A 141,372-nucleotide genomic window follows, 5' to 3' on the forward strand; every position below is an offset into this window, starting at 1 on the left:
TTGATCTGCTCTCCTCATGGGCCTGGGAAACCAGCAAGGGGTGCAAAGAAAACAAAAAGAGGTCAGAGAAGAAGCAGAGAAAGAAAACACAAAGGAACAAGGGTCTCTGGATGCCAGGTTGGGACATCACTGCTTTTCATAGATGCCACTTCGGAAGCAATCTGAAGGGAAGAGGGCATTTCCCACCCCCAGTGCCTGTCCTGCAGCAGCTCTAGCCACGAGATCAGGGTGAGCATGGTGGGGTCACTGGGGCAGAGAGACACTGCAAAAGCAGCACGAGCTGGTGTGATGGACTGTGTGTGACAATCCTGCCATCCCCGCACAGCTCAGGCCACAAATGCTGACTCCACTCAGGGTTTCTGCTCACGTCTCTTGAACACTTACTTCCAACAAGTTTCCAGCTGTGCCTCTGGCTGTGCCTTCCATCCTTTGCATGCTTGGAAGCAATTATTCCAGCCAAGTGGCATTCGTGGTTATTCACAGAGCCCAGGCAAAAACCGGAGCTGCACATGTGAACTGACAGCTCTCAGAGGGGATGCTGCACCAGGGACACAAAAAGAAACAGTCTCTGCTCCTCCTGTGCCTGCTCCAGTTATTCCACATAAGAGGCACAGGAGGAAGGAGAGCAGTTCCTCTGATGTTTGCCAGAAGAAGGGGGAATGGGAATGTGAAGGGCCAGGGTGACCCAAACTCCACAGATACAGACCAGGAGAAAAAGGACAGCAGGTGAAGCCCTGGGCCATGTCTGGACTGATTGCAGGGGTACATTCTCCAGGATCCACTGGATCTTTGTTGGATCCAGTGAGGCTGTGGTGTCCCTGCTGGGCTCCATCCCTTTGTCCAGAGGGTGATGGTGTGTGGTGCCTCACCCAGAGGCAGTTTGGCAACGCTGAACTTTAACCCACCCAGGAGAGGTGACAGCTTGGTTTATGCTCATCTGTATTTTTGTGGTAACATCAAATGGGAGAGAGGAACACAAAACATGGGCTTAGCAGCTGAAATTCATGTTTGCTGGAGAAACTTCCACACTTCCTCATGACTGTACAAAGAATTGCAGGGGGAGCCAGCTGCTGTGACACAGCTGCTCCTGGCACGGTGCCTCAGACAAAGAGGATGGATTACTGGGACCTGGGTGACATTAATAAAAGATAGTTGTCCTGAAAGAGTTTTATCTCTATCTCCAGGCTCCATACAAAGAGAATTCTCCCTTCCCAGGCAGCGTGTGTCTGTACAGGGCTGGGAACAGCACACACTGTCCTGTGCACCAGCCCCAGGCCCTGCTCGTGGGGCTCTGCCACACACACCTTGTGCTGCCCTGCGTTCTTTGCCTTCTCACTTGAACTTCCAACCTCTCCCGTATCCAGGGGATAATTAATAACACATGTTTTCCTTCATCTTCATTGTAAACTGATAATCCACCAGTGTCTCTTACAGTGGAAACCCATCCTTCACCTGCCCCAAGGGCTTATCTGATACCTGCTGCTCACCTTGGCTCAGCACAGACCTGCCAGCAGGACTATTCAAGGAGATGGTTTCCTGGTTTTTGCTGATCTGGGTCACTCATAAATTTAAATCTGAGTTAAAAGCTGTCAGCTGTTTTGCCTGATAAATACATGCACAGGGGATTTGCTTCAGTTTAAGAGAAAGTAGCAATTTCTTTGACTAAAAGTTGCTTAGAAAAACTGTAGCTTACAGAAATTAGTCTTGCAGCACTCCCAGCTTGGAGACCTGCTTTCTGCCCTGGTATCGCGTGCTTTGTTATTCACCTCAGCACTCCGGAGTTAATTGCAGAGCTCACACTTTCTCTTGGCTCGTTCGCTTCCTGCTGTTTCATGATTCATTACTTGTAAATGAGTCCCTGCGGTTCCCACAAAGCTGATTCCCAGCCTCGAAAACCCCTCAGATCTGTCCTTTGGCTGAGCTTTCGCTGTTCACGCCTGTGCCTGCTACTGGGGAAACTGTCGCTGAGTTACAGGTACTAGGTGCCATTTGAAGAAGAGTTTCATCTTCTTGAAAAAAAGACCTTTTTTTTTTTTTTTTGGAGGTCCCAAAGTTTCTGTTGACTTCTGACTCCAGGCAGAGGCATTGAGCTGTACCAGCACAAGGGCTGTAAGTGCTGGCCTGCAGGAGAACTCCCATCCTGCCAGGATGCCAACAGCCCCCGGTGTGTGCCATCACATCCCTGCCATGGATGTGACTGCAGGGATAGCAACAGGCCCCTCTCAGACCTCCTGGAAATAAAACCAGGAGGAATTGGTGTTTTCAACACACAATAGTGCAAGGTAGGAGTGATTTTCCCAGCTGAGGGGTTAAGACTGCTCCCGACAAAGCACCAGCAGCGGGTGGAGGTTAAGGATCAGTCACAAGCTTGCAACACAACCTGGCAGTCATTTGGGGCATCTTCCCTCTTCCTGGGGGGGCATTTTAAAAACAATCTGCCTAGCAGAGGGGTGTGCACAGCTTTGAGAGTGAGTACCATGGAACAGATCATTGAATCCCTTCTCCTGGAGTGATGGTGGGTGATGCAGCCCTTCGCGCTCACAGCCATGTCCTGTTCCTGGACAAACTGCTTCCCCCTTTGGAATGAGTTCCAGGCAGCAGGCATGGCTGGAATCTTCATCTCTGGACTCTTCTCCTTTGTAGTCAGACAATGACAATGATTTCATTTTTATTTCAATTTCTTCCTTGTCACCAACATTTCTTTTGTCCCTTTCTTTCTTTAGAAATGTTAATTTCCATCTTTGTCTCGGCTGTAGCTGTTTCAGTGCATTGTCTTTTGCCAACTGAAATGAAGTCCTCCTCGACAGACAGATCTGAGAAAATTAACATCATGCTGCAATTTGGAACAAGCACAGCTGCAGCAGCTGCTCAGCTGAAGAGAAAGAGCCACAAGAACAACAAGAGTGAAAAGCACCTCCGACCCAGAAGAGCTTTTGGGCCATACTCTCTGCCTGTGTCCATCAAAGTGACATTCCTCTCTGATTTGAAGTCAGTAGAAATGCCTTTGGGAGAGAGCTGGGCAGGGTTTTACATTCCTGCTGAATTTGCTTCAGCTGGAGCAAGAAGAGGACTGGGAACTCTGGGCCAGTCACCTGTCTATGCAAAGATAGGTCTGGAGCAGGTCCTCTTGGAATCCTTATCCAAACGTGTGCAGGACAGGGAAGTGACCACAAAGAGCTAGAATGGGTTTACCAAGGGCAAATTGGGGCTTACAAAAAGGCTGGAGAGAGACTTTGGACAAGGGCTTTAAGGTCCATTCCATCCAAGCTGTTCTGTGATTCTGTGATTCTGTGAAAACACAGAGCTGCCTCTCCTCCTTGTCCCATGACTATCCCATCACCTTATTCCCATTCACACCAATTTGAATAAGACCAGAACGGGCCCCAAAGGGTTAGAGATAATCACATCAAGTTTTTGGTTTAAAATGTTATAGTTCAGGAACTCAAATTTAACAGAAGTGCTGTTATTACCTTCCAGCTGCCGTGCATCTTACATCTCCAATGTGCACAAATGCACTGAACAGAGGTGGAAATCTCTCTGGGTATTGTACGATTTTGAAAACAAAAGCTGAACATCTTCCTAGACCACCAAGAAAAATGCCAGAATCAGAGCTAATGAACAGCACAACCAGCTGCAGCTGCAGAACCAGGACATGAAGGAAAAAACGCTTTTCAGCACTTCTGCTTCCAAAGTGAACTTTCTTCCTTGAGCTGAGTGAAACAGCACTCAAAGAAAGGCTGGCAAAAAGGATACTTATCCCTCAAGTTTCCAGCAGCCACAGCTCCAGGGATTTTGGAGGAGGTTGATGGTATATAGTTATTTACAGGACTGAATCCAAACGAACTGGAAAGCTCCAACTCTAGGACGCTGACTGATAATGTTGTGGTAACCAGCAGAATGCCTCAACTAATTCTTCAATTAAATCCTCAATTAACTTATCAGATGCAGGACAGGCTGAGCTGGACAAGGCAGTTGATGTCTCAGCAGAATCTTTTGCCAGGCTGTAAGGAATGTGGAAATCATTCAGGATTAAAATTCCTCTGGCCCATCCAGTTGCCCCTGTGCAAGCACAGCAGGACCACAGCCCCAGGGTGATGGCAGGGACAAAAGCTTCCCTGATCTGCCCTCATGGCACATCCCCTCCTCCTGCTGGACTCTTGAGGACATGCTCAGAGAGTCAAGAGGGAGAGAACAAATGAAAACGAAAAGTGCTTCCCTGTGGGTGGGTACTGATGGTTGAGTTTACACTCCCAGAGCTCCCAGGCAATGGATGGCACCCGTTTATAAATGCAAACAAGCCAGGTGTGCTTGTGCCGAGCTTCCCTCTCTTCCTGACCCAGCTCCTCCCACTCCTGACTGAAAGAAATAAATCCTGTTACCCCCCACATCAGCTCTGTCAGGGCTGTGTAACTCGAATTGTCCCTGCCTGGTGTGGGAGCCCAGCACGCAGGGACTGCCTCTCTCTTCACACCTTCAGCCCCTTTGAGCTCTTCATGCTTTTGTGCCTTTCCCAATGTTGGCCTCTTTTCAGCAAGGATTTGGGTTTACAGCCTGCTCACACCTCACAAGGTCCTGTCTGTGTGTGCAGGAATGTTCAACAAAACCAACTGGAAGCTTTAGTTTGGCTGCAGCACAGCAGGAGAGAGCACTCAACCCCTTTGACTTGAGGGCTCCTTCTGTACTTGAGGGTTTCTTCTGTAATGACTCACTTTGTGCAAGGAAATGTTATAAATTGAGGCAGGAATTTGTAGCACAAGTGTGTGAGTATTTCTTTGCTGTCAGTTAAGCAAAAACAGTATAAAAATTAGCTGTGAAGTGGCCTCTAAGTGAAAAACTCATCACATCTCCATCAGCCCAGCAGAAGTAGAGTGCAAATGGGTTTGTGTCAAGAATACAAATGGTTTTATTTCAGGAGTTTTGATTGAATTAAACAGAAGTTCAAATTATCCTGCAATTGAATTAACTGAATGTCACTGTATTTCTCACACATTTAATAAAGATTTTAAAGAGCACTTACAGCAGGGTTTGGTGTCCTTAGGGCTGCATGAATGATGAGTGATTTGTCCTTTTCCATGAAGTACCTTTTGAGACATCTCACACCACTTGTGTGACACTCTCACTACCAACCAACAAAGCCTGTGTGCACTCAGAAAAGGATGGAAATCCCTCAAGTTTTTGCCCCTTCAGAATTAGAAACTAAATGACACAGCAGGAGGAAGAGGCCACCTGCAGATTTGGGTTCAAAGTGCAGAGTCCAAGAAAATCAGTGCAAGGGAGTAAAAGACCTTTTGGACTGTTGTGAATCCCAGTGCACATCCCTGCACTGTGGAGCTGTTGTGTCCCTTCGGGGTGGATACAGGGCTGTCACTGGTGGTGACAGGCTCTTCTCAGGGGCTGTGCTGCTCAGCCATACCATGTGTTGTACTACACCTGCAGTGCACATGCCCAAATGTTTTACTGGGGGTTTTATGTGTTTGATCTGGTGGCTCAAAGCCCATCCAGCTCCTGAAACAACCCCCCCAGTTCTGCTGATACCCTGTTCCTGTTACCTGCTGCAGCCAGAGGCTGGTTGGTAGAGGCAAAGCTTTTTGCTGGATTTCTTTGACTGTGGACACTGCCCAAAGCACCCCACTGGATGCTGGCCCCATGGTGTGCCCGTGGAACTGCCATCTGCCCCGAGGCACAGCAGACCTGCACTGGGGCAGAGCATGAGCTCAGCTGCCCTGTGAGCTTTCCTTGCCAGCTTAGCTTCACCTCTGTAGGAGTCCATCCAGGAACGCCCCAGGGCATTCCTCCTGTCTTAGGGCTTTGTGTCAACCTGCATTTCTTTCATCCTCTCTTTGGAGCCTTTGTGTCTTTCCTCCTCTCACCCAGCTTGCCAGGAAGAGACTCACAGGAGTGACACTGTGGGACCTCATCTTTCTCAGCCAGCAATGCCTGCCTAGAAACTCTTCTTCCTGCAGATTTGCTCCATGCCTCTCCAACCCTCTGCTCATGCTGCTTTCCTCACACCAGCTCCTCTGTTTGCTTAGCACTTTGTCAGTGGAGCTCCTTGTGCCTGTGCTGAGCTGTGCTTTGCTGCTCTCGGGCCAAGGCCAGGTCCCACAGCTCCCACACAGCACTGTGCTGGTGGCACACTCTCTCCTGCTGGTCACATATGCTCTGCTCCTAAAATGGAAGGATTCCACCTTTTTTGCAGCCAAAAATAAACCTGAGGGAAAGGGACACTTGGGTGAGAGTCTGTGTCAGCTGTTCTGTGCATGAGAGTGATCTCATCAGATTTGTGTTGCAGAGTGAAACATGGAGATCTGTTCTCATCCTGTAACTCTGCCAGAAATCCTATGGGACCTCCAGCAAAACACTGAGTGCCTTCATCCCTAGATCATCGAATTACAGAACTATTGAATAGTTTGGATAGAAAAGGACCTTAAAGCTCATCCTGCTCCACCCTCTGCCATGGGCAGTGACACCTTCCACTGTCCCAGGTTGCTCCAAGCCCCATCCAACCTGGCCTTGGAGACTTCCAGAGATGGGGCAGCCACAGCTCCTTTGGGCAGCCTGTGCCAGGGCCTCTCCACTCTCACAGGGAAGCATTTAATCCTGATATCTCATCTAACCCTTCCCTCTGTCAATTTAAAACCATTTCCCCTTTTCCTATCACTACCTGGCTGAATAAAAAGTCCTGCTCCCTCTTTTTTCAAAGAGGCGTCTTCAAACTTATGAGAGAACCTAACATTTTCCCAGAGCCTCCTGGCTGATCCTAGTCCCCAAAATGTTCTTCTTGCACCCTGGTACCTGTTTGCAGCTCCAAACCTTCCTGTGTAGTACTGGGAAAAAGCAGCTCTCTTATGCCTTGAATAGAGCTGAGTCCCACACTGAGGTGAGACTGTTCCCAGAGGAATGGGAAGGCTCAGATGTTCTCTGGAAATCAGAGAACACACGACATGCAGAAATCACATTTGCTACCAGGCAAATGTTGAGGTGAAAGCAGAGTTCAATCATTACTATGCAAATATTGTCAGTACAGGTTTAAAGGCAGAAAAATGAAGCATTTGAGCAGAGCTTTAAATGAACTCCAGCTGGGCTGTTTCATGTGATCAGTGAGCTGATGGGACACTCACAGTCGTGGCAGAGAAACAGTAATTTTAAAATTTTGCAGTCTTTGACACGTCCACAAAAGCATCCTGGATTAGGGACAGCTATAATTTCAGATCCTAAAGCTCCTCTGGGATTCTGGTGCTCCCTCATTGTGGTTTGCTGTGACACACAGGTCTCCTATGGATGGTCCCACCTGATTTTCTAGCTGTGATGGCCTCTGTGTGTGATAACCTGGACCTGACCAGATGGTTCACAGTCCCTGTGTGGGGAGAGGGCTCAGCTCTGTCCTGGACTTTGTCATATGGTACCTGAAAATGTCCCTCTTGCATCAAGGTTGAGATGTGCTGAGAGCCAAAACAGTGCTGGGGGAATAGTGACCCTGGTTTGTATTTTAATTCAAGGAAAAATGTTACAGGGAATCACATTTATTCTGTTCCCTGACTTTTCTGTTGAGGATGTGAATGGTCTGGGAGAGATGAGACCCCTCCCTGTGTGTCTGTGCAGTGCCTCACCTCCTGCCCTGGGCCTGGCACACCTGGCTGGTGTTAAAGTAAACCTTGGCCACACTGTTTATGTATTGTACGTGGTAAATAGTGAGGGCAAAACCTGTTTTGCCTCTTGGCACCTCGGTGCTTTGCTGAGTGTTCCTGCCCTGCAGAGCTCTTCAGGTTTGCTGAACCTGACCCTCCCTGGGTGACTGCATTATTTTTCTAAGCACTAAGACCCTGTTCTGTGCCTGGCAGTGACTTTCTTGCCCCCATGCAGGTTCCATCACAGCAATTCTGACCATTTATCAAATGTCCAGACAGGTAACCTGTCCTGCACTTTATCACAACAGCAAAACACTTAGGACTGACAAGGTCACAAGTCGCAGGGATGGCTTGGGTTTGTTTCTAGAACCTACAGGCACACCCTGACATCCCAGGGTGAAGTCATCTCTACAAATGTTCCTGCAGCTCTCTCACCTGGTCTTTTCAGCTCTCTGGACCATGCCTTTTGTTGAAAACCTGGTTCATTACCACAACCATGACTGAAGAGCAGCTCTATGAGATAATTTTATGATGGCTCCTGGTTGCTGTTAGAAAGAAAGGGAACAATTGGTCTCCTTGGGCAATAAGAACAGAAGATGTTACTTGACAGCAGATAAAATTTAAGACTTGAAAATACAAACACAACAGTTAGTGAATGAAGATTTGGGCACCAGAGAAATCCTGCAGACAGTCAAGCTCACGGCTTCAAAGAGGCAGGTGAAAATGGACCTATGGAAATATGACAGGCTAAAAACATTAAAGGCAGATGATTGAATGGAAAACCCAACCAGCATGCTTCCTGTGGGTAGCAGGTCTCTTTTCCCTACACCATTCTTTTTCTTGGATGAGTCACTACAAAGTCCTTGTCCCAGCTCTCCCTGGTCTCTGCTAGAGCCACCTTACAGGCTGGAGGGCTCACAGACCTGTCGCAGTACTGCAAATCATTAGAAACCTAAATCTCATGGTTCATGTACAAGGGCCAGGCAGCTCTCCTGGGAGCAGAGGTAATCAAATTTTGCTCAGTCATGCAGGTAGAGAAGCAGCTCTTGAAAATGCTGCCTCTTGTCCTTGCATGTCTTCGTAACACACTCCGTGGCAGCTGGCTTGGCCTCTCCAGAATGCACGAGGTGGAAATGCACTCCTGCAGAGCACTGGAGGAGCTGAGGACACTCCTTAGGTTTCAGATGGTCTGTGTGGTTTCTCTCCTCAAAAAAAAAGGTGTCATATAATCACAGAATCACAGGATGTTTGGGGTTGGAAGGAACTTTAAAGGTCATCTTGTTCCAACCCTTCTGGGCAGGGACACTTCCTCCTATACCAGGTAATCTCCAGGCAAAACTGCCACCAGCAGAGTCCTCTCAGAGAAGGAAACTTCGTTTGTCAAAGGAAAACATCTCATTCTGTTTCTACAGCTTCTCCACTCATGAAATCCACGTGAGTCTTTCTGCAGACATGAAGGCCTGCAGCCTACAGCCTCACCAGGCTGGCCAAAGAGTGACAACAGCACAAGCAGCACCCATCACCCCTTCAGCAGCAGCTGGCTGTGGCAGAGCTCCCTTTGCTTGTGCAGGACATGCAGCTCCGACTGAAACGAGGGAAGCACGACAGTGCAAGCTCAGCCCCTGCTCTGGACAGTGGAGCTAAAGCCTCACCTCCCTGTGACTCCAGGTACTGAGGACACAATCCCACAAGTCACCAGCAGAGTCAGTAATAAAAACAGAGAGCTCTGATACCCAGTTCATTGTAGATAACAAAATACTCCCCCTAAAAGGTCGGACTCCTTGACTCCTTCTTACACAGGAGAAACTGAGGCACAGAACTGTGACCTCTCAGGCTGAGGACTGAGAGCTGGTCTCAGTTCAGCACTCTGTCCAAGGCCAGCACTGCTTCTGTCACACAGACTTGAGAGCTTTAATCCCCATCACATCCATCTCCTGCACCTGCAGAACCCTCTTCTCCCCAGCGCCCCCTGTTTGGTGACATGCTGTCCATTCCTCATTCACAGTCCTCCAGTCAAAACATTCCCTTCCCAGCATGGATGAGCTCTGCAGCACACCAGTGGGTTCACTCCATGCCTTCTAGGAAAAAGGCAGCTCCTCTCCATGGAGAGAAAGACATACAGAGGAAGAGGCCTGGAGAGGAAACTCTGCTGCTTGAAAGAATCAAGACCCGTGGAAGGATCACAATCCTTCAGTCCCAGTGGGTTTGGGAGGTCCCCAGTCCCTGCAGAGACTGATGCAGAGGGGTGCTGCCAAATGCCCCCTAACACACAGGGCACGGGTGGTGCTCCTGGATCTGGTCCTGAGAGCAGCTCTGAGATCCCACGGGTGTCACCACAGCCCGATCGCGTCCCTTTGTTACGGCACAAACTCTTTTACTGGTGCATTCCACCATCTAGTGGAGAACTCTGAGAGGACAGAGTGCAGCACGGCGAGAAGGCAAGAGCTGCCACAGGGCAAGAAACCACAGGACAACTAAAAATGGAAATCACCTCCAAGATCTTCAAGTGCAACCTCTGCCTGAATCCCACCACAGTCACAAACCATACCATGAAGTGGCACGGTTACTCTTTGTTTGAACACTTCCAGGGACGGTGTCTCCCCCACTGCCCTGAGCATCCTGCGCCAATGCCTGGCCGCTCTTTCGGTGAAGAAATTTTCCCAAGTATCCAACCTGAATCTCCTCTGGCACAACCTGAGGCCATTTCCCCTTGTTCTGTCACTCATCCCCTCAGCTGCTCATCAGATTTGGGCTCCAGAGCACATGGACATGCAGTAACAGCTCTTGTTCCTACATTATTTTGGATCTTATTCAAGATCTGCCCAGATCCTTTGGTTGCTCTGGGTAACAGATGTGTTTACTTTGCACTTAGATGAAAACTTGATCAAGCTCGGAGTGCAAGTGTAGACTTGTAAAAGGGTTTGAACATTTTACACAAACCCTGATTAATCCTGCAAATGGAGACCTCAAGGAGCCATGCAGAAAGCTCACAGGGAGAATCCTGCTGTGTGGACAGTGCTTGACATTTGCCAGTGACTCCACATCACCCCTGTGAGGTTTATATTAATAATGAGGTGATGAACATAAATATAAATATAAATATAAATATAAATATAAATATAAATATAAATATAAATATAAATATAACCAAAAGTGAAACGGTTTCCCCTGTGTGTTCCAAGGCCTGGCTGGCACTGGATCCAGGCTTTGATACACGTGCTGATGGGAGTTGGTTAGGAAAACCTAAAAATGGGGATTTTTACAGTCACCTCTATAAAAGGAAATCCAGCATCCTACCTCAGGTATTATTTCACCAGTCAGAGAAAAGAGTCACTGCCTGAAAATGGTACCTCAGCCTCAAAATATTGCTACAACAGGTCATCCCTTCAGGAGGGACCATGCTAAGAGACAGCTGTGAATATCCCAACTCGAATAACTGCATTTATAGATCATATATATTATATAATTTATTATTACTGTCATTAATATTATATAAATGTAACAGCACAATAAGCCTTTTCCTGTACAAATAGTTCCCCTAAACTACAAGGAAGTTTGAGTGAGTGTTTGAGGATTCCAGTCTATTCATTCCTTGCATAATCCCAGTAACACATTAACATTCCCCAGAGCTATGTCAGTCCTCCCAGCAATGTTTTCCAGTTAATTTGTTTTGTTGTGAATCAAATCCTGTTAAATAAACAGAGCAGATCCATTTCATCTCATTTCACATTTCTGAAAGGAAAATATTCAGTCTGTATTTCACTGAGAGCTGAGAACAAGGCACTGTGAGGGCAAAACTCACTGAGGGCAAAATTAAGGGTGAAACACACACACACCTTCACCCACTTCTGCAAAAAGCTGATGTAATTTTGCATAACTTGAGATATTTGTGATCTGACTTTTCTGGGTCACTGTTATTCCACACCATTTAATGTTCACAATAGCTCCCACTGAGTGCACTTCTCTCCTGAGCACCACGGGATGTCCAACCCCTGAGGCCTTTAATGAGGCACTGAGAAAAGGATTTGTGTGTCATGAAGTTAATGCTCACATCGAGGTTACACACATCTCCACAAGAACGGGCTTCCCTTCAGCTACAAGACACGTGTCTTGTGCCCCACTGATGAAATGGGAAAAGCTGGGATGTGCAAGCACGGTCCTGGGAGAGCTCAGCCTCCCTGTGCCCCATCGGGATGTGCCACCAGGCAGGGACAGTGACAGCACACACACAGCCCGTGCCTGCTGTCACCCATCTCACTGCCACCAGACCCATCGCCACCGTTCTGCAGAAAAGGTGCTGCAAATGGGGTTTTCTTCCGACTTAGGAGCTACCTGTAGGACAGCAGAAAACAAGAAGAGTCCTTCGTGGAGGAACAAGTCAGCATGGGCAGATAATTCTGAAAGGAGATGCAAGATGCCAAGAGGGCAGCAGGCACCGCACTCCTGTGCAGTCCTGTGCAGGGTCACCATGTGCCAGCAATGAGGGGACAGCCCCAGCCCACGGGGAGGCAGAGATCTGTCTGCCCACAGAACTATCAGCACCCAGGGGACCGTGGGGATATGTGCTGACAGGACACACAGACAGCGGAAATGGAGAACAGCAGTGACAGAATCCACCTCAGGCGCAGCTGAGGGAGCTGGGAAGGGGCTCAGCCTGGAGAAAAGGAGGCTCAGGGGGGACCTTGTGGCTCTGCACAGCTCCTGACAGGAGGGGACAGCCGGGGGGTTCGGGTTCTGCTCCCAGGGAACAGGGACAGGAGGAGAGGGAACGGCCTCAGGCTGGGCCAGGGGAGGCTCAGGTTGGATTTTGGGAAATTTCTTCACTGAAAGATTGTCCTGGCCTAGACTGCTCAGGGCAGTGGTGGAACCGCCATCCCTGGAAGTGTTCAAAGGAGGTGTGGATGTGGTACGTGTGGATGAGGAGGTGTTAGGTCATGGGTTGGACTGGATGATCTTCAAAGCCTTTTTCAACCCAGCCCATTCGCTCCCGCTCTCCGTGAGGCACTGAGGGGGCCGGGGCGGGGCAGAGGGCGGGGCCAGCCCGGCTCCGGCCACGCCCCCGCCCTCAGGCTCTCGGCCCGCCCCCGGCCCGGCCCGCGCAGGCGCAGAGGCGGCGCTGGGCCTCATGCGGTTCCCAGCCGAGCCGGCCGGGAGCGGCGCCGCGCGCGCTCCGCACCTCCCGCCCGTTCTCCCCCCGCGCGCGCTGTCCGCGCGCCCGGCGGCCCCAGGTGAGAGCGGCGGGCGGGACCATCCGGGCAGCGCCGGGGGGGGCGCCCGGCGGGCGGCGGAGCGGGAGCACGCGGACCCCGTGGGCCTGGCGGGGGCCACACGGGCGGCGCGCGCCGGAGGTTCCGCGCGGCGGTGGCGGGAATTTGTGGCGGGAGGGGCGGGCAGGGCGCCGGCCCTCAGCGACAGGCGGGGAACGCGCCGGGGGTCGCTGTCAGGAATGTCAGCGCCCGGGACGCGTCCCCCTCGCGGAGCCCGCGCTGAGGCGGTGCCGGTGTCTGCCCTGTGCAGGCGCGGGGCAGATGAAGTACATCCTGGTCACGGGCGGGGTCATCTCTGGCATCGGCAAGGGGATCATCGCCAGCAGCATCGGCACCATCCTCAAGTCCTGCGGGCTGCATGTCACCTCCATTAAGATCGACCCCTACATCAACATCGACGCCGGCACCTTCTCCCCGTACGAGCACGGTGAGTGCCCCGCTCGGTGCTCGGTGTCCTGCGGGGTGGCCCCGGGGCTGGCGTGGCTTCCCGTGAATGATCTCCTCCTACGAGCCTTTGTGCCTGGTCCTGCTGCAGGCTGAGCCTGCCGGCGCTGCGGGCTGCCTGCCGGGGTTGCTGTGTCCCGAGCACACAGCACAGATGTGCTGCTGCCTGAAGGGGTTCAGTCCCCTGAGCGCTGCCTCTCTCGGTTAGAGAAGGCTTGGAGTTCTGTTCGGCACTCCTAAACTTGCTGTGGCAATCGGGGAAGGAGTTTTCTTACACTGAATTCTTCCACGTGTCTGCCATGTGCACTTGTGCCTGTTTCTGTGCGTGCAGGGGAGGTGTTTGTGCTGGATGATGGAGGGGAGGTGGACCTGGACCTCGGGAACTACGAGCGCTTCCTCGACATCCGACTCACCAAAGACAACAACCTGACCACGGGGAAGATCTACCAGTATGTCATTAACAAGGAGAGGAAGGGAGATTATCTTGGCAAAACGGTCCAAGGTGATGCAAAACTTCTTTCCTGGTGCTTAGAAATGTGTTCTGTATTTCAGTCCTGGCTGGATGCTTTTGCCTTTCATCTTCACTCGAGGCTCTGCAGCATCCTGCTTGTGTTTGGACTGTGCTGGACTTGGTTCCAGCTGTCTGGTGTACCCAGTGATAAATGTGAACAGACTTCAGACCAATACACTTGGGGGTTGTTTGTTAGCTGTTTCAAATGGTTAATGCTTTTGTTAATTCATGTCATTACAAAACCCAAAGGATTTGTGAGTATCAGATCAGTCCCTTCCCTTTTTAACCACTCTCCACAGCTGGTTGACATTAGGACTTTTATAGACAGTTAAAAACAGAGTAACTTTCTCTGCTTAGAGCAAAGACCAGTTTGTGCTTGAATCTTTCAGCTTAAAGGAAATGTTGCTTACGTGTGTTTAAATTAAGGCAGGGTTCCATTTCCTGCCAAGGCACTTGAAAATCACAGCCAAGAATAATCACTTCAAAAATGCATAGCTCTGTAAAGACACAAATTCCTGTTCAAGCCCTGTGGGAAGCACTGGCTAGTGATTGTCAGTAATTTGCTCTGTAATGAGTTAAGAGGGAGAAACCTGTTTGGGGGACTTTAACCCTTGCCTGGGTTTCTTTTCCAGTTGTTCCCCACATCACAGATGCCATACAGGAATGGGTAATGAGGCAGGCACGGATTCCTGTGGATGAAGATGGCATTGAACCCCAAGTTTGTGTGATTGAGGTTTGTAACTTTTAAAAAAAGTAGGTAGTTTTGTTTCTTGTATGCAGTAAACTGATCTGTGTGCATATTTTGCATACTTCTTTACAGAAATGTTCAACTTTCATTGTTACTGAATGGGTTAAAATTCCTCTTTTTGATTTCACTTACTCTAATCTGAATTGCAGCCTGCAGCTGCCTCATGAGAGGCAGCCCCACAGGACCCCAGGGCACGGCTGGAGCTGTGTCAGGGGGAGATTTAGGCTGGAGATCAGGGAAAGGCTCTTCCTGCAGAGGGTGCTGGCACTGCCCAGGCTCCCCAGGGAATGGGCACGGCCCTGAGGCTGCCAGGGATGCCCAGGGTGGGATTGTTGGAGTGTCTGTGCAGAGCCTGGGGCTGCACTCAGTGGATCCCTTCCAGCTCAGGATATTCTATGAATTAACCTACAGAATGAATTTTTTAGCTCTTGTAACTTAATATGCCCATCTGAGTTAATTGTGCTGTGCCCTCTTCTTCCTTGGTGGAGGGGAGGTAAATCCTCCTCTGGAGACTGGTGTCCTTCCTCCTCAGAGTGACCAGTTCCAGCACAGACACGCCACAGGGGATGGCACGAGTTGGTGGTGGCAGTTTTCAGTGTGTTTATGGAACATTCTGCTGCCAGAAGCAGAGGGAGCAGGGCCAAGGCTCTGGCACTGCTGAGCTGGCTGCTGGGGTATGCTAAGGCAGGAGAGGGAGCTTGTCACAGAGCCCAGGTCATGGTGACTTGGACTCTGCCTGCAGCACGGGTGCCAATTTCTGTGCCAGGGTCACAAGCCCAGGTCTGAAGGACCAGGGAGGTGCTGTCTGACAGGGCCTGGAAGGCTTCAGGTGTGGTCTTGTATCTGTTCCTGCGTGTGTCCACTCTATGTAGTTCCTAAAACTTAACAAAAATTTTGCTTCTCAGTGCCACCTAATGTTCATAAGTCATAATTTTCACATCTAAGTCTTTCCTCTGAAGAAAAAATAGAGGTCAGGCTGATGCCTCTGGAGAGGTGCTGCCCATAGAGGAAGCTGATTTTCTTGTGGCTTTTTAATATGTGGGAAAATTATGAAGGTAGAATGGTACCTGGAATAGATTGCAGGCTGTGAAAGTAGTGCCATACAGCTGGTAAATCCTGGTGCTTTGAGTGGAATAGAATCACAGAATATCCTGAACTGAAAGAAACCACAAGGATCATTGAGTCCAACCCCAGGCCCTGCCCAGAAACCCACCCTGAGCATCCTTGCAGCGCTGTCCAAAGGCTCCTGGAGCTGTGGCAGCCTCGGGGCCGTGCCCATTCCCTGGGGAGCCTGGGCAGTGCCAGCACCTCTGGGGGAAGAACCTTTCCCTGCTCTGCAGCCTGAGCCTGCCCTGGCACGGCTCCAGCCATGCCCTGGGTGCTGCCCCTGGTCACAGCAGAGGTCAGAGCTGCCCCTCCAGAGGAAGCTGTGTTGGTGGTGATGCCCTCTCAGGGTTGCTTTTCCCTGAGATTCTCCTCGGGGTTGCTGTTTCCAGAGGTAATGAGGTTTTCCGTCTTCTCTTTGCCTTAAGTGTTTCACACCGAAGGTAGAGACGACAAGCTGAGTCTGCCAGTCCATGTTTCCAAGGTTGTTTATTCTTCATTATCTCTCAGTTCTTTCTCAGCTCTGCCAGGCCTCCCCTGGCAGGGTACCTTATCTCAGTTCTGTCTCAGCTCTGCAGGGCGTCCCCAGCAGAGCAGGACACGGGGGGGACTGGGCGGGTCAGAGGGTCCCAGACCCTTTGTACCATTTCCCTGATCCAACCACCATCCACAATGAACTTTTCATTTACAAAATCTTACCAATACTCACTACCTATGTTAACATGTCATTTCTACTCTAAACCAATCCTTGAGCTCCAACTCAGCAGAAAATGGAGGACGAGAGCAAGAACAAGGAGCACAGGGGCCACTCCCCAATTCCTCCATCTTGCCTCTTCAACCTCAAATACTGAGAATCCTAGATTCTACATTTACATTCTATGATAAACTAAATACTACTTATTTTGAATTTTCTCAGCTTGTGATTCTTCATACACTGTGGGCATTCACTGCCATGGCAGGGATCAGAGGCAGTGCCCTCCCGGGCTCTGTGTGAGGCTGGCTGACCCCCTTGTACAGATCCCAGACCCCTCGGTCCAGTCTCCAAACCCTCCAGGGTGGCCAGAGGGATGTTCTAGACTCCAACAATGCCCCTTTAGGGATGTGCTGGGGAGGTGTTTGTGTGTGCTGTGTGTATTTTCATGTCTTTAGTGTACACCTTGGTGCTGTTTTGGCAGCAGGTTCAGTCCCCACTGTCTGTGTGTTCCAGCTCGGGGGCACCGTGGGTGACATCGAGAGCATGCCGTTCATCGAGGCCTTCCGCCAGTTCCAGTTCAAAGCCAAAAGAGAGAATTTCTGTAACATCCATGTCAGTCTGGTTCCCCAGGTAAGGATGCAGGTGGTCAGAGGCTTCACCAGTCCAAAATTTCCTAAACAGTTGTTTCTGAAATGCTGTATCTCCGAGTGCTGTTACTTTTGTATTTCTGTGTATATATATATAAACTGCAGGCAGAAATGCGGAGATTATATTCTTACGTATTTAAAAAATCTTACAGGAAATTTTCAAAGGGTGTAAATGTGTAATAAAGGCTTGGGAGTTGCAGAAATGTAGCATGGGCATTCCTTGTGCCAGACTGAACTGGGTTTGACAGAGCAAATTGATAATTATGGAGTGCAGATCAATCTTTGTTCTCCTCTCCCTTTTTCCCCTTCTGTCCAGGCGAGATGATTTACAGAAAAAAATTAGAAATACAAAACATTAGGTATTTGGAGGGAGCAGTGGATAAACCTTAGGCTCTCTGTCCCTCCTTCCTACACTCCAATGAGCAGCTTGGAATTTGCTGTTGCTTTCAGTCAGGGGATTAAAATAGACTATATGAGTTTCATGTGAATCGTCCAAGAACTGAGTCAAAGATTTTACGAGGTGGCTGAGAGTCCTGATTAACCTGCAGAATCATTGCTGCTTATCACAATCTGACACTCCAACTGCTCTTCTCTGACCAGCCAAGCTCCACAGGGGAGCAGAAGACCAAACCCACCCAGAACAGCGTCCGTGAGCTCCGAGGGCTGGGGCTCTCACCAGATCTGGTAAGGTTTGTGTTGATTTGATTGGGAAAATCTGGCATGCTGCAACAGCAGCCCTGTCTAAGTCATGCTTAAGTTGAGAGCTTTTGTGTAGTGGTGATAAATAAGGAAAAGAAACGGAGTTGTGGGGTTTTTTTTCCTCAAATCACAGAGACTGCACAAAGACAGCTCTTTTTAGAGGTTTGTTTTATGAATGCCTGAGTGTTCCTGTTTTGCCTCACAGCCCTGATGGTGCTGCTCTGTTAGATTGTTTGCAGGTGCTCCACTCCACTGGATACCTCAGTAAAAGAGAAGATTTCCATGTTCTGTCATGTTGAACCAGAACAGGTGAGGATTGCTGTCTGTGCTTCCCTGCAGTAAATACTGGAGCTGTTTGTCAGATGCTGAGGGGAGTTTTGTCTGAGTGCAGCAGTTCTAGCTCTGTGTTTTGGTAGCTGCATAATTTATTTGCTGCTTTGTCTCACCTCCCTTCTTGACACGTGGACCTGTTGCTAAACCAATTATTTTTGTGCCAGCACCCAGGTTTTCTTTTAAGGTGATAGGTGTAATGTTAGAGAATTCTATGGAATCCAGGGTGATTTCTGAATCACTGTTTTGACCTTAATTATACTTCCACATTCCTTCTGTGGACATAAAACAATGAGATTTTCCAGTATTTAGAGGTGAAAGGATTGCCCAAAAATAGTTTTAAATTATATATGACTGTACTTCATACACTGCTCTTTTCACAATATTATTCTTCTGCCCGAGAATTCTTGAGGAGAAATTTCACAGAGATTGAAATGGTGTTTGGGAGAAGCATTGCTTCACTTCAAGGTTGTGATATGCACAAATTCCATGTTTGCACAATTCTTTCTATTCTGAGACTTGTAGCACATTCTAAGGTGCTTGGAAAATAGTCAAAAGTATGTAGGCTGAGTATTAGCACTTCCCAATCCAGCTGGAGCATCAAAATGTTGTCTTTTTGTGAAAGACTGAGTATAACTTCACAATCCCATGTTCTGCCAAGTAATTTTTATTCATCTGCTCTACAGCAAGACCCAACTTGAGTCCTGCAATTTCAAGCACTGCACTGCTGTGCTTATATGCAATAATGGCAATAATGTTGATGTGTCATCAGTAAAATATCTACCTCCTGTTTGCCAAAATTTCAAAATAAGTTGAATTATTTTGAATTTCCAGGCAGTTTAGTGCAGTTCCAAGTAGTTGCTGCTCTGACTGCTGTTGCACTTGGATTGAGAAGTAAAGAGCACTGAGGGTAAAAGAGGAAAGTGTGCAGCCAAGGAGGTTTGACTGGTGCAATGCTGAACTCTGCTTTCATTTGAGTCAGTAGAAATGAGGATTTAAAAATGTTTTGCCAGTGTATTTTGGATCCTTAAAGTACAGGTTCATTATTAATGGACAGGTGACAGTTGTCCTGAGCCATCTTTTCCCGTTTCAGTGAACTAGAACTGTTAATGTGGATTTCCCTCACTGAACTAAGAATTCTCTGCTGATAATTGTGTAATCCTTGATTTGATGAGGGGCGCCCTGTAAAGTGTGTTGCTGGATTGGGGTCACAGATTTATTTCCTTGGGTTTTAACCAGCCTGGCAGCCCTGGTTGGGAGGGACAGTGGTGGGAAGGGGGCAGCTGTGCCTGTGGCAGTTTGGCTGTAGCTTCACTGGGGGTTCTGTATCACAGGAGTCTCCCTGGAGTGTCCTGTGAGCTTTGCTGTGTGCTGCTCACAGTGCTGGGCTGCTGGCTCTGCTGGGTTACTGTGCCATAGCCCTTCCCAAGGAGCAGTGATGCCTTGGAAGTGCTGAGGAGTGGCTTTGTCAAGCATTAGGAAACCAGTATTAAACTACTGATTTATTATTCAGCACGTTGTTGGAAGTTTCGGTGGTCATAGGGTTAAAGACAGGAACACTCTGAATATCTGAGTAAAAAGGAGTGTATGGCAGTGGGTGCCCGTGTTTTAATGACACCTTTATTTTGTGAACAGGTCATTTGTGTTCATGATGTCTCCTCCATCTACCGGGTTCCTCTGCTCTTGGAGGAGCAGGGAGTTGTGGACTACTTCAGGCACAGGCTGGACCTTCCCATCGAGAGGCAGCCCAGGAGGATGCTCATGAAGTGGAAGGAGATGGCAGACAGGTGAGCTGGGCACACTGCAGGGTTGGTTTCTGTTCTTGCTGGTTGCTCATGTGAGATGAGTGTTATTTCCTGTTCCTCAGGTGTTCTTACAGGCTTACATTGTTTTTTTTTTTTTTCCTTTTGCTCATTGCCCCATCCAAACTTTGAATGTTTCCAAGGTGGGGAATCCAGAGCTGCTGTAGACAACCTGTGCCAATGCCCCACCATTCTCTTTGTACAGAATTTCATCTTTATATCTAGCCTAAATTTCCCCTCTTTCAGATTAAGACCATCTTGTCCTGGCACAACAGACCCTACTAAAAAGTCTGTCCCCATGTTTCTCAGAAATCCTCTTACTGGAAGGTTGCCATAAAGTTTCCCTGGAGCTTTTTTCTTCTTGAGGCTGAACCACCCCAATTCCCTCAGCCTTTTTCTATAAAATCCTGAGAGATAAACTTAGTGAGATCCTTATCTTGTGTTGGAAGTGTCCTGTCTGAGTCAAACCCAGCTTGAAGTAATTAAAAGCTGGACAGCTCTGCCCTCCCTTTTTTTGTAAAAAAACCTCCCAGTAACATTACAAAGTGTTGAAATCCTTTTGTAGCTGTACGGAGATGTCAGGAGTGTCAGTAAAGAATATTTTTGAGTGCGCTTTCAGGCAAGTGAGACAAGTGTTTGATACCTCTTCTGAGACTCCTTGGAGACTGGGGTTTTTCTCGTGAGGAATAGACTCAATGTTCATGGGGAAATAGTGAACAGAATCTTTTCAGAAAGGGCCTGAATGTCAACTGAAGCCTTAAATATATTTGCTTCTATAAGAAATTAATTTTCATGATCTAGATGCTTTCCTGTATTTCTGTGTCTGACATAAGCCAGCCCTGTCAATAACATTTCCTTCTGATGGGGAAAGCCCTTGGTCAGCAGCTGGGCTGAAGGTATTTAGCAATTCTGAGAGAAACCCTAAACAAGCTTGGCTGTAGCCAGGAATGCTGTGTGAATGCCATGCTGCCAGGTGCTGGGGACTGGAAGTGTGGGCAGGGCAGCCTCAGGACTCCAGAAATGCTTTCTGTGCCTGTAGCTGCTGCTGTGAATTCATCAGCAGCGTGGGAAGATGCTGTGCAGTACAAACATATGCCAAGCTGTGCTTTGATCCTCTCCTAGGAGTTCACTGCAGCCCTTGAATGTGCTACAGCTTCCTGAAAAGGCAGTTTGGATCTGCTCAGAATTTCTTTTCATCATCAGGGGAGATGGGTTCATTTCTGTGTGGCTTTCTGCAGCTGTTGCCCTCAGCCATTGTTTTGGTTTTGATCTCGCTTTGATGTTGCTAAATCATAATTATTCTAAAAGGTCACTCTTCCAAAGAAGCCAGCTCTGTTGGACAGACAGGAGAGCACACAAGTTTGTTCCTTGAAAAGCTGAACAGAATGGAAGTGATCCCTCTCCTGTTCCTGCTGGAATAACCTGTGTGTCCTGTAGGTACGACCGTCTGCTTGAGACATGCTCCATTGCACTGGTGGGCAAATACACCAAGTTTTCTGACTCCTATGCATCTGTCATCAAAGCCCTGGAGCACTCTGCCCTGGCCATCAACCACAAACTGGACATTAAGGTAGGGATGGCTCTGTGTGTGTGGGGAAAAAAACTCCTCCCATCCTACTTCCACCTGCACTGCTGCCCATCCTAATTCAGATTTTTACAAACCTGCAGACAGAAAGGGAGAAGTGATTCAGCCAGTGAACATCCAAATTGTGCTTGCATCAAACCAGCTGTTTGGATGATAACAGCATTAAAACAGCTGTTACAGACCTAAAGCAGCTGCAGAGCAAACCAGCCTCTCCTCCTGTGAGCTGTACAAAGTGTCTGGAAACTCCTCAGTGCTCAGCGTTGTGTGCTGAGCTGTGACAGTGGCAGAGGGAGGGGAGGAGGGAACTCTCTGCTTTATTTTCTCTGACACTCGTTGCAAGTGATTATTTTTAGGGGTTGTTGCTGTTTACCTTGTGGCACTCAGGTTTTATGATGCTCCTGCTCAGGCTTTGTTAAGGTTTTCATGCTGGTTTGGCTGCAGTGATGCTTTTTGGAGTCTTGGTCATAGCTGGATGCTCTGAAGAGGTGAAATATGTACCTGTTGCCAGAAATTTGATTTTCATTTCAATAGACTTCAAAATGTCCAGCAGTTTCATGATGTCAGTGAGTGATGGAAATAACAGGTGCTTTTAACAATATTGATCTAGGTCAGGGTTTCCTTTCAACTTCGAAAATCAGCAGAGGTGAAAATAAGCAAAACATGACTGGTAAAGTGCAAACCCTGCTCCTGCATCTGTGGGCATTCCCTGGCACGGCTGTGTCTGAGTGGCTCAGGGGTGAAGTGAGCTCGGGGAGCCTTGTAGAACTGAGTAGCTGTACTAAAAGAACTGATTGGTGGTTTTGCAACTTCCAATAAACAAAAAAAGAAGGACACAATGGTTCTTTTAAAGGGTTAGCAGCCTGCCAGAACATCCAGAAGTTCAGAGGTACTGGAATACTGGAGATGAGAAAATGGAAGAATTGCAGGGTTTGTTTCCATTGTCAATACACCCTTTAATTACAGCAGCCTGTGTTTCACCATATCCTATTTCTTCTTCACTGCCTCTTGAAGGTGTTTATTTGATGAGAAGGGGATAACTTTTTTCCTCTGTGTGGTGGTTTCTGTCTGCAGAGCCCCAGGTCCCCACCTTGTGCTGCATGAACACCTCACTTTTAACATTACAGGCTCGGGGACTTGGTGTAAGTCACAGCAGAGCTGCAGAGAGGGGAGGACAGAGAAATCACGGGTTCTGTTTGTGCACCACAAGCAGGGTGCTGAGGAAAGTAGTTTGGTTGGCTAACAGATGGGAAATCAGCCCAGAAAAAACTCAGTATCCATTAGGAAACAACCCAGAGCTGTCCAGGAGGAATGATGCTATCTTAATTTAATGAGAATTCAGGAGGTCCTATACACTCTCATGGCAATATCTCATCATCCTTTATTTTTTTTTTTGATTTCTTCCCAGTACATTGACTCTGCTGACCTGGAGCCAGACACTCTGCAGGAGGAGCCTGTGAGGTACCACGAGGCGTGGCAGAAGCTCTGTGGTGCTGAGTAAGTTCTGCTGTGCCCTTTCCTTGGAGATTTTTCCTTGATGAACTGAATGCTGACAGCTTTGGAATCAAGGGCCTGCTGCAGACAGTTTTCAGGGGTGTTTAGGATAAGATGTCAAATGGAGAATTGGGAAATCAGTGAGGGAGGTGGTGAAAGGCAGCAGTGGGGGAAATGATGGTGCTGCTGAGGAATGCACACCTGCCTGATCAGGTGAGAACAGAGGCAATCAGGAGGAAGGACAGGTACTGGTGAAGGCTGTTAAAGCCAGAGTGAGAATGGAAGGTGTAAATGGGGTGACAAATTCTTCAGAAATAAAGTGTGAGAGGGGGGAAAAGCGTTAGTATGCAGAGGAGTGCCAAGAGTTAGCACAAAAACAAGAACAAGGGGGGCCTGTTACCCCTCAGGGTGGCAGGATTTGAGTGAGATCAGAAGAAAGAACCTCCTGCAGAGTTTGGTGTTAGGACAGCCTGACACTGTGGCCAGAGGCTTTCGTCAGCATGGGTACGGCTGGGTGATGTGTTTGCAAACATGTTTGGTGCAGGGAGTCCCCCAGCATGAACCATTTCAGTGTGGTAACCTGCAAAATATTTGGGATCTCTCTTTGGGAAGGTAAAATTGGCATTTATAAAATATTTCCCTGTAAATTCTGCTTTATGTGTCAGCTCATGTGAAGTCATGTGGAAACTGTGCAGCCAGGCCTTGCTACGTGGCTACTTCAGAGCCTTTTTCAGGGGAGAGGTTCTTGCAAGCCCAAGATTTTATGGGAGGGAGGTGGAGTGTGTGTTTTGGGGCAGCCATGCTGAATGGAATCTTTTCTTCCTCCAGTGGAGTTCTTGTTCCTGGTGGATTTGGTGTTCGAGGGACAGAAGGCAAAATTCAAGCCATTTCCTGGGCAAGAAAACAGAAAAAACCCTTCTTAGGTGAGAAACACGTTTCATCCATAAGAAGAAATGAAAGCAAAGGAAAGGAGGTAGAACAACAGCCTGACTGGTCTGCAGCAGGAGCTCCCCTGGTTTTCCTGGTGTGTGGATGAGCAGTTTTGCTGTCTGAGGAAGGCAGTGATCTGTGCTCAGCTGAGCTGGGAATGCGGCAGCCTCTGCCCTGGTGAGCTCTGAAGTGCTCAGAGTTGGCTGGGATGTGCTGACAGAGTCTGTAATGAGGGGAGAGCAGCCTGGGGGTGTTTCAGATCAGGCTGTGGTTGTTGGAGTCCAGGACATCCCTCTGGCCGCCCTGGAGGGTTTGGAGACCGGGCAGGAGGGTTTGGGGTCTGTACAAGGGGGTCAGAGCCTCACACAGAGCCCAGGAGGACACTGCCTCTGATCCCTGCCATGGCAGTGAATGCCCACATTGTATGAAGAATCAAAGCCAAAAGAATTCAAAATAAGTAGTTGTTAGTTAATCACAGAGTGTAAATGTAGAATTTAGGATTTTTAGTATATGGGTTTGAAGAGGCAAGATGGAGGAATTGGGGAGTGGTCCTGTCCTCCTTGTTCTTGTTCTTTTCCCCCATTTTCTTATGAGTTGGATCACAAGGATTGGTTTAGAGTAGAAATGACATGTGAACATAGGTAGTAAGTATTGGTAAGATTTTATAAATAAAAAGTTCCTTGTGGACAGTGGTTGGGTCAGGGAATGGTACAAAGGGTCCGGGACCCTCTGACCCGCCCAGTCCCCCCCGTGTCCTGCTCTGCTGGGGACGCCCTGCAGAGCTGGGACAGAACTGAGATAATGAAGAATAAACAACCCTGGAAACACGGACTGGCAGACTCAGTTTGTCTTCTCTGGCTCCAGTGTGAGACCTTTTGGGCAAGAAAAGATGAAAAACCTTATTACCTTGGGGAACAGCAACCCTGAGAGTGGTGATCTTGGCACCAAGAAATGTGTGGCTGCATTTCAGTGAGGAGTCTGTGGGTGAGAGACTGAACTGGGGTGTGAGCAGAGGGGATGGGAAAGCTTGCCAGGACTACAGACCCCTCAATCCCAGTCAAAGATCTGCCTCATCCAGGTTTTCTTCTGACTCAGGAGGCTCTGTGAAGGTGTGTGTGCTTTGCAGTGTGGGCTCAGGGGTCCTTGTCCTGCCCTGATCCATGTCCTGCCTTCCCTCCCACAGGAGTCTGTCTGGGAATGCAGCTGGCAGTGGTGGAGTTTGCTCGCAGTGTCCTTGGTTGGCAAGGTAATGGCACAAAACCCTTCCTGCCTTTGGTCATTTCTTGGGTTGCTTGAGTAATATCTGTGATTTTTTTTAGATACCTGTGATTTTAAATTTTTCATAAGTAGGTTTAATTTTTTTACCTAGGCCTGTAAAAATCCTTCTCTCTTTTGCTAATTCAAAGTAAAAGGAGCAATTTCCTTACCCTGTTTAAATAAAAATCAATGGAATAAATCATGCTTACAATGACAGGAAGCTTCCTGTTGCTTAACACGAGGTTCAGCTCCTGAATGAAGCACCTTGGTGGCCTAGGTGTGCTGAGCATTCCGAATTCCCACTGCAGCCAGTGGGAATGAAGACAAAAAGCAGTTCAGGCAGCAGCTGCAGCTCCTTCAGAGGGTGGAGTTCCCTTCTGAGCCCCACTGCTCGAGTTGAGCAGGTCCCTGGTAACAGAACTCCCATCAGAGAGTGCCAAAGGGAGTTCTCAGCCTGACCCTTGATTCTCTGCAGTAGTGAGGGTAGGGAAAAAGGAGTTTCTCGCACCACTCTGCTCCTGCCAGCCTTCATTTCTGTATGTGAGGCTGTTGAATGTTGCCTGGAATGCAAAATCAACAACACGGAGGCAGAGGTCTTCAGTGAAAAGCTGCTCCCCACCAAAAAAGGGCCCAGCCTGTTTATTTCTTTTCCTTTTATAATTTTGTGGGTCTGGTAGCAGATTGGCTCCTGGGGTTACTACCCCTTCACCCCACTGGCCAGACCAGCTGTCAACCAACATTATTTTCAGGCTGGAAATATGTAAGCAAAGGACAGTGAACAAAAACAAGAAAGGTTGTTTATGTTCCAAAGTGTGAGAAAGTGACAAACTGACCGTTAATATTCTACAGTAACTAAAGAACTGACTCCATCTTATAAGCAAGTAGAAGGCTTTAAAAAATCTCAGAAAAACTAGAGCAACAGTTGAACATGTTTTTCCTGAATGAGGGTGAGTTATCCTAAGAGTGCAGCCTTTGGAATTGAAACCAACAGTGCTGCAGCCCTGTTGCTGCTGCCTGGGCTGTTCTGTGCCTGAGGGGGGCTCAGGAGGACGAGGAGCAGCTGCCCTGGGGCAGGTCCTGTAGGTGATGTGGTCGTGTGTGAGCCCCTGGGTGTTTAATTGCTGAACCTTGCATTGCAGATGCCAACTCAACAGAGTTTGACCCCAAAACTTCTCATCCAGTGGTGAGTTTATGGTGATTTACTTGTGATATCCTTACTAGACTTGCCTGCACATCCCTGGGTGTGACTGCCAGAGCAGCTGTGGCTGCCCCTGGATCTCTGGCAGTGCCCAAGGCCGGGCTGGACACTGGGGCTGGAGCAGCCTGGGACAGTGGATCTGTCCCTGCCATGGCAGGGGTGGCACTGGATGAGCTTTAAGGTTTCTTTCAACTCAGACTGTTGTGTGAGAGCCACAGACAGACCTGAATTCCTGGGAACAATATGTGGAAGGCTCTGTGTTTCTGGTTCAGGATTCACCATAACGATTGGCTCCTGCTGTAATTTAAAATGCTACTCAGAGTGAGGAAGTTACCAAAACAGCCTACCATGTTATTTATCCAAGAGTAAGCAATTCTGATCTGGGGGTTGGTTTCCATAAATTTGTTTGTTTAATATGCAGTTCAGTAAACAGCACAGTACTGGTGTGTGCAATTTTGGTAAACTCTGAGTTCATTTCCTATGGGAAAGTTTCCTGACTATCCACAAGCCTCCCATATGTGCTGTGCAGCCTGTACTGAACAACTCAGCCAGCTAACCTGGTTCTGCTGGTCTGCCTTGTCAAGAAATGCTCCTTGGGCTGCTTTCCTTGGTTTTTTGCATTAATATTGGTGGGATTTTTTCCTTTAATGTGCCAGGGTCTGCCTGTTACTGTTATTCCTCCCTGATCTCAGCTCCCTCTGAATTCTTTGCACAGGTCATAGACATGCCAGAACATAATCCTGGGCAAATGGGTGGGACAATGAGGCTTGGCAAAAGAAGGACACTCTTCCAAACCAAGAATTCAATCATGAGTAAGGCCCTTCTTCCCTCTTCTGGAAATGTTTCCTGGGGATGGCTTGCACGTGTGGTGGGATGGGGAAGTGAGACCTGGGGCTGTTGAAGCATCCTGGAATGGCCGAGGTGTTCACAGGCTGTTCTGGTGGGGAATGGGGGTCAGGGACTTTGATCCCCTCCAGAAGTGCCAGATTCTGAAGGAATGTGATCAGATGAATGTGTTCAAAGCTGTGATCAGGGCTCTAAGGAACATCTTAATTCTGCTGCAGGGAAGCTGTATGGAGATCACGATTTCTTGGAAGAGAGGCACAGACACAGATTTGAGGTAAAAATGCTCATGTAGGCATTGAGCTTTCCTGTGTAGTCCAGACACAAGAGATCATGGCCTGTCCTCCTTCTGGTTTTCCAGGTCAATCCACAACTGAAAAAGTGTTTTGAAGAGCAAGGTCTGAAGTTTGTGGGGCAGGATGAGGAGGGGGAGCGCATGGAAGTAGTTGAGCTGGAGGGTGAGTCCTTAAGCAGGTGGTTTGTGGGTGTGGGATGGACAAGGGAAAGTGTTTGGAGGGTAATGGAGCAGGTTTCCACGTGGGGCCCATTCAGATTGTCTCAGAGTGATTCCATCCATGAAATGATGGTAAAAATAAAATCCATTTATGGACAGAAGTCATGGAAACAATCCTTCCCCACCACCAGGGCTTCAGCATAGTCATGATTTCAGCTGCAGCTCAGCCACAAGCTTGGAGACTTGACATGTTCTGTTTGTTCCTCTCAGAGCATCCTTTCTTCGTTGGTGTTCAGTATCACCCTGAGTTCCTCTCCAGGCCCATCAAGCCATCACCCCCCTACTTCGGGCTCCTCCTGGCATCTGCAGGGAGACTCACCCACTACCTGCAGAAGGGCTGCAGGCTCTCCCCCAGGTGGGTTTGACAGACCCCAGGCAGAGCTGTCTCAGGGCAGTGCTGCTTCCTGCAGGGTAACCCAGAGCATCCCCCTGCACAGAGTTCTGGGGATAACCTGGAATTGCACCACCCCTTCTTTGCACTCTCCTTTTTTGACAGCTCATGTCTGGTGTGTTGAGGTCTTTGGGCAAACTCAGCTTGGGCCTGCTCTTTTCCATGACTGGAGACCCCGTGGGCTTTTCCCTGCATTCCTCAGACAAGTCCCACCTTATGGCTGGTCCACAAGAAACTTGTTCCTGTTGCTGGTTTAAAGAACAGGCACTGGTGGTTGCAGCCTCATATTTTTTTCTGCTGCCTTCAGCTTTCTCAGTTTGCAAAGCAAATGATGTTTTGGGTGGATTAATGGTGCAGTTGGTGCTGCTGTTCCCCAGTGTCTGCAATTCTGTTTGGCACTTGGGACTTGGGTTAATTGGCAACAAATAAGAACCATTTGGTACTGACCTGTTCTCCTCACAGGGAACATTGAGGGGTTGCTGTTAGGCACTAAACAAAAACCAGGCCAAATGCAGAGGAGAATCAGCAGTGCCTGTATCAAACCCAGGCAAAAGCAATGCCCAAAGGAAGGTGTTGGCTCTGTGGGCTGAGCTGCAGTGCTCAGGATTCCTGTGTTGGTGTTGACATCACAGTGGTCAGGTGTGGTCTAGAAGAGTTTCATGTGTGAGGGACTCATTTCAGTGCCTCCAAGGGTTGAGGGATATTTTCATTCTCTGCTTTTGCACTTTTGAATTTGAGGAGCCAAACTAATCCCAAATTAATTATCAGTCCTTAAAGCACTTGTGCTCCCTAACCCCAAATCTTTTACTCCTGCAGGGACACCTACAGTGACCGGAGTGGCAGCAGCTCTCCTGACCTGGAGATAACAGAGCTGAAGTTCCCTTCAGCAAATCATGACTGATTCCTGGTAATGTTTCATGATCTCAGCCTCTTCCTTTTGTAAGGAAATTCTTGCCCAGTCTTTGCATCCACAACCATTCATCTGTGGCCTTCCACGTTATTTGGTAGAAAGCTGGCACACCCTGAGGTGTGCTGGTGCTCACACACGTGTCCCAGCCCTGCTGAGGGCTGGGTGGTGCCTCTGTCTGTGGAGCAGCTGGGGATGAGCGTCCCCTTAGCAAAGTGACACACAATAAAACACAAATACACACAGAGGAATTGGGAGTTAGATTGAGATAAAAACACCAGTGGAGCACACACTCCTATAAATGGGGACAGAGCTGCCCAAGGGGTGCCTGAGTTTAGGAAATTCAATGTTTTGCAGTCCCTCACCATTGTAAAAGAACATCTTGGAAGTATCCATTGTGTCCATCTCCTGGGACAGCAGTTCCTGTCAGACCTAGGGCTCAAGCTCTAGTCTGTGAGGGCTGCAGGTGTTACAGGGATGTGGAAACTGGGTGTACACAGTCCTGGCAAGGAGACACTAAAACCTGCCACTCAGACTGCTCCAGCAAAACAGGCAGAGTTTAAATTTGCATTCTCCCTCTGTGCAGGAGGTGATCAGGGATGTGACACCTGGCCCTGCTCTGGCTGGTTTGTGTGAGGGTTCTGCAGGAGTGGAGCAGCATCTGCACACACCTCTGGGGTGACAGCAGGGCTCCACTGCTGAGTGCCAGGGCCTGAAGAGGTCCAGCCCTTCCCTTCCCTTTGTGTGACCCTGCCAGAGTGACCTGCAGAGGGAAAGCAGGGACAGCCCCAGTCTGTGACAGGACAGCTCCCTGTCCCTGGGCCACGACTGGGACAGATGTGATTGCTGGGTGTTGGGGCTGTTCCTCACCTGGATCAACACCAAGTTAAAGAATTCTCCCTGTAAATTTTAATCCTAAAGACACTCTGAACCTTGGTCTCACTGACAGTATCCCATGTGTGGCAGGTGTGATGTCTTGGAGGCTGTCCCCACGTGAGGAGGCTGTGGGGAGGGGGCAGTGACCCTGGGATTTATCTCAGCCCAGCTCCCTTAGGGCTGCAGCACGATGAAAATGCTGCTTTGGTGCTGGCCACGGGCAGGGCAGGGGTGCAGGCCTGGCTGAGCAGTGCTCCCTGTGCTCTCTGAGCGTGGCTGTGTGGAAGGAGCCTGTGCCCAGGGGAGCAGTTCACTGCCCTCGGGGGTGCCACAGAGCCCTGCAAAGCTGACAGACACCCCTGAGCTGGGCACAGGGCTCCTGCCAGGGCCCACGTGTCAGACTCTGCCTCCAGAGCTGGGCAGTTCCAGCCTGTGGCTCTGCCCTTTCAGTAATTCCTGCTCCTTTTCTCTCTCCCTCTCCAGGTGTGTCCTTGCTGCCCAGAGGAGTCTCCATTAGGTTTTCCAGGTGTTCTTACAGCAGTAGCTTCAACACCCTCAGCTTTGGGCTTTCCTAACTTATGGGTTGATAATTTTCATTCTGGCATCCTGTCCCTTATTTCCTCAGCACTTCTGTCCTTCCTTTATTTTCTATATAGATCTTGGTTCTTTGTGGAGGAGAGTTCACAGAGGCCCCTGCAGACTTCCTTCAGTTCCTTCAGCTGCACCAGCCTGGAGGTCAAAGCAGACTGGGCTGTGGGATTTGCTGTGCTGAGGGAAATCCCAGTGCAGGGAGTGCTTGGCATCGGGGTGCCCTGGACACTGACAGTGGAGTTGCTTTCTCCAGTCTTTCTGCTCCCTCCTCAGTCTTTACTTACTGATGAAATTATGGATGGCACAAGATTTTGGGGGCTGGCTTAGTGTTTGAGCTGGGCTGTGCTGCAGAGAGGACTCTGGGCAGCTTCATGAAACCTTTTTGGGTTTTTTTTTTGTTTTTTTCAGGGAAAGGGGGAAGGGGATGATTTTTGCTTTGTTTTTACTTTTTTTTCAGTAGCATTTGCAAACCTTTGTCACTGGTGCTCTTGGTGCATTCACTGTCACTATGAATTTGTAACCAGGAAGATCCTCCTGGAGAATAGCGTTACTCTGGAACACGCTCAGCTCTGGCTGACGTGGCCCTGCAGGGATGTGATGGGATCAGGCTGGGGGGACAGGAGAGCAAAGCTGCCAGGGCAGCCCTGACCCCAGCAAAGCTGCCAGGGCAGCCCTGACCCCAGCAAAGCTGCCAGGGCAGCCCTGACCCCAGCAAAGCTGCCAGGGCAGCCCTGACCCCAGGGCTCCCTGTGAGCCCCCCCTGGAGCCGCTCCCAGGGCTGGGAAGCTCCGACCCCTTGCATCAAGGGGGAGGTGAGAACAGAGTGAACCACTGAACCACTTCCACTGCTGCCTTGAGCTGTGTCCTGGCCTGGGGCACAGCAGCTCCTGGTGCTTTCCCGTGGGTTTGAAGCGGAGCCTTGTGTTGCCTTTCAGTCCACGATGGAGTCGCGTGTCCTGCGCTCCTGCAGTTCCCAAGGGCTGTTCTGAGGGAGGGGCTCACCCTGCCCTGTTCCCTGCCGTGGGTGGGGGGTGTTGCTGTCCAGCTCTGCCGTGCTGAGGGGGCTGAACTGCCTTGGTTCCCTGCCTGCTGCTCCCTGTGTGGCCTTTGGTGACTGGGAGGAAAGGAAGGAAGGAAGGAAAGTGTCTCCGTTGTCTGATGTTGCACACTCAAGACTTCAGCAGCTCCGTGGTTTTGGGAGAGCTGCACGGGTCAGACCTGGCTGAGCCACGAAACCAAACCCTGTCCTGTCCCTCCTCAGTGATCTCCTCCCCAGCCCCCCTTGCTTTAGCCCTCAGTTTAAAATATTCCCTGTAAAGCTGCTGTGAGCCCGGAGAGCTTCGAGCAGCCCTCGTGTGCCAATTCCAGCTGTTGTGCAGGAATTACTGAGTTGCAGGGCTCTGCTACTGCCCAGTCCTGCCCTGGCCTGGCTGCTCCTGGGGCAGGGTGAGATCCTTCCTCAGCTGCAGCACAACTGTGGGGTTTTTTTTCTCCTGAAATGTTTGTTTTGGCCAAAACTGTGCAACTGACTTGGTCATTAAATGCTCATTTGTAACAAACTGACGAAGGAGCCCTGAGCTTGCTCTGTTCCTGCCCACTCGGAGGGAGGGAAGGAAAGGACTGAAGCATTAAACTGCCCAATCTTGAATCAATCCCCTCTAAGCTGGCAAAAACCTGAGCTGTATTCACAGTGGGTTTAGACATGGAGCTCCCAAGTCTGCAGTTACGGAGCTTCCAGCGGTGGAGAAACCTGGGGGACCTGTGCTGAGCCTGCAGCCTTGCAGGGCAGAAAATAGCTCTGAGCTGCCCCAGGAGGGTTTGTCCCACCCCCCTCCACAGCTGGGAGTGTTTCTTGCCCGGTGCAGGACATGCAGGGCCAGGCCCAGGGTCAGAGCTGTGTCCCCTGTGAGTGATGTGGGGCTGTCACTGCCACCACTGCTCTCCCCAGAGCAGCCTCATTCCTGGCTCTGGGTTCACTGGCAGCTCCCTTGGGACAAGTCCTGGGAGCACCCTCACCCAGGGGCCCCCTGTGCTTGCTGTCCCCACTCCCCCTGAGAAGGGGGCAGTGCTGTCCCCTGGGACCCCTCGGCACTGGGGCTGGGCTGTGCCCCTGCTTCCTGGTGGGCCCTGCCTGCTCCCAGTTTCAGAGCTGGGGCAGGAGCAGGACTCGGCACCCTCAGGTGCTCAGCCTAGGCAGGGCTGGGCTGTTCCCACTGTCCAAGCCCTGCCCTTGTTGGTCCCAGGGCAGCCCTGAGCCCGCTGGGGCTGGGGCACTGCACCCCAGGGGGATGGGGAGCTCTGCCTTGGTGCCCACCCTGAGCTGCTGCACTTCAGCTCCTGAGCTGGGACAGCAACAGAAACGAGCAGTTAAAGAAGATGCAGTGAAATTTTACAAATTGGGCATCCCTGGGGCTTGGCACCGAGGTTTGGGAGTTGTGTGGCTGTGGGGCCTCACCCAAACACTGCTGTACCCCAGCAGCACCATCACAGCCCCAAACACGGATGGACCCAGCTGCCCCCAGGCTGTGCTGCCAGGGCCGAGGGCACAGAACTGCTGCAGCCCCTGAGGGGATGGGGCTATGAGGGCAGGCTGTTGGCACAGTGGAGCCCCAGGAGCCTGGGCGGGGTCCCCGTGCTGTGACAAGTGGCCCCTGGAGGAGTCACCTGCACAGGAGCCCCGAGGTCCTCGGTGAGCGCAGGGGCAGCGGAGCTGGGCCTGCACAGACAGACCCGGGGCTGCTGCCCCCTCACCTGCTGCTGGGCCTTGGCGACCAGGCAGGACTCCAGCACCCACCTCACTGCCCTCCTGGGGCTGGGTGCCCCTCACCTGCCTTCTCCTGCCCCCAGCCCCTGCGGGATGTCCCAGGGGGGTGCTCAACTTCAAGCCAGGATACAAACCCAGGGCTCTGAGCACAAGGGGGGAGACCCATCACCCCTCACTCCATCTCTCATCACCCTCCTCATGGGGGACAGCCCTGCTGAGCCCCAGGTGGGGCCTGCCCAGGCCCCCTCAGCCTCTGGCCCCTCCGTGTTGCCTGGCAGCCCTCGGGAGCTCGTGTGGGTCTGTGCCCATGGCCTTGGACTGCTGGGGAGCAGCGGGAGGGATGCAGGGCTCAGCCCCCACCCCTGTCTGGCTGCAGGGGCTCTTTGCCCACCTCCCTCACTGCTGCCAGGGCCTCTGGAAGGGCTCTCAGGGGTGTCCAGCCATGGGCTCAGGGATTTCCCCTTGCCCCAACATCCCCCTCAAACTCCAGACTGGAACAAAGATTGCAAAATCTTCTGTCAGCACCAGGCAGCACAGCAAGGACAGGCGGGGGGGGTCAGTGCCAGGGCAGCACCCACTGCCCGTCCCTGTGCTCCCCTCACGGCCGGCTCTCAGCCCGGTGCTGCCGGCAGTGCATGAACAGCAGGGAGGAACTTGGTATCCTTTTATTTATAAACAAATCAACGTAAAATAAGTGCAGAGGAAAGCACTGGCTGACCCCAGCGGGGCCGGGTCACGCCGCGGGCCCCCGGGCCGTGCTGTGAGCGAGGGGCTCCATGAGCAGCCCCTAGCCCCGGGCCGGCAGCGCTACAGGACAAAAAGCCATTTTGCCTTTTTATTACTTTAGGGTTTGGGGTGGTTTTTTTTTTTATTTTTTGCAACTTTGCCCCTTAGGGGTAAACCTGACTCAGTGCAAGAGCCTGAAGGGTTGGTCACCACAGGGGCCTGTCCTGCTGCTGGCCAGGCCCTCGAGGCTGCAGGGGAGGGTGTGAGCTGCGGCTCTGGATGCAGAGGGTGAGCTGAGGACAGGAGAAGGAAGTGCTTGGAGTGGAGATTCTGTCCCAGCCCTTTGGTCACTGCAGAGGAAGTGTGTGTGTGTGTGTGTGTGTGTGTGTGTGTGTGTGTGTGTGTGTGTGTGTGTGTGTGTGTGGGCACACACTGGGGACAGCTTGTGCTGGCCCCATCGGCCCTGTCCTGTCAGCCCTGTCCTGTCAGCTGTGTCCTGTCAGCCCTGTCCTGTCAGCTGTGTCCTGTCAGCCCTGTCCCAGCTCAGGCCAGGCTGGTGCTGGTGCTGCTGGGGGTCTGGGCAGCCCCTGCCCTGCAGGCAGCCCCCAGCTGGCAGCTGCTGTCCAGGGGACACTGCGGTGGCACAGCTGGTGGCTCCGCTCCGACAGTCCTCGTGCAGCTGCAGAAACATCTCTGGGACCATGGGAACCACTCAAGTGCCATCAAAAATAAATACATTAAACTGCCTGAGACCAACAGGTGCCTCGGGAAGGGCAAAGCCCTCACAGGAAGAGCGATGCCGGGACAGGTCACCACCCTGGGATGCTCTGGCCAGACCCAAAACTCTCTTGCACACACTGAGCTGGGACAGACCGAAACTAGAGGAGCGGGAGGGCCCCTGGGAAGACAAACTTTAGCAGCTCTGGCTGAAAATCACCAAGAGTTGCGAGTTTAACACAGGTAGAAAAATCATCTCATCGCTTGAAACAGACAACTCCTTAGTAAAAAAAAAAATCCAAAAAAGAATTAAAAAAAAAAAAAAGGCGAGAAGGATCAGCCGAGTCCTGCAGCATCCAGGCAGCCTCCAACACCAGCCCAGGCCCATCTGTGCCAGGGGCATGCCAGGCCCAGCCTCGCTCCTCAGCTCTCCCAGCTGGCTCCATGTTCCCACACGGCCTCCCCAGTCTGGAATAAACATGAAGACCTCCACCCCCAGCCCCGTGTGCCCAGCTGGAGCCGGGTCAGGAGCTGGGGACAGGCAGAGCAGGGTGGATGGGCTCCCCTGGTGTGGAAGATGGGGCTGGGTGGTCAATGCTCTGAGCTTGCTGGGGTGCCAGGGCTGAGGGCACACTGAGCCCCTCGAGGCTGGGCAGGCGCAGTGCCCAGGGGCTCCTGGTGAGAGCGGCAGGAGCTGAGCAAACAGCGCTGCTCCATCCCAGGGAAGCAGGAGCTCACGGAGAAGTGCTGGCTGGGCAGCAGGGAAGAGACCCTCCGCTTCCAAGGCCCACAGCTCGAGTCTGGTGCAAGGCCCAGCTGTGCCGGGCTCCTCGTGGGCGCTGCGGGGCCGGCCGGGCGGCGGGAGCGTCCGTCTGCGGCGGGAGGGGTGTGTGCATGCGAACCTGTGGCAGGTGAGCGCGGGTGGGGACGGCCGGGAGCGGAGCTTCCAGGATCCATCCTGCCAGGAGTCCTCTCAGAACTTGCCTTGCTTTAGCTTGTCGATGTGGTAAGTGAGCTTCAGGGCTGGCCCCAGCTTCAGCCCCATGTATTTCATCATCATGTCGCTCCGCAGCAGGAGCAGGGCTTTCCCGTCGATCTCCTGCCGGGACCAACGACAGAGCTTGTGATGGCACCTGGCAGCCCCAGCCCTGCCCCAGCCAGGGCCCAAAATGCAACTGCAGGGCTGGCTGTGAGAGCCCTGCCCAGCAGCATCCCAGCAGGGACAGCCCAGTATGGACACCCCAGTAGAGTTATCCCAGTATGGAGACCCCAGTATGGACATCCCAAAATGGACACCCCAGTATGGAGACCCCAGTAGGGACATCCCAGTATGGACACCCCAGTAGGGTCATCCCAGTATGGACATCCCAGTATATGGACATCCCAGTATGGAGACCCCAGTAGGGACATCCCAGTAGGGACACCCCAGAAGGGACATCCCAGTATGGAGACCCCAGTAGGGACATCCCAGTATGGAGACCCCAGTATGGACATCCCAGTAGGGACATCCCAGTATGGACACCCCAGTATGGACAGCACAGGTAGCCCTACATCCACCCTGCTGCAGCCCCAGACCCATGTGAGTGATGGGAATTCTGCTGGGTGATCAATATGCATTTCCAGAGAGCCAGCACATCCTGCAGGGGGTGGGGAGGAAGGAAAAGGGAGGTTTCAGTGGCAGGGGGATGACAGAGGCAGTGGCAATGCAAGCGAGCAATCGCTCACTGCAGGCTATTGCCAGTAGGAGGAATCTGGCAGAGCTTGGTGACAGCCCTGCTGTGACACAGCCCTGAAGTCACACCTGAAGATGGAGGTGAGGGAACAGATCCTGAAACCCAAAAGCCTGTGCTCTGTGACTGGTTATTAGGACAAATTTCTTCCCTGAAAAGGTGGTAAGGCACTGGCACAGGCTGAAATCACCATCCCCGAAGTGTTCAAAAAACACATGGGTTTGGCACTTGGGAAATTGGTTTAGCGGTGGTCTTGGCAGTGCTGGGGGAATGTTGGACTGTATGACCTCAGAGGGCTTTTCCAACTTGAATGATTCTGTGATTCTGTTTCTGGAGCTTCACAGCACAGTCCCAGCCACTGGCAGAGAGTGGTGGAGCTCCTCATCCCCACTGGGGCTGATTCCAACACAGCAGCTTTGAAAACATCTGATGCTCTAGAGCAGAGCCAGATGTGTCCCTCCTGAGACATGGAGGGGATGGATCATGAAGCTTAGAACAACCAGAAAACTGCTTTGTACTTGGCATTTGCCAATGGAAGTCACCCAGTCCCTTGCAACACTCCTGTCCATGACCCAGTACAGGCTGGGTCCAGAGCTTTGCACTGGACAGTTTTCCATGAAGAAAATGTTAATTGGCTTGTAAGTGAAAAATAAAAGTCACAGCCTCAAAAAACAGAAAATCCTGTCCTATGTCAATGCTCAGTTGCTTTCAGGTTGGTGAGATCTCCAGGGATCTCCAGTACCAAGTTTGATCTGTTTTTCCCTTCCATAGACAAAAGCAAGGTTCTCCTCAGGATTGACAATCCAGGGCACTTCCGTCCCTTGGTGGATTTTCATAATTAAAACAAACATTTCTTAATTATTGGTGTTTCTAAAATAGAACAAATTTAAAAAAATAAGTGTTGGGTCAGCCCAGCCCAGAGCTAGACACAGCTCTGGGTGTTTGCTCCCACTGCTCTTCATGAGCAGCACCAGAACATGGATTTTTAAGGCAGAGGGAACACAGCTCTCGCAGGGCTCAGGACGTGCAGCTGCCAAACCTCTCTTGCAGCTGTAATGGTACAAACTCCATGCTGTGTCTGCAGCTGTTTTACACTTACAGATGTGCACAAGGACCAGAGCCTTAGGAGCTGAGCAGCAATGCACTCTGTGAATCCCACTTGGAACGTGTGTTTCTTGCCAGGAGAAATTTGCCACAGGCATCAGACTCCTGGAGGTGCAGAATTTGTGTTTTCAGCACTGGGATTCATTGCAGAGCCCCTGTATGCACCCAGGATGCCCCCGAGGGGTTCTCATGAGGATCCAAGCCTGGACAGGGCATGAGCAGGATTTGTGAAGATCTTTTTATTAAGAATAAATCTCCCTCTGGTGTGCAGTGCTGCCGTGTTCTGACTCTCCTGGATTTTGTTTGTGTGATTTGTCCCCTCCCAGGTGTAACACACCCACGCCCACATCTGTACAGAGCAGTGGCACTCACGTGTTTTCTGAAGAGGTCGGCGTGGGGGCCCAGCTGCGGGTCTGACTCGCGGATGAACTGCATCACCTCCTCCACTGTCCAGGACGAGGGGTCGCGGCTGCTGAGCCGGGCGGCGTCCCGGGAGCCCAGGTACCTGTCCGACCCTGGGGAGGCCACACAGCTCCGTTACCGGGGGTCCCTGGCAGCCCCCACGGCCGTTCCCCCTCCATCCACCACTCAGCTCCTCTCCCACAGCACGGCAGAGACACAGCAAGGGGCACGTCCCAGGCGTGCCCCAGGTTCCTGCAGCGCAGGCCTGGCACCGAGGCCTTATTCCCTCTCCTTAGGCCTGACTTTTTAGGGCAGCCTTCTACGCTGAGCCCTTGTCCTCTCTCTCAAGAACCACTCCCCTTGTTTGGGCCAGCTCCCACTGCTCCTTGTCCATGGGCTGGCACCTCCCACCTCAGCAGAACACCCCCTGCCATTCCCACATCTCTCCCCATGCACGGTTCCTTCTCCCCTCCCAGCACCTTCAGCACATCTAACACAGCAAAGCTGGTTTGTGTTTTCACTGGCTGCACCTTCTGACAGACTGAACCCACAGAATCCTGTAGTCCAAAAGCACAGCTTGAGCTGGCACAGGTCCTGCTCCCAGTGTGCACAGCCCCTTGTCTCAGCTCTGCCTGAAAACCTGTGGGGGAGGCACCAGCAGCCTGAGCTTTTCAGAGGCTTTCACTGATGCCATGCACCTAAAATGATGCCATTTGCAACCCCACATGCTGCAATGAGCAGTTCAGCTCTCCTGCCCCTCCTCCTCTGTACAGACAAGTGCCACTCATGCATCTGCCCATCCTCCCAGCCCCACCAGGCAATTTTTGACTCCCCAGCCATTCCCAGTCCATCCTTACAGACTCAGACACACATTTATCACTCGGACACAGTTCAGCTCCTGCCTGTTCCTTTCTCCTCACTGACCTCCAGGTCCACCCAGTCACCAGCCAAAGGAGAAATGTCACCTGTCCACACTGCCACCTGCCATCACACCTAACAGACTTGGTTGGCCATGCAGAGCCCAGCCTCTGGTACTTGCTGAAGTTAGAAAGGTGTAACTGGAGATAGAATAGCTCTTTATTGCCCAATTTACAGCTGCAGGGCTGTTCTGAGCTCTTACCCCCAGAGCTAAGCCTGCGCAGGGCAGAGGTGCTGCCCTGGCTGAGGCTAGAGGGCTGGTGCAGGTGCCTGTATCCTGGCAGGCGATAGTCTCTGGAGCTCCTGCTGTGGCTGGATGAATTGACAGAGTTCAAGGCAGAGTCCATGGGGTCCAGGCGAGGCTCTAAGGGCCCTGGGAGGCCATCTCCCAGGACAAAGGTTTCACCTGGAACGCACCAAGCTGCAGTTAGTGCACCCGAACGCCACGGCCCCACGCTCCCGTGGGGCACAGCCAGCAGCGCTCGCTGGGTCCCACCCCTGGCTGGGCTCTCCCCAGCACAGGGGTCAAACCAGGCACTGCTGGAGCCCTGGTATGCACCAGCTGCCAATCTGCAAATGGTGCCACCATCTGCCAGTGCCAGTCCAACCAGGGTAGTGACAGTGGTCCCAGACTGGAGCAGCAGCTCCTTTGTTCAGCTGCTGTGCTCATGCCACCACCAGCCATGGCCCAGCCCTGTGGCCTGACTGCCCTGGGCTCCTCTGTGTGGGGCAGGGCAGGGCTGTCCCACCTGGATGCCAATGGACACAGGACTCACAGACAGTCCTGAACAGGAAGGGGAGGGGATGCTCCCCGAGGGGTCACACACTGAACATCCTCAGCATCAGCGTGCAAGGGAGGGGCCTGGTGTTTGGCACTGGGCTGTCAGACACGTGCAGAGCAGGAGGGAGCTGTGCTATCAGGGCCAGGCAGTGCTCCTACACTGTGCTGGTGATGAGCTGTTCATCCCTCCTGGCCTCCTGCTGGGCCCTTTGCCAGCCTAACCACATCAGAAGCTAAATCCCTGTGCTGGAATATGCACAGAGGGCCTGGGCTGAGGGCTCTCCCCAGGCAGGGTGTTAGAGCAACAGTGGCTTCCTCACCTTCTCCAGAAATGCACTGCATTTGCAGCTGTGTGTGGCACTATTGGGATGGAGGGGCTGAGGTGAATGCAGGGTGACAGGTTGCACTGGCTGGGCCAGCAAGATCTGCCTCTGCTGTTACACTGTGCCAGCTCCACTGCGGGGCCACCTTTGCAGGTTTTCCTGTGCCACGACTGAGTCTCAGCCCAGGTGGTCCTTGTGCCTCATGAGCCACCCTCAAATACCTGTGTTCTCTATGATGGAACACCCGCCAAGGAGGGGAGCAGCTCCACAGCGAGGGGCACTGCCTGTGCACTCAGACCTGCCAGCGCACGGGGCTGGGAGCTGCAGCTCCTCCAGCAGCTTCTGTAGGGACCCTGAGGGCAGCTCACAGCCCTGAGCTGCTGCCACTCAAACCACGGCAGCTGACAAGGCTGAAGAAGCCTGAGCACTGGCCTGGCCCTGGGTTTCTTCCCTGGCACTTCCCAGACTACAGGAGCAGCAGGTGAGAAGCCAGCACAGCACTGCTGTGCTGAGCTGGGATCATGGTGAGGGTGCAGGATCTGCACCCTGTGACACCCAGAAGCTGTTGAGATTTTCCCAAATTCCCTGCTGAGCTGATGCTGCCACACTCCAGTGAAGGGAAATTCAGCTTGCCAGAGCCTGAAGGGGTTCCCAAGTGCTGCAGATGTTGGGTACCATCGACTGGGACAGCCTCTCCTGGCTACACCTTATTTGCTCTGGTTTCTGTGAACTGTGGCTCTATTGTAGAGCTGAGATTTGCTCTTGTGTCCTGCTGCCTGAGTTTGAGCAGAGATCCAGAGGCCACTTCAGCTGGTCCAGCTCCAGCCTTCCAGGGCTTCAGGATAAGAAATGGGAACACCCTTGTCTGGCTGTTGGCCAGCCCAAGGCTGGCTGTGGGGTTGTCACTGGGTATTTGCTGTTCTCAGGGCTTTGCCACTCTGCCCTTGAGGCACTGCTGCCTTTCTTTGCTTTTAGGTCTCTGGGATGTGCCCAAAAGCAGCACAGCCTTCAAATCTCAGGTACAAACTGCTGGTGTGAAGATTGTTACCCCTGGTGACCTGTCCTGGGCTGACCCACTTGTCACTCGCTTCCTGCATGCACAAGTGTGATCTCACCTGCTCTGGATGCATAAAAAATGGTTTGCTGACACATGGCTGTTCCTGAATAACTTCAAACCCCTCCTGCACTCCCACCATTCCATTTCAGTCCCAGACTGGACACAAACCAGAGCTGGCTGCTCTGGAAACCTGCTGGAGATCCCCTGCCCAGCCAGACCCACCTGTGGGTGTCACACCAATGGGTTTCCACTGTAGCTGCTTCCACACAACCACATTTGGTCTCCTGTTCAACAGGAAGTTCTGTTTAAAGCCCAAAATACTTCCCATTGAACATCTGGGGAAGGATGCTGACTGCTAGGTAAGGACAGGGGGCAGTGGGCACAGCCCTCTGAGCTGTCACAGGGCAGTGGCTGTGGGCATGGGAGCAGGTCCAAGCTGTGCATCTCAGCCCTCCAAGGAAACCCAGCACCTTCTGAGGTGACAGAGAGCTTCAGCTTGCTGGGAAGTCCTGGGACACTCACCCAGATGTGCTGGGTCACACAAACACATGTCTGAGAGCTCCCAAAAACCCCAGAGCTCTCACAGCAGGGATTGGTGTCAGCAGAAGGAATTTCAGGGCCCAGTCTGGGAGGCTGGGAGAGCACATGCACAAGTTCCTGTCAGTGCAAGGCTGAGAATCCAAAACTCACCCTCAGAAATGACTTCACTCAACAATTAACACAGGAATTAATTCATGACAGGAATGTGCTGTGATGCATTCTGCAAATATGGGATCCTGTTCTCACACGCTGCTGATCACACACCCGAGGGCCACGGATGAAGCCCTGGGAGCACAATTTCTTTTGCCCAGGAGGTAAAGCTGAAGGCACACAGTGATCCCCAGGTTCCCTATCCCTGCACAGGTGAGTGCCTGGTTGGGCTGCAGCACTGCAGAAGAGCTGGGGGGTTTGTGGCAGGGTTGGTGCAAGAGAGATTCAGGGTTTTCCCCGAAATACAAGCACACAGAGAACTGCTCAATGAATGATACCTCCAGGGAAGGGAGAAGGAGATGAGGCAAGAGGGAAATGATTACTGCCCCTGGGAATTAGCTGTAGATAAGATACTCCTGCAAGTGGCAGGGCACAGCTGTACTCAGGCAAGATCCAGAATCCTTCAGCCTTGATAACGAGAGTCAGAGGAGGAGGTGGCTGATCCTTAGGCAGAGTTCCTTACACAAACTGTTGGATTTAACTAAAGGCTGGCAGTTGGCACTTTGTAGGGAAATATGCCACAATTAGTGGCTGAGAGGCAGGGAGCAGATAATTAAAGTTTAATTAAACAAATAGTGCTGTAGACTCAACAGTGTCATTTTACTGCTAAAACACGGGAGTTTGGCCACAAGCACAAATGTGATTTGCACTGCTCCTGAACACCCACTGCTTCCAGCAAGTGATGGGCTGTGAAGGCAGGTCCCCACTGTGCTGGGACTGCAGTGTTTCAGCAAAAGCCACACAAACACCACTGGATGCAAGAGCAAAAACAGTGTAAGATGTGAGATCCTCTCCTCATGTCTCTGCTTCTTGCCAAATGCAGGGTGAATGGAAATGTCTCACTGCTGCTCACAGCCTTCCATATGTCAGGCTGGGGTGTGTTCAGGAGCTGCTGTCTGAGACAGAGTTCATTCCCATGAGAAGATGTACCTTGCTCAATATCTGAATATTTCAGGTGCATATTCTTAAAATATATCCTCTGAAATGCAAATATTCCTGCCTGAACCTCAATTTCAGTGTGGAGGAGGATATATTCATTATAGCTGTTAGCTGTGGGATAAGAATGAATTTCTAGATGGAATTTGAAACTGCACCTCATTGCTCCCTGCCTGGACGAAGAGCAGAACCAGACCAAGCTGCTGAGGAAGGATCACCCCCTTCACATGCAGACACACTTCCTGCCCACTTGTTTTTCTGGAAGAGGCTGGAGAATTCTGGCATCCAGGTGGCACAACCCATTTGAAGGCCAAGGGATATCTGAATAGACTTTGAAGGAGACTGAGAATCGATCCTGTAGAAACCTAATGAAGGCTCCTCCTTGGAACTGCCCATCATGGAAGCCTTCTCTCTCCACTGACAACACAGTGTCAATATTCACCACCCAACCATGGCATCTGAACCTTTGGAGCAATTCCAGTGCCTCAAGAACAGGCTGAACACTGCATGTCCCACTGCTGGGGGAGGAGGAGGGGCTGGGCTGTCCCAAAGGTTGCCCAAATGCAGTGGCTGATGCATCAGAGGGGAATCAAGGAGACCAGCACCCATTTGGAGGAACAGAAGGGGCCTCAGGGAACAGTTTTTGACTTGTCAGTATGCTGGAATAGATGAGGCACTGCCACACACCACCTCTGTCTTCACCTCAGCTCTGTGACAGGCCCACAGTTTTAATCACTGCAGATAACGAGGCCACTAGAAACTGTCCATCAGAGAATCAAGAAATTGTTTGGGTTGGGAGGGACCTTAAAGCCCATCCAGTCCCAGCCCCTGCCATGGGCAGTGGCACCTTCCACTACCCCAGGCTGCTCCAAGCCCGTCCTCATTCCAAAGATGGGGCAGCCACAGCTGCTCTGGGCAAGTTCAGGCCAGCTGTGCTTACAGACAGGGTCAGTGATTCTGCAGAGCACAGGACACAGTGATGGGCACAGACCAAAATCACCCACAGTGGTGCCAGGCTGGGCACTCACACCTGGGATCAGCAACCCCAGCAGAACCAGAGAAATGGGGATTCTAAAGGGACAGCAACAGAGCATGAAGCCACTGAACTCTGAGCCCACCCAGGAGTCTCCTGCAATTTTTCAGGGATTTCAGTCACAAAGAATTGTGACTAACACCTTGGCAGATTTCACCATCCATTAATTAAAAGCTTTAGTAAGATTAAATCTTCAGTCTGCATTATGAAGGGTTTGCAGGTCAGAACAAAAGTGGGAGTGTATTTACTGAAGATTACTCAGTTCAGGAGTTCTGTGGCTACCTGGACTTTCTGGAAATCTCCCACATGTGCATGCAAGGGGCACCTGTGGATCCCCCGCCAAGGAGGACACTCCTGCAGCTGCTGTTGGGAACATGGCCCAGCACATCTGCACCAGTGGTATCCCAAGAGACTCTGGGAAGGAGCAGCAGTGTGGGGTGGGAATGGTGTGGCTGAGCTGGTGGAGCCAGGGACACCCCCTGGCTGTTTTAGAGAGGCCTGTGAGGAACAAGATGAGATCCTGGGAAAGGGCAGCAAGTTCCTGGCTGTACAGCTGCACATCAGCATCTGTACAACAGGCTGCAGCAAACCCTCAGGGAGAAATTTGGGGGCAGACTGACTGAAGCAGCTGGGCAGTTTGAGCACTGTTAATCCCATGCACAGCAAGGGAAACTAAACCACATTCTAGGGTGTGAGGTGATGGCTGTCAGGGTTAGAAGGAATTCCTGCTGCATTCCACACGCCTGACACATCTGTGTGCAGAACCTGCCTCACCACAGAGCAGCTCATCCACTCCCCTCTGGAATACCAAGCACAACCCATGCCAGGGACAAGCAAAGCAGCTCCCCGAAGCCACAGCTCGCTTTGGCAGCTGTGACCCTGCTGCAGGCAGCTTTGGGAAGAGACGCTGTGCTCACCTTCCAAGGGGTGACGGTCATTCTTTGGTAACTTGGGGGAGAGAGGAGCACTGTATGGAGGGGAATCTTGGGAATAGCGCTTTGTACCCCGGCCTGGTCCCTGCAGAGAGCCGTCTAACGAACTGCTTCTGTCTAGGAAAAGAGAACAAGCCCTCTTTAGGAGTGGAGACCTCCTGGGAAATGCAGTCTTGACAGAGTCCCCTGAGCCCTGCATGCATCGCCAGCCTGGGCACCCATCACCTGTTCAAGCTGCAGTCCAGCACGTCTGGCAGGGCTCAACAGAGCAGAGTTTGCAGGTTTTATCAGAGAAAAAGGGTGGTGAGAAAACTAACACAGAATCTTAGCCGTGTTTTGCCATATTTCACCCAAATATCACCTCTAATTGACTTAATTCCATTTCTCCTCATTCTACACCTTGGCTCATCCCACACAATTCCTGCTTATCCCACTGTCACCTTTCAGATGCACGTAACCCTTGGACAACTGGCAAACAAGCCTTGATGTGATGATTTCCAACCCCTCTACGCCACACACAGTGCTGGATTAAACCCTACTCCAATTTTCAATGTCCCCCCTCCACGGGCCCCTCAGGTGCTGTCACTGCTGCTCCTCTCCAGACACATCCCAAGGATGGGGCTCTGTCCCTGTGCAGCACACGGGGCACTGGGATGGGCTGGGATGTCTCTGCACACATGGCGTCAGTGGGTGGATGGACGAGGAATGGAAGCACTGACACTGATGGGGACAGCAGCCAGGTAAGTGACACAGGGGTGGCACACCCTGTCCCAGCTGAGGTGCCCCTCCAGCTGCCCCCTGCCCACACAAGACAGCAGCTCCCAGCTGGGCCCTTGCAGCCACCCTGGGCACGGGTGACACGTGAGAGCTCGCAGCGTTCCTGGGGGTGGGCACAGAGGGGCCAAATGCTCCTGCACAAATGCCAGGAGGCACCAGCAGCCTGGAGCAGCCCTGACAGCTGGCACAGGGCAGGCACAGGTGCAGGAGGGGCGACAGGTACGGCGGGGAGCAACGGGACCGACACCAAGGGAGATGCAGGACGCCCAACAAACAGAGGTACAGGTGGGGGAAGCACCAGATGGGCACAGCTGAGTTGATTCAGGAGAAACACAAAGGTAGAGACGGTACCTGTTCAATCAATACCCTTGAGGGAAATGCAAGAACTGCTTGCACTGAGGGCCTGGGACTCCATAGGAGTATGACCAAAAAATCGCTGTGACATTGCCAGAGAAACAAATTCCATCCTCAGGATGAGTCCCTGTAAGAAACACTCACTGCCCAGAGAGAGGAACACTTGCTCCTGGTAATGCTCCTGTGTCAAACTGCACCCTTTTCACCCAACAGCCACAGAATCACAACACAAGATGATGCTTTACAAAGGTTTCATCAGGTTTGGGTTTGGGTTATTTTTTTTAAAGTGGTTGATGTTAAAAGTAATGCAAACATTTTGACACAGCAGGTCAGGTTATAGAAGTTAATCCTAGGAATCAGAAGTGAGGTCCATGTAAATTAATGAGAGGATAAACCAAAAATAGAATTCTGGTTTTAAAGGAGAAGTTTTAAGAAAATACAGAAATGGAGTAACAGACAGAGCTGTACTCAGATCATCAGGAATAAAAAGAAAATGCCTTCAGTTCAAAAATGACATAAACCTCATGAATGTGTATCATCAAAGAGGAAATATCTGAGAGGGAAGGATACCAGTGGATAAATGCTCCCTTTGAGAAGGATGCTGAGAACAAGCAGATCATTGACTTGGATGCAAAAAGGCCCTGCTCAGCATGGAGCTGTGCACCTCAGAGGATGGGGAGCGCAGGGATGGAGGGAGGTGTCTGACTCATTCTGTGTTTTGAGACAGTGCCAAGGCAAAGATGGGCCCGTGTTTCAGCTACAGAAGGAACAAGCACAGGGGAACAGAGCAAGGGACACTGTGCAGAAAGGTAAGGATTGAGAGAAAAGGAAAAAGGGTTGTCCTTGCCTCAAATGACAGGACAGTTGGGAGGGACATTTCACCTGTCCTGCCTCGGGAGGCTGGAAGGGGAAAGAGCAGCTCACCTGCCGTGCCTGGATAGGGCTGTGGGCCACCCCAAAGCCATCAGCACGGACACCTTTACCAGCAGTGACAGTCACTCACCTCATCGTGTCAGGCCATTTAGGACAATTCACCTTGCACTGAGTGCACTGGCACCTCCTCCCTGGCTGCAGAGCACACCTCACACCTGGCTCAGGCATTGGTGCATCTGTGACACCCACCTGCACTCAGTGCACTTGTAAGCTGAAAGATGTAGATTTAGACTGGATATATGGATGAAAAGTCTTCCCTGAGGGTGGGGAAGCCCTGGCACAGGGTGCCCAGAGAAGCTGTGGCTGCCCCTGGATCCCTGGAAATGTCCAAGGCCAGGTTGGATGGTGCTGGGAGTCACTGGGATAGTGGAAGGTGTCCCTGCCCATGGTTCCTTTAAGGTTTCTTCCAACCCAAACCATTCTGGGATTCACTTCCAGCTGCAGCCATGCTGAGCACTGAGGAGCAAGGCACTAAGGATAAAAGAAACAGGACAGGAACCAAAATATCCACCAGTGACTAAGTCAGACAACTGAACATCCCCAGGCTGGAGACTTGAGGGTGCAGAGGAAGCCAGGAATGACAGTGGACCTGAAAGTCTGGGTCTGCTGCAGTAAATTCTAACAGAACTCAGCACCACATTACTGAGACTCACTCGAAATGTGGTGCCAATATTTGAAAAAAAATGGGTGGGAAAAAAAGATGCTTCCAATAAAATGCCTGTGCCCCACCCCAGCAGCACCACAAGGGTTGTGGCAGGCTCTGAAGGAAAGGGCAGGAAATGCACATGGCACATTCTATGGCAGTTGTTCATCAGAGGCGGCCTCCCTGTGATGGGGAAATCCTGATCTATCACATGAGGGAAGAGAAATCAACCTCATATACCTGGAATTCAGCAAGATGTTACATATAGAGAGCCAGCAGCTGAGACAGAACATGAATTACCAGCAGCCTTGTTCTATGCACAGAAATCTGATTTGAGAGGTAAAGCTGTTGGCAGCACACTGGAGAAGGAACATGAGACTGGGAGCAATTGCCAGTAAATCTGCCTGAGGATCATCCTTGTGCCCAGTGTCATTTCATAACTGTAATAACTTTGGCAGAAATTTTAGAGATTTACCAATGAAATCTGCTGATGTCTTCCCATGTCAGGCCAGACAAAGTAGTATATAAAATCAGGCAGGAAGGATATATAGAGAACCAAGAACCAGCAAGGAGGAAAATCCAGCAGCTAAATCCAGATGTGCACTTGAAGCACTGTCCCATGAGCTGGTGCCCTGCAGGTGACAACAGTGGATGAGAAGAATGGCGTATGTGACCAGGACAGGGTGATAATCACCTGTTACAAGGTGACAGTGACTAAAAGTGACTGCAGAGACATTTCCTGTGACCATGGTGGTGCCAGTGTTGTGGCACAAGTTCCCCATGAGCTCCTCCCCAGAGTGCTGGGTGGCACTCTGGTCACCCCATGAAGTTTAAGTCAACCCAACACTGTCTGAGGAGAGCAAAAAGCAGCCAGAAGATGAACTCCTCTGAGGGCTACAACTGCTCTGCAACTACTTCCAGAATAAAGAGAACTAAGTTAAACTAAAAGACAATATTAAGACCCGAAGACACAGACACTGAGTTGCCCAAGAATAAATTAGGGCTGGAAATTACAACATAGTTTCTAAAATCTCAGAATAAAACCCTGGAGCAGTCTCCAGTGGAAAAGCAAAATCTGCAACTTCAGAGTTAACCCAAGAAGCTCCATGTGGTGCTGTAACAGCAGGAGCCAGGGCTCAGTGGTGCAGAAGGTCTCTCCAGTCCTGTGTTTTCAGCCGGCTCCAGGTCACATCATGTCCATGAACAGCAATCAGCTGCCCAGTCCCCTGCAAACGGCTGCTCCTGATGTACAGCTCAGTCTGTTTCTCCTTATTTCCATTGACTCAGTCAGGCAGAATGACAGGACACTGCTGACCCAAGGGTTGCTGCAGACCTTCCCTCTGCCCCAAGCACACACCCCAATTCTCCATGGCACCCACAGGGGTGCTCCTGCAAAGCCAGTTTGTCCTGGGAGCTCACACCAGCTCCCAGTCCTAACCAGTGGCCATTTACTGGAAGAACTAGCCCCATACTACACATTCCTGTACTGGGAGGAAACAAGGCAGGACATGCAGAGCTGAAGGTGAGACCACAGCAGCCTTGACATTCTGGTGTGATTTAAGGATGTACAACTCCACCCTCACTGCTCCATGACCAGCCCAAACTTCCCCAAATCACCAGCATTGTTTCCCTGCCCTCACCAGAAGCCACTGCAATGTGTAGATAGAAAAGTTTACCACCTTCTTTCAGGTGCCTGAGAAAGGTGTTACGTGAGGAGATGATCACCAAGCTCAGACATCAGGATGAACTGCAGGACCAGGTGCTGTCACAGCTCTGACTGTGGTTAATTCTTCTCTAAGTGCTGCTAATACTCAGAATCAGAGTTCAGGATGGGCAGGTCTCAGCATTTTGTCAGACCCGGTGTGCTGCCCGAGTTTCCCTGAATTCTGATTTATACTTTTCCACTCTGCCCAGCAGCCCAACACTTGGCACAGCCACCACTGACCTCTCATGGAGGCTGGAAACTCCGTGTGTGAGCTCATCCATGCCCACAGCTGGGCACTTTCCTTCCCACTCAGGTTTTGCTCTCTCTCATGACAACAGGGCACCTCCACACTGAAATATGGGGATTTCTTCTATTTGAAGGCTCCTCAGGGCAAAGCCTCCAGTCTCAGTAACTAGTCATGCTGCTCCTGTCCTTACATATCCCACAGCTCCTCTGCTCCTGGCCCTGCTGGCTCCAGCCAGGAGGAAGCAGAGGATGGGATGATCCTCTTGCTCTCTAGACTCTGCCTAAGATGCTTTGTGAGGTGCAAAGAATGGAAGCACTGTGGCACTTGGCTGTTGCTCCTACACTTTGTGCTTAGCAACTTCTCCTTAAACAGTTCTTCCTAAGTGCCCATCCTTTTACATTCATACAACTATTGCTTTTCTTGCCAGAACCATAATTATGCAAAGGATTAACTCTGAAAAGACCTCAAACAACACAACAGCTATTTGCTGACTAGAGGGGGAAGAAACCAAGACAGGAGAGGAGACCAGCACTTGCCAACCACCTAAGAGGGTGCAGCCAGCTTTGATCCTCTCCACTAGTGACATTCCTGGAGCAGGAGCTCACCCAGAACCCCAGACAGCCTATGGGGCAGCCATCACCCCAGCACTGCAGAGGAACTACCGGTCTTGTTTTCCACTGCTTCTGCTTCAGAGCAGTTTTGCAACCTGACAATCTGCACTGTGGCATGAACTGTGTAGCTGGGGTGAGCTGCTTCAATGCCATACCAAGGAAAACAAAACCACCTGTGCCTTGGATTGCTGCATGAGCATCACCCCTGAACAGGCCACGTTGTCACTGAGGGCTGGGTGTGCTGGCTGCTGCCAGCAGATCCACAGCCGGCAAAGAAAGCACCCTGCTTTAATTAATTTCTAATTACAGTTTATCTGCTGCATGTTATCACTCTCCCTTCTCATGCAGTCTTTCACCTGAGTTTCTTGCTGTATGAAGTCACCATAATCAGATTACAGGAAGCGGGGAGGACCGGGGGACGAGGGAAGGAGGGAAGACAAGGAGACAGCACGGATGAGCGGAAACCTACAGCGGAGATGGAAACCAAACTGACAGGCAGAAAATGCAGCCGGAATCCTACACAACAAGAGCCCTGAGGGCATGTGCACGACACTGGGTGTGATGTAATGAACCCTGGGAGAGGGCTCTGGAACAGGCGCCTGCCTTCGGAGATCGAGATAAAATCTGGGGCCCTACAGAGCCGCCCCCGCCCCAGCTCCTACCTGGTAGATACCTGTCGTGGTCGTACTCGTGTGAGCGCTGCATGTGGTTGTTCTGAGTGAAAGGCTGGTTCCCAAAGAGGTTGTCACTGCGCAGATTGTGGCACAGCTTCTCCAGGAAGCGGAGGACGTAGGTGATACTGTTTACTGCTGGCAGGTTCAGAGTGTGCTGTTCCCGATCAAACACAGCTGGAGACAGAAACAAACAGAGCCCAACACGTGAACCCCCCGCGAAGGCGGGAGGCTACGCCCAGGGCAGCACAGCCAGCTCCTGGATCTCGGCATCGCCGGGCTGTGGAGAGCCAACAAAGCCACTGCCTTCCGCTGCCGGGGCAGGCCAGGACCAGCCTGCTGCGCCCAGCACGGGGCCGGGTCCGAGGGAACCGAGAGGATGCGAGGAGGGGCCTGCGCTCGCAGATCCAGCTACACACGGGCTTAAAGGAAAATTAAAACCCGGGGCGTTTCTTGTCTTTCCGTGAGGAGCTGTGGAATCCCCCCTGTTGTGGCTCTTCCCAGGGCTGGGGCAGTGCGGGGCCGGTCGGTGGGGCAGGGTTGCTGCCCGGGCTGATGCCAGGACTGAGCACTGCCTGCTCCGGCAGCTGTGCCCGCAGGCCATGGGAACTGCTCCGCTCTGAGTCAGCTGCCAGCTGTTGCTTCACTGACACAGATGTGTGGCAAGAAAGAGAAGAGAGAACTCTTCTGTCTGCCCCTGGCCCGTGGCTGCAGCGAGCTTCAGGACAGATATCTTCCAACGAGAGAATTCTTGCAACAACCTCTCTGGAGGCAAAGTGCTGCGGGCTCGTTCTCACCTGAGATGACCTCTCCCCCGTGGCCTTGTTTTAAGAAGGAGAAGACTGTTTTCTGATGATAAGCGCAATCAATGCAGGCCTGTACTGCTTGCTGCAGGACAACAGAAGCTCGAGCTGGTCCAAAATGGTCTGGCAGTTGCTGAACTTTCTTCTTGTCTAGGTGGGGCCCAGTGCTGCCGTTCTTGTTCAAGTAAATGCAAACTGCCAAGATGAGAAATGTGTTTGCTGTTAACCCACTCAAGAAAGCAAGACACTGATGCCTAAAATCCAGCCTGAGAGATGCTGAGATTTTAAGACTGTCCAATCACTCACAAAGCGGAATCCACCACGACTGCCTGACTGCCACTCCTCACAGTGGAGCCGCTTCTAGAGGGGAATCACCTCCAAAATATTCCTGCCTCGTGCTCACCTTCCAAACTGCTGCTGTTTCTCCCATGCTCTCCCCTGCAGTCAGGCTGTAAAAAGGTTTCCATGCCAGCCAGGCAAGGTGGCTGTGATGTTCAGAGGGGAAGAAGAAATGCAGCCCCCACTTTCTAGGGGTTCCCACAGCGTTTCCTTTTTAGGGAAACTGGCTTCTTTAGGTTCTTCTGCAAACTGGCCAATTACATTCTGGGGAAACAGAGGGCTCAGCCCATATCCAGTGCTTGACTCAACATGTCAAAAGCAGCTTTGCATTAGATTTTCCTGGTCAGATTCATCCTCAGCTGTAGCAGTGCATACACTCTTCACTGCTGCTCCTCCTCCTCCCCTGTTCCCTCCTGCCCCTGTCTGCCTTGATATCCCAGCCTGAGCTGGGCAGATCAGTCCTTCAGCACCTCCTCTGCCCCTTGAGCACTTCCAGCAGCTGTGCCTTGCATGGTGTGGGAGCTCACAAGGGGTGCTGCACACTCGACTGTCCCTGGGCACAATGGGTCACAAGTGTCCCTGCAGAGCTGTGGAGTCACCAACATGCAGGGGAAAGGGGTCCTTGCACTCAACAGGGGGGCTTGCAATCTTCCTACTTCATTATTTCAAATAAATAAATGAACAGCTGCTCTGGACTCACGTGCCTCTCTCAGGCCAGCCTTTCTGGAGTGGTAAGGAGTGCTGGTTTACAGGCTTAGGAAGAAATGGGACTCTCTCAGGGTGTTGCTGCCTGCCTGCTGCAGTTCCTAACTGTGCAACCTTGTCAAGAATGTGGTCCAAGACCCTCCTTACCTGTGGGAGCCTGCATGGCAGAGCTGGGGATTGTAGCAGCGTCCTGGGGCACAGTGCTTGTGTCTGGCTCTGGGGTACTGGTTGTTGGAGAGGTGGGTGCTGGGTTCAGCAATGTCCTAGGTTTCCTCTGCAGAAAAAGAGGAGATATTTCTCCTTTTACCCCTGCTCTCCTTTACCACCCATGATCACTACACTCTCTCCTCTGCATCCAACAGACAAGGCACTGTGGGACATGACACATTTCTGATGGTGATGACGGGGTGTCTCAAGAACCTAGCAATCAATACGTGTGTATTTGACAAACCACAGCCCTGAAAAATAGCAAGCCTGGGATCTGCCACCTCTGTTTGACTCAGACTAGCCACACACAAAGAACAGGAGAGTTTATTCTACCCTTTGGCCATCCTGTCATGCTCCCAGCATCTGCCATGCTTCTCCACAGCCAATGCACTTCCAAAGACACGGACTCTTGATGGAAATGATCTTTAGGACACAGACATTCTCTACAGCTCCGGGGCTGGGCTCTGAGGATACTCCCAGCCCACATACCCCTCTGGTCTCCTACTTGCTGCAGTCACACAGCCAGAGGCTGAGACAAACGTGCACAAACACACGCATGCACCAACCCATGGCAGGACCTGCAGCACCTGCTGTTCACCCGCCTGCATCAGCATCAGCTTTTACCTTACTGCCAGGCTTGGGGCCTCTCTTTCTGGGGAATTTCAAAGGCTCCACTGACTTGGAGGGTGTAGGCATGGGGTGGTGGATTAGCGCTTTGGTCGTTCGACCACGCTTCTTCCCTGTTTTGCGACGCCTTTGCCCTTGTTGATGCCCCAAAACAGTCTTTGTGCTACTGTGCATGCTAGGTTTCTCCGAGTTTACTTCGGAGGCAGGTAAAGGGCTCTTTGGAATCACAACTGAAATAAAAAGAGAAAAAGCAAATGTAATTAAATCAGGTGAGAATCAAAGCAAGAGCAGCCTCCATCTTTATACAGTGTCACATGGGAAAAGCTGGAGCACTCCCAGACCCCTGGGCGTGGGAACTGCTCTCCATGCCAGAGTAAAAACCAAATTCACAGAGCCCTACTCAGCACTCGAGCTGGGGAACACTGGGGCTTAACCTGGATGGACTGAACTCCAGAAGGATCATGCTTGCAGCCATTCCTTCCTTCCTGAAAATAACTGGTACCTACAGCTCTTCCTTCTGCGAGTGGTGACCTGCCAGTGGCCACAGAAAAGGCTCTGAGAGCATTCCTAGGGAGGGACCAGTCAAGACCTGTCTAACAGTCACAGAGCCAGTGCTGCAAACACTGGAAATCCCCTCTCTCAAGGCTGACATCAAATCTCTTCTGTCCCTAAACTTCCAGCAAACTGCAGTGGAAGGGACCAGCTCCATCCTCGCTGCCTGCAAGGATTACTGCTCCTATTAGAGCTCATCTCAGCTGGACCAGCTGCCCTGCTCCTCCCACATACTACCAGAGGCAGGTCTGGTCCTTCTTATCTGCTCAGTCTTTCCATAACAAAACCAGGCTTCTGGGACACTTGCCCACAAATCCCCTAAATTTGGTTAGTCATCTTTCCCAAGCCTGCTAAAGGTCAGATACTTTCTGGCCCAGCCCAGCAGACCAGTATTTCCTTCTGTTTAAAAATTCTGCTGAAAAGAAACAAACCAAAATCCTGCTGCATTTTGAAAACTACAGAGTGATCTTTAGGATGGCTTGTTTCTCAAATCTGGAAACCTCAATGTGTGTGTGAGGAATTAGGAAAAAACACAAACAAACACTTTTGAAATCAGGGCCTTTGTAGTTAAGGAAAAAAGTCTTAGCCAGGGAAACAGGGTGCAATAGAAGATTGATACCAGGATGGCACAACAGAGATTTTTAAGGTTTCTGTAATGAGGATTTTAGGAGCAGTTACTGTGAACAAGGATTCATTCCCCTGGCACAATGAAGTTGTGGCTGCCCCTGGATCCCTGGAAGTGTCCAAAGCCAGGCTGGACAGGGCTTGGACAATGGAAGGTGTCCCTGCCCATGGCAGGGGGTTGGAATGAGATGAGCTTTAAGGTCCTTCCAACCCAAATCACACAGTGCATCCAGGATCCAGCCCCACTCTGCTTGTCATATGGGCATGTTTAGTTTTATTTCCTTGTTTCTGTGCACTAGCATTCTGTATCAGAAGCTGGGAAGAAGCACACAGCCATCAGGATCTGACTTCCTGAATAAAGACTTTCTTGTGTCAGGCAGACACAGGGAATGTGGCAGAAACAGGGTTTCACTACCCTTTGTCTGAGCTGTTAATGTTAAAAGCAAGATTATTTTGCTGCTAAGAAAATGAGTGTGATAGCTCAGGCACTTCTTACAGCTGATGGCACTCCAGGAGTGTCACCTGCTCCAGGTGACATCTGACACTGAGCTGCAGGGAGGAATGGCATAGGCAAGGTGCTGATCATGGAATCATGGGGCCTCTGGCTTCAGGTGTGCAATACTGATCTCAGCAGAGAAATGTTTGTGTCAAACCATTTACTACAATCCTACAAACTGACAGAACAAGGATGAACACAGGTCAAATGGAAAAGCTTGCCCAGAGAAGCTGTGGCTGCCCCTGGATCCCTGGAAGTGTCCAAGGCCAGGTTGGATGGGGCTTGGAGCAGCCTGGGACAGTGGAAGGTGTCCCTGCCCATGGCAGGGGGTGGAATGGGATGGGATTTATGTTCCCTTCCAGCCCACACCAATCCATGATTTCATGTTTCTAAAACTCTCCATACTTCAAAGAAACTGTTAAATATCAAAGGGGTGTGGAAGCCAGGGCAGGGAGTATTTAATTTGAGATCTGCACAATGCTCAGTATCTAAACCAAGCTGTGCCACAATGAGGTTTCTCTAACATGGAGGAAAAATTGAGAATTCTACAGACAAGCTGTGAGGCAACCCCATGTTCTCAGTTTTACTAGTAACAAACCCAGAGAAATGGTGCATTTGGCAAGTAGGCAGAACAGCTGGACTGCACCCTTTGCTCCCAGGCTGGGACATCACTGGGAATTCAATGCCAGGAAAAGGAGACTGCTGTCAGATGAAGTCCTGGAGTGCAAGCTTTCACTGTATAATTTTATGTTAAAAAGGGATTTCATCCTTTGGTGAAATAAATGCAAGAAAAATCTGTTGCCCACTTCAGCTGTGAAGACAGTACACATAACAGTAATTTGGCAGGCTTGAAGAATTGGTTTTGGGATTTGGGCAATAAAATCCCATAGCTGGGTGCCTGCACATCCCATGATGGGACACCTCATGTCATTCAGCCACCCAGAGGAGCTCCCACTGTGCCTGTGCCCCTGGCAGCACATCCCTGGTCCCTGCTACAGCCACAGCTCCTGCAGGGAGGGAGGTGCTGCCACATCAAGGGAAGCTGTTCACCAAAACAGGTTAAATTACATCTAAATGTGCAGCCAGAGAGACATAGACTGTGACCTAGATTGAGCTGTGTGCCCAGAGTACTGCTGAGCACAGCCCTGAGCATAGCCCTGAGCACAGCCCTGGACAGGCACTGATGTTTTCCCTGGGGCTGATTCCATCAGACTGATGCAATGCACAGACATTTTTCTGACCCGCAGTGATTTAATGAAATGAGGTCTTATCCTCCCACGATCCAGCAGACTTGCCTGGCTTTTTGTTGGATTTGAACCAGAATCTGAGTAAACACCAGCCTGTGCTAATACATTTCTCTTGCCCTACCAGATGCACTGAGCTGTGGGAGGAGGAGACACCAAGAACTCCAGAGCAGAGTCCTCCACCAGCTGAACCTGCACATCAGTGGTGCAGCCCCCAAAACACAAAGGCTCTGTAGTCTCAGATGCAGCTGTAGTTCATGTGCTTCTGCCTGGAGATGTCTGTCACGGCCCCTGCAGTGTCCTGAAGCGCAGGGGAGATTTCTGAGCACACCACTCATGCCCACTCCAAAGCCCCTCTGATGGACGTCCTGCAGGCCACCCCTCCAGTGGTCCTTTGTCCCATCTTCAGCACTTCCTGAGGAGAAGCAGCACTCAAAGAGGTGGGTTAGAGACCCATTTAAGATAAGCAAATTTGCCAGAGAGCAGAAATCTTGTTGAGATTTGGCTGAATCCTTCTCTGCGTGAGGCATTTCAATCCCAGACATCCTGAAGGTTGGAGATGGACAGGAACCGGAGCTCATTGCCTGTCCCAGAGTAAAATGTGAGTGCTTCAAAGCCCTGTGATTCTTCCCAAAGCAGAGACCATCATCACTGGCCACCATGAGCACGACTGGGGCAGAAACAGAGGTCCTGGGAAGGCTCCAGAGTTGGATTGTCCTGAGCTCTCAGCAGATGTGGCAGACACAACACAGGACAAAGGGTTGGAGCATGGGTGGGAGACACGGGCTCCTTGCAAAGACAGGGATTAAGAACAAGACTCCAAATCCTGGAATTTAAAGGTGAGAAGGCAATTATTCTGATAATTCAGTATTTCCTGCAGGGGTTCGTGCTCTCCAGCCTGAAACACCTGTTTGAGCTGAGACCAGACGAGATATCAAACACAGTGCTGGGACCCAAGTGCTGCAGGATTTGGCAGAGCAAGGATGCCCAAATTGTTGTCCTTGGCAAAAGTCATGTTCAGTTGTGTGCTGAGCACACAGATTTCCTTAGTCCCAAACCCAGGTCTTCATTTCTCTTCCACACAGGAAAGAAATTTCTGTACCCACTCAGTAGCATTAGGAAATGACAGGGGAAACTGAGTCACACATCTTTCCTATAAAACCCTGCAAAGTCTGGCACTTGGATAGGGAGAATGGCCTCCTGTCCCACCACTGGGGCTACTAACCAAGTTCTCCCTCAACAGCAGCTCAAAGCCCCTCATATCTCAGCACATTTGCTATGGAACCTCTGCACAATCAGCCACAAACCTCTCAGGCTGGCAATTACATGTCTGGAGCCTGGAAGAGCAGCAGCACATTCCTGCTTCTCCAGCCCTTCTTTTCCCTACCATGGCCCATTCCAGCCCCCAGCAGGCAAAGCAAAGGAGCAGAAGGATCATGCTGCTAACAGACCTGGCCTCGGGCATTTACACCCTGGAGAAGAATGGCAGTTCTGGCCAGCAGGGCTGGCTCAAGAGATGCGGTGTGCACATGCAGATTACACAGGCAGCCCTCACAGAATTACAGCCCAGACTGCAGCAGGGCTGCTATTTAATCTCTGCAGAGAATCCTCACCACCCTCAGAGAAACACTCACCTGTAGGAGCCAGTGTGCAGCAACCTTTGCAGCCCAGTTACACAAAGCTGGTGGCCTTAGCTCACTCTCTTTTGTGCACTGTTTTTATTTCTCCAGTGCTCGGATACTTAACTCTGGGTGCAGTTCTCAAGGTCAGCCAGATATTCCTTGGCACAGGGGCTGCCAGCTCCCTCAGCCTGTCTGGAGCACGGCTTCTCCTCCCAAACAGCTCCCAGGTCAGACAACAAGGAGCTGCAGTGAGCCTCCTGCAGCATATGGTTCAAATGCAGAGGGCAAGGAAATGCCAGGTTTATCCACAATCAGCCTCTTCTCGTCCCAAATCAGCAGTTTTTCTCCTGTTTCTGTTCACTTCTTATTCCAAATAAACTGGCTGCAACACAACCTGGGTTTTTGCTTGCTGTGATCGCCCTATCACAGCCTCTTCTTCTGCACTTCAGTGCAAAAATAAAGCTGTTGAAGCAGCGTGTTGTTTTAATCAGCTGTGGAGCAGCTTTGGAATTAAAACAGAGATTCTGAACTACAGAGAGGAGATGAGAACTGAGCTGGGCAGCTCCAGCCTGAGAACCACATTAGCAGAGTTGAAACTCAAGCTTCTGACTGAGGGGATGCACCAGTGGGTGAAAGGAGAGACAGAGGGGCAATCAGAAAGCTCCAAGAGGAATGGCAATGCCCAAGTCAGAAGAAAATCAAGTAGAAATATGAACTTCAAGCCTGATTTCATTACCTCAAATCCAGACTTTGTCTCTTGCATGGCAGTGCCCATGGGCACATAGTGAGTACCCAGCAGCAACAGAAGAGCCCACCTGTGACCCCCAGAGCTGTTTGGCAGAGGAAACATAACCAGAACTGGCACCTTTGGTCCTGACACAGACAGTGACAACATAAATAAACTGATTTCACACCTCAGGAAAGCCACCACTGCAGCTCTTCCAGGCTCAGAGCTCCAAGAAAGGCCACAGCAGAGCCTGTCCCTGCAGGGCACTGCCAAAACACCAGTAGTGGCTGACATTTAGTCTGCTCTTTAGGAAGACCCCAGAGCCAAATCTTACTGAGCAACCAGCCCACTGTTGAGCCTTCAGCTTGGGCACCATGCCCAAGCCCACCTGAGCCACACCTGCAGCAGGACAGAGCTTTGGTTTCTTCACAGAAATGCAGTCCCTGGGAAGTCTGCATGGCTCTGCTGCTATTTATGCTCAGCTGTCTCAAGGACACTCACTGGTGAAAGCGTGTGCCATGAGAGACTGCTACAGCCACACAGGCTGATCACATCATCTACCCCTGGGAGGCTTCCAAAACCCCACACTGAGAGTGCTTCTGTACTCCTGCCCTATTCAGGTTATTCAGGGCAGTTCCTGTGGTTTCTGCTTGTTCTGATCTTCTCTGAAGCTCTTTTTTAGCTTTGGCTTCCAGGTTAAATATTAGGAGAACACCTTCAACTTATCAGTGCTCAAAGAATGAGGAGAGTGCTAGGTGGGGGTGGTTTGTTCCAACTTCTGTCATTTTTTAAAGTTCATAAGTTATAAAAATACCAAAGATCAAGAAGGTGCAAAAGGTCTGATCTCTGTAGCAAGTGGGGCTATGTGTTCAGGAGGAAGCACTCTGCCAACTTAGGTCTGTTCCCCAAAGCCAGAGCCAGAGCTGGGCTCAAAAGCATTTACCTCCCCTCTCCAAAAAATGAGGAGGAAACAAAAAAATTAAGAAACTCCCCAGCAGGTCACGAAAAGATGATGTACTGTTCTTGTTTCCACAGAGTCACTGTCAGAAATCCCACCAAAATGGGACTGTTTCTCCTATATGCACCTTGCTCTGATCACACCCTGCCCATTAACCATCACAAGCACACGACTGCCCCAACCCTGGCAGTGTCCAAGGCCAGGCTGGACGGGGCTTGGAGCACCCTGAGATAGGGGAAGGTGTCTCTGCCCATGGCAGGGGGTGGAATCAGATGGGCTTTAAGGTCCCTCCCAACCTGAAGGGATTGGGGATTCACCAGGTGCAGCCTTCACAGCCCTGTGTGAGTGGAGACTGCTCGATCATTCCGGCTCCTCCAGCACCTGCCCACACCAGAAGCAGGACTCCTACAAGGGACCAAGCTCCTGTCACCAAGGCTGGAATATGGTGCCAAGCAGAAACAAGGTGTGGAGCATGAAGTGAAGATCTGTAAAACTGTTTAAACCCTTTCATCCTGATGGGAAATTCTGCTCCCTGTGGCTGTCCTACACAAACTGTCACCCTGGGCATGCTTTAAGCTGACTTCACTCTGCTTCCAAACCTCATGGCAGAGGATGGTTGGGCCGAGTCTCCAGCCCTGCCTGCAATCAGCAGCTCAGGACATCCTGAGTCAGGCACTTTTAGACCCCCATAAATAACAGCACTGGAATACTCTTCTTCCTTGAGGTTGTCCAGTTCCATCCTGAAAGCACTCAGACTTCCAGCCTGCAAGGCACAGCCCTGCACCATGTCCCAATGAAAGGAGTGTTGTTACTGGTCAGACATCCTGCAGAAACAAAGTGATGACTCCAGTGCTGTTCAACCAAGAGAGGGAGTTTCCAACAGCAGGGTCCTGCTGAAACCTCCTGCCAACACTCAGTAACACCCTGAGACACTGAAACTCTGTTTTGGGCCACGGTGGAAAAGGGAAGGAAACACACTGAACAAAACCTAGATTTTGTGGGGTATGAAACATTTCAAAATAAAACATGAAGAAAAGTCAAGTTGAGAGGAAGATTTAGACACTGAGATTAAGGACAGGCTGGAGACCAGAGGAAACTGCTTTTCCCAGGTCAGTTCCTCTTCTCAGAGGCTCCTGCCAGCCTCAAGACATCACTCAGGAACCTCAGGTCTCTGACACGCCATGGCTCCCACTGAGCCACAGATTTGCTGTTTGCTGAGCCACAGGCACTGTCAGCACCCCACAGCCTCCTGCAGTGCTGGGCTCCCTCATCCAAGCCCCCAAACCTCCAAACCCCACACGTATTCCAGGACACACATCCAAGCCAAGCCAGGGTCACTGCTGACAGCCTTGGCTCTGTGCTCCAAACAGCTCAAGGGATTTTTCTTGGGATCTTCCAGCCTCAGAGGCAGCACCACCCAGGCTCCAGAGCTCCTTGTGAGTTACACTCATGGATAAAAACCTGAACTCCTCTGTGTACCCTCCTTCCTCCTGCTGTTGGTGCATAAGCTCTACCTGTGTGGTCTCCAAACTGGCCATGTCAGTGCAAAGCAATGTCACCCAGCTTAATGTGGGAGCTGCAATCCCAGCTCAGTCCTGAAGAGACAGTAATTCACATTTTCCCATCTCCTCCAAGCAGGAATGCACAGGAGCTCACCTGAGTGTTACCCTGCCAACTACTCCTGATAAGGCTCCTCTTCCCACCACTATGTTCTCACCCTGAAGAAGGAAGAGAAACCAGGCAATATCCAAAATAAAAAATTAAAATACACATTACCTTTGCCCCTGGGCAGGAAACCTGGCAGCTGATCATCATATTCCTTTGAGGAGACGAAGCAATTAAACAACAAATCACATGGCAGCAATGGTGGTGAGAAACAAAGAACTTCATGAACTTTCTACCCAGGGTCAGCATCCTGTAACCCCCTGGAGTCACTGCAGCAGCCACCACAGGCAGCTCTGTAACGCAGAGCTGTGAGCCCAGCATGGATGGGGCTCCCCTTCAGCCTGTCCCCATGGTAACTGCCCAAAACTATTCACATTTGCTTGCTCTGCAAGCAGAGGAGGCAGCAGCTGAGCCCAGGCAGAGGGAGCAGGGTCAGAGAGCCCACACAGAGCTGTGCAGGCACTGAGCAGTATCCTCAGTGCCCTCGCCCAGCTCCCACCAGCCCTGGCACAGTGGCAGAGGACAAGCTCTGTGTTAGCTCTGCCCTGCCTGCCTGGGCTTGGGGCTCTGTGCCAGCTGGGCTGCTGCCAAGGCAGCAAATCCAGTCCCTCAAATTCCAGAGCTGGAGGAGCTTCCAGCTCTGCCCGCACAACCTTAACACTTTCACTGCTGCCACTCTCCCACAGCACAGTCACCCCTCTCTCTGCCACACAGCACCCAGAAGGGTGGAATAGGGAATAGCAAACCCATGAGCAACTCCAGGGCAACTCAGCATCAGCCAGGGCACAGCCCAAAGGGAGGAACAGCACAGGGACCTTCTGAGACACAGACATTGAGGGCTGTGTCCCTGGGCAGGTGTGTCCCTGCCTCCTTGTGCCCAAGGTGACAGTATTTCCCTGCCCTCCAGCAGTAACACATGAAACATGGGAGCAGACTTACACTGTTACAGAGAAACAGGTGCCTGTATGTGTGTGTGTGGGGGTAAGGTCATTTTACAGGTATGGATTAAATCCAGATTTCCCAGGATGGAGACAATGAGCTGCTTTCAAGGGGCCAGGAAGACTTTCACTGCCACAGCACCTCCCAGCAGCAGCACTGCTGGAACTGTGCACACAGGCACTGGCACTCAGCTGTAGGAGGATCCTGTAAAGGTCTCACACTTTTTGAACCACATCCCAGCTAAAGTTCTTGGTACTGTGACACAAACCCTAGAAAAATGGCTGCATTTCTCCAAAACCTAAAGCTGCTGTTTCAGTAAGAGCCCTTTCTTGTGCAAAGACACAGATTCTGTGGAAATTCCCAGATGTCTGAGCCCACAAACACACACCCAGGCAGAAAGCCCCATCCCACCTGCCCATGCCCTTTTGCCAGCCCATGTGCCTTTACCTGGCAGAGACAGACCCTTCAGTCATCGCCCCCTCAGCTGAGGAGCTCAGAGCACAAAGCCTCCATGCAGAGGTACCTGAGAACACCCTGCTTTAGTTGCTCCTCCCCCAAGGGCTCACAGTTCTCCATCCCACAAACCACTTCAGAAAGGAAAATAACTTCCCATGGATCCTCTTCCAATGTCTGCTTCCCTGACTACAAAGAAATGAACTTTCCTCTAGTGTGTTATAGGCTGTGAACTCCCAAATTTCCCATGAATTACAGAGGCAGAAAAACACGCAGTTTTGGGACAGCCACTGGGACCTGCCTCCCCCAGCAGCTGCCAGGCTGAGCTGGAGAAGCTGTGGATGCACAGGATGAACTCTTCCACATTTTACCTTGCTCTGTAGCCCAGCAGAGCCAACATCCATTCCTGGCCTGTGGCCAACGTGGAGAGAGGACAAGGACCCACCACAGGCACTCCCAGAGCTACAATTCCTCCATGTGCTGTGTTGGTTTGGATCCCCCAGCTCCACACAGGAGCATCCAGACAGGAGCACCAGGAGAAGCTCAGGAGCCAGCAGCCATCTCAGCAGGCTGCTGCACAGCCAGCAGGCAGCAGTGGAACTACCAAGCAGGCATGCAGGCTGCTCCTGCTTGCTGCTTGACCTCCCTTTCCTTCTTTAACACACACACGTGCCCTAATGAAGCTCACTGGAGTGGCTGGCTGGGCCCCAGCTCCACCAGCTCCCTGCCCAGCCACTCCAGCTAAGCAAACACTGCTGGGAGTGGGAGACCCTGGGGATGGAGAAGGACCATGCCTGGGAGAAGCCCTGCACTCCTCCACCTCTGCTGGCAGCCAGCAGCAGAGACAGATTACAGCTGAATGGAGTTACCAGCATTAAATAAACATGCCTGCCCTCTTTGAAGTTCTGCTTCCCTTAACATGAGCTCATTCCAGGAGGCCTCTTTTTGCCCAGCCTCAGGAAGCCATGGGGTTACTCATTCTCCATGGAGTTAACTCTTCACAGGATTCCCCAACTTCCACAAGGGCCTCACCCAGTCCAGTATATGAGCATAGACCAGTATCACCACAGCAGCACTTGACTGCCTGCATGTCTCCCCAGTTCTCTTTAAGAGGAATTCCCACTAGGAAAGGGAAACTGCCCAACTCCACCACACAGTCCTGCAGGCTCCAGGCTGGCACTTGGAGAAGGTTTACTGGAGCTCAAGGAAAGGGCGAGTCCTCTGTGGTGATGCATCCTCCAACCCTGCCAAGAGCAGCACTCTCAGGTCTGGGAGGACCATGCTCAACCCTCCGCCACAGCAGGGCTGAGGAGTGAGGAAACACAGGAGGAATTTCATTAGAGAACTTTCATTCCCAGTACTCTGTTCTTTTGGTTTAATCCCACAAAGTGGAAGTCAGAAATTCTTGGACAGGAAAGGGAGCAGACAGTCACAGAGGGACAAGTAAAACCACAAAGACAAGGCTGATCTCAACTCCCTGGCATTTTTGCATGGCTCATGCAACCCCTGCCAAACCCTGCTCTTGTCCCAGGAGTTGGAAAAAAAGGACAAGGAGAGCAGAAATCTGCCTGAGAGTGAGGAGATGTGACTTTTAGGGGGTCACTATTTCTGTACATGAGCAGGAAGTGCAGAGTCACTGCACATGGAGCCGATGGGAAAGGGAGAAGCAGTCACAGCCACTGCCAAGGGGGAAGCACAAGCTTCCCAGGATGGCACAATGGGGTGCTTTTTCTGGATAATTGACTGGGCTCTGCTCACTCACAGCTTCAGCCCCTGGCAAGAGAAGGCTGGGGAGGAAGAGAGCGACCTGTGCTGGGGCTGAGGTCAGACAGAGGTTCACACTTCTCCTGAAAAGGCAGATTCCACCATGCTCCTGAAACCTTCCACCCCCAGGTTACTGCCAGGAGAGCTCCCACCAAACACAAACATGTCTTGAGCCACTCGTGCAGCACCTGAGAGGCGCCCTGGAGATCCTGGTGAGAGCCCCTGACTGCAGGGCACCACTGGAGGAGTCAGTCACTGGCCAAGAGGGCCCCAGTGCTCTGCAGAGCCCACAGGCAGCAGCAGGTGGGACACAAACAACCAGCAAGAAGAGAGGGAGAGGCTTGGAACATCAAGGCAAAATGTAGAAACCCAAGATAAAGAGATATTATCTTCAGCCAAGGGGAGCCCACAGCTTGGCTTCCACACAGGTCATGTGAGATCACCTCAGGCAATCCACTGAGACCAGCCCAAGCACAGACCTGGCCCACACCAGGGACACAGGGCAGCATGAGCTGACCCAGGACCTCCAAGAGGAACAGTCTTGTCAGAGAAATGCCTTTCCTAAGCAATCCTTCAGCTCTGGTAGAGAGGTTGTTCTCCTGCCCCTCATTTCACTGACAAGTACGTGCAGGGCTTGCCAGCCAGCCAATGCCAGAGGGATGTGCCTGGGGACAATGACAGCCCCCCTGGGCCCAAACACAACTGTGATGTGAGAAAGCTTGAGACATGTCTGAGAATCAAACCAGCCACTGCTCAGGCCTTGGCAAGGCAGCAAGTTCCCCAGCACTGCTCCTACCCAACAATCACAGCCCTAGGAACAAGGCAGGTATGACCTGCTCCACACCTGCTCTGTCCATGTTCACAGCAAAGGCACACCAAGAAAACTGTCCCAAGTACAAAGAGGCGCAGTCCTGCAGCTTCACAGTTCTCACTATTCCAGGCCCCCTGAGGAAAACTGCATAGGAAGATGTGGTTCAAAGGCACAGGATACACTTCAAGGAAATTCCTGGAGAGGAGCAGACCTCAGCAAAGTTGTACAGCACCATCCCTCCCCAGAGCCATCCTCCTGGCCATTTTTAAGGATAGCTGCTCCTCAGCACCTTGGTACCAGGCTGTTTCAGTGCTACAGTGCTGATCACCTGTACCTTTACCATGCGTGAAGCCGCACAAAAACCAGACAGGGCACCCAGGTGTCCTTGCTGCCAGTCTCTGCCTGCTTTGCTGCTCTTTGAGAGCTGAGTGGAGGAGAAAGTCAGCTAAGCAACAACGTAGGCCTTACCTTTTGTACCAGGGGGCTGCAGATTATCTCCAGTCAGCGAACACCAGCCTACGGGAAAGATGTCCCGGGAATCATATCGGCACCAGTAATCGAAGGCACCTCTCCAGCCATCAAATGTTATGAGGACCTCAGAACCTCTCACCTCCCCAATGGTGGCCGGGCAGATGAAGTGAGGGTTCTTCCTGTCCACTGCCTCCAGCTTCATACCTGTCTTGAAGAAGTTTTGGGAAGGAGATGGTGGTTCCTACAAGAAGAAGTGGAATATATGCTCAAAGAGGACATGGCAGTGCCACCCCACACCAGGGCAGTGCCCTCTCCAGCAAACTCACCTCCACAAGCAGCTGAAGGGAGTCAGTGGGCTGGAACTGAACCCCAATAGGTGTGCTCACACTGGCTGGGCTACACAGCCACTACCCTTTAATTAAGAGGCAGCTTGATTACTCCACTACTCGCTGCTGTGCCCTCATCTGGCTGCTGGACCAAACCAAGGGAGTGGGACATTTCAGAGCAGTGCTGATGTTCCCACCTTGCATTCCCCACTTTGAGCAGCACCTGCAGCTCCAGTGAAAAACCAGCTCCTGCCTCAAGCCCAGGTTCTGAAGCCCAAGGCACTTCCTTGGCAGACCTCTGGCCACATCTTGACATTGCTATGACAGAGCTGGAGAGGACACAGCTCTGTCCTAGAGCAGCAGAGCTGTGCAATGTCACCTCCTATGGGACCAGCACATCCCTCATGAGACACCAGCTCTGAGTTTGGTGCTCTGCAGCCAAGCAGCCATTGCCAGAAGGATCTGCACAAACGGTGAAATACCTTGTGAAAAATCCGGACAGGAGCCATCTCTGCTCCATTCAGAGTCTTCAGAAGGAACATGGGCCAGGAGGAGGCATTGAGCCGGAAGCCTGAGGGGAGGGAAGCAGAGATGGAGACTTTTAGACTGTGGGGGTTGATGGATCTGGCAGCACATGCCTGCTCTAACGGGAACTCACACAATTGTGAGCTCATACCACCCTCCTCCCAAGCTGGAGACAGGTGGGACTTTATCCAGATAATCTGAATGCAAAGCATTTGTGCTGTTGAAAAGAAACATCTGGAAGCAGCTGTCTGACTGCAATATTCACTTATCATAACAATCCCATTGACCATGCAGGCAGAGCACTTTGTGCAGTATCAGGGCTGCCAGCTCCCATGATCCTGCTGCAGGGGAGACATGAATCAGCAAGTGCACACTCAGGCTATGGAATTCCTTCCTCAACAGGGAATCACAGCTTCTGGGTGGCCTCCTCCACCTCTAGTGTGAGCTGCAGGCAAGCTAAGCTGAAGAAACAGAGGCTGTGACTTGGCTGGGAAACAGATTTTACCATTACAGGGAAGGATGTCAGGTTTTGGCTCAACACCTGCTGTGAAAAAAAGTGGAGAAATAACAAGAGGGGGCTTTTGGGAAGAAAAAAAGCAGTTTCACATGCTCTGAAGCACGTGGCACTGACTATGACTATAAAAGCAACAGAAGGCTCTGGATATCACAAAACATCTTTGTAAAACGTGCATCTTCTTGCACAGGCAATTTCTGCTGCTCAGGTGTGTTTGGTCTGTGTTTGAGGGGTTTTGAAGGTAATCCTGGCACTGGACCTAGACCAAGAACATGGCCAAACTTTGCCAAGGTTGCAGCGCTCAGCACAAGTCACCGTGCCAGCCCTGAGCTCTGTCAGATCAGCTTGGAAACCAAGCTAGCCACAACTGCAGGGGATGGGAGAGCTCAGTTCTCAGAGTGGCAAAGAAAACATTTTATATGAATCATAAAATATCCTGGGCTGGAGGGGACCTACAAGGATCATCCAGTCCAGCCCCTGGCCCTGCCCAGACCCCCCAACAATCCCCCCTGTGCATCCCTGCAGCGCTGTCCAAAGGCTCCTGGAGCTGTGGCAGCCTCGGGGCCGTGCCCATTCCCTGGGGAGCCTGGGCAGTGCCAGCACCTCTGGGGGAAGAACCTTTCCCTGCTCTGCAGCCTGAGCCTGCCCTGGCCCAGCTCCAGCCGTGCCCTGGGTGCTGTCACTGGAATTATCCGAGTGAAGAAAGAGCAGCAGCAGATGTGTGTACATGGAAAATACTATGGGAAACAGAAAATCCTTGCTGGGTTTTCTAGGTCCTTGAACTCTGCAGACAGGAAAGACAACTGCAGCACTAGCTCAGTTACCTGTCTTCATGCTGGATACAAAATCATTCAGTTCCACACCCTGCAAGGCCAGGGACACCTTTCCCTATCCCAGGCTGCTCCAAGCCCCATCCAACCTGGCCTTTAACACTCCCAGGGACGGAGCAGCCACAGCTTTTCTGAGCAACCTGTGCCAGGGCCTCACCACCCTCACAGGGAAGAACTGTTTCCTAATGTCTCCCATAACCATGCCCTCTTCTCTGGCACAAAGCTGAGCCGGTGACACAGAGCAGAGCCGGGCACAGGGTGCGGCACCCCCGGACCCGTGCCCTGGCACAGGCAGGGCTGTCTGAGCCGCTCCGTGCCCTCTGCTGGACACACCCGGACACGGCACAGGAGCGGCCCCGCCACCGCAACCGGGCTTTGGAAGGTGGACAGCAGGATCACTGCGGGGTTTGGGTTGGAAGGGACCTTAAAGCTCATCTCATCCCCTGCCATGGCCAGGGACATCTTCCACTAGACCACGTTGTTCCAAGCGCTGTCTGGCCTGGCCTTGGAAATATTATTTGGGGATATGCCAATTGAGAGAGAGAGTTATGAAGACACTAGAACTGTTGGGCAGCAGAATGCAAAAGCAGGTTGATTTTTCAGGAAAGAATAGCAAATCAGCTTGTCACTGGGCTGGCATCAAAGAAAAAGGGAAGTGTTGTGTGTTTAACAGAAGACTGGAAAAAGTGTTAGACTGTCCAGGCTGTTTATAATGTTGTAGCCACGCAAAATTAAATAAATAAGTATGAACTATTGCAAGTGTCCCTTCACACGAGACAGGACTTTAGTCACTGTCAACCTTTTCAGACACTGTGCCTCCTGTCCAGGTAACCTGGTATGGAATCCTAGAATCACAGGGTAGGCTGGGTTGGAAGGGAACTTAAACATCAACCAGTTTCACCCGTCTGCCATGGGCTGGAACACCTTCCACTGTCCCTGGTCATTCCAAGCCCCATCCAAGCTGGCCTTGAACACTTCCAGGGATGGGGCAGCCACAACTTCTCCGGACAACAATGCAGAGCTTGAGTCGCAACCAGGGCAAGCAGCTCACCTTGGTGCAGAGACCTCTTTGATCTACACTCTAAAGGATCTCCCTGTCCATGTGTCTATGTGGAAATGCAGACCTGGTGTGGATTATATATCTTGTGTATACCCCAAGGGGCAGGCCATGGGGCTGGGTCCCAAGCACAGATCTGTAAAAACCCCCAAGCTTTCCCCACCATCAGTTTGACCCTCCCTGGACAGCTGGACTCCAGCTCACCCAGCGGAGGCTGCAGCATCCCTCCGTTCTTCTCACAGTTCCCGATGGGCTGGATCTCAGCAGAGTCCACCAGCCTCCAGAAGTCGTTCTTGTTGTCGCTGCCGTCGAGGCGCAGGCGCAGGCGGGCGCCCGTCAGCCCCACCACGGTGGCGATGCACGTGGACGTGGTGTTCCGCGGGTCCTGCGCCTCCAGCTTCATGCTGATCTTGAACTCGTTTGCAGGTGGAGTGTAGGACTGGAAAGAGCAGAACAGGGGCCAGTCAGAGCCAGGACTGCCAACACATGCACCAGCTCAGGCACAAAGCTTCAGCGCTAGGAGCATCCAAATGGAGCCTGCTGAAGGCTGACAGCCCCTCCAGGCACAGCACAGAACAGGCACCAGAGAACTCAGCAAGCCCTGGCAACCAAACCCCCATCCTTCCATCCTGTATCATCTAGGCAGCTACAGCCTGTTCTCTTGGAATCACAGAATCATTAACGCTGGAAAACACCTCTAAGATCATCAACCATTCCCACAGTACTGCCAAGCCCACCACTAACCCATTACCCCTAAAGCGCCACAGATACAGGTTTTTTGAACACTTCAGGAATGGGGACTCCACCAGTGCCATGGGCAGACATTTCCTTGACCTGATCACCCTTTCAGTGAAGAAATTTTCCTGATATACAACCTGACCCTCCCCTGAAACAAGTTGAAGCTGTTTCCTCTTACCCTGTCCCCTGAGAGCAGAGTCCAATCCCACCTGGCTGTCCCCTCCTGTCAGGAGCTGTGCAGAGCCACAAGGTCCCCCTGAGCCTCCTTTTCTCCAGGCTGAGCCCCTTTCCAGCTCCCTCAGCCCCTCCTGGGGCTCCAGACCCTTCCCAGCTCCATTCCTTTCTCTGGACTCGCTCCAGCCCCCTTGTTGTGAGGCCCCCAAAACGATCCCAGGATCTGAGGTACAGCCTCACCAGTGCCCAGCATAGGGGATAAACCCTCCCCTAGGCAGACTCACCCAGCCAAGCCCAGACCCACACAGACACTCCTGCTCCTCTCTGCCTGGAGCCAGGTGTCCCACACTGATTCACTCCTGCACCCCCTGTACTTAGCACGATCACCTTTGGGCTCAGTACCTGCTGCCCAGGGGCTGCTATTCTGTCACAACAGTTGGGTGAGTCCTGCTGAAAATCTGATTGAGCAGGACCCACCAAAAGCTGGATCAGCCTACTCAGCACAATTCCTCCAAGGGCCCATGCTTGTGTTCCCAACATGCACATCTGAGAGGAAAATCTTCTGTGCTACTGTAAATGTATCTTTTTAATCTTTGCTTCAGCACCAGGATTTCTGTTAAGTCTCCAATATCCTTAAATATCTTCCTTGCCAAACCAAGGGCCTATCCCAGGAACAGAACTCTGGGGCCCCCGGTAGACCATAGCCCTTGACTTTTCTTGTTTTTACCCTCTTACCTGCTTGAAACAATGGGCAGGAGCTGGGATGGCACATGTCTCTTTCAGGTACTTCTCCCAGGTGAAGTGACCTGAGAAGTAAAAAACAAAAGGATTCAAACAGGAACAGATGAGCAAAATTCTCAGCAAAAGAACTGACCAGACTCCTAAGCCGGCAGTTCTGCACTTCTCACAGAGGAGGTGCTCACAGGCAACGCGTTTTCACCAAGAACCTCTGATGCTTGTGAGCACAGAAGATTTACAACTGCAACTGACAGGCAGAACAAAGCACAGCACTGCCTTCGGCATCCTCCTGCCTCGGTGCTGCTGAGAAGGGGCTGCACAGAGTCGGGATAACAACCTACAACTTAATGGAAAACACCCAGCACAGATGGGAATCTGTGGAGGCTTCCAGACAACTGTCCCTTAAAAAACATTCATTAAACACATCACTCAGTCTGGGAATTGCAAACAGTCACCGTGGGCTACGAGCAGCACAGCTTGGGGGTTGGAATGAGATTATCTTTAAGGTCATTTCCAACCCAAGCCATTCTGTGATCCCATGATTCTAAATCATGGATTTAGAACAGGAACCTGCTTTGTGGTGACTGGACGGTCCCCCTGGTCCAGCACGCACACAGCCCATCCCATGGCTAGGGATCAGCCCAACCCCAGCAATAAGTGGACAGGTCAGCAATTAACTTTCTGAAGTGCCACGAAGTCCACAGGATGGGCAGGGTGTGAACAGGGATCTTCCAAAGAGGGATTTACTGAGCTCAGTACCTCACACCTGACACCAAGCCCCCTTCCACCAAGTGCTGCTGCCAGGGGAAGCTCATTTCATCCTTGCCTGCACCTTCCTCATGTACAGCAGGAAGGGTAAAAGCACTATGCCACCCAGGGAAACCTGTTATTAAATGAGGAATTAAAAGCTCCTGTGATCTGAGCAAATCATGACTTCTGCCATTTAAACGGAGCAGCTGGGAGAGGAACCTTCCAGCGTGACATTCGCTTGTATTCATCCAAACAGCTCCCGGGAGACCACTGTTTTCAAGGCATTTCAAGAGCATTGGTGGCAGCACAATTAAAGTCAGCCACTGCTTCCCCGAGTCACGGCAAGTTCTTAATCAGTCTATTTTCAAAACAAAAGCTACATTAAGAGCCTTTTTAGCTACTGCAGCACACACCACACCTCTGAAAATTGAGGCGGTAAGGTCAGCACACATTGCTTCAGTGCTGCCTTGTGCACAGAGGAGCCTTCATAATCTACAAGCTTCAAATAAATACAAGGAATGCCGCTTTCTCACCACCTCTCATGCAGATGACTAGTACACTGTTAAAAATGGGGAAAATGAACAGAAAAAATACAGTTTCATTGCCACACTGGCTGAGTATCGCTGTTCCCAGACTGACAGCACTCTCCATGCCCCAGAGTACTCGGCTCCATCCACTGGCACATATTTTCCTTTCAGCCACAGTCTCATGCTGGGTGAATGAAGGAATTCAGTGAGTTACTGCTATGATGCTCTGACAAAACCAAAATTCTTGTGCTTTAATTGAAGATACGATTTTATACTTGCTCAATGAAACTCTTGGTATGAATAATGTGGAGTAAACAACCAGGCAAAGCAAAGCCAGGCACTCCTGGCCTGGAAAAGCCTTTTGCACCCCACTCCTTAACTCTGGTAGCTGATCTGGGCTCATCTCAGACTGGGGCTGCGGTCCCTGGAACACACAGGATGCCCGGGTGACAGTACTGGGTCAGCAGTGCCAGTCTTAGCCCCAGGCCCTGAGACAGCAGCTTAAACAGGATCAGCTGTGCTTGACAATTTTATTTAAAAAAACCCAAACTTCCCCTCAGCTGGTTTCAATCCATCACTATTAAAAGTTGTCATGGTTTTAATCTTTCCACTTTTCACTCCCTCCACACCAAGCCAGGCCGCCCTGCTCCCTGCAGGACAACAAGATCCCGCAGCCGAGATCCACGCTGCACAACCCCAGCGGGAGCAGAGAATTTCTGAGACAGCTGCAGGCCTCTAAAAATAGCATTTGGACATGGAACTTATTTGAGATTAATTCTAAAGCCTGCTGGGATTCAACCACTGTATGAAGACATACAGAGCACTCGAACTGCAGCTTTTCTAGGACCTGAGGGAACAGCATGAAGCTGTGCCAGGGCAGGCTCAGGCTGCAGAGCAGGGAAAGGTTCTTCCCCCAGAGGTGCTGGCACTGCCCAGGCTCCCCAGGGAATGGGCACGGCCCCAAGGCTGCCACAGCTCCAGGAGCCTTTGGACAGCGCTGCAGGGATGCTCAGGGGGGATTGTTGGGGGTGTGGGCAGGGCCAGGGGCTGGACTGGATGATCCCTGTGGGTCCCTTCCAGCTCAGGATATTCTGTGATTCTCTGATTCCTATGACGAATGGTTCCGCTGATTTATCTTGCAAAGAAAAGCAGGAGCAGCAGCAAGATTTTTAAGAAAAGACAGAGCTGATACAGCAGTGTTCAGCCTTCCCTCCCTCCCTCTCTGTTCAGTACCAGTCACCCCCTTACACACAGATGGCACAGGTAGAACCTGCACTTCTCTATCAAGATTATCCCCAAATCAAGATAAAAACTGCAGACTGCAGTTGGAAGCTGCCACCACGCCCTTAGCCTGAGAGGAATCCCTGCACTTCAGGCCCTTGTCCCAAGTCCCTCTCTGCCTTTCTCCAGCACACTGGATCTTCTCCACAGGAAGAAATGACAGAGACACTTAAATGTGAAACACCCTGTTTTTGGAATTACATATGTGAGCCAAGCAAAAGCTGAGGACTGGGAACCCGTGTGACTCCCTGTGACTTGGCTGTGGAAATGCCACTGGGGTGCCTGTTTGTCACTTGTGCTTGCCTTGGGAAAGCTCCTTGTCGTGTGCTCACGCCAAAGGCAGATATTACTTCCAGGCAGAGAGTCAGATTTGGGCTCTGATGTCTTAACCTTCCAAAATATTTACTCCAAACAAAACACTCCACAGACCCAAGGGGTCAAACTGCAGTAGTTGTGAACAATGCAGTGCTGCACCCTCATGTTTTGATTCTCTTCATGTTGCATTTAACATTGATCCTTTGCCCAGAATTTAAATGAAGATGGAGTTTCTGTTTATATCCTTCTTTAACTGAAGTCTGGTTTGGGCTCCATTAGCATTTTGGCTCCCGAGGGGTCATCAATCCAACTGAAACAATACATGTGTGTTTCAGGTCACATCTGTGAAGGAGAACGTGCCCTACCCAGATCAAGGCATCCCATTAAAGTCTGCAGCCCATATGTGTGGCTGCTAAGGAGCACCAAGGCAGCACATGAAAGCAGCACAGTTTGAGCCAGCTCGCTATGAAAATGAGCAGAGCATTGTCTGGGCTCGCAGATCCAAGGTGACGGCGGCAGTCCCTGATGTCTGAGCGTGGCCTCCCGAGGGCTCAGTTCCCCCACAGGCACAGCTCCTGCCTGTCCCACCCTGCCCCAAGCCAGGCACTTTGCTCAGCCATCAATCCAGCTGTGTGTGCTCCTTTGGTGACAGCTACAGTCGGTAACAGGAGCCCCACTGCTCACCGTCCTGCTCAGTAAAATGTCAAAACGAACAGCTCTGAAACACCAGGGTGCTGTCTGGTCTGTTCTGCTCTCCTCAGAGGTGTCCCAATGCAGCTTTGAGCCAAAATCCTTCCAGCCTGGATTACAGGGTGCTCCGTGCCAGAAAAGTGCTGCTCTCTTATTCCCTCACTGTGCAGAATCACAGGTTTGGGTTGGCAGGGACCTTAAAGCCCATTCCTTTCCATAGCCTGCCATGGGCAGGGACACCTTCCACTGTCCAGGTTGCTCCAAACCCTGTCCAACTCGGCCATGGACACTTCCAGGGGCAGCCACAGCTTCTCTGGGCACCTGTGCCAGGCCCTCCTCACCCTAACAAGGAAGAATTTCTTCTCAACATCCCACCTAACCCTGCTCTCTGATTGTGTGATGCCATTCCTGTCACTTCAGACCCTTATTCAAAGTCCCTCTTCAGCTCTCCTGGAGCCCCTTGAGGCATTGGAAGGGGCTCTATGGTCTCCTCAGACCTTTCTATTCTCCAGGCCCAAACCCTACAAAGATGTGCCCAAGCTTTGGGCAGTGATGAGCTGCTCAGAGTTTCTTGCAGGTGATTGCCAATCCTCACTGCTGCACCATGCACTTGTCAAAAGAAATCTTCAGAAATTGCAAAAGGGAAAAGGGAGGGCGAAAAAAAGCTGGGGGAAAGAAGGGAGCTCTCTTACCTTGGTACTGGGAGGGAGACTCTGACGGGCGGCTGTACTTGTGCTTTTTACCATCTTTCCAGTCTATGGCTGAGACAAGAAACAGAGCATTTGTGTCAGGGAAAGGAGCCAGATACACCCTCCTACACTATCTGTTCTGCAGGCACTTCAGAGGAGAGCAGTCATGACCCCAATAACATGGATGGTTTGTCTCTGTCTCTGGGGTGTGATCCCTTCCTCCTCGCAGCTCATGCAGGTACCTGACAGAGGCATCTGCATTTGCACCTCAATCCCTGTTCAGTTCCCACCAGCCACTGTTCTCCTTCAGTGACAAGCAATAAAAACAGTGAACTGCTAGAGGTCCATCATTTTAGCTGTGAGGAGAAGGACTTGAGAGGAACAAACATAACAGACACTAAAAATGGTTCAAGTGAACCTTTGGTGCAGAATGGCTCCTCGTGTATCAGCTCCAGGTTATTCCACACAAGCAACCTCAACCCTCAGTGGTGATGGGGAGAGGACTTCTCTGAAAATCTGCACAGATGCCCTCTCCACACACAACATCAGATTTCCTTGTGTCCCTTGCAGCTCAGAAGAGGGCACAGCAAAGCTGTGAACCAGCTCTACAGAGCAGCTCACCTGAGCTGTCTTTGCACATGACAGCTTTGGGTCTCAGAGCTCCAAAAAAAAAAGAAAGTTCTCAAAACAGCCTTGGAAAGTGATAGAGTAAGAAGTGGGGAATGCTGATCCTGGCCTCCAGCAGCCTCCAGGCCAAAGGAGGGATGAAGAATCCCTGTGCCAAGGCAGAGTTCACCCTGAGCCAGCTCCTTGACCTGCTGCTGCCAGGCTGGGCACCCTGGGAGTGCTGCTGCACTCCTCTCCTGTATTTTACAGACCATTTTTAGGGGCATTGTAGACAGAAATTCGGTAGTGCCCTACAAAATGTGCCTTGCCCCCATGAAAAGCAGTTCCTTGTGAAAGGAAAAGGTTTGAAATCTCCTGACAAGGAGCTGGAAGAGGCAGGCTAAGAGCTGCTTCTAAAGTATCTGGAGTATCTTAACATGCCTGGAATTGCTTATTATTTTTGCAGTCTTCTCTTCTTGACATGTTCTTTTCAGCACAATGGACAGGACAGCATGTAGGTTTTATTGCTCTGGAAAGTGATAGATCAAGAAGTGGGGGATGCCCACCCTTCCTCCAGCAGCCTCCAGCCCAACAGAGGGATGCCAGATCAGCATCCTTTAAATGAACACGAGGGACATATGGAGTGTGGTCACAGCGACACTAGACATGGGCCAGACAAAGAGCCTCCTTGGAGAGACATAAATGAATGAAAAGGATTGAAGGACACCCTTCCTAATAAATGCATTACCACAAGGCACAGTATTGTGCCATCTCCCTAAGAAAGCAAGAATAAAGGACATAAAGTATTTAAGTCAGAAGCAAAAGAGCCCCCTGGGTGGGTAAGGCTCCCCTCAGGGCTACAGGACAACTCTAACAGCATCCATGCACTCAAAGGAGCTTCTCACCACACTCTGCAGGTGAAGGTACATTTTATTCTTAACCTTTAACATGCAAAAATCCTCATTAAGCAGGATACAAAAGCAGCAGAGAGAAAGGGAGAAACAAGAATTTCTGCAGACAAATAAAGAAACAGTGAAACTTCAATGCATTATTAAAAAAGCAGGTAAGTAGGACAGAAACCCACATGTGCACGGTGCAGGTGTTGCCTCTGCAACCTCTGGCCTGGCATTCTGAGCACAGGTCACAGAGGCAGGCTGGCTGCAGGCTCCAGGAGCACAGGGAACAAGCTGTGAGTGAGGCTGAATCCAGCCAGCCCGGGCCTCAGCCACGCTGCTGACTAATCAACCGGCCTCCTTTATTGCCAAGCCCTCCAGCTGCCTCGCAGCAGGGTCTCCCCATTCCCTGCTTTCCTTCATTTATTTTCACTTCATTAAAGGACAAGCAGTGTTAGGAAGAGGATAATGCTGCTGTAAGATGAACCCCGACAGAAGCAAAGGAGACATTTAAAAAAAATCAAGGGAGGAGAGAAATCGAGCATAGAAATCTCCTGCAATAAACCTTGGGAGTGTAGAGCAGATGTGAACAAAGAGCTGTGGAGGATGCTCCATCCTCTCGCTTCTCCCTTCCCCCCTCCTCCGGAGCGCCTGTGATGAGATCACTCCAGTCAAATGCACATGCATGGCACAGCACTAAAGGAAATCAATATTTTTGTTAAGCACAAGAAGCCAGAGCAGCTCAGCTGCAGGCAGCCTGCTCGGCTTCACCCTTTTTGCTGGGGGTGCAGGACCCAGGAAGCACATGCTGCGTCAGGGGCCAAGGGACTGGGTGGCAGGGCAACCTCCTGGCAGATTTCCTCTCCACAAGGTAGGCTGGTCTCTGGTTTCATGCCTCATTAGAGGGGGAGCCTGTGCCAGCACAGGCAGTTTGCCTCGTGCTGGGAGCTCTGCCAGATGGTGCTGTGGGTTCTGCAGGGCACCCTCGCTGCTGTCACTGTGCCCCACGAGCCGCAGGGAAGCCCCTAAAAGGACTCTCCTCTTCCTGTCACAGGGCTGGATTGATGAGCTGCTCTCTGCACACTGATGGAGAAACACACAACTCTGTTTTGGGCTTCCAACCACATCCCCCCAGCTCCCACCCCACTGTCAGCCCACTAAGACCCTCCAGGCCACGCCAGCTCACTGCAGGGCCCTTGGCTGTGCCCAGCATCACTGCTCACCTTTCTGAGGGCCTGGTTTCCGCATTCTACCACCTGCTGCTGTCCTTATCCTGGGACTGGGTTGCTCTTACAGAACTGAAGATGTCTAGGACAAAAGAAATAATGATGAGAAAATTCCCCGTTCTGGAGCACACAGTCATCTGCACCATTAACTCATCACACAGTGGGGAAAGGCATGCTCTGTCACCCGGGCTTGCACAGAACTCACACAATTCATTTCACTCCCTGAAACTTCAAGACTTTCTCCAATTTGTGGACAACATCAAATTCACGGCAGCAGGAGCAGCATAAAAAAGCACAAGGAGCATATGCCTGTCTGTGCTAACCCAACAGTGGGTCCAGAGTGCGTGTGTGGAAGGAGGAGCTGCTCCCACTCACTAACAAAGGGGAGCAGAGCTGGAATTTATGAAAGAAAACACATGGAAACATAACATTAACTCTGGCAAAGCAGCACAGCAATCCCCAGCTTGCCACTTACAATTCAAATTGCTTGCAGCAGTTCTGGGGAATAAGGATGAGAAATTGGACAATGACCCAGGAAATACTTTTGCTGTTAGTACTGCCATGAGTGTCCAAGTTGTGCTGCAATTTTTTTTCCTGGTTGGAGGAAAACTGCCTGGACTGTGCCCAAGAAGCAAAGGCATTTGCATTCTTGTTATAAAGAAATATTCCTGGAAAATCAGAGCTCTTGGGAGATGTGTGCTGGACATGCACAGGGACCCAGGATCCAGCACAACCACTCTCCCAGGGCAGGGCCTGCCACACCCGCAAAGCCCTGGCATGAAAACATCCAAATGAATGGCTGAGCCACAAACAAGCCCTTGGCAAAGCCAGGAATAGCATGTTTTGACACTCCACTAACTAATGAAAGATTAATTGTATCAATATAATTCCATTTTGTTCACAGTGGGGCAGTCAGGAGGAGGAGGAAGCTGTCTCAGGACACAGCACTGAGTAGCTGCTTAAAGGGTTATTTACAGATCCAACTTGGCAAGAATTTGGGGTTTTGAAAACCAGGCTTTTTCTAAATGTAAGAGAAATAGAGTTTAATTGTCTGTAACAGCTCTACAAACTACAGCCTCTTTACATGCAACACTGAGCAATACTCTGAGAAGAAAAATACTGAAGGCATATTAAATACTAAGGGAAAAAAATCTGGTTGTTATTTTAATCCAAATCAAAAGGTGCACAGTAGTTACTTATTGCCTCTCTCCTAAATAGTGTGTGTGTCTGTACACACTTGTGAAAGGAGTAAGGTTGGTCTCCCTTTCAATAGCAGAAGGTAACCTACATGTGAAAGCTTATTTACAACTTTTAAAGCTTCTTTTCATAATTTTCTTCAGTCATTTTTATTAAAGACTAGCAGTCCTGGCAGGAAAAGACCCCTAGACATAAAAACCCAGGCTGGAAGGTGTTTATATATGAAGGCACCAGACAAACATTCGCCACCTCTGGCTCTGCCCCTGTGCTGTCTGTGGGACTTTCTCAAGTACCCCCACACATAAATCTCATGTCTTTGGCACAGGAGTTCCTGTGCTCCTCTGAGGGCTTCTGAAAAGCTGCTTCAGCCTGAGCACCTCAGAGCCCTGCTGGCAGGGATGTGTGACCCCTTCCCTTCAGAAGTATCGGGAGAAAAAAAAAGTGGTTTTGACTGTGGCTGTGTTTGAGCTGCACAGACAGGGTTTGTGAAAGGTTATGGCCCAGGACAAGGGTGCACTGCTGCACCCTCACAATGGGAATAACCCTAATGAGGCTGAGGGGGACCTTCTCACCTCCACAACTCCCTGACAGGAGGGGGCAGACAGGTGGGGGTCAGTCTCTTCTTCAAGGGGACAAGGGACAGTTCAAGAGGAAAGGGCCTCAAGATGTGCCAGGGGGAGTTCAGGTTGGACATCAGGAATAATCTCTCACAGAACGTGTTGTCAGCCATGGGAATGGGCTGTCCAGGGAGGTGGTGGTGTACTGAAGAAATGACTGGATGTGACACTCGTGCTCTGGTGTAGTGGACATGGTGGTGTTTGGTCTTGGAGGTATTTTCCAACCTCAATGATTCTACAATTCTGTGATACTGTTAAAGCACAGAGCTGACTGCTGGTACTCCTCCAACATTATAGCAGGCTCTCAGCAAGATCTCATGGAAGCGAATCAGATGTTGTAAATGTCCAATTAAAATAAATAAATAAACAAACGGTGACTCTTCCCCAAAGCAGAAAACTTAAGGTGCATGGGGAATCCCACTTTGCTGAGAGCCACATGAGTGCCAGCTCAAGGAGACTGCAAATCCCAAACAGGCTTCCAAGAAACTGCCCAAATGTGACAGCCCCAGCCTGACTCCTGCCAGCCTTCACGATCCTCCACCACAGCCCTGCACCACCCAGATCCCCTGTACAGCAACACGTGGGTTAATCCTGCAAAATCATAACTTAAGAAAAAAAAAGTGAAATAATTCGTGTGCTCAGAGTCAAGTAATGCCCAGAGAAGAGGCAGAGCCAAAATCCATGATGCACAGCTTCAGCCTGCCTGCCCCAGGGGCAGCTGGACCTACAGAGGCAGGTGGGAGCCACCAGCCTTGCTGCACCCCAGGGACAGGGAGCAGCTCCTGCCCTGGGACTAAGGGATGCCCTTCTTCAGCCACGGAGACAGATGCTGTGTACCCCACCCCTCCTGAAAATGCTACAATCACAATTGGGAGGGACCCACAAGGATCACCAAATCCAGCTCCTGGCCTGTCACAGACACCCCAACAGTCCCACCCTGGGGGTGTCTGACATCATTATCCAAATGCTCCTGGAGTTCTGGCAGGCTTAGGGCCATGACCATTTCCTGGGGAAAGAACCTTTTCCTTACATCCAGCCTGAGCCCCCTGACACAGCTCCAGCCCTTCCCTTGGGTCCTGTCCCTGATCACAGGGAGCACAGACAGGAGCTGCCCCTCTGCTGCCCCTGGGCTTCATTAACACAGGGCTTGGGAACTGATGATTTCCACTGACTGTCATTTATAGTTGCTCAGAGGAGCTGTAAAACCTCCACCCTTGGAGACACTCCAAACATCAGCAGCTCCCTCCCCTGCCAGCCTGATCTAACCTTGAGCTGACTCTGACTTCAAAGTCAGCCCATCTCTGCACGCAGCATTGGACCAGACAACCTCGGAAAGCTCCTTCCAACCTGAAACACCCAGGGACTTCATCTCACTGACAACGGGCTGGATGGCAAGAGGAATCACTCTATAGGCTCTGACAAGGCTGAAATGCCCCAGTGAGGAGACTGCAGTGCGGAGAGAAGAAAGCCAAAGGCAGAACAGACAAGCTCCCAGGCACTGCAGGACAGGAGCACTGTGGTACCAGTGGATGTGGCCTTTACTCCATTCGGGGACTGAAGATTGAAAAACTGTAAAAGTAATAAACAGCAGAAGCTACAGTCTGGTATCCAAGGGGCAAAACTGGGCTATCCACAGGGACAGATCTTCCAGAATCACCTCAGGCACAAACATGCCCTGATGAGGACTGCTGGCTGGATCCACGGCACAAAGGACACAATCTTACTGTGGCATCAAATAAAGCCTCTGAGATTTCCAGAGCCCAGCACAGGCTGCAAGGCTCCAGCTCCAGCACCTGACACTTGCACAGAGCTGCACACCAGAGTTAAAACTCCCCTTGTTTTCAAAAGCTGTGCTTCTCCTGCTTGTGGAGATCAAGATAATCTCCCAAGCATGAACTACAGCATTACGGAGTGTTGGTTTGCAGAATTTATAACCTGAAAGGACAGATCAATGTGCAAATTCATTTCAGCAGGTTGCTACCTTAAAAATGTAAAAAGACCAACTGATTTGCTGCCTTTAGTAGCAGATGAAGTGCCTCTCCCAGAGTTTCAAACAACTTTCACTCACCGAGATATCAAAAGTGCCAAGGGCTCCACTGAACTGTCATGGGCTCTAGTTCCCCATCACTCCTACAAGACAGCAGAGTCAGTACAAACACTGCGGCATAGCAAAACCTGAAAGCAGAGAGACAAAATGAAAAAGTTTGCATTTAATTGCAGAAAGGCTACATTACCAGCTGCATTATTCATGTTCATATTTAATTCATTTAAAACATCCAAATTTAAATTTAAAGACAGCTGTAACAAACATTCCCACTTGCACTGGCAAAGCAGCACAGAACTTGACACAATTTAAGTTCAGCTTGCAGAGAGTACACGGGACTGCGGCTGTTAAACACCTTTGATATGAGTAAGATCACATCAGCTGAGCTGATAGAAACTAGTTCAGCTTTTGTAAAATGAAACTATCACACAAAGGAGGATTGGAAAGACTAGACCTGATTAGTAATGAAAAGGAGAGAGACCACAGGAGAGGCATATAAAATAATGAGTAGCATGAAGAGAGAGTACTGGGGACTCCAAATTATCCCTTCCCAGTGCAGCAGAGCAAACCTACAAAAGTAAAAAACTCCCAAGCATATACCAGGGAGAAGGAACAGTTCATTGGAAACTAACAGACCTGCAGCTTCCTTATGGGGGAACTTATCAAGAGAAGTAAACGAATAACCTTAGAAATGACAGAGACACTGAAAAACAAAACAGCATTTGTAAGGGTATCGAAGTATGAGACCCATGGGCCATCAGTTCCCAGGCCTCAAGAAAGAGCTGAATGAAGGTTCATGCCCAGCCAAACCCTGCCCACCTCACCACTGCCTCAGCCGCTGTGCTGTGGCAAGGGAAAGCTGAGCCCTTGCCCTCCTGCCAGGCTGCTGACACCAGCTCAGGACATGGTTTGTTCACAGCCTGGTGAGCCCTGTGCTGGGTTACACTGGGATTCACACCCCTGATGCGTTTTCCTTTTGCTCAGGCAGCAGAGAGGCAGCCAGGGCTGGAGGAGCATCCCAGGGCATCCCCAGCTCTGAGCGCTGCTCTCTCCAGCACCGCACAGCCCGCAGCACAAACACTGCGGAAATGCATCTTAATCTAATTAAGTTCTCCCCCCACTGCTCTTGCCAACAGGCTCTTCCAAAAGCTCATCCCTAAGGGCAGATGGATTCAATTTACCTGTGCCAGATTGGAAGGGAACTGCAGGGTTAGAGGGGAGCCTGCTCTGCAACACTCTACCACAAAATGTGGTAGAATCAGTATCAGTAAAACAAAAATGAGAAAATGTGGACAGGAGATGCTGGCCCATCTTTCCAGACCTCATGAGGCGCATGTAATCCCTTTATCTCCAAAGCCTCCACTCCTTCAGAGCGCATAATTATGAAAAGAGTTAGAGCTGAGGCTCTTAATGTCTCTTCTAGGCACTTCTTTATTCCACTCAAGGCACCAGTCACATCTGAATTATTTCCTGGGGTTGTTTGGACTTCCTATTATACAAGGATGATTATGGTGAACCTTGGGATGGAATCCAAGTCGGATCTCAGCACTACCATGTTTGATTGAAAGGGAACCTGAAGGTTTGTTGACAGTGTGCCAAGCTTCAAACCTCGCTGGACAATGTGCTGCCAGCAGGGCAGAGGCTTTCAGAGAGAAAAGGAAGAAAACCACCAACAGCGAAGCTGGAAAATGGTTTTATTAGGTCGGATACACGCTCCGCAGATTAGGATTGGGGAAAAAAAAAGGAAACTCTGCATATTGACAGAGGACTGTGAGAATGATGCTTCTTGGAAATCCCATGGAGCTGCCACAAGAGAATCCTGACAGTTTCTCATGATGCAAGCTGCCTGCAGTCATTGATTTCCTCCCCACAAAAGCACAGGTCTGGAACACCACAACCACTGCAGCCGCTAAAAATCCCTTCCACGTAACCTCTGCTTCAGTTGAGGTTTTCTTCACAGTCATGCTTCCATCAGGCACCATCAATGTTTCCAGCAGTAGGGCTGTCCCTGACAAATTCCCTCAGGAAATGGGAGGGCAGCGCTGGAAGCTCCTGCCTGGCAGGGGAGATGGCAGTGCTGCCACTCCATCCTCCCTGCTGGAACGTTTCAGCTTCATTCTGGAAGCCCCTGTGTGACCATGGGTTACACAGGAGCACCCAGGGGCATCCCAACCCAATCACAAAACCAGGCATGTGATGAGCAGACCATGTGAATTACAGAATATTCTGAGCTGGGAGAGATCCATAAGGATCATCAGTTCCAACTCCTGGCCCTAGATTTGACACCCCAACAACCCCACCTTGTCTCTGAGAGCATTTTCCGGATGTTCCTCAAGCTCTGGCAGCCTTGGAACCATGACCATTCCCTGGAAGCTTGTTCAGTGCCCCACCACCCTCTAGGGGAAGATCCTTCTCCAAACTCAGCCTGCTTGCTCATTTAACACCTTTTTTGCCATTTTTAATTTCTATCATGGAGAAAGAAAAGCACTTTCAGCCTACCTGAGAAATCAGAGGACTCTCAGTGCATGATTTGACTCCTCTTACTGTTTTTACACCAGACTTGTCTCCTCAATTCTGCTTGACCTATGGACACCAGAATTTTTGCTGGTCTAAACCACAGTTCTTGCTCTCAGTGCTCTGATGAGCCAGCTGACTGATCCCTTTCCTGGGCAGAAGCCCAAGACCAGCTCCCAGGACTGAGCATTTGCCTTCTCAGAGCCAGAAATGCAAGCAAGCAGTCCTAAACCAAAATGCCAAATGAATGCTTACATGGGACCTGAAGGAAACTCTCAGGAGTGAGCAGCTTCCCAGTTTGAAAAGCTGAGTCAGAATTTATCTTAACCAATGATTCCTTGCACCGCCCTGTTACCATCCTCCTGGGCAAGACTGGAGTTTTATTTCTCCTTGTCTGTGCAAAGTCACATTTTTGGCACTCCAAACAAAGGCTGATGAAGATACAGCACCTCTGGAAGCATCTCCCCTCATCAGGTCTAGAGAGTCCTTACATTCATACCAGGGAACATTTCTAAGTAACCCTGCACGATGAATGCTGGTATTTCCATCTGCAGTACTGATCCCCTTGTGTGATCTGAAATACCTGATGGCTGCAAACCATTACTCCTCTTTCTACCAGAAAGGATTTTCCGTCATTTCCAACATCTCTTGTTCTCTGGAATTAATTTTATCTTTCTACCATGTAAGAAGAGGACTGATGAACTCCAGACTTCATGACAAGCTCCTCACAAACACATTCTTGTGTTAACACTGAGGTGTCTCGAAGATGTGATCACAAGTAACGCACTTCCTCAGCCCCTGAGCCAAGTCTCATGGGAGTACATATTTTAAAAGACAAAAACACATGAAAAACGTGGATAGACAATGTTTCTACAATGAAAATATCGATTTTATGACTTCCTTTTGAACACCTTCAGGTTGATGGGGAGAGGAGACAGGTCAGCCTCTCAGGAAATGGCAGGTGGACCACCAGACACTGCTGAGTCAAGTTCGAGTTCACCCTCAGGGTGAGTTCAAAAACCAGGGACCAGTGAGAGGAACCACCACTGTGAGCAAACCTACAACAGTTACCACTGCTCATGATTGTGGAAGAAATTAAATAAAACCTTGCAGGATTTCAATAAAAATTTCCTTCCCTATTAAAAAAAACCAAACCAACCAACCAAACAAGCAACAACAAAAACAAAACAAAAGAAAACAAAACAAAAAACCAAAACCAACCCCCAACAAAACCAGCATGGGCCTTGGATCGAACCAAAAACATCCTGACATGTATCACTGTGAGCAGATCTTGTTCTCCATGAAGACTGAAGAGGCTGCAATAAAGACAACATATTTGGCACACCCCAGGAACAGGATACCCAGGCTGAGAGAAATGGCGAGATGAAAGGGCTTAAAATAAAAGACAAATAAGATGATCTGACTTGAGTCTGCTAAAGGAAGCCCCTTAACAGGATGAATTTTCTCAGTACAGACACATTTACTGATGAGCTGGGAGTTACAGCTCCGTGGCTGCTGTTTCTGTATGAGGGGGGTGAGCACTCCAGCCCTGCAAATCCTCCTTGGAAAGATGGGGCTCGACTGCTGTAAGAAGCTCACACACTGTTGAAAAATCGGAGCTGCTTTCAAGACTGGTGTTGATTAGTTTTCCACCCACTCAAATTTTGAAAGAAAACAGTGCAAAACCTAAAACCTTCCTATGTAGGGTAACACGGAGTCATGGAGTGGTTTGGGTCAGAAGGGGCCTCAAAGATCCTCTTGTTCCAAGCCCCTCGACGTGGGCAGGGAATTCACAGCATGCAGAGGATCCTGTGCTGCTCCTGCTCAGACAGGACCACGGCCACAGCTTGGAGCCAAGCCCTGGGCTGCCTCCCATTGCCATGGACAGCGAGTGGGCCACCATGAACTCGTGCTGATGTGGTGCAGACAGGCAATCATACAAACCCCCTGTGGTAACAGCTGGGGTAAGGAAGGTTCGCTGTGCTCCTGAATTATTTCAGCAATCCTTCATGGCTGGTCCTGCTGTTGAAGACACTTTGAGGTTCTGCCTCTGAGGTGAGCAGTGCCCATGTCCCACATCCCAGTGTGAGGGGTGCCACCAACACCACTGCTCTGTAACTGTTCTGAGGGAGTTTTGGGAAAAGCTGCAGATCTTTATTTCTGGGCAGGTAAGGTGCCTGCTATATATAGAAAAGCAAAGGACTGATGGACTTCAGTGCCATATGGGAAGAACATGCCAAAGCAAGGAACTGAATCTGTGTGCCCAAGGCTGCTGTCTCTAACACTGAACCATCTGTGTTACAGCTATTTTGTGTCAGCAGGACTCCCATAGCTAAAAGTTAAATTCTCCTGACTCTAGAAAAGGAATGGTCTGGGTTATAGACTGGCACAGCAGTGTACCAAATCCACTGACAACACCTGGAAGTAGAGAAGATTTATCACACGTGGGGCTCTGTAGCCTGATCCCGGCATATTCTGACCGTACCCTGCCACCCTGGGACTGGGAACCAGGCCACAGGCCAGGTTTGCACGTACCTGAGTTTCCTTTCACCCCAGACCAGGGGAGGTGCAGGATATGGTGCACCCCACACGCCTGTGCTGGGTCATGCCCCCCTTGCCTGGGGACAAGCAGGGTGAACCTCGAGGACAGAGCACTCTGAGGATGCACCAGGCTGCACAGGCACAGTGGGAAGCCCAAACTGATGCAGGCAGTAAAGAAAGTTTTGCAGCAATGTGGTTATTTCAGCGTGCACTGAGCACATGCCAAAGCTAAGAGCTGTTACTGAAAGCAGATGGCTCACAGGAGACCTTGAAATGGGATTCTGCCCAAGGCACTTACAAAGTCACCCCTCACAAAAGCGCACAATAGGATGCTTCAAAGTCTTTAAACACGAATTTAAACAGGAGTACATTAAAAACCCGTGCATGGTTTCCATATCAGCCCCAGACAGGCCAGTACAGCCCCCCCTGCACTGTCAGCCATGGCTGCTTTCCCAGACAGCAGTTACACGGGTGATGGATGTGGCCCCAGAACGGGCTCCAGTGTGGAAACTCTTCATGGGTCTCTGGTTGACACCCAGCAGACATACATAAATATAAAATGTTTAATCAACCTTATATTTAATTCTCTACTGGACTCCATTAAAAAATAAACTCTTTATGGGATGGAAGATATGAGAGGACAATGTATTCCTATGTACCAATGGAAGTGGAAACAGGAGGCAATCCAGAAGGAAAGGACTGACTTCCAGTTGTGTCTCTATTGGAAATGTCATGACAGACTGTGCAGTGAGGCTGCAAGCAGGATGTGAGAATTCCTCAAAGAAAATTTTGCATTAACTATTTCTAGTAATGTAAGTTTGATAAATCTTCGGCAGAACATCCTCAGGAGACCATAAGCAGGGAAAGGCAGCTTGAGGGGGAATAAAAACCAAAGGGATGGTAATTAGGGGACACAACAGAAATGTAAATGAGGAAAACCTTGCAAAGAGAGGGGAAGGAGATGACCTAATCCCTTAAAGTATCCTGTATCTCACAAGCAGGAGGGAGGAGGGTGATCCCCAGGGAGAGACACTTGGGGCAAGGGTTTCCACTGAAATGGCAGGGAGGGAGATGAGAGCTCAGGGAGCAGAAGAGAACAAACCAGCCCTGAAAAAAAGGTGAGGGACAAAATCACCACTCCCTAATGAGCTAAATACTGAGACATGGGGGATGGTGATGGTTACATACACCTACAATTGCATTTTCCTTCTGCTTTCCTTCTATAACCAACCCTAACAATTAAATGGAATGCTTAGCAATATCCCTTGGGAAAATACACCGGAGGAAAACTCATCCTCAAGCCTCACATGGAATCACAGCAATCGCTGAGCATGCCACTAGAGTGCCCAAAGTGTTCTCTTTCCTCATCCAGCATAAAGGAATGACCTTCCACGGAGTTAAGTACTTCTTACCTTCCTGAGGACCAGCACCAACACAGACATGTCCCTACTGACAAAGGGGAGGAGGGAGAGGGGGGACTCTAGTCACACCCAAGGCCAAATTCTTCATAGATCTACATACAAATCCCTGTTCCTAACTCAACATCCATAGAGCCAACCTTCCAAACCTTCCAAATGAGCTCTCTCTGCCCTCCTGAACCTGTTCTCTCACAGAAGGCAAGGTAAAATGATCCTTTTGCTCTGTGTGTGTATATCTATAAATAAAAATCTACCCCTAGACTGGCAAAACTCAGGGTCTCCCTGGCAGGAAGCACAGCCAGACTCCCCTCCAACACTTCCAGCAGCTGATTCTTCTTATGCAAACAAAGGACAGATGAGAAATAGTTCTACTGATCTGCCCCATCTGCTAAAGAAATGAGAAAGATAAAATCTCCCAACCCTCAGGGTATGGAGCAGAGCCACAAAACCTAGATTTGCCCTTGTTAGAGCGGAAGAGGAGTCAGTCTCTGCTGCTTGGAGCACTGAGAGAGAGATAATCCAGCCCTGACAGAGGGAGAGAAGGATGTCTGGGAGAGTGAAGGGAGCCCAATCAAGACAAAGGGCTGCCCAGGAGAAGAGTTCCCACAAACACATGGTACCCCAAGGGAATGGTGTGCCAGGGCAGGAAACAAGTATCTTTGTTTTATTTTCTCACTCATGTAGAGAGATATTAATTCATCTATTTCTTAGGAAAAAGAGAGGAAATTGCTGCAGTGCAACATGTCAGGAGAAACCAGAAGAGCCAGGCTCACTGAGGATGGGTATTAATTACTGCTTGCTATTTTTAACCTGTGTGTAACTCCAGTCTCATCTGTGACTTAAGAAGATAAAATCCCAGTATTCAAAACCATGTATCTACTCAAACAGGAGAAATATCCTCTACTGGGTACAAAGTCTGGATACAGAAAAAGTATAACATGCCCATCAAAATTACACTCAATTTTAATAACAAAAGAAAGAACAATCTAGGCGTAGACAGAAATATCAGCTCAGGAGAATTACTCCCAGAGAGGAAAAATCACTAGCCAGCTCCTGCAGGAAACCTTAAACAGATTGCTGTTAATTATGTAAAGAAAAAGTTGTTAGGCTGCTGTACATTCCTGAAGGGCCAAGAGTTTGGACAACTAAAAAATATACTGAGGCCCTTCACTGTTTTCTGTGTAACACAGGGTAGATGCCAATAAAAAAAACCCCAAACCATGACCACAAGCAACCAAAAGTCCATCCTGCAGCTCTGCAAGTATGTTCAGTGTCTGCCAAGGAGCTAATGAAAACAAGGCACTCTTACAGACTGTATCTGCTTGACATTTAAGTACCTGCTGGACATTTTGTACAGCTTATAAAGCCATAAAATATCACAGGGCATTTACAGATTTTCCAGCTGACAACAATATGAAATAAGTGAGCAGCCCCAGAACACACCGAGTCCCCTGGTCAGGCACAAGATAATGCTGAACAGATACAACCACACATACACATAGCTGAAGACTCTGCCAGCAGTGTGCAAGACGAGACCAAAGCTCAGTGATGGAAAAGGAGTCAAGATTCAAAAGCCATCCCCCAACCCCACCATAACACTGGAACAACAGTGGGACTGCCCAGATCTGCAGTGCAAGGCTTGGATAATGCCCAAGGGAAACAAGTTCCTCCTGCCCTCTCCAGGCATGGCAATTCACCATCAAGTGGGCTGCCACCTCCTGCTGAGCTGGAGGAGACGTGGCATTGTACAGCCATGCAAAACCCTCCAGCGTGGGGCTGTGGCAATGACAACATGGACTTCACCTCTGGAGTTATGTGACAGGCCAGGAGCTCAGCCAGCTGCCATGGTTTACTCCACCTGTGGTAAGAGTTCAGGGCTCCAGGTGAGCAGCAAGGTGGTGGAACTGATACCTGCTGCCCATCAGCGGCCAGTGTCCTCTGGATAATGCCAACTGTACATAACAAGTGGTACAGTAGGTATTCAGCTACAGAAAAAAAATTGACATTTTACTGAGTAATCTGTACACAAGGACAGAAATACTACTAGCACCAAAAGCTGAAAGATCACACTGTTAGTGAACTAGGAACCACTCCTGACACAGATGTGAACTAACAACAATCACAACCCTTGGTGGCTGATGGCCCTTCAGCAGGTTACATACCCCACTTATAGCTGATACTCCAAAGGAGACCACACCTGAAAACATTTTTCAATGATGTTGTACTGCTTCAAGAGTTACTTTCTGTAAGAGCCTGACTAATAACTTAGGACACCAGCTGATGATGAGAATGTCTCCCTGGTCTTTTTGAAGGCAAGCACAAAAGCTTTGAGCTGAAATCGTAGAACTGCAACCAGCTCTGCTCAGCCCCAAACTACCATCACATACCTCTGTGACTCCTGGGTCAGGGCTGTCCCACACTGACCTGCTACCAGCAAAAAACAGGAGTTTGGCACCTACCAATTGGTACTTCTCACCAAGCTCACGGGTCTGGAGAGCTGGTGTATGCACACATGAATCACTAAATGGCCTGGGTTGGGATGGATCTTGAATCTCATCCAGCTCCACTCCCCACCATGGACAGGGACACCTTCCACCATCCCAGGCTGCTCCAAGCCCTGTCCAACCTGGTCCCAAACACTGTCAGGGATGGGGCAGCCACAGCTGCCCTGGGCAACAAAACATGTTTTGAAATAATGTCACTTTTAATGTCACCTTGTTGATTTTTATAAAATGTATCACTAACCAAAACCTCTTTAAATGTTCAATATATACATTTTGCTACAGAATTGTAAGACAACTTGGGAATTCATGATACACAATTTTAATAAAACCTGTGTCACCTGAAGCATCCTATTTTCAGTGACATCAGTGCAGATCAAGAACTGCTAATCATGGCCAACACAACAAGGGGAAGTGGGACTGGGGCTGCCCAGCTGCCACAGACGTGTCATTAAATCCACTGCCCAAGAGCCAGCACATGCTCTCTGAGTGCAGATGGGAAAGGCAGAAAGGAAGATCAAACCCTACACAATGATTATTTTTACATTTTTCTTTGGTAGCTTGCCAGAAGAGAAGGTGAAATGTCAAAATGATGGGGTTAAAGTACAGCAATACCAGCCTGAAATCAAGCAAAGCTCCTTAATCTCAGAATAGTCAGGAACTGGAGTGAATTGCTGAGGAAAGTGGGAATCACCATCACCGGAAATCTTAGAACACCTTAGAGAAATCTCTAGGCAACATTATGTATGGGTAATCCTTCAAGGTCACTTCTAGAAACACTGAAACCACAAACCTTTCTCCAGAGATATCTCTCTGATCACACAGCCACTGCACAATTTTAATGGACTGCAGTATCTAAGATTTGCTGTAACAAGACAAAAAAAACCCCAAACAACCACAGTCAGGGTACTGAGAGCAGCAGTCTCTGGGCTGCATGAACATCCACTTGACTTATTTTTAGAAAGTGGAATTGGTACAACTTCCTCCTCAGTCCACATCAGACTCCATCAGCTCTTCTGCCTGCTCTCTATGCCTTCACTTAACTAACGAGTATAGAGCAGAAATTTCTCCTACCTCATGTGTTGCAGCTGGGCAGGAAAGGCAAAAGTGGGGAGCGAGGGGCCCTGCAGCAGTGACCGCAGGGAGGGAGCACTGGTGGGAGATGCCCAGCACGCTGCAGAGCCCCCCCTGTGCATTCAGCCTGAGCTCAGGTAGCCACCCTCACCCTGAGCCATCACCTCTGCACACCAGCCAGTTTCAGGGACATTCAGCTGCACTGAGGGGACGTTCTGTGCCACCGGGAGCCAGAGCCATGCCCGGGCTCCTGCTGCAAAGTGTTGCAGGTCTGTGTCCCCCACGGTGTGTGCAGCCCAGCCCAGCCCAGCCCTGGCCTCCCCGCAGCTGCGGGGACACCGGGAGGGCAGGCAGGCCCTGGCAGCGGCCCAGGGAGGCGCCCACAGCCGGGAGGGAGTGAGGGGGAGCAGGGAGCACAGGCTGCCCTCCCGCTCACACCGCAGACACAGCTGGACACGCAGCCCACTGCTGAGGGCTCGGCATGGGGGGAGGAGGCGGCGGCTGCTCCGAACGGGAAGGGAGGGAGGCCCAGGGACAGGGACACCCTGCAGCGGTGGCACAGGGGAGGGCAGAGTGGATGAAAGCCGGCCAGGCACTGCTGGCAGGTGTTCCAGCACTGCCTTGGCCAGGTGGGCAACAGGGAGGTGACTGCAGGCAGCAGCCCATGGGACTGTGGCTCGCTCGGTGATGCAGAGATGGGCTTCACCCTGTGCAGCCTCTGCCAACACTGAACTCAAACATTGTAAACGTCCCCCAGCTCCCCCCAGGCACAAATCCCATTTTTCCTGACAGGACTTTTTCCCTGAGGAATCAGAAGTGTGCACCTACTTCCCTCCACCCCCAAGCAAACTGCAGCAGATATCACTCCAGAAATGGGTGAACCAAACCTGTTTGTTCCCTTGCCACAATATCTAGGAGAAAGGATGTGGACCAGTGGCCAGTGAAACCTGGAATGGCCAGGAGAGGGGAGAAATTGCATGAAACTCAATGGGCTAAGACTGAGCTTCACAAATTTCCACTGGCATCTACTCCTACAGTTTCCGTTGTTGAAAACAAACCCGAGCCACGGGAAAGTTTCTGAGCTGTTCCCACTGTGGCAGACTGGAAAATGTACAAGCTAATTGGAGTACTTTGGCTGGGAGGAGTTTAGTTTCTGACTGGTGATAACACCACTCAATTTATAATACAAACAGAAAAACTTCTGAGCAAGAAACGGAGAGCAGCAGAAGCAGAAGCTTGTTCCAGGGAAAAACAGTCCTGCCTGAACTCCCACGTCAGCTCTCTTGTGCTGGCAATGACCACATCGACTCTGCTCTGTTTCCTCCTCCAGTGACATGTCACCAACCAGGCCACGGAGCTGCAGGGGTCACCTCCCTCTGCTGATCAAGTCAGCTCTCAGGAAGCCAAGTGCTTTAGACTCCTCTGCAGTGGCTCAGACATCACCTGTCCATCTGGCCTGCTGGACGAGGCTGCCACGCAAACAGCAGAGGCAGCAAAACGGACGTTCATCTTTTCCTTCAGTTCTCAGCCAAATTCTTGATTTTTTGCTCAGGATGAGTGGGTATAAAAGTGTGAGATTCAGCCCAGCAAGAGCAGAGGCACAGACACAAACTCTGCTTAAATCCCTGCTAGAGAGGCAGAAACATTTGGTAGGTGCCTGAGCGAGCCCTGCAGACTGCAAACTATATCACAGAGTCTAAATCTGCTAGAGGTGGTGTGTGTAAGAAACCTCGGTAAAAGAGCTAAGTATAACTCTGTTTTTTAAGGGAATTGAATGAAGATAGAGATCTCTGGGAATCAGCCAGGCTGCAGTGATGTCCCTCTACTGATCTCTCCTGCTCACAATTAAAACACCTCTCATGTCCTGCTCAGGGAGATTGCCACCCAGGACAAAGCACAACTTTGGAAAGAGGAGGAGGTGCCAGTGCTCAGGTGCCCCCACCAGATACCATTCTGGCACTACTAGTTCAGGTCACTGGATTTGTGACCTGGTGATACACAGGGAAGTTTTCTTGTGCTTTCTGCTGCTCACAGACTTGCACTATCAGGTTAAACATAGTGCAAATGTTCTATAACAGCTTCCACTTGTAGATATTTAAACTGGGTAAGAAAGCAGTTTTTTACAACTGTATTAAACCCAGAAAAAGTATTTCCTTTAGGATTAAGCTGTGCTATCCTGCAAACAAAGCGGGATGAAACATTCATGTTCCAGCTTGGAGTGCAGGCACTACACCAGGATGCAGTGCTGGGGTGAAAGAGGGGTCAGAGTTACAGTTCTGCTACACTCAGAGTTCAGTTGTGGAGATGATTTTTACTTTGGCATGTCTCTGAATGACATATATGCAGGACATTAACCACCTCACAAGAGAAGCTAGCAGCCAGAGCTGCTGCTCTGCCCTCAGTGCATCTTCCATCACTTCTCAGGGACCCCTCCTTGTCAGAAAACTTCTCAAACATAAATGGATGCATAAGCAACTCAAAATCTTTTTGTCTCATTGCAAAAACTGAATTTCAGCAGGCAAGGAAATGAAAAGGAGAAAAGACAGGGTGCTAGATGCAAACATTACAACTCAAACACGAGCCCCAAACATGCCAAGGTTTAACTCAGCACAGCTCTGAGCTCACGTTCCTAGCACACCACTCCAGATTTGCAAACAGGAGCTCACCAAGCACACCAAGTCTTCAGTCACAAACACACAGTTAAAAGCACAAATATGAAAACACGTGATCTGCATTCCTCATCACACAACAGTGCTGAGACATACCCAGAACGGGGTCATTTGGGCCCGGCTCATTCCAACTGCTCTGCAGAAGCCCCACTGACACAGCCCTACCCGACTGACCACGGCACTTCAGGTGAAGTGTGAATGGAAGCAGAACCCAAGTCAGACACAGAGGTCAGCTAGGCTGACATGCCCAGGTGAGAAAAACAGAGAAACTGATCTTGCTCAGCTTAGGGAGAGAGAAAAAAAGTCTTCAAATGCTTCTAACTGAGCTGCAGACATGTAGGAAGTGCAGTGATGTGGGGAGTAGGGTGCTCTCCACAAGCCCTGGGCATCAGAAAAAGAACAGGTTTAAAGACAAAGATTTAGATCAAACACCCTGAAAAATCTCTCTAATGATGGGGAGGCTTAAGTGTTGGGATACATCATTTGCGGAGGATGTGGAATTGCCATCATGAAGAGCCTTAAAAAACTATTACTCAGGAAGGATTTAGAAGTCTACCTGACCTTACTCAGGGTTGGGAAACAACCAGGAAATCTCTGGAGATCCCTGATGTCTGAGACTATGAAATAAAGTTTCAGACATTCCTTTAAATTAGACATAGGGCAGGGGCACAGCTCCCAGAGCACTCTTGTCTAGACTGAAGCACAGCTACTTGATGAGTAAGATCATCATTTAATACCATCTTTTACTTATAGACACCATACTGTCCTGCAAAATTCATCAGGTTTCTACAGAAGTGCCTCAAGAAGAGCCGATTATCAAGATGCAGAATTATCACTTGCTAAGATGTAAATATCAAACCAGAAGGACCAAGACTCAGCATACTCCTCACAATTAGAACACACTCAAACTTTTAATTAAATAAACACTTTAAATAGCACAGAAATACCTGTATTTCCCTCGTGCCCACTGTAAGGGACTCCCTGACTTCCATCTGCATTTTCATACCATCTACTGGGCAGATCCTGAACTACCCACCAGCACATGCAGGGCTGTATACCACAGCAGCTTATCCCAAGCTGAGACCCCTATGAGCCAAGTGTTGTTCCCTATATTAACACCAAGCCACAAGCCAGTGCCCTTGAGATAAAGCACAAGGAATGAAACCACCATCCCATACTCCAAATATTCCCAGCAAACACATATTGACAGCACATTCTGGGCAGCAGAAGCTGAGAGGAAGAGGAGGGGAAGGCGAGAGGGGGAGGCCCAGCCTGCAGCCGGCGCTCAGGCACTGAACCGAGGTGGGAGAACATTTTCCCCCAATATTACTGGCTGCGAACGGCAGCGACCACATGGCTGCTCCCAGCCACTCACTGCACGCTGTTTACTATAAACAACAACAGTAAACAGAAACTCAGCCAAAAAATCAAAGCCGGGGACCCCAGAGCTGGGTCTCCACATCCCGACGTTCCCCACGGAAATAATTAGTTTCATGTTCAGCTGCTGAACCTAAACCATCCACGGCCCAAGGGAGCCAAGTGCATCCCAAACTCAGGCTGCCTGTTCAGATTTGCCAGCTCTACCTTCAGTCATCCAGACTCCAAAGTGCTGCTACAGTTTTACAGGGAGCTTCAAAGAGCTTGCGGATTAAACCTGCGCGGCAGGAGCCAGCCGTCACCGGGGTTATTTTTAAACATCTCACTGTGCACGAAACGCTCAAATCTTGTCTCGCTCCCAGCTCTACCCCAGCACTCGGCTCGGGGCGGCTGCGAAGGAGGCGCAGCTTCTCCCCAGGCACGGTGGGTATGGGATTTCTCCGGCTGCTCCCCGGGGTCACCCCTGCCACCTCCAGCAGCAGGGACCTGCTGGGGGCACCGGGGATCAAGCAACAACACTGCAAGCTCCACACACAACACTGGGGTGACAGGACGGTGTCACCGAGCCCCGAAGGCTCGTGGGGGAGGAAGGGCACAACCCCCCCCGAGCACAGCCCGCAGCCGGGGCCACCTCCTGCAAACCTCCGGCAGCTCGGTCCCGCTTCCCCTTTCCTGCCAGGAGCGCCCGGCTGACACCGAACGGCGCCGGGGAGGGGGGCGGCTCCGGCCGGCCCAAGAGCCGCTCCGAGGCCTCGGGGCGAGTGCCCGAGGCCCTGCCCGGGGACACCCGGCAGAACAACAAAGCCCTGGAAGAGTCTTCCCAGGAGGCACAGCCCTGCCGGGCAGCCGCGGGGCCGGGGAGCCGCCGGGGCGCTGCCCGGCCGCCGGGAGGGCCGGTCTCGGACGGGCACCAGCAGGTGCGGGCGGTGACAGCCGCCCCCGGGCCGGGCACCGCGCTGAGGCGGCGGCCGGGCCGCGCTGACAGGAGGGATGAGATCCGGGCCGGGCTGCGGGCCCGAGCCCCGCCGCGCCTCCCCGCGCCGGGCCGGACCGAGCCCGGCCGAGCCGCCCGCCCCGGGCCGCCCCCTCACCTGCGCGGCCGCCCAGCGCTGGCGCTGCTCAGTCCCTCGCCGCCGCCGCCGCCGCCATGTTCGCGCTGCGCAGGGAGGCGGGGAGGAACGGGAGGGAACGGGAGGGAGCGAAGGGGGAGCGGCGGGGGAGCGGGGAGGAGGGACCGGCGGCCCGGCCCGGCCCCGCGCCGCCCCTGCCGCCGGGACGGCTCCGGCCAGCGCCGGGGCTTTGGCAGCTGATCGGCCGAGGCAGCTGAGCGGAGAGGCTCGGCTGGGTCGGTGCGGGTCCACTCGGCTCGGGTCGGTTCGGTTGGGCTGCGTTCGGCTCGGCTCGGCACAGCTCCTTCCCGGTTCGGCACGGCTCGGGCTCGGGCTCGGGCTCGGGCTCGGGCTCGGCTCGGTTTCGGCTGGGTTCGGCCTGGCCCAGCTCGGCTCTGCTCCGCTCGGCCCAGTTCGGCTCCGGTCGTCTCCGTTCAGCTCCGCTCGGCCCGGTTCGCCTCCGCTCGGCCCGGCTCGGCCCGGCCCAGCTCCGCTCGGCTCGGCTCGGCTCCGTTCGGCCCGGTTCGCCTCCGCTCGGCCCGGCTCGGCTTGGCTCGGCTCCACTCGGCCCGGCTCGGCTCGGCCCGGCTCGGCTCCGCTCGGCTCCGCTCGGCTCGGCCCTCACAAACCCCCCCCCCCACCGCCGCTGCGCCCCGCGGGCCGCCCCGGCCATGCCCTCCTCGGGTCCGTCCTCACGCAGGGACAGACCCCGGTCCCCACCCCGCGCTCCGGGCACGGGGCAGACCCGCAGTGGCCTCAGCGTGCCTGCGGAGGAACCCCTGTGCCCTCAAGGACCCTCCAGGTACAGGGCAGACCCCCACCCATGATGTTCAGCCTCGGTCAGCCCTCCCCGTGCCATCTCAGGACCCTTTGGGCACCGGCCAGACCCCCTCTGTGAGCCCCGACCTGGGCACAGACTCCCCTGTGCCATCCCAGGACCCTTGAGACTGGACAGACTTGCTCCACCCGTGAGCCACAGCCTTGGGATAGACCTTTCATGCCCCCCTAGGACACCTGGGGACAGGGCAGACCCCTACCGTGATCTCCACACCTGGGAGTGCCCACTCTGGGCACAAGGCAGAACCCCACTGTGACCTGCTGGACCCCCTGTTCCCACCAGAGACCCCCTGGGTACTGCAGACTGATGTCCATCCGTGTCTGTCTCCCCATGGGGGACAGCCAGGGCTGGGGTGGACTCGATGCAGCAAAGCCAAATGCTGGGCACAGGCAATGCCCAGATATTCCCTTTCCTCCCAGCCTGGGCAGGACCTCTCCCTGCAGTGCCATCCCAGCCAGAGGCACCACAGATGTACAGATGTATTTGGGGATTCAGTGTCCCCAAATTCTCCTCAGACAGAGTAAGAGCCCAGTGACTCCCTAAAGGAGTCCTAAAGCTAAAAGGATCCCTTGTGCCACTATTGTAACTCATTACCTTCACATACCATCTCCAGGTTCCACCTGGAGAGAACCCTGACCCTGTGAGCATCCTTGGTGCTGTCTCCTGACCAGAGATGGATCTTCTCTGTCCTGTAGAACAACCAGAGCCTACACATGGTACCCCAAAACCATGCCCTATCACCCCTTATCTTGGGAACTCCCAGGTAACAAGCGACAGTACAAGAGGAAACAGCCTCAAGTTGTGCCACAGGAGGTTTAGATTGGATATTGAGAAAAATTTCATCATGGAAAGGGTTGTCCAGCCCTGGCACAGGCTGTCTAAGGGAGTGGTGGGGTCGCTGGAGGGATTAAGATGCATAGATGTGGCACCTGGGGACATGGGTTGGCCTTGACAATGCCAGGTAACTGTTGGATTTGATCTTAGAGAGCTTTTCCAACCCAAGCAATTGGTGATTCTGTGTGACATGGGCTACTGCAAGAGCCACCTTTGCCCCCACAGACCCCACCAGTGTTGTCCCCCCAGATCCCTTTGACCCTTGCACCAACACCCCCACAGCTGCCTGACCAACACAGCCGTCCTTAGCAGAGCCCGCCCTGTGCTCCCCCCAGGCCCTGGTGCAGCCATCTCCCACCCTTGCCTGTCAGGACATGGTGCTGCAGGTTCCCAGCTGAGGATGCCATTTCCCATTTGCTCTGTGCAGTTTCCTGCTGAAGGCCCTGCTTCACTGTAGGGATCACAGCTGAAGGAAGCTGTTCATCTAAAATGCTACAGATCACAGCTGAAGGAAGCTGTTCATCTGAAATGCTACAGCTGGATACAGAGCAGGAGATCCTGTCCTCCTTCTGCTTGCTGGATTGCCCAGGAAAAAAAATCCCAATGAAATTCTGTGGTCTGGAGATTCAGTTCACATCTTTTAAGCTATTCAAGGGAGTGGTCAGTGAGTCTAAAGGACCTCTGGGGGTAGACTTGGGTCTTGTTGGTATGTCAGCGGGGCAGTGTAGAAACCATAGCATCAGAGAATGGTTTGGGTTGGAAGAGGAAAAGATGATCCAATTCCACCTCTCTGCCATGGCAGGGAAACATTCCACTGTCCCAGGCTGCTCCAAGCCCTGTCCAGCCTGGCCTTGGACACTTCCAGGGATGTGGTAGTGCCCCTCTGGGCAACCTGTGCCAGGGCTTCACCACCCTCATAGGGAAGAATTTTTTCCTGATGGATTTCCCTATATGTTGTCCTACATACCTTTGAAGTGACACAGACGTGTGACAAGTCACCTGAAGGAGAAAGCACCTGAACAATTTCCGAACTACTTGTAGTGACACAGCTAATGTAGGAGTCTTCCCCTGAATAATTTCTTCTTCTGGGAGGCCTGAGTGGTTTAGGTCAAAAGAAGATCAGAAGGAAACACCCCTGGTGCGGACAGGGCTTGGTGGAGTCTGGAAAGGTTGTTCCTGGAGAGCTCTGCAATATTTGTGTCTTCCTGCAGTGAGTGGCTTTGTTATCTGTGACAGAGAGAAGGCCAAGCTGTGATTCATCTGCTCCCTGCCCGCTGCCAAACCTGATGCCAGCCAGGGAGGCACAGGGTGGGCAAGGGCTCCAGGGTGGGGCCTTCCCACCACTACCCAGCCTTTCAGGAAGGGCTGGAACCACCTCAGCCCATTCCTGTGTTCCTCCCTTTTCCTCTGGGAGAGTGAATGGCATCACTCTGATGGGCTGAAGGCTGCAGTGTTCCCAAGGGATCGGAGTTGATGGCTGGACTGAAGGCAAGAGACACCCTGTAGGTGCTCACATTGTCCTAGTTCAGATGCTGGACTTGGTTCTGCAGGTGCAAGGCTAAAAATCCTGCCCAGGGCCAAAGGAGCTTCTGCCTAATCAATAGCTAACTTCTGGGATCCAGCAATTTGTTCACAGCTCTTTGATCCTCTTCTCCAGGGAAGAAAAAAAGATCAGTACTCTTGGAGCAAAATAAACCTGTATTCTCCTGTCTCTCACCCAAAAAAATTTATAAATAAAGACATATACTTCATCAAATAGGGTGGGATTTCTACTACTGGGGGAGAAAACTCTTTGAAACTGTTCCAGAGCTGCTGTTTGGAGGTTTCTCATGCCTTCTTCTGAATGGTGACATTGGCCACTTCTGAGGGCCAGCACTGGCCTGGAAAACCTCTTGTTCTGAAATACTCCCATTGAGGGGTGGGCAGTTTGAAATGCTGGTGAGGGCTTCTGTTTTAAGATGTGGAATACTTGGTTGAGGTAGGACATGGAAGTGTGTTTGCTTCAGCCTTGCACCTGAGCACCTTCTCTATATATTCACAACTATTACCAACACTTCTCATGGGTGTCATCAACTGTGGTATTCCCTCATGCCCACAGTAATCAGGATCTCATTAATGGAATAAATGCACAAGAGCTCAGAGCTGCAAGATGGAGACAGGAGCAGAATTTCTCTCTGTTGGCTTTAATTTGGAGTGAGCAGTGGGATTTACGTATGACATCCATATGAGCACCACAGGAATTCAGTTTGATTAATACTACAATGGAAATGAGCAGCAGAAATGGTTTGCCATTTATTCTGAAGCGTTGCCAGAAAAGCTCAGCACATTTGCAGCCTGGTTTGGGCCAGCTCCTGGAGATGAACGGCTGGGAGGGAACCCCTCAAAGGGGCACTGGTGCCCTGATGCACGGGGTGTTGGACACACTGGACCTGCAGGAGGAGAGGTTGCAGTGGGATATAAGGCAACGTGACTGGGAAGAAAACCTCCTGCTGTCTTCCCTTCTCCCCTCCCTTTTCCTCTCTCATTAGTGCCTTGCAGTAATCTGGTATCAAATGTCCTCCTAGACTGGTTCCCACTATTTGCAGTGTTCCCAAAAATGAACTTTGTTTTCTGCCACAAATCGATCCACAGTCTGGCAGGGATGAAAATATAGAGCATGCTCTGCTTGAAAGAAATAGCCTAATGTCCCCTGGTCTGTGACCTTTTTATCCTGAATCTGATACTTCATAAAAAGGTGAATAAGAGGGCACAGGGATGGATGTAGAGAAGGAAGATCTAAAGGAACATGTGCACCCAGTATTCCTGCTTCTCTCATAGATATATTCTTTGACATCTTTCTTGGAGAGGGGAGGTGGGAATCTTCTCCCCATGCCTCAAAAAGGCAGAGGAAAAGGTTATTTACAGAGATTAAAGCCCCAACAATCAGCAGATCAGGGCCTGCCATAAGTTTCCTTTCCCAAAGTGATCTCATATTGAGACCAGCTGTTGAATTTACCAGAGTCTGTCTGCTCAGAAGAGTCAATTTTTGTTCTGAAGACTTCATGGCCTGGAAAATCACCTTTGTGAACACCAGAATGCTCTCTTGTTAGTGGGAGATCTCCTGGCCTCGTGTCCCAGACATTTGCAGGCAGCTCTGCTTTTCCCTGTCCAATTGCACCATTACCCTCTTACAAAGGCTGCCTGCTGCAAACCCCTGTGAGCCCTCAATATCCTTGTGAGACAAAAGAACTCGTTTTCTCATCATAACACATACTTGTTTCTCCTGTTTCTCATGGCTCTTTGCAATATTTGTATCTTTTCCACATCCCAGGTGGATGCCAAGCCTGGGTCCAAAGTGTCAGGGTGTCACTGTGCCATGTCCAGGGCTTGCATCCCCTGTCCTGGTTAAATGTACCCATTCCTGTCACCCAAATTTACCCAAAGTATATACACCCAAATTTAAGCTAGACCCCCTCTGTTACAGAGTCAGTCCTTGAAGTTCAGCTCTGCTTTGCTCACCCTGAATTTCTTCCCAGAGTTGCTGCTTTCTTTATCCCGCCCCACCTTTGCTGCTTAGCACCTCACCAAGCTTGGGTCTATATTTATAATCCTTCTGTTATTCTAATATGAATTTATTATCTAATTATTACTTAATATTAATATACAACCCATAATTATCTGATTTCAGGCTGTCACAATAGCTCAGTCCTAACTCAGCAGTTGTTTGGTTTTTCTGAAGCCTGCTATGCACCTCCGTCAACATTTTAAAGATAATTGTATTTGGGTTATCTGGGTGTAGGTGTAAAATAACAGTTTATTTTTAGGTATGTTGTTTAAATTTCTTGGCTAATAGCAGTCTTGCAAGTCCTTCATCAGCTTTATGAAAAGAGATCTGATTTCTCTGCAAAAGCAGAATTTAGGAAGTTATCGAACACTTGATTTGTTGCCTCTGTTAATAAATTTCCTGTGTCTATTAATAGACCCATATGGGTTTGAATTCCCTTTGTTCCCAGCGCCTTTTAAACATTTCCTACTGGTGCTCTTTGATCCCGCCAGCCACGAATCCTTCCCTTAATAGCTCGTTTCTTCTGTTCGTACCCTTCACAAATTACCGCACGTCTTAATCCCGGCCGACCTCTCCTCCTCCCGCAGGGATTCACGGCTCCAGAGCCCTCTTTGATCCCCGTGTCGGGAAGAGACGCCGTTCCCGGACACGAGGAGCTGCTGTGGTGGGTCATTAGCATGGGGGCACCGGGAAGGGGCACCGGGGACAGAGCAGCGGGGCACGGCAGAGCTGGGCACTCACTGCCCGGTGCCCGGTGTCCGTGCCTTGCTTGTGCCAGGAGAGCGGAGGGAACCTTCCCAAGGGATGTGGGAGGGTGTAAATCACCTCCCTGAGTCCTGTCCCGTTGTTGTTACGATTTTCGGACGGCACAGGAATAACAACATGACTCTCCATGATGGTAAAGATGAGAGCACTTTATTCTTCTAAATTCTACTTTTATAGAGTAGTTCGGTACAAAGAACATGGTTGGTTATTCAGCATTTACACCCTTTTGTGAGCATTTCTTGCCAGTAAACATGTTGGAAAAACAGCGCCTGCGGATGGTTTCTCACTTCCCAAGGTTTGTTTGAATTTCTCCTTTAGATTTCTCAGGCTAACATGAGAAAGTTGCTCGCTTGCCTTTCACACAGACACTGGCAGAGCCTGAAGCCTCAATTCACACCAATGTCAGGTCTACATCCCCTGACACCCAGCAAAGCTGAGCTGGGTGCAAATTTACATCAATTTTTGATCTTTCCACTCCCACCCAAACTTTGAAACCGTTTGAGGAATCTAATTTAATTTAATTTAATTTAATTTAGGAGTTCTCATGTTCAATCCCCCCTGTGCCCTTTCTCTCTTCTTGCCTTTTTGCCCTTTTCCCCAACACAGCACCTGCTCAGCTTCTCCAGTTACTGTAAAAAATTTCAAGCAAGAGATTTTTCAGAATCATAATAAACTATTGGACAGAGGAAACAGCTCAAGGTATTGATTCAATTTGAGTCATCTTTTCTCAAACCTCCCATTGAATTTCTGGCATTGCTTAGATTCAGGGTCATCTTGGACTCACTGATCAATATAAAATGTTATTATTTATGTGTCTTGCTATTTGTTTGCCCTTACTGCTCTTTGACACATACATATCAAATTGGGATCATCAATTTGCTATTTATTCCCCTCCTTTTCCACTGAAATAGGATGGATTCCAGTTGTTGCTCTCCTTGCAATGATGTGACCATTTTTAGTATCTGAAAGCAAAGTTTCACCGGGAAGTCTCCATCTCCATTCAAATTTTCTGACTAAATTTTTCTCCCTAAAAAATACAGCTAATAGTTTGCAGCTCCTTCATCCACTGCTAGCTGAGGTCACCCTCCAGCAGGTGTAGCACCTTTCTAGTCCCTTCAGAACAGAATATCCCTTTAGAATGCAAAATAATAATTATTTTAGCTTGTTGAAGGAATACATAATCAACAAAACAGGATGTAGAGTCCACCTGTGACTGAAGGTTGTATGTGTCTTTTTGGGTAGATTTTCTTTGTGACAGGACAAGGGGGAATGATTCCCCAGTGCCAGAGGGTAGGGATAGATGGAATATTGGGAAGGAATTGTTCCCTGGGAGGGTGGGGTGGCCCTGGCACAGAGAAGCTGTGGCTGCTCTGGATCCCTGGCAGTGTCCAAGGCCAGGATGGACATTGGGGCTTGGAGCACCCTGGGACAGTGGAAGTTGTCCCTGCCATGGCAGAGAATGGAATAAGATGGTGTTTAAGACCTCTTCTAACCCAAGAGATCTGTGGTGCAGTGATTCTATGAAATACTGCTACAGCTCAGCTGGTTTTCCTTGGAAAACCTGTCATGTTACACTAAGGAGGGTGCAAGCCCAATGGCATCCAATATTTTCAGTTGACACTGAGTAAAGTCTAAGCCCAGGATACACAAAGGTGTCAGCTGGGAAGCTGTTTGAGTTGTGAACCAAGAGATTTAGCAAGCCTTGAAGACTTGGAAAATCCCAACGGTCTGGGGATTTGCAAAATTGTCATGATGGCTTAAGAGAGGAAGCCATGAACCCAGATCAGATGGTAGGAGGGATAATTGAGTTCCTGCAGCTACACACCGGCAAAATTAATGGCTTCTGGTATGGAAAGTAGCTCTGGCTGTTCAGACTCGTGAGCTTTGCTGTGAGAGACTGGGGCTGGTGAAAACATCCCCGCTGGTCCAGGCCATATCCCAGCACTTCTAAGCAGCACCCTGGCAGCACCATGGTAGGCTGGCTACAAATCCCTGAGGAACCAGCACCAGCAAGGACATCATTAATGCTGTGAACTGGGCATGATAAATGTCAGCTGTGCCTGGCTTTGTGACAGAGCCTCTGACCAACGTGCTGAGATGAAGGAGAGGTGCTGCTCCTACTGGGACTGGAAATTAGAAAAACAGAGCTGTGAAGTAATTTTAGTAAAGATGGTAACAATCACAAAATCTACAGTAAGGCTTGCAGGTGACAAAAATCCTGAGTGGGGCAGGTTATGGCTGCCAAACCATTGGGACCATTAAATAGCCCCACTCCAGCCACTGTATTTGAGGAGGCATCCACAAATCCACCCCTGAGAGCCTGGAAAATGCATACTCTGACATGAGAGACTCAGTCTCACAAAGCATCATTCAGGGCAGCTTCAGAGTCATTCTGTGTATCTGCCTCATTCTGTGTATCTGACACTGGGTTTATAAAAAGGGGAATAGCAAAGAGTCAGGAGTGACCCAGATCCTTCACACAGCATTGGAAAAGCTATTCCAGGAACAACACAGCAGCTCTGCTGTCAGCCTCTGACAGGGCCTGTAGAATCACAAAGAGGGCTGGAAGAAAAGCTACAAAATCTTCTGGGGGCTAGAAAACCTCCTTGACTTGAGGTCAAGGAGCTCTTCATGCTTGGCACAGGAAGCTGAAGGATCTTTGCCATAGCGTGTGCCCTGCTCGTGTGGAAGTAGCTGCAAGCTGCAGTGAGAGGGAGGGGCTGGGAATGAAAATGGGGGTGATGCAGAGAGGGCAGAGATGTCAGTGCCAGGGGTGGCCTGGCCAGGGAAGCTGAGCATCTCACTCTGGGGCTCTACCCCTTCGTCGTGATCCTGGGTGAAATGAGGAATTCCTGCCCCAGAGCAGGGATTGCATTTAAACCGCACATACTGAGCTTCTGTTTGGATATGCAGGAACACTTGTCCTGCCTTTTTGGGTATTCCTTTCCCCAAATTATTTCAGGCCTCTTCCATGTGGAGGTGGAGTATGGTGGACCAGGCTTTCACCTATGACAGAGAGTCTCCACTGGTCCTGAATTGTCTATTATGTGTTTTAATGGAGCGTAAACCTTGGGAGGAATCTGCTCCTCAGGCTGATAGAGAGTGTGCTTTGGGTGAATGTTTCCATCTCATCCAAAGCATGTGGTTTACTGTGTTCATCTGGGTGGGATCATGGTGGATCCTGGTCCCTTTCTTCTGGCAGCAGAGTTTTACAGAATTGAAATATTCAGCTTCACTACAGTCTTTGGGCTCAGCAGAGAGCATTTGGGTGAGACTTGTGACACACAAAAGTTGCAGTAAGTGGTCTCTAACAATTACTTTCTGCTTTAATTTTTGCAGTCCTTTTGTGGTGTTGTTTTTTTGGGTCTTTTTTTTTTTTTTTCTTTTCTTTTTTCTTTTTTTTTTTTTTTTCAGAAATAGCCATACAGGCCATTTGTACCTTCCAAATGAAATAGAATTATTTCCCATTTGTGTGTGATGAGCCTCTCCCAGGTCCAGAGACATCAGCCATTTTCCTTTGACCTGGTGGGGGTAAATCCTATACCCAGTGATGGTGGGGAAGCAGGGCCAGCCCTTGGTCCTTCCTGTAGGGCTGGAAGAGCTTTAATCCCACTGCAGGCTCCTTGCTCCAGCAGCTCCATCGTGGTGCCACAGGGATGCTCCCACCAAGCTTGCCCAGTCCCTGGATCAACAGCTGGCCACCATTTCTACCTTGCCTTTGCCTTTTCCTCATCACCACTTGCAGCAGATCCTTGACTGCATGCTCAGCTCGAAGCCAGTTGGAAAATCATGTTGGTGAATTAATTTGTGAGTTGTTCATTAGGATTATTCACAGGTGGCCGGGCTCTGCGGGACACAGCTCCCACACACGCAGGCACCGGGGACCATGGGCAGATCCTGGGCTTGCAGCATTTTCCAGGGCATCCTGTGTTTTCCTGCAGATGTGTCCTGGGTTATTCATTGCCCATCAATACAGATAAAACCACAGAGCCTGTGCTGGAGAAAGGGGGAGGTTCCTGTGCGATCCTGCTGGGAAATGGCTCCTGGGGCTATTTCAGGACACGAACTCAGGATGGGCTGTTCAGGATGGAGATGGAGCTGTTTGCTTTCAAAGGTGCTTTTCCTAAGTAACATCTTTGGGACGCTGCCAGCATGCTGAGGAGACTTACATGAGGAGTTTTTTTAATTTCCAGGGCTTTGCCTCTGCCCAAACCATGGAGCAGAGGGTCCCACCCTGCCTGCAATGGGTTGTCCTGTGCAGGGAGAACTTCCCTTTGGAAGCGAAGTGGGGTTGTCCTATTCCCTACACTTGGGCCTGTGGCACTGCCAAGGCTGCTACTAAAACACATCCCCAGGTGCCACATCCACACATTTTGGAACACTTCCAGGGATGGTGACTCCACCAGTGCCCTGGGCAGCCTGTTCTAATGCCCAACCACCCTTTCATTCTTTTCCAATTACCCAATTTAAACTTCCCTTAGCACAACTTGAGACAGTATCTTCAGAAGGCTCAGAATGGGCCCTGATTATTTTTTAAGAACAGCTCCCTTGTTTCACTTAAATTAAAATTGCAGCATCCTGCTGCTTCTGTGAGCATAAAATCCATCAGATGCATGCACAGCTGAGTGACATCATCTGATCTGATTCATATTTTTAAATCTATGGAATTTGAGCTTGATGCAGTTATCAGCAGGTAGATTTACAGGTGAAGTGTCACACACCCCACTACCAATTTCAGGAGGGGTTAAGTGCTGCTTTATGACACAAAAGGTATTTCAGGGCATGTCTGAAGCTACTCCCTGCTTATTTAGGGGATCTCTGTGTGTTTGGGGTCTTGCACTGATCGACTCTGAGCCCCTGAGAGGCTGTGCCTGACTTTCTCTCTCTATGGGAACTCGCTTTTCTGAAACAGGAGGGACCTGGGGATGCTAATTTGCCTCTCCCAGAACATTAATTGAATTGCAGATATAAATTGATATTAAGGTAGTCTGGAAATAAGATATAAAAAGATTTCCTGGCATGGTGCTGCAGATTTTTCTCTATTAACATTTTGCAGAGAACAAAACATGGCTCACAAATACCTGCTATTAGTTTCAGTGTTTATTACAGTGTCACCAGCTGTGCCAGAGACACGAGATCTGCAGCATGCTGAACACGGAGCTTTGGAGCCTGTGGTGGCCTGTGGGAGGCAGGAGAATGGGCATTGCCAGTGCCTTGAGTTCCTGCTCCTGCTGTCCAAAAATTAGGGAAATAAGCTAGATGAGCAGGAGGTGAGGGGTGCTTCTGATGTGAAGGAAGCAAAAACTCCCCTGGTCGTCAGCAGGTCAGGGAAGGGCACATCCCTTTTTGACTCGAATTTTGTGGTGGAGAATACACTGCAGAAGTGTTCATGCAGTGGCTGAAAATCAAAAAAAATTCTCTTTTTAAAAGAGCTTTGTCTCCTCCTTAGGGAGCAGCTCTTATTTCAGGGGCAAATAGTGCTGAGCTGAGCTTGTGGCTGCTCATGGCATGGTGGAGTGTGTCCAGCAGTGATTTCCCACTGACAGTCCAGAAGAATGGGATGTGTCTGTGTGGGAAGGGCAGGATGAGATGAGCTCCAGGAGGGGCTCAGAGATCAGACACTTTCCAAGGGACTGTGCCTGGGAGCTGCTGTGGCAGCTTAAGCACAGGAAGAGAAGCACTATGAGCAGTGTGGAGCTAAAAACTTAGGGGAATTTTGCTAAGATAGTAGCAATAAGCCCATAAAAAATATCCCAGACATAACGATCTGCTGATGTGTAAGTTCAGTCAGGATGTGGGGAAAATGGAAGAGCTGAAGCAAGGCAAAACATGGGGCAACTCCAGTGCGGCTTGTGAGTCTGAAAGGGACAACAAACACACGATGCTCATGAAAAAGAGAGAGAACAACAGATAGGAGATGAACAGCTCACAGGTGCCATGGGCCTCCATCTGCTTCCACAGGTAGGAGACACTCTGAGCAGCCTGGAAGCACAGCTGCTCAGAGGGATGTTCCCCTGCCACAGTGCCTTCAGTTAAATGAGGGGGAAAAATGCCTGGAGAGGCTTATCTTTTACATTTCCAATTTGACAAAATTGGCAGTGACGAAAAGGCGGTTTTGGGGCATTGCTTTAATCCTTTCAAGGGTACAGTGTTTTGATAGCAAGGCACAGGATGGTGAAAGGGGAAGAACAGAGAAACAAAAATTCCAAGACAGGGTAGGAAAAAACTAATTTTCTGAAACTGATGGAATTGTGACATCAGGATTTTAAAATGAAGTGCTGTTTTCCCTTCTGGACTGGCCAGGAGGGGTGGGTGAAACTGAGGCTGATTCTTGATGAGCCTTGGACCTGACCATATTAGGGAAAAGGAAAGGAAGATGGGTTGGAGAGCTTGGTCTGAGATGGGGTACAGATGCTTGTTAGGAAATAGTTTGCTGGAGTCTTTGGTGCTGGACTATTTTTAATGTCCAAGGGGGGAAACTGAGGCAGCAACCAGGTTCTCCATATGCACTCCAGGCTGTGTGGTCCTGTCATTTTCTTCCTGATGTACCTTTTATTGTAGAAAAACCTGTTGGGGACATCCAGAACAGACACTCTCAAGGCAAAGCCTTCAGTTTCTACTCTTTGACTATGTTGACAGTTTTGGCCCTACAATACCCACAGGTGTGGGGTGGGTGGTGTCACTGTTAACACGAGTGGTTCATTCATTGCAATCCCTCACCTGGAAAGCAGAGAAGGGGTCCAGGGCTGGGTTGTGCTACTGCAGCTCTTCCCAGCCTGGAGCTCCTGGTCCCCTGTGTGCCTTCCAGGTGGATGGGCAGGCTGCAAGAGCAGGACTCAGGTGCCCCAGGAGGACCCACCTGGTCCCACCTGGGCAGCTCATGCCCCCCGTGGGACCTGCAGCAGCACATCCCCCGAGGGAGGAGATCAAACCCAAACCCAGCTCTTCCCACCCCATGAGGCTCCAGCAAATGATGGCAGCAGCAACTTGACGCAGGGGGTAAAAACTGCAGGTTGCTGAGGGAGAGAAATACAGCCCATAATAACAGCAAATATCCAACTCCTGCCCCTTTATAGAGGCCGTAAATCCTGACAGACCTTCTCCAGATGACTCCTGCTTGGTGTAAGGGGAGAGCTGAGCCCTGGCTGCCCAATCCTGTCCCCCTGACAGCGCATTCACAAGGTGAAATATCTCCAAATTGCACAGATGATTGTGGCATGAATTATCAGCAACTGCTGTTGGGAAGTGTGGCTCAGGCGTGGCTCAGATGGTCTTCCCTCTCCTTGTTACAGGCATCTTTACAGCAGCTGAAGCCACCAGAAGCACAGGCAGGGATTCAGGCTGTTGGAGGTGGAAAGAGACACAGTTCCCAAGAGCTGATTAAAAAAAAAAAAACCCTCAGAAAAATAGCTTACAGTGTGTGTTGTTTCAAAACCCAGTTGGAAGCAAAGGAGTTTATACACCATGCCAGCATTGTCCTTCACTGCTCAGTGTGACCTTCCTCCTGGAAGACCTTAAATCTGGTCACCTGGCCCCAAGGTCTGAAGAGGTTTTACCTCCCAGAGACCACGGAGGTGTCCAGGCCAAGCAGCAGAGCAGAGTGGCAGGGCTGGAGAAGCTGACACCCCTCTGAGAGCAGGGCTCAGCTCTACTCAGTGCACACAGCTCTCCTGCCCTGTGCCCTGGGACACTCTGCTCGCTGAAGGGTGGGTTTATGAACAAACTGGGGACAGGGACTGTGCAGGGCAGCTGATTTATGGTGGCTGGGAAGGCTTGAGCCACAAGTTCCCAGCCCCAGTCCTGCCAATCTCTTGTGGTGTTTCTGAAAGGCTCCTCTGAACGAGAGCAGCAGAACCAGGGCTGGTTTGAACATAGGAGAGGAAGTGATTTTCCAGGCAGGGAGCTCACTGGTGACACCAGCAGTACCAGACCTGCTGTCTCAGGCCCCACCTTCACCTGCAAGGACTGCCCAGAGGTACCTCTGCACCCTGCCAGAGCCTCTGCTCCCAGAGGAGCACACCACAACCTCAGGTTAGTCCCAGGATCTGGGCTGTGACTGGTACCATCCTGGTGAAGATTTGTGAGCCATCAGAAGTTTAAGACACAGCTGCACCCTATGCAGGGACCCCTTACAGCCTTTTTGTAGATGTTCAGAGCTGTCTGAAACACCCAGCTGAGCTCCCCACGTGCTGTCTGTGCCAGAGGATGAGCTGTTTTGGAAAAAACAAAGGAAAATGACCATGAGGATACGAGAAGACAGATATTATTTCCCCACTGTTTATTAACAACTTCTTGTCCCTTCAGAAAGTTCAGCTGTGCAGCTGTAAGAGCCCACAGGAGATGCTGAGTCCCCATCAAAGGTGTGCTGACAGGGGCATTGGAGTGGTGGCCTTGAGCCTTGGGGCCAGCCAGGGGCAGGGGGTGACTGGTGCCCAGGGGGTGTGGAAGGTGTGGGCAGTGCCAGCGGTGCCTGGAGCCTCAGGAGATGCTGTCAGCAGAGCTGAGGTGACCTGGCTGGAGAGGTGCTTTAAGGATAACTTTGGAATTACAGCCTGGAGAATTGTGATTTCCTGACAGGCAAGGGAGGTTCCTCCCTACGTTGATCTCCTGAAATATGAGACACTAAGAGTGGTGGGGGCTCTCCAGCCCCTGCCAAACTTGCTGAGACTCCTGGCAGTGGCCTGCAGGATGCTCTCCTGTCTCCCAGCTCCACCCTGCTGGTGCTGGGAGCCGGGGCTCCTCCGCTGCCCGGCACTTGCCAGGCTGGCAGATGGGCACCCGTGGCTTCCAGGCTCGCTGAGTCCCCAGCAGCTTGCCACGCAGGTTGCTGCAGCGTGGGGATTGCCAACCCGCTCCACAGCGTGCCAGATGGACCACCGGGCTGGCAGGGATCCCCTGCTCCGTGCTGCCTGCTTGGCAGGCTCTCAGCATCCCTGGGCTGGCCTGCTCCCCGGGGCTCCTGGCCCAGCGCTGTGGCAACCTGGGAGTGAGCTCAGCACCCGCAGCCATCAGGACTTCCAGGTGCTGCCTGGCCAGGGGCCGTGCGGCTGGAAAGCTGTGAGCTTGAGGAACCCTGAAACTGAATTCCATCTCTGGCACCACAGCACTTTGGGGTCTGCTGCTGCTCCTGCCAGGGTGCCAGCGGGGCAGGGACAGTGGTGTCCCCACCTCTCACCCACTGTCAGAGCCCCCCAGGCTGGGAGGCAGCTCAGATCTTCTGGAGAGTTGCTGGAAGGATCTGGGAGTTATGGATATGTGTAAGGGAGCTGCAGGGTGCTGAGCAGGGAGTCCTGGCTCCCCAGAGCTCCTGGAGGATCCCCTCTGTGCCATGCTGAGGGGTCACCCCTGTCTGTGCTCACTCATCTGGCTCTGATGGCACAGCCAGCATGGCCTGGGGGCTCTGTGGGAGATTCATGGGTCTTTCTCCACACTCCCCCTCTCCCTGAGCACAGTCTGCCAGGCAATTCCATCCAGGAACATAAGCGAGTTATTGAAAGCCATGCTGGCAGAAACATCGGGATCTAATTTCAGCGTGTGAGTGAAAATATTATTCTCCAGTGTGAGGGGAGAAGTGATGAAAGAACAAGAGGCTTTTTGAGATGAGTCAGGAACACCAAGTTACACCAGGACAAAAACTGAGTGGCTATTTCCCAAACCCCAAACTTCCTGCAGAAAGGATTTGGTTGTGATTAAACCATTGTTAGGAGCTTCCCTTTGGTCTAGGGTGTGATTTCTGGTCCTGGGGAAATGCAGAGGAGTCTGGCCAAGGTTGCAGCAGGAGCTGCAGGGTAATTGTTGGTTTAGGGTCATGCGTGGCCTCGGGCAGTGACAGAGAGCATGGCCTCAGCTGCTGTGGGTCCAGGCTGGAGAGCTGTGCTCAGGCACTGCTGGGGAACAGCAGGAGGAGGTTTCCCCATGCCTTGGGTCTGCTGGAGCATGGTCTGTGCAGCCAATGCAGGCTGGCAAAGCAGAGGTTGGGTTAGTGGCTGCATCACAGCCTCTAACATCACCCCTCAGGGGTGGGACCCGCACAGCCCCTGCCAGGGGACAGTCCTCACCTGCTCTGGTGCCAGCCTGACACGGCAAAGGATGTCCTGGCTTTGTCTGGGGTAGAGTTAAGTTCCTTCCCAGTAACTGGTACAGTTCTGGGTTTTGGAATGAATAATGGTGATGAAGTGATGTTTTAGCTGCTGCTGAGTAGTGCTTCCTGCAAATCAAGGACTTTTCAGTACCCCATTATCTGCCAGTGATGTCCAGGAGAGCTGGCCCAAACTGGCCAGAGGATATTCCACACCACAGCCCGTCAGCCCAGGATAGAAACCGGGGAGAGTCACCTGGGGGCTGCTGATGGAAGCTGGGGGCCAGGCTGGGCAGTGGGTGGTGAGTATTTGTATTGGGCATCACTTGCTTCTCTCAGGTTTTATTCCACTCTCTCCTCTTGTTATGTCCCTTTTCATTTTCATAACTACTACTACTACTATTACTACTATTATTATTATTATGTTTTACTTAATTTCAGTTATTAACCTGTTCTTATCTCAACCCATGGGCCGACCCTTCACTGCAGGGTGGGGTTGAATCCCATCACAGGGACAGGACCAGCCGTCCTGCCCCAGGCAGGGAGCACAGGAGGAACTGAAGTTCCCAGCTGCTGGTCCCTGCCAAAGGCCAGGACAGTGGTGGAGGTGTTGGGACAGTGCTGGAGGATCTGCTCCATGGGCAGGGGACAGCTGGGGCTGGGCATGGAGATGTCACTGCCTTGTACCCTGGTGCCTGGAAGCACCAGCCCAGCCTGGGAGCATGACATGGGATATCCAGGGAATGCCTGTGGTGTGGGAAGAACAAGACTTAGCTCAGTGCCCTTTGCCACTGGACGAAGGTGATTTTTGGCAGAGGGAAAAACACAGCACTGCCCTGGCAGTGGCCAATGCAGGGCAGTAGCAACTGGAGGAACCCTGGTGCTGGTGCCTGGGGGCCACCAGGACCATCCAAAGGCTGTACATGCATGGGTGCTCCCAAAACAAGCAGGAACAGCTGACAAGGACTGTTTTCCTGAAGATCAGGGCCTTTCCCCCAACTGAAGAGTCAAGAGTGCCCAGAGTTTGCCCAGAGCAGCTGTGGCTGGCCCTGGATCCCTGGGAATGTCCAAGCCCAGGCTGGATGGAGCTTGGAGCAGCCTGGGACAGTGGAAGGTGCCCCTGCCCATGGCAGGGGGTGGAACTGGAAGAGCTTCAAGCTCCCTTCCAAGCCAAGCCGATTTCTGACCCCGTGCCTCCACGGCAGGGGGGGTTCAGGGTGGGATGAGCAGCCGTGCCCCCGCCCAGCCTCGGGGGCAGCCTCGCAGCGGCCCCTGCGCGCTCGCCATGCCGTGGGGACCCGGGTGTCCCCCGGGCTGCCCGGGGTGGCGGGGATGGGGCGAATGTCCCGTTACCGTGGCAACCGCGGGCACGGCCGCGCGTCCCCGCCAGGGGGCAGTGCCCGCGCGCGGATCGGGGCTGCGGGAGGGGCCGGACAGGGACAGGGACAGGGACAGGGACAGGGACAGGGGGACAGGGACAGGGACAGGGACAGGGACAGGGACAGAGGGACAGGGACAGGGACAGGGACAGGGACAGGGACAGGGACAGGGGGACAGGGACAGGGATAGGGATAGGGACAGGGATGGGGACACGGACAGGGACAGAGGGACAGGGACAGGGACAGGGACAGAGGGACAGGGACAGGGGGACAGGGACAGGGATAGGGATAGGGACAGGGATGGGGACAGGGACAGGGACAGGGACAGGGACAGGGACAGGGACACGGACACGGACAGGGACAGGGGGACAGGGGGACAGGGGGCAGGGGGCAGGGGGACATGGGCAGGGACACGGACAGGGACGGGGAGAGGGACAGGGGAACAGACACAGGAGAACAGGGAGACAGGGGAAAAGGGACAGAGGGACAGGGACAGGGACAGGGACAGGGACAGGGACAGGGACAGGGACTGGGACAGGGACAGGGGATGTCACTGCAGCCAGCTTGGGAAAGGGGGACCAGCCCTGGGGCCAGGCGGCGACAGAAGGGTGTCCCTGCAGCTATCAGACGGACTGGGGCAAGGGTTGTCACTGCAGCCATCCCAGACAGGGAAACTGGGACAGGGGTTGTCACTGTGGCCAGCCCGGGACAGGGTGACTGGCCCTACAGCCAGTCTGGCACGGAGGCAGACCCTGAGGTCAGCCCAGCACAGGGCAACCCGGCCCTGTGCACTCGGCTGCCCACAGTGGGGATGGAGCCTGATCACCCTTTCAGTGAAGAAATTTTCCTGATATACAACCTGAGCCTCCCCTGACACAAGGTGAGGCCGTTCCCTCTCCTCCTGTCCCTGTCCCTGGGAGCAGAGCCCGACCCCCCCCAGCTGTCCCCTCCTGTCAGAGCCACAAGGTCCCCCCTGAGCCTCCTTTTCTCCAGGCTGAGCCCCTTTCCAGCTCCCTCAGCCTCTCATGGGGCTCCAGACCCTTCCCAGCTCCGTTCCCTGCCCTGGACATGTTCCAGCCCCTCAATGTCCTACTTGTCATGAGGAGCCCAAAACTGACCCCAGGACTGGAGAGGCCTCATCAGTGCCAGCACAGGGATATGGTCACTGCCCTGGTCCTGCTGTCACACCATGGCTGGTACAGGCCAGGTGTCACTGGCCTTCCTGGCCACCTGGGCACTCCTGGGCTCGTGTTCAGCCACTGTCAGCACCAGCACTCGCAGACCTTTTCCTGCCAGGGAGCTTTGCAGCTGTTCTGCCCCGAGCCTGGAGCGCTGCTTGGGGCTCTTGGGGCCTGATGGTCACAAACAGGATGGTGCCTCCACGGGCTGCCCAGGGGGGAGCTCAGGCCATCCCAAGGGATCCAGGCCATGCTGAGGGGGGAGCTGATTCCTGCCATGGTGGGATAAGCCCCCTGCTCAGTTCCCTGAATGCATCTCTGGCTCCATCCTGCCTCGGCACTGGAGCCAGCTGAACCGGTGCCAGGAGCACATCACCACCATCAGTAACATCGCTAAGACAAGCCTCTATTTGCATATTTTATAGCATTAAACATGCACTGCAGCCCACAGAACACACCACAGGGGCTTTGTGTCCCCTCAACAGCCTCTCCTCAGCCTGGTGAGGACACCAGCTGGCTCTCCCCATGGGTGACCATCCTTTCTCAAGGAAAACATCAGCAGGGTCCCCCATGCCAGGTCCTGCAAGGGAGGATGGTGACTGGTAAAGTCTCCTGTTCTCAGAAAGGCTGTTTTGCTCTGGCAGCAGGGTGACCAGGAGCTTTCCCTGACTTCAGTCCTGTGCCTTTACAGATGCTCTGCTCAAAATTTCAACTCCCCACCTGCCTAGCCTGGCTGTGCTTCTCCAGCCTCATCATCTCCCAGAGCCTGGGCCAGGGATGGCTGCACGACTGGGGCATGGAGAGAAGCTGGGGGGGTCTCTGCAGCACCTGGTGGCCTTTGGCCATAGGGGACCTGCATGGACATCACCTGCCTGCATGGGGGGAGTGAGGAGATTGGTGATTTAACTAGATCCTGAGTGGATTTGAAAGCATCAGAGGGAAAGTGTGTGTGGATTTCAGCCCTCATTTGAATGCGGCTCAGTGCCACAGCACTCCCAGGCTGAGAAGGAGTTTTCCCCGGTCTCTTGCATGGCTCCGTAGCCTCAGGCACACAAGCACAACTAGAAACATCTGTCCTTCTTTCATGCAATCAGTTTCAATCACTAATAATTATCTCTCCTCTTCCCTTTTCCTCCTCTGCTGGCTGCTGTCCTAGTGCAGTGTGGCACGACTGGAGACCAGGTACCCACCTGCTCCGTGCCAGGGCTCATGTGGCATGGGCACACCAAGCTCTGCTGCTTTTGCTGGCCTGATCTGGCCAGGGCTCAGCCTTGCTTGCCAGACCCTGAATCCCTGGGGATTTTGTTGAGAGCCCCAGCTCTTGGGCACAGGTGATGGGAGGATCTCAGCTCCCCTTGCTGGATAAAAGCAGATTCCTTCCTTGGTGGGTAAGAATGCTGTGAGTGCAGACTGACAAGGCAAAGGCACTGAGGTTCCTCACCCTTTTACAAAGAGATTTCTGGGCAGTCTCCTGGGTTTGGGGTGCCTGCACTCCTTGGAGCTCTCGTTTGTCCTCTCCCTCTGGAGCAGGCAGGAAAGTGAAGATGGTTTCTTGACACTGCAAGAAAACACAACCACCACAATGCATTGTTCTTGTGACAGGAGGGTTTGGGATGAACATTCAGATGGAGGTATCACCCCTCTGCTTGTGGGCAGATTTTGGTGTCAGCTGTGCAGGAAGCTCTGCAGCCTCAGCGTGGGAGCTGGGGGTCAGGTTAGAGCTGGATTTACAGTCAGTTTATCAAGTTAGCTCTGGGCTTGTTTTAAACATTGGCAAATGGTGAGCTCCTGGCTCTGAGTACCTGTGAAGATGAGACATATATGTACTTACACATCTGTTATTAACCTAAAAATATAACCAGGTGGCAGATCACCTGTCTTGGTTTTCTTGCAGAGAAATGCAGGGCTTGGACTCCTTGCAAAGAATAGAAAAGGGCTGATCCACCCTGCAGGTCACCAGAGCTGCCTCATGCCCGGCTTGTTGGTGCCAGTGCACCACGGAATGACCCTGTGGAATGGGCAGTGAGGAGAGACACCCCGAGGGTGCCCAGTCCTTGTGTGGACACACAGCACTGATCACAGCTCAGCTCCAGCCCCAGTGCAGGACACACAGGGTGGGTGTCATGTGCAGCTCCCACAAAAGCTGCCAGAGCAGGTTCCCCTGCTGTGCACAGGGATTTTCCCAAAATCCACCCTGAGCCTCCCCTGGCCCACCTTGATGCCATTCCCTCTCCTCCTGTCCCTGTTCCTGGGAGCAGAGCCCGACTTCCCCGGCTGTCCCCTCCTGTCAGGAGCTGTGCAGAGCCACAAGGTCCCCTCTGAGCCTCCTTTTCTCCAGGCTGAGCCCCTTTCCAGCTCCCTCAGCCTCTCCTGGGGCACCAGACCCTTCCCAATTCCATTCACTTCCCTGGACATGTTCCAGCCCCTCAATGTCCTACTTGTCATGAGGGGCCCAAAACTGACTCTAGGATTGGAAGAGCCTCATCAGTGCCAGCACAGGGGACAGTCCCTCCCTGGTCCTGCTGTCACACCATGGCTCTACAGGACAGGTGCCACTGGCCACTCTTATTTAGGGACAAGTTTTATGGAGACCAACGAGATTTGAAGAGAGTAAGTGTTTGGCTCAGTGACTCTGCATTGCATTTGATCACTAAAGCAGCACATCTTGCCCTGACAGCCTTGGGCAGGCAGGGAGAAGCTCCCCACGTGCTGTGAGCTCTGTGGGGGCAGTGGATACCTGGGCACAGAGCTCAGGGACTGTTCCAGCAGTCTGGCTGGGTGTGTGGCACCCCTCCATTCCCATCAGCTCAAGCAGATCACCAGGACTGTTGCAGTTGTGGCACCAACAGGGGAGCTTGCTCTGTCAGCTGGAAACTCAGCAGACCGTGAACTGCAGAGGGGGCTGAACATGAAAGCTGGGCAGGGACCTCGGGGTTGTTCATGTGCTGTAGGTTTTTATATCTGGGATTTTGCACTCACATCCTGAGGGGAGGCCCTGACTCACAGAGCAGCCCTGCCCACCCCATCAGGATGAGCTGCTGGCCATGGGGGCCAGCGAGCATTGATGCACTGGATTGCATCACTCACCTCTTCTCAAATCTTCAGGGCACAGCACTCTTCAGGAGAAGAATGGAGGGAACTGCTGAACCCTCAGACCAAGACCTCCTCCAAACCTACTCATCCTTGCCCCAGTTAAGAGCCCTCATGCAACACAGCCTCTCCTGCTCAGAGCCAAGCTGTGCCAAACTGGGGTTCATTCCCACCATCAGCACCCCAACACGGTGCATGCAGTGGGAGCCAACCTCGTGGAGAGCAAAAGGTGTCCGTGAACTTCCAGTGGCCTATTTCATCTTAGACACTGTCCTGGCCCTCTCAGAGACCCTGCCTTGCCCTGGGGATGGTGGTGCCCCTCCACTGGGCTGGAATATCTCTGCTTTTAGGGGACCACGACAAGATGAATCCCATCCCAACGCACACGCTGAGAACGTCCAGATGGAGAATTAGTGTAGAATATCAGATGCTCCTCACGTCTTTCCAGAGAAACCTTTGAGTCATTTGCTCTGAGGCTGTGTGGGTGGGTGGGTATTTGTGCTCGTGCACGTGGGCTTGCACCTGGCTACTTGTGCAGACAGATCCCTCCCTGCTCCCACGAGAGCACCCCGGGCAGACCCTGAGCTGTGCCCTGCACGCTCGGGCAGCTGCTGGCGGTGTCTGCAGGGAGGGGTTTCTGGAGCCCCCCGTGCAGAGGGATCTCCTGCAGGCAGCAGCAGGCGAGGGGAGGCTCTGGCGTGGCCACCACGGCTCGGTGCTCTCCGAGCAGCGCTGGCTGAGCAGAGCAGGCTGGCAGAGACAAGATAACATGCCATGGGGAGCAGAGCTGCTTGGATCACCTCTAAAATGCCTTATGCGATCAGACACTTATCACCTCCAATCCCCGGCTTGTCCCAGGTCACGTACCACAACCGCTCTATTACTAATATCATTAAGATCCCTTTGCTGGCTTCTAAATAATAAGCATAGGCGGGGACGCTGTGATTAATGGAGGGCTGATGGATGAAACCCCCTGTCACCATTTAATACCTGTAACAATAGATTCATTAACTAGGATTAGTTTCAGACATAAGCTTTCTATACCCATGGCTATTACTCACTCAGTTCATTAACAGGACAGCATTAGTTCTGGTACCTTTGAGCTGCAACACATCCTGCATACAAATGATGCCCGGTGCCGTAACTTTCAGGAAATCCAAAGACTGTTTATAAAAAACTGGAATCTCTTAATTCCAACCTGTCAGCGAAGGCATTTCTGCTCTCATTTTCTTCACGCTTCATTTCTGAAGGTGAAGGATGGAGGTGATGCGCCAGAACACAGCTCCCCCCTGCCCCAGCTCCTGCCCTCAGTAGAGGCCAGGGACTGTCTAGGGCCACTTATGGGGTGAGCTCTGTGCCACCAGCCTCATCGTGGCACAGCACTCTCATTTCCCAGGAATTAACTCCAGAGAGTTTGACACCGTGGTTATTTCCCCGTGCCACCAAATGTGCTCCAAGGGACAGGCTGGCCAGCTGGCAGTGGGCTGCTGCGTCCTCAGCATTTTTCCCCACGCAGCATCCTCCCAGGTTTGGCCAATCTGTGTGAAGAGGAAAACACTTTCATTCCCTGTCTGGTGTGTTTGTAAGCTTATTTCTGTCCGTGGCCCCTGGAGACGCGTGGTTGGGCACTGCTGGGTGGGGATGTGAGGGATGCAGGTGGTGGTGGATCTCTGGTGTCGGGAGAAATGTGTAACCAGGTGTCTGCAAAGGCAAGGGGGGGAGGTCAAAGGGGGGAGTGTTTGCTGTCCCCATGCATTGTCACACAGGGAAATGCTCCAGCTGTGGTTGCCAGATGTTTGCTTAGCTCGGGGTTTTGCCGTGGTGGCTCAGCCGTGGTGGAGCAGTGGGTGAATGGGACTTCTTGTCCCATCTTGCTTAGCAAGAGAGCAAAGCCACGGGGATACATGCCTGGTTTCATTTTCCAGAGGCTCTCCCTGCCTCCTGCTGTCAGGAACCCGAGGGACAGTGCTCAAGAGGAGGATGACTTCTGCACTGCTCTTCAGTGGGTGGTAGCACAGGTTGGGTGGGACATCCTGAAAGTCCCTGTGCCTTGGGTGGTCACAGTGTAGGGATGGACTTACTCTGGAGTGGCAAAATAAATATTTTCCAGAATAAATATGTCCAGATGAGTCCAAGGCAGGGAAAGTAATGCCCTGGCACTCCCCAGGGAGCACCTGCTGATCTCTCCCAGTGTACGAAAGAGCAGCAGGAGATCCCATTGCCTGGAGATCAGCTGTGCTCACACGAGGACTGGCTGCAGTCACGATATTCCCCTTGCTGGAAAACCCATGGAAAAATGCACGTGTATCCAAAAATAATTGAGAGTTGAAGTCAATCAATCTGCAGGAATTTTGTCTGCTGTGGGAGGTGCCTTCTCAGTTTATCGTAATAAGTGTGATAAGTTCATTGTTACAGAAAATGCACAATATGTTTGGCCCAAAAAGCAAAATAAGGCTTTGGAGGATGCAAAAGCAAAGCTGAGCTCTTGCATTTTGATACATTTCAATCTCAGCCTCCTCCCCATTAATATGCGGTGACGAGCCGGGGGGGTAGAAGCTGCTATTCTGCACATATGGAAAGATAGAAAAGATAACTCATTTCCTCCAGGAGCACAAACAAGGGCTGGAAGAAACCACTTGGGGGTTGAGAGAGAGGAACTGGGGCAGGAGAGGGAAGAAGAAGAGGTAGTTACATTTCACAGATAATGATGTAGATGGAGTGAACAAAATGTGAACCCTGGCAGGAGGGTGCAGGGCCGTCCCCTGGAGCAGCCAGCTGTGGGAAGAGCTCCTGGTCCACCTGTGAGCGGTGGGGAGTGTTCAGGTCTTGGGAAAAGCCTTAATTTTAATGCCACGTGCTGATATCCCAGCTTGGGCACAACAGCCAGGCAAGCACCACATCCCTGGTCTGAACCTGCTGTGAGCCTTCAGCACGGCTCAGTGATGCTCCTGCTCTCTGTGGCTCAGAGTAAAGAGCCCTTGCTCCATCCCATGTGAGGCAACTCCTCAGATCAGCAAAGGATTTTTCCATACAGAAGATTTCAATAAAAATGGAGAGGAAGGATGAGAAAGGATGGAGGGAAATATTTCTTTTCTTCTTCTTCTTTTTTTTTTTTTAATTTTTTTTTTTTTACTGCAGATTTCAGCTTTTAATCAAAACCCAGGAACAGCCTTCGACAATTTTGGCTCCTTCTGATGAAAGACTTTTAATGAAAACTGTCCATAGGGAATAAGAGCTTAAAAAAGTAAACAATGAAGTCAATCAACCGTCCAACCAAATACGAACCACAAACAGGTTTAATAAAACAGAGGGAAGAGGTGGTGTGAGAGCCATGGGAAGGGTGTTGGGCCACAATGGAGATAGGCGTGGATGAGTGGTCAGAAGGTTTGGGACACGAGGAATTGCACTGTGGGATGTGGATTCTCCCCTGGGGCTGAAGGGTTTGCTCAGATCCCATCACCATCTGCTGCCCTGGGTGGCACTGGGGGACACTGTGGGGCCACAGCTCCAGGGACAGGGGCTGTGCTGGGTCACAGTGGCTGTAGGGCAGCAGTGTGGGATGCCTGCACACCCTGCCCGCTGCAGCCCTGCTGGAATGCACAGGGAGTTTCCTGTCACCCACGTGTTCCTGCTGCACACACAGCCCTGCACGTCCACACGCACTGGAGAAGGGGTGCAGCTCAGCTCGTTTCACCACCAAAGGGGTGGATGGCAAAGACAGTAAGTGGAGGCCACCATCCACTTGGGGAACGAGGATAGAATCATGGAATCACAGAGTTTTTAGAGTTGGAAAAACCTCTAAAATCTTTGAGTCCAATGGTTCCCCCAGCACTGCCCAGGCCACCACAAATCCATGTCCCCAAGTGCCATATGCATGTGGCTTTTGAACACTTCCAGGTGATTCCACCACATCCATGGGCATCCTGTTCCAAGCCTGATCACCCTTCCAGTGAAGAAATTTCCCAATATCCAACCTGAGCCTCCCCTGGCCCAGCCTGAGGCTGTTCCCTCTCCTCCTGTTCCTGTTCCCTGGGAGCAGAGCCCGACCCCCACGGCTGTCCCCTCCTGTCAGGAGCTGTGCAGAACCACCAGGTCCCCCCTGAGCCTCCTTTTCTCCAGGCTGAGCCCCTTTCCAGCTCCCTCAGCCCCTCCTGAGGCTCCAGACCCTTCCCAGCTCCGTTCCCTTCTCTGGACACGCTCCAGCCCCTCAGTGTCCTTCTTGTCATGAGGGACCCAAAACTGACCTCAAGACTGGATGTGCCCCAGCAGTGCCAGCACAGGGGGATGATCACTGCCCTGTCCTGCTGTCACACCTTGGCTGGTACAGTCCAGATGCCATTGGCCTTCCTGGCCACCTGGGCACACCTGAGCTCATGTTCCCCCACTGCCAACCAGCACCTGCAGGTCTTTTCCCACTGAGCAGCTTTCCAGCCCCTCTGCCCCCAGTCCAGAGCACTCCCTGGGGCTCTTGTGACCCAGGTTTGGGACCTGCACATCAACCTGTTGAACATCACAGACTTGGCCTTGGCCCATCAAGGCATGGAGGTGGTGAGGGAACCTCTCCCATCTGCCCCCAGCAGTGCTCAACATCCACACATCCATGGAATGAACGGAACCCTCATTTTTGAGAGTTTGCATGAAAAATCCTCACTCTCAAGTCCTGCCTGGCACAAACACAGATTCATTGGAAATGACAGAGGAAGCACAGCCCACACCTGACCCTGGTCCCAGTCCAAGAAGAGCTGAGGCAAGTCAGAAAGCAGGTCCCACCCCAGTAAGTGGCAGGTACCCTGTGTTTATGGTAATAACAATAATTTACCCTTCACTATCACCTTCCAGCTGAAGAGCATAAAGCCCTTTGCAGGCATTAATTATCATTAGCCTAATGACATGGTTGATGAAACGGAGGCTGTGAAAGCTGGAGTGATCCACCCAAGGTCCCCAGGCCCCTGCGGTGGCAGAGCCAGGAGTTACAGGCAGGCAGGGGTGCAGGGCAGGCTCAGGGTGGGCATGGGGAGCTTTGCCTGGCCTTGGGGCAGTTGGAGGTCAGCTGGATGGTTGTGTGTGTTCCACATTCCTGGGACATCCCTGCTGGCTGGGACTGCTCCAGCGTGGTGCAGTGGGTGGCTGCAGGCAGTGCAGGCAGTGCAGGCAGTGCAGGCAGTGCAGGGAATGCAGGCAGTGCAGTGTGGGCTGCCCCGTGGGCTGGAGGAGCCCCACAGTGCTGGGGTCACAGTGCTGGGACCCTGCTGGCTGTGCCCAGGGCTGGCCACAATGACAGCACAGACAGCTGAAGAGCTGGGGAGCTTTTCCTGGCCACTGCAGAGGTGTGGGCAGAGCTGCTGGAGCCCCCTCGGCTGCAGAGGCAGCAGGGCTGGGGCAGAGCATCCACCCGGGGATGCAGAGCCCAGCTGGGCACGGGGCTGGCAGCCAGGGCTGGGGCACAGGAGCCTGGTAACACCATGCAGAATTTTCCTTTGAAGGTGTGGAATGATTTATGGGTCGTCACTGGCTGTGACACGGTCAGCTGCCAGGCCTGGCTGATTTGGGGTTGGGGGACCTGGGAGGATAATGGGGACAAATTGGGGCCCGAAGGAATGTGTGCTGGCGGAGCGGGAGGAGGCGGGGGGCAGGGGAGGTGCCGCCTTCTCCTCCATTCCCAGACACAACCTGCTCTCATTATCCGGAGCCACCACAGGCGCTAACGCACACAAATATATTCTAATTTATTAGAGCTGGCAAAGATCTCTTTGCAGAGAGCGAACGTTTTATTTTTGAGGCTCAGTGGTTCAAGTGTTTGAAAGGGCAGCATTCTCTGTGCCTCCAATGTGGGGCTAATGATAATCTAAATTAGTTATTGGAAATAATTACCAAGGCTTTATTGTGCCAAACATAGCAGAGCCCTGGAGAGCAGTCGCGCTCAGACACGGCCATGCAGCTAAAAGCTTTGATGCTTCATTAATATTCAAGGGGAGTCTTTGGCTGTTTTCCCTCCTCCCCTCGCGCTGCCGCAGCTCTCTGAATGAACCCAAGGCCTCCGGTGACACCAGCGAGGGGCCTGCCGATTGAAATTAGCGCTGGTACCATATCAAAGTTCACTGCACTCCTAATCTCCAATGGAAAAGGTGGGCTTGGGAAGACGCTATCGCTCGGCGGCGGCGAGCGCTCAGCGCCGAGACAGCTTCTCCTGGCTCCAGGCGCCTGGTTCCAGGCTGAGATAATGCTGGAGAGGAGCATCTCCAAGGTTGTCCTACACAGCTGGGTTTTATGATATAATGGACCAAACCGGCTGCATAATTAATCAGCCTATATTTTTTTTCCCCCTAGTAAATCTTCCTGTGATGGGCAAACAGAAGCCCCGGAGCTGTGTTTGCCTGCCAGATCCGTGGTGGTGCGTGTGTCTTTTTCTTTCTCTGCTCCCCATCTCTCTTTTGGAATAAGTGCTGTGATTTGAAAGTGACTCCAGCCCTGCTCACAAGGACAGGGGGCTCTCAGGGCTGCTGTTATTTTTTGCCTGCGAAGCAGCTGCGCTCTCCCTTCCAAAAACCTTTGGGCTCCGAGCAGGGCAGCAGGATGTATTTTTGGATGCGGGCTTGGCCTGGCAGGGCTCCAGGGAGAATTTCCTCTCCTTGCTCGGGATTCTGCACTAATCAACCATTCAGTTCCGGCGCCTGCGGGCAGGGCTTGGAGCAGAGGTACCGTCCATCTCGGAGATGATCTCCATGCTCAGCACATCCCCGCAGAGCCCTGCGGGCTCGACCTGCCGCCGGCAGGAGCAGTGGCAGGATTCCTCTGCTTCAGCGAGGCTTGGGTGGAAAGAGCAAATCCTTCTGGCTGGCAAGACAGGGGACAGCTGCTGTGCCTGTTTCCCAGGCAAGCAGCACAGCAAATTGGGACAATCCCGGAATTTCACCCCCTCTTATAAACCAGATTGTGCAATGGCTGAAAACACCATGAGCCCATACATTTCTGAGGCAGATCTGCCACGCTCCAAGGATTTTGTGCTACCTCAGGCACAGGGGATGGACCCTGTCTTGGGTCTGTGGGGGTGGTGGGCACGAGAGGAGCTCCAGTGGCACGGCAGGATGCGGGGTGTGGTGAGTCATTCCTGCCTCCATCCCACGCCGTCTCGGTGGGTGAGTTATGGGACTTCTCCTCTGCTGAGCAGGCACAAATCATCGGGGCCTGTCAGGAGTCAGGATGAAGTGGGCTGGCTAGAGAGTCCACACTAGTCCTTTAACAAGATTGATGCTTTGCCGCTTCCCAGGTCTGAGTTCAAGAATCTATATTTTATTCCTTTCCTCCTCTCCCTTTCCCTGCCCCATTCGCCATGGCAGAAACGCACTCTTATAATTCCTGGTCAGGTTTGTGTGTGTGAGGTGGTAATGTGTCTCCCTGGGAAGAAAAAAAAAAATTGTTTCTAGGAAAGATTTATGTGGAATGAATTATTTAACCTCACAATCCTGGCTGCCCCCGTGCCTGCCCGGACTCCAGGACCAGGGAACCTTGTCTAGGGAGGCCCAGGTTGGGATGAGCCAGTGTGTGACTGGTGGTGCTCTGGAATCAGAGGGGACCCAGCTGAGCAGTGACCAAAGCCCACACAGGGTCTGGGAGCTGCAGGTGCCCCTCTCCTCCCATGTACTCCTGCCCAGCTGTGGCCATCGCTGCCTGCCTGTCCCCCAAAGCTCAGAGAGCGGGGAGAAAACCAGATGTGAACAGCTGGTAAAACATCTGGAGTGGCCTTCTGCCAAGGCAGGACGTCACTGCCCCACCGGGACAGGACACACTGGTGGAGCTCAACCAGCATGACCCCTGTCCTGGCAGAACCCCAAAGCCGTGTCCACCCCACCACTGGGAGCTGCCTCCCAGGACTCTGACAAACCCACAGGAGCAATGGGGCAGCCCAGGAAGATGTTTTGCTGGGCTGGAAGAGGGGATGGGACAGGCAGGGCTGGTGTGGGAGCACAGTGCTGGGTGTTACTGGTGCCTGGTGCCTGACAGGGTCAGCAGCACAAAGCCCAGCCCTGGGCTTTGCAGACCCAGGGCAAACCAAAAGGGAAAAAAACATGTTTGTTAGATATTTTTCCCTTGCAAATTATGATTTCTGCAGGAAGTGCCTGTCTACAGAGAATTTCCAGAAAGAGAAAAAACACACACACACAGAATGGGTTTGTGCAAATTGAAAACAAAAAGCTGCCAGACGTTCCCTGCTCCTCGCTGCCCGCCCCCTCGAAGAAATATTGGCAGAAGATGGGGAAGGGAAGCCAGAAAACTTTTGAAGAAAAATATTAATGAAAACCAAACCCTTTCTGCTTCTTGTTTAATTTCCAAAGGGAAGATGCAGGGCTCCCTGCCCTGCCCTCTGGACTCATTGCTGACCCTGGAGTGAGGACAGGAGTGGTGCTGGTCCAGCCCTGCTGCCGCTTGTTGAGGAGCCAGCCCAGAGCCCTGGACCTGGGCACATCTTGCTCCACAGACGCCTCTCCCTCAGAACTGGGGTCCTGGGGCAGCTTCTGATCCCCAAAAGCTTTTGGGAATGGGTCCTGCCTGAGGAACTGGGTGATGTCTCAGGTCAGAGAGGAGCCCCAGAGTGCTCTGCTCAAGTGAAACCTCCAAAAGGAGTCCCAGGTGTTGGCCTGTCTGGGGACATGGTGACCAGTCTGGGGACAGAGCCACTGCCAGGGGATCCCACAGCTCCAGCCCTGCTGCACAGTACCAACAGGAGAGGTGGGAAGGATTTTCTTTCCAGCCACAAGCTGAGAGGACAGGGAGGAGGTCAGACAGGAACACAGCAGGAGGGTTTGATGGGGACAGTGGAGTTCACAATGTTTTGATTCCACAGTGTGCTGAAGGACTCAACGCCTGCCTTCTGAGGGCTCCTCCTCTGCACCCCAGGGCTCTCACCTCAACCCAGCACCTCGACAGAGGGGAGGTCACCCTGACTGCCGGCATCAGCTCCCAAAATCCCTGACTTTGGGGATGATGTCACCTCCAGGACTGCCAGCTTGGTGTGAGGGATGGGGACAGGAGGGAATGGCAGAGGGAAATGCTGGCACTGATGTCTGTGGTGTTATAGCAGGACCCTGCTCAGGTCACAGGGCACTGGGGTCCCACAGGGCAGCGGGGTCCAGCAGGGTCCTGCAGTGCAGCAGGGTTTGGGGGCATCCTGGCATCCCGCCACGGCACTGGTGGGGCAGAATGGGAGGCTGGAGTGCACAGGGGGCTGTACCCTGGGCTCTGCTGGGTTTCTCTGGAGTGTCCTGGTAGGATGAGTCGTGTGGGAGTCCCTGCTTGTGATGAACACAGCGGTGGTGCTTGGATGTGAGGATCTTAAAGGTCTTTTCCAACCTGAAGAATTCTGTGGTTCTGTGATCCTAGGAGCTGACCAGGTGGAATCCAGGTGGAATCCTGTGAGCCCAGCCAAGGCAGTAACCCTGCACTGGGGTGGGACCTGCCTCTGACCCCCCACACCAACCACCCCAGAGCCCGAGGAAATGCCAGAAAACCCCTGCAAGTGCTGGTTTGTGGTGCCAGCCCCATGGCCTCAGCCCCCAGAACTCCCTGAGCTGCACAAACAGCATTACAAAGCGCTCCAGGAGGATTACACCCCACAAGACATGCGCCGTGTGCCGTCCTGCCTGTGCCTTGTGCATCCACAACAATGCTCAAAGACTCCCACAATAATGCCTCCAGCTTTCAGTTAAAACTAATTTTAACCGGTGAACACCTGCCAAATTGATTTTACGGGTTTGACACCAGTAAATCACTTGAAATTTCAAGCCTCCACAAAATTTGCATTCTGCTATTTTCATATCTCTTGGAAATTCTTAACTTTGGCTGGTTTCACTGTGGAACTTCTTCACGAAGCAGCCCAGGGGCCAGGAGGCAAGAGGCAGGAAAATGGCAACGTGAGTGACTGCTGGGACACACGGAAAGGTTTGTGCTGCACTTTTTGGGATTGATGTCTGGGTCTGGCTGATGCTGAGTTTGAGATATTGCTTTGCCTGTAGGTGAACAAATCTTGCATCTGATGGAATCTGGCCTGTGGATGGGGTTCCTTGTGGTCATCTCCCAGGATAAATGACTCTCCTGTGTGACTGGGTGGCTCAGGAGGGCAACTCTGCTGAACCCTGTCTGTAATGAGCCTGGAGCCTGCACCTCACGTGTTCTGTTTTGCTCCAGAGACAAATGAAATCAGATGAAATCCACAAGTGAGTGTGATTGTCCTGACTGACAAAACCATCTCACGATGGTGGCTTCTGTGGGGCGAGAATCAGAGAATCCCAGAATGGTTTGTGTTGGAGGAGACCTTAAACACCATTCAGTGCCACCCCTGCCATGGCAGGGACACCTTCCACCAGACCAGGTTGCTCCAAGCCTCATCCAGCCTGGACAATTCCAGGGATCCAGGGGCAGCCACAGCTTCTCTGGGCACCCTGAGCCAGGTCCCCACCACCCTCACAGGGAAGAATTCCTTTCAAATATCCCATCTAGCCTGGTCTTGGCAGTGGAAAACCATTACATGCCCTTGCAAAAAGTCTCTTCCCATCTTTCTTATTGACCTCTTCAGGTGTTTTGGTTACAGGGCTGGAATATCACTGGGATTTTGGTGTATCCCTGAATAGTTCAGTGGACTGGGCCCGAAGAACAGCCACAAACCCAGGTTTTATTCCTCCTGACTGGTGTGTTAAGTAGCTAATGGTGCTTGTGAGCAGAGCTGCTCTTGCTGCTGTTGTATAACAAGGACACAAGAAAAGGAAAATCAAAGCATCTTTAAGGTGTTCCTGGAAATAACAATGCCACTAGAGGAGGATTTTATCTCTGAGCTTTTTAATGGAATGGATAGCTCATACTCCAGCATCCCAGCTGTTGTGTGGCTGAACACATCCTGCAGTTCCTTTCTTCTGTAAGTGGGATGCTCGTGGCGAAGGGTCAGAGTGGTGCAGCCTTTGCCACGTTGTCACCAGGGCTGATTCCCCTCTCACTCGCAGCCACACAGGAAAGGAAGATCAAAGATGAGGCTGAGAGAAACCAGGAAAGCATTCTCTGTTCTGATCCCAGAGCTGCCCCACCTCACCCCCCGGTGCTGCAGGGGAAGTGGGGCTGTGTCAGAGAGCACGAGGAGAGACTCAAAAGTAGAGAAGCAGCTGGACAGTGTGGTGGAGGGAAATGGGAAATATTGAACAGAACTGCAAAGGAGAAAGGAGGGACCATAAAGAAACCAAAAAAATTGCTCTGTGAAAAGAACTGAACAAGGATTGACACCCTCAGGAATCTCCATAGAGACCCAGGGGCAGAGGAGGAGGAAGGTAGAATGACAGAAAATGGAGCAGAGACCATGGTTTGGTGTCCCAAAGCTCAGGAAGGAGAAACAGAGGATCAGCTGTAAGAAAGAGAAAATAGCAGCTGGTCCTAAGGAAGAAGGACAGAGACAGCAATGTTGACCAGGAGCCAGAGGTGGAAGTAAAAGGGGACAGGCAGAGCAGGCTGAGAGGACAGAGCAGGTAAAGAGGGACAGAGACAAGCACTGGGCAGGTTCCTGCTGTCACACACTGAGTGTGCCAGGGTGGGGGATATGAGCAGAGAAGAGAGTCTTGGGTGGCCTTCAGAGGAATCCTGTCATTTTTGGTGAAGGGCAAGGAGGGAGCACTGTGGAGGTGGGGAGATGATCTGAGTGTAGGAAGTCACTGTAAAGGATCAGTATACAAGGAGCTGTTCTTAAATGTGTAATTTCCCTTGTGAACTTTGGGATCGAGCCTTCTGGGGCTGAAGGGGGCACAGCTGGCAAGGGAGTTTATGACAAGAGGAGTTTGGTGAGTATGGGAGGATGGAGGGCACTGCCCAAGCCCTTGGCACTGCATTGGTGAGGAGGCAGTCGGGGAACAGGGGAGTGACAGTGTGGAAATGAAAGTGATCCTGGCTGGGTCAGCAGAAAGCTCCAAGGGTTCAGTGCACTGAGCTTGTGAGGAACCAGCTCAGCTCTGCCTCAGAGGCCTGGAAGGATTGGTTCACGAATCACAGAATGCTGGAATGGTTTTGGTTAGAAGGGACCTTAAATCTCATCTTGCTCCACCCCCTGCCATGGGCAGGGACACTTTCCACCATCCCAGGCTGCTCCAGCCCCAGTGTCCAGCCTGGCCTTGGGCACTGCCAGGGATCCAGGGGCAGCCACAGCTGCTCTGGCAATTCCAGCCCAGCCCCTGCCCACCCTGCCAGGGAACAATTCCTGCCCAATCTCCCAGCCAGCCCTGCCCTCTGGCACTGGAAGCCATTCCCTGGCTCCTGTCCCTGCAGCCCTTGTCCCCAATCCCTCTGCAGCTCTCCTGGAGCCCCTTCAGGCCCTGCCAGGGGCTCTGAGCTCTCCCTGGAGCCTTCTCCTCTCCAGGGGAGCACCCCCAGCTCTCCCAGCCTGGCTCCAGAGGTGTTCCAGCCCTGGGATCAGTGTAGCTGCCTCCTCTGGACTTACAGAAGTAGGACAGCCATGAGGCTGGAGGCAGTGAAGGAGCAGAACTGGAGCAAGAACTCAGTCCAAGGCACGGCAGCACCACCTGTAAATGCAGGGTAAATAGTCTGGCCTGCGTCATACTTAAGTTTTTTGAGCTTATATTGGACAACAGCTGATGCCAGTGAGATGTATGGAAAAATAAAATGCAGCATGGGTTCTCCACAGGCAGCTTGTCAGGGACTGAGCAATCCCTGGGTTTTGTGCACAGCATTGTGTCTGTCTGGATTTAAGCAACTATCGGATAAAGCACCCATGGGAAATTATTAGCTAACCCAGAGAAGATGGGATCACAGAATTAAAGTGGATAAAGAACTTGTGAAGGGTGAGTCTGCAGTGGATAATATTAAAAGGAGGTTATCAGGAGGAAGGCAGATAAGCAGTGATGTTCCCTGTGGATGGGTCTCAGGGCTGTCTCAGAGCGTTTCCTTTCTTGGCCTCGGTTGCACCCTGCCTGGAATCCACATCCATCGGGAGGGTGACCATGTCAGCAGGAGCAGGGCGACCAAGAAAGGAAGAGCAGAGAGCAGAGAGGAATGGGAGGGCTCCCACCTTGCCAAAAACCGACGTCAGGCAGCCCTTCCAGCCAGCAAGGGGACGGCACCTCCTCGGCTGAGAGTGCAGATAAGACCAGGCAGAAACAGTTCAAGTATTTCTGTGCTGGTGCCAGGAACATGAGCAATTAAATGGAAGAATTAGAAGGCCTCATCCAGGAGGAATGAGTAATCCTGGGAACTGTGGATATGGGAGAACTTATCTTCCAGAGCATAGATGGGAGAACAAGTGTTACGGATACTCTTGATCACAGAAATTCTTGATACCAGACAGAGACAGGGGAGGTGAGTTCAGAGTTTGTCTTGCTGAAGAGCTGGAGAGGAGAATTTGGTGCTGATGACAACCTGAGCCTGGACGGCCATGGCCTGGTTTGGTTTGTGTGAAATGGGCTGGGGTGGACACGAATTGGTCTCTACCCAAGGCTTGGGTGTTGGCCTGCAGGCTCTGAGGGCCAAGGCAAAGCAGATAATGGTGGTGCCTGGCCAGGGAGCTCAGAGTGAGCACAGACACGGGGCCAGAGCTGCCTGGAGCCACATCCCTGCGGGAGGAAAGGGCTGCAGGTCCCCACCACGGACAGGCACGGCTGGCAGGAAAGGGCAAGGCTGGGAGGGGAGGAAAGGTGGGACACAAGCAGGATGGGCTGATGAAAGGCAAACCTAGATGCAGGAGATCTCTGCTTTCTGTGGGTGAGAGAGAGACTCAGGCTGGGGCTGCTGGGTGGCACCAGGAATATTTAGTCCTGCTGCACAGTGAGATTGCCAAGACTGGAGGTGGCCACTGCCTGCTCAGTGCTGGTGCACTGGTGGTGCTTGGCTGGTGAGAGTTACTCGCAGGTTCAAGGCTAAGGTGCCACAGACACTTGGGCTTTGCTTCCGCCCTCCTGGTCCCTCTGCTCTGCTGTACCCCCAGACTTTCTGTACATATCAGAGGTGAGCTCTAGGAGATGAGGGGATGAAGGAAAGAGCTACCCTGGCCCTCATCTCTTCTCTCCAGGTGCTTGGCAAAGTTGTGAACTGGAAAGGATGAGAAGAAATGGCCTCAAGTTGCACCAGAGGAGGCTTAGATTAGATATTAGGAAAAATTTCTTCACTGGAAGAGTGGTCAGGTATTGGAATGCCCAAGTAAGCAATGGAATCATTATCCCTGGAAATATTCAAAAGCAGTTTGGATGTGGCACTTGGGGACACGGGTTAGTGGTGAATATGGTGGTGCTGGGTGATTAGGTAGAATCAGCAATCTTAGAGGTTTTTTCCAACCTTAATGATGCCATGATTCTGTGGCTCTGACTCAGCAGCCCCCCTGTTCCCTCAGGCTGTGTAACAAGGCCAGCCCTGCTGCACCTCCAGGACAGCACCACTCAATTGAGGCCATGGCTGCAGAAGCTGGCACGTTTCCTGGCACGTTTCCTGGCACTTTTCCTGGCACATTTCCTGGGAGCTGTGCCCCAGCCCCTCTGCCCTGAGAGGGGCCAGCTCGGCAGCACCTGCAGCAGCCCCCAGAAGGGCTGGAGAGCAGAGCAGTGCACGGGCTGCATGTCCAAAGCCATTAGCACTTGGCTCCCTGCTCCCAGCCAAATGAGCCACTTAACCTGATCAGCTGAACATGTGGGCACAGCCACGGGCAGCCAGCAGAGCGTTACCTGCCTTGTCCTACACATGAGGCTCCTGCTAATCCAGCCCTCTCCTGCTGGTGTGACAGGGCTGGAGCAGCCCCCGCACCCTGCCTGGGCTGGGATGCTCTCACCAGGCTCCACACCTTCCCTTCCCTTCCAGCCTGGCTTGGGGTTACTTCAGTCCCTTCTCCAGAGCACCTGGGGGCTGACCAGGTTTGTGCTGTGCCTGCAGAAGCGTTTCATCATTTGCTTCCTCCTCTCCACCTCCTCGTCCCGCTGCTGCCGGGCAGCCCCTCTGCATGTAGGTCAGGCGGAGGGTTTTGGTTCACCTCCCGACTTCCACCACACCTTAGGTGTGTGGGCAATTACCCGGTAACTCTGCACACACCCTGTCAACTCTAATTACCCTGCAGAGGCAGCGCCAGGGCAGAGCAGCAAACTGTGTCACCCGCCCTGCAGCTGCTCTTTGCGAGGTGTGGGTGACGCAGTGGGCGCTGCTGGCTCAGCCCCCTGCAGCTGCTGGGGAGCACAGCACCGTCCCTCAGCCCTGTGGGATCCCCACACTCCCATGGGAGAGCTGGTGGAGCTCAGGAGCTAAAGGTGCACAGTGGCAAATGTGCCCTCCAGCAATGGCAGCGTGGCCCCAGAGCCTCTGTGTCCCTTCCTCCCATGGGGACTGAGGATGTTCTGCAGGTCACAGGCTCCTTGTCCTGCCAGAGCTGCACCCTCCTGCCCCCCTGAGAGCAGCTCTGGAGCTGGTGGCATTGTGCATGTCCCCACATCCACAAGAAAATGCTCTGAGGGCTTCAGCACCTCCAGGCTGAGAGAGCTGGCTGAGCTTTAGGGCCCCCAAACCAGCCTGGGATTCTGTAAGGCAAAGCTGTGCCGTGAGCAAATACATTCCCCCCAATCCCACACAAATCTTCTCTCCCAACCAGACTCCTTTGCAGCCACTCCCAGAACACGAGGAGCATCGGGGTTCGCCCAGCTTGCTGCACCCCAGCACCTCCACAGCCTGCCTGGGCCCTGGCAGGGAGCTGGCTCATCCCCTCCGTGGGTCTTGTCCTGGTGCCAGACCCTCATATCACTGCTCAGTGCCCCTTGTGGATATTGAGAAAGGTCTGGAGGCAGGATTATAATCGGAGAGAATTCCATTGCAGTTGTTTTGTTGCTGGTGGCTGGTAAATGAGCCCCCAATGCCATTTTGATGGGGCTGAGGATGGGTGTGAGAGCTCTGTACAGCTGCAGGGGAAAAGGACAGCTCAAATATCTTCTTTGTGCATTTTATAAATAAAACTTTTTTTTTATTATTGTTGTAAATTCCCCAAAAGAGGGGGAAAGAAGGGAAAATAAAGGGAGAAAAGGAAAGGCTTGTAAAACATTTCATTTCCTGTAGAACGAATGCCTTGGCATGACCCAAATTCACTCCTCTCATTTCCATTTCTTGCAAGTTAAAATGCTTCTCTTTTGATTTGCCTCAGCCTGTATTTCCCCTCTTCATGTTCTCTTTTAGCAATTGGACTGAGAAACCCCCACATCCCTTCCCCAGTACCACCCCTCTGCTCCATCCCCTCAGCTCCCAGTGCCCCATTCCCCCTGTGGCTGCCCAGAGCTGAGGGCAGGGGAAGCTGCCCCATGGCCAGCCCAGAAAATCCTTCCCTGGGGGGGTCCCAGGAAAGCCAAAGGGGAATCTCTGTGCCCAGAGATGGGGAATGGAGGGAAGCAGTTTCCAGCGTGGCGCATACCCAGCCCCATCAGCGAGGGGCAGCTTTCCTTCATGGGAGGGGCACCATGGTGGTGAGTAGTGGGTGATGGGGCAAGGGTCCAGCAAGCTTCATTTCCTGAAATTTGGGCAGGGCTGAGCCCAGATCCTTGGGTGGGAGCATTTCTAAAAATGCAAATAAATAAAGGAAGTAAATGACAGTCGTTTTGGACGTTTTCCTGTATGTAAATGCGTTTCCTTGGTAATCACATCTCTAGTATTTCTGTTTATTTTTATACATCTGTTTTCGGTTAGCCCACAGTGAAGCACAGTGATATCCTTAGATGTCCCTCACCTTGACATGGGAGAGGGGAATTCATGCACAGACACCCACGTGGGACCCCTGTGATCCCACTGCCCCGGGCAGGGAGGTGCAACGCCACGGGGTTGCTGAACTGGGCTTTTGTGACTCTGCCCAGCTGTTTGTGGTGTTCTGTGGCTCTCAATGACACATTTTTAATTGTGCCTCTTCAGTTTCCTGGAGGCTTTTCAAACCCTGGGGCTGGAACAATCCCTCTGGACCTGAAGATGACCAGGACACCGGAGAGTTCCTGCCCTGCTGATCCCTGAGGTGCCTTGGGCTGGGCAGGGTGAGGGCAGGACACCGTGCCCTGGCTCCCAGCCCAGCCGTGTCAGGGTTTCTGAGCCCCTGGCTGTCCCTGCCCCACGGCCAGCACACTGCCCTAAGGCTGGTGCTCCACTTCTCCCGGGCCCTGGGCACCACCCTGGGCTGTGCAGGCAGGGTGGGATGGTGCAGGCAGGGAGGGTGGGATGGTGCAGGCAGGGTGGGATGGTGCAGGCAGGGTGGGATGGTGCAGGCAGGGAGGGTGGGATGGTGCAGGCAGGGAGGGTGGGATGGTGCAGGCAGGGTGGGATGGTGCAGGCAGGGTGGGATGGTGCAGGGAGGGTGGGATGGTGCAGGCAGGGTGGATGGTGCAGGCAGGGTGGGATGGTGCAGGGAGGATGGGATGGTGCAGGGAGAGTGGGTTGGAAGTTTGCTGTGCCCATCCCCTCATTCCCAGTGTGTTTTTCCATGGTACAAAGGGCCCCAGCAACCTGGAAGCCACCGTGACTGTTGATCCCCTCATTTGGACCAGCGTGTGGCTTTGTGGGGACCTGGACCAGCAGGGTGGGGATGAGGGCTTTTCCCACTGCAGTGCCTGGAGCACAGACACCAGGCTGTCCCTCCTGGGACACCACCTGTGGGACCTGGGACAGCCAGAGGGACCAAAGTGTCTGCGCTGTCACAACAGGGTCCAAAGTGTTGGTGTGGCCTTTGTGTGACAGTCCCCACAGCATGACCCCCAAAGCCTCCAGAAATTGGCCATCTCAGGGTCCCACCGATCTGTAACACACCAGTTGACCATGAAGTCTTCATGATCCCCATGATGTCCCCTCAGTGACAATGCTGGGATCCTGGATGCTCTGAGCTCTCCTCGTGGCCTCACTTTGTGACTGTATTTTGTATTTTGTAGGTGCTCAGATCTCAGTCTGTGAAGGAAAACTCTGGATGAGCACAGGAGACACATCTCTTGGAGCACTGCTGTCCCACTGCTTCTGATGTTTTCTTTCCTTCCACGTGTTCTTGCAGCCCTCCTGACTCCAGCAACTCAAACTCCAGGCCCTTCCCTCCCAAACACCACACAAAATGTGCCCTGAGGAGAGCCCTCAGGGGTGAGAAACCTGTGCTGGCCTTCCTTGAAGGCCTTCCACCCCTGAGCCTGGCAGGCTGTGACCCCCTGGGACAATCTGTGCTGCCCTGGGGCACAGTGATGGCCATGGAGCACCAGGACAGGGTCTCACAGAGGGTCAGGGCTGTGCTGCCCTCAGGCTGGGTGAAGGACCCCGCAGCAGAGCAGATCCTGGCTGAGGCACTGAGCTGGGAATGTGGTCCCTGCCCTCTCCCCTGGCCTTTTTGGGCACATGAAGGAAAGTGTGAGGGACCACGTTGGGTCAGTGCCCAGAACCCAAGTTCACCCCTCTGACACTCCCCTGGGGACACCCCAATTGTTGTTCAGACATTGATGATGCCTCAAGACAAACTGAGAGCTGAAATGCAGCCCAGAGGCTGGCTGGCATCTCAGAGAACGACTGGCGAATAAACCTTTATGGCTTTGTTAAGGATTTTGTGCAGGATTCTCCCCTAATTTAAGCTAAAAACGAGCATCCTTAAACCCACCAGGAGCTCACGTGCGCGCTGTCACTCTGTGCTCTGACAGCCACAGAGAGGAACTCAGCATTTGCTTTGTGCACACCCCGCCTCCCGCCGTCACCTCGCACAGGATCCGCACCCAGACAGGCTCGGCACCACCTCTGCCTGACAAAAAACCCGGGGAATGAGTGCCAGGGGCAGCGCCCCCACCCCGCAGCACCCGGGAGGAGTCACCGCCGTGAGCATCATCCCACCCAGCACACGGCTGGAACCCGGAGAAAAAGCGGCGTTTTCCTCATTCACCCAAAATTATCCACCCACTGGAGCAGGTACTCCATCCTGGTGACAAACAGGAGCTGCTGCTGCCAGCACATGTTCTCCTGCAAACCCAGCCTGCATCATCTGCACAGCTCTGGTGTGCTCTGTGGCAGATCAGCTGGAAATGGCCAGGCCTGTGCGGGGTGTGAGCTCTGACACTGCCTGCACACACACTCACGGTGCTTCCATCGCGTTCTGCTTTTTCATTAACCCTCCAAGCCAGGGTTTGTTGTCTGTGCTTTTTGATGGGTCCCAGCCCTCGGTGTGTCAGACACGGCACAAGCCCTCAGTGCTGCCTCTGAGAGCTGGCAGACTCATAACCATTTTTGGATAGAAAAATATAACACTGCAAGGAAAAAAAAAAATAAAAACCTTGGATTGCATGTAAAGAAATAAAGCAAAATGCTATTCCCCCACTCCTGCTGTCTGTGCTTGAGCCTTCCAAGAAGTTCCTGTCCTCATCTGTTCGGGTATCATTTTACAGCTCGATGACAAACACAGAACTTGCCAGTTTAAACATATAGGGCTTGGTTTTGCTCTCTGGTACTCACACACACCTTTCCCTCGCAGGGTGGGTGGGGGAGCATTGCTAGTCCCTGTCCCCTCGCAGTCCCTGGGGACAGGCACAGTGTCATGTTCAGGTGTTGTCCCTGGGTCCTTTCCATGTGCCCTGGTGCCCTCCCTTCCCCTGCAGCGGGGCTGGGGGATCCACCCGTGCTCACACTCCCTGCTCCCTCTCATCCACGCCGTCCCTGTTCATGTGGCTCCTCCTCTCCTGCTGTGGGGGGTGGGTTTGGGGGACCCCCAGGGAGGCAGGACCCCAGTAATGCCCAGTCCCCTTTCAGCCTCACAGCCAGAAAAACCAACCCAAACCCTTGTGGCGAATCAGTCACATTAAATTATTACCCATGGAAGGGCCCTGGATGCACACGCAGCCGGCCGGGCTGATGCTGCATTTCACTGCACCCAGCGCTGCCCCAGCCCCGGGGTGCTCTGTCCAGGGGATGGGGGCTGCAGCACCCACATTTCCCCACTCAGCTGCCCCCCACAGCTGCTGTCTGCTGCCCCTTTGCCTCTGTGATCAGCACCTGCTGGCCCAGGGGAGGATGCAGCAGGCAGGACCTGCACCCTGCAGCACCAGGAGCTCTGCCTGAACCCCTGGTGCTACCCAAGGCCCCATCTCTGGGGTCCAGAGAGGAGCAGGAGCAGTCAGGGCACAGCAAAGCCCCTCTAATCCCAGTGATCCCGCAGCAGGATCCGTGCCTGTGGATGTATCAGCCCTCACGGACTGCAGGGCGTCATTCCAAGATAAGGAGCCTTAGGCTGTGGCTGGTTTATGCTCCCTCCCTCCTTTTCCTGCCTCTTTTTTTCCAGAAGCTGAAACGCTGAACTGCCTAAAGTTTCCCCCAGTGTGTCAGACGTGCAGGGAGCTGAGCAGGACAGGCGCCTGTGTTTGCTGCAGGGTGGCTCCATGTCCCGCCGTGCTGGAGGTGCAGTGCTCTGGTCCTGGTGTCCCCGTGGACCCAGCACGGCCTCAGGGCGCTGGACAACACCAACAGCCCAGATCTGCTGCCAAAACCCAGCAAGCTCATTTTTTCCCATTAATTTAACTTTCAGTGCCCAGTACAAGCCTGCTGTGTCACATTTGCATCACCACAGTCACAGCACTGACAACTGGATGATTTCAGTACATTTGTACTTAAGAAAGAAAAAGAATAATTAATAATGCCAGGTCTAATGACAGGGCAGAGAGAGCTGTGGGTGGCAGCGAGGTGAGGTCCTGGCTGTTTTAGAGGGGCTGTGCTTGTTTTTCTGCCCTGACTGTAGAATCAGGAGCTGTGCTGGCAGGATCTGTGTGATCCGTGCGCACTGGGTGATGGATCCCAGCCCCTGGCACAACCCCACAGGCTGCACAAGGGCAGCAGGAGTTAGGGGAGGGAGCAGGTCCCTTTTCTCATCCATCTTGCCCTTCAGTGCCAGAAGAAAATCAGATTTTCTCGGATCCTCCCGTGAGTCATCTCACAGGGAAGGAATGAGCTGGTCCTCACAGGGCTCACGGTGAGGGATTTGCTGAGAACTGGGGGCTCAGAGAGCCTTTTTGGGACACGTTTCACTGCCGTGTTTCAAGTGGAGCTGCACAAAGGCACTCCTATTTCCCCTCTTTCCTCTGCTGGACAGAACCTGCATACCCTGCGCATTCCTGGCTTTCTGCAGCAGGAATGGCCGTGGTTCCAGAGCGATCCTCGCAGCAGGGCTGCTCTGGGCTCCTCCTGAGCCCACACCGGTGCCACAGCTCTGCTGGGCAGCGTGGGCAGGGCACGGGGTGTGCCCAGCAGCAGGGCCAGCACAGCCAGCCCTGGCACCGTGCCCCGGCTGTGTCCCAGCGCCGGTGGCCGGCAGGAACCCCCCAGCACCGTCCCGGCAGGTTGTGCTGGGGAGCCGGAGGAATCCGGCCCTGCGACAGGCAGCACTCCAGGTTCCCAGCCCGCCGCAGCAGCCAAGCACTCGGATCGCTGGCACCACGCTCCCTCCTCGAATTACTCATCTTTTCCATTACGAGGCCTCCCATACTCCAGCAATCCATCTGCTTGGTGGTGCAATTTCAGGATCATGCCTTTTGTCAGTGATGTTAATTTTGGCAGGCAGCAGCAGACGCGGCGCTGAAGCTCCCCGCTGAGGCCTCGCTGCCTTTTCCTGGGCATCTGGCAACGAGCTGGGAGGTGCCAGTGGCAATGGCAGCCTCCTCCCCGGCGTGTGTGGGGTTTTGTGCTGGTGGTGGCTCCCGGGGCCGCCGAGGGGCCTGGCAGTGTCAGTGCTCACATGTGAGAGGCGGCCGCAGGGAGCCGCGGTGCCCCACGCACAGGAGCTGCTGTCAAACTGCTCACGTCGGGCTCTCCAGCTGCAGCCCTCTCATGACCTGCCAGACCTTCTCCCATCTCCCCGGGGTTTGCTTGCCTCATGTCTGGCTTGGTCCTGGCTGATGCTGGGGGCTCGAGGAGCAGCTGCAGGCACAGGGCTCCTGGGGGCTGCACTGCCACTGCAGCTGCTCAGCACCTCGGGGTACACACCCAGAGCCCACAGATGTGTGGTTGCACCTGAGCCGTCTTCAGGAGCTTTGTGAACACCACGTTAGCTGCTTCCTCCCCCTGGTTTCCCTCATCCACTCTGGGGTTCTCCCTTCTCTGTCCCTTCAGCTGTTGGCTGCTCCCGAGCTGCATTTCATTTCTCCGGTGCAGCCTGCCCGCAGGACCCACAGGCAGACTGTGCCCAGGACAGAGGGAAAGGCCTGGGACACCCAAAGATTGAGGTCAGGGAGCAGCATGGAGAGAGGCTGAGAAGCTCTGGAGAACCATGGCACAAAGACAATGGCTCAGCAAGGACCACAGGGACAGCTGAGTGCAGCAAGCTTGGCTCTGGCACAGGGGTTGGCACCCGGAGTGATGTTGATGTCCACTCCTGTCCCCTTGGTGTCCCTCACCATGACAGAGATGCTTTTCCCCTGGCAAAGCCCTCAGCTCTAAACCTCAACTCTCCATCAAGAGCTTTGGTGGGCTTGCACCTGAAGTTATTACAGGGTTGCACGCAAAACTGTGCTCCTGTGAGGCTGATTGAACTCACAAAACTGAACTCAGCAGGGAAACTGCTCCTGGAGCATCCCCCTGTGGGGATCCTTGTCCCCAGGGTGCTGCTCTGTGGCACCAGTTCAGTGACTCACGAGGTGTCTGGGGAGCCTGGCCTGCACTCAGCACCCACCAGACCAGGTGCCTCCCTGGGGGAGGTCTTTGTGCTCGTGTCACCTCAAGGAAAGGCTTGTCCTGGGCATCACAAAAGTGACAAATGGGGAAAACCCTTTTTCATGCCATCTGAAACCCCCCTGGCAAGGCAAGGAGAAAACCCAGCTGTCCTGCCCCAGCTGTGCCCCACAGAGGGCTCAGCTCGAGCCCTTTCCATCTCCCCACCTCCCTCCAGCTATCCCCACACCAGGTCCAGCCCGGCTCTGCTGCTGCCTGTGGGGCCTCCCAGTGCTGCCAGCTCTGTGCAGCAGATCCCCAGCCCAGTGTGGGTTCCTGCTGCCCCCCAGCCCAGAGCAGGCAGGCAGAGACAGTGTGGAGACAGAACCAGAGCCACAGAACCATTAAAGTTGGAAAAGCCCTCCAAAAGATCATCAATTCCAACTTTTGTCCAAAACCCCCTGTGCCACTAAACCATACCAAAAAGTGCTGCCTCCAGTTTTTTGAGCTGGAATC

At 51.9% G+C, this 141,372-nt stretch overlaps 2 protein-coding genes and 1 long non-coding RNA gene across 8 annotated transcripts; 2 read left to right on the forward strand and 1 right to left on the reverse strand.

Annotated features, from left to right (window-relative positions):
* The first annotated feature begins 12,731 nt into the window (after window positions 1–12,731).
* On the forward strand, window positions 12,732–32,020 carry CTPS1 (CTP synthase 1). Its single transcript, XM_063419060.1, has 19 exons — window positions 12,732–12,856; window positions 13,146–13,322; window positions 13,671–13,841; window positions 14,483–14,583; window positions 16,910–17,026; window positions 17,644–17,727; window positions 17,971–18,051; window positions 19,708–19,859; window positions 21,312–21,444; window positions 22,865–22,953; window positions 23,779–23,873; window positions 25,064–25,126; window positions 26,277–26,320; window positions 27,051–27,147; window positions 27,400–27,455; window positions 27,540–27,636; window positions 27,903–28,047; window positions 28,900–28,990; window positions 30,350–32,020. Exons 1-18 carry the CDS (start codon window positions 12,754–12,756, stop codon window positions 28,982–28,984), a joined length of 1,890 nt encoding a protein of 629 aa, XP_063275130.1. The 5' UTR covers window positions 12,732–12,753; the 3' UTR covers window positions 28,985–28,990; window positions 30,350–32,020.
* Window positions 32,021–33,868: 1,848 nt separating this feature from the next.
* Window positions 33,869–96,653, reverse strand: SCMH1 (Scm polycomb group protein homolog 1). 6 transcript variants are annotated; one of them, XM_063419053.1, is made up of 16 exons: window positions 96,501–96,653; window positions 81,340–81,446; window positions 77,455–77,539; window positions 74,736–74,804; window positions 70,478–70,548; window positions 69,035–69,269; window positions 66,387–66,475; window positions 65,576–65,819; window positions 53,250–53,482; window positions 52,566–52,692; window positions 51,369–51,569; window positions 50,563–50,748; window positions 44,616–44,747; window positions 39,021–39,224; window positions 37,871–38,013; window positions 35,504–35,763 (listed from the first exon to the last, which is right to left on the reverse strand). In XM_063419053.1, exons 3-16 carry the CDS (start codon window positions 77,477–77,479, stop codon window positions 35,638–35,640), a joined length of 2,085 nt encoding a protein of 694 aa, XP_063275123.1. In that variant the 5' UTR covers window positions 77,480–77,539; window positions 81,340–81,446; window positions 96,501–96,653; the 3' UTR covers window positions 35,504–35,637. The 6 variants fall into 6 exon arrangements, with proteins under 6 accessions (XP_063275125.1, XP_063275123.1, XP_063275124.1 ...); XM_063419054.1 differs by having other exon boundaries at window positions 81,340–81,401; window positions 96,501–96,586; XM_063419057.1 differs by lacking the exon at window positions 44,616–44,747.
* Window positions 96,654–131,358: 34,705 nt separating this feature from the next.
* On the forward strand, window positions 131,359–137,646 carry LOC134561676 (uncharacterized). Its single transcript, XR_010082958.1, has 3 exons — window positions 131,359–131,565; window positions 135,130–135,245; window positions 136,131–137,646. It is a non-coding gene; the product is annotated as an uncharacterized LOC134561676 (long non-coding RNA).
* Window positions 137,647–141,372: the final 3,726 nt, after the last annotated feature.

The sequence above is a fragment of the Prinia subflava genome, chromosome 24, assembly GCF_021018805.1.
Source record: "Prinia subflava isolate CZ2003 ecotype Zambia chromosome 24, Cam_Psub_1.2, whole genome shotgun sequence".
In the NCBI taxonomy this organism is placed as follows: Eukaryota; Metazoa; Chordata; class Aves; order Passeriformes; family Cisticolidae; genus Prinia; species Prinia subflava.

Bases quoted from the DNA above. Each gene is read 5' to 3' on its own strand.
- SCMH1 (XM_063419053.1), bottom strand. From the start codon at position 77,479: ATGCGGAAACCAGGCCCTCAGAAAG. The intron at 69,270-70,477 runs GTAAGAGGGTAA...TGCTCTTTCCAG, and splicing joins CTGCCCATTGTTTCAAGCAG to TCCTACACTCCACCTGCAAA. The intron at 39,225-44,615 runs GTGAGCACAGCG...GGTGCGTTCCAG, and splicing joins TGACCGTCACCCCTTGGAAG to GTGAAACCTTTGTCCTGGGA.
- CTPS1 (XM_063419060.1), top strand. From the start codon at position 12,754: ATGCGGTTCCCAGCCGAGCCGGCCGGGAGCGGCGCCGCGCGCGCTCCG. The intron at 23,874-25,063 runs GTGAGAAACACG...TCCCTCCCACAG, and splicing joins ACAGAAAAAACCCTTCTTAG to GAGTCTGTCTGGGAATGCAG. The intron at 26,321-27,050 runs GTGAGTTTATGG...TTCTTTGCACAG, and splicing joins CCAAAACTTCTCATCCAGTG to GTCATAGACATGCCAGAACA.